Source organism: Camponotus floridanus, unplaced genomic scaffold (assembly GCF_003227725.1).
Source record: "Camponotus floridanus strain SB8 unplaced genomic scaffold, Cflo_v7.5 scaffold3, whole genome shotgun sequence".
NCBI classification, from domain to species: Eukaryota; Metazoa; Arthropoda; class Insecta; order Hymenoptera; family Formicidae; genus Camponotus; species Camponotus floridanus.
In genome coordinates, this window is record NW_020229436.1 from 2,336,478 (window position 1) to 2,451,377 (window position 114,900).

The 114,900-nt window shown below is 33.6% G+C and overlaps 4 protein-coding genes across 16 annotated transcripts; all 4 read right to left on the reverse strand.

The window, feature by feature from the left end:
• Positions 1–7,552: 7,552 nt before the first annotated feature.
• LOC105252107 (uridine phosphorylase 1) lies at positions 7,553–30,403 on the reverse strand. Of its 3 annotated transcripts, XM_020027793.2 has the most exons (7): positions 18,278–18,419; positions 13,332–13,422; positions 12,953–13,076; positions 11,315–11,476; positions 9,743–9,928; positions 9,267–9,599; positions 7,553–8,713 (listed from the first exon to the last, which is right to left on the reverse strand). In XM_020027793.2, exons 3-7 carry the CDS (start codon positions 13,028–13,030, stop codon positions 8,528–8,530), a joined length of 945 nt encoding a protein of 314 aa, XP_019883352.2. In that variant the 5' UTR covers positions 13,031–13,076; positions 13,332–13,422; positions 18,278–18,419; the 3' UTR covers positions 7,553–8,527. The 3 variants fall into 3 exon arrangements, with proteins under 3 accessions (XP_019883352.2, XP_025265822.1, XP_011257637.3); XM_025410037.1 differs by lacking the exons at positions 13,332–13,422; positions 18,278–18,419 and adding an exon at positions 29,717–30,403; XM_011259335.3 differs by lacking the exon at positions 13,332–13,422 and having other exon boundaries at positions 18,278–19,036.
• Positions 30,404–34,501: 4,098 nt separating this feature from the next.
• LOC105252106 (guanine nucleotide-binding protein G(q) subunit alpha) lies at positions 34,502–65,382 on the reverse strand. 7 transcript variants are annotated; one of them, XM_025410175.1, is made up of 9 exons: positions 63,053–65,377; positions 43,123–43,307; positions 42,562–42,716; positions 41,324–41,452; positions 40,384–40,512; positions 38,803–38,932; positions 38,567–38,720; positions 37,031–37,138; positions 34,502–34,748 (listed from the first exon to the last, which is right to left on the reverse strand). In XM_025410175.1, the coding sequence occupies exons 1-9, from the start codon at positions 63,168–63,170 to the stop codon at positions 34,666–34,668; spliced, it is 1,191 nt and encodes a 396-aa protein (XP_025265960.1). In that variant the 5' UTR covers positions 63,171–65,377; the 3' UTR covers positions 34,502–34,665. The 7 variants fall into 7 exon arrangements, with proteins under 7 accessions (XP_025265960.1, XP_011257632.1, XP_011257629.1 ...); XM_011259334.3 differs by lacking the exon at positions 34,502–34,748 and adding an exon at positions 35,721–36,355 and having other exon boundaries at positions 63,053–65,381; XM_011259332.3 differs by lacking the exons at positions 34,502–34,748; positions 41,324–41,452 and adding exons at positions 36,286–36,355; positions 36,903–36,962 and having other exon boundaries at positions 63,053–65,372.
• A 4,162-nt stretch (positions 65,383–69,544) lies between these two features.
• Positions 69,545–103,265, reverse strand: LOC105252104 (myc box-dependent-interacting protein 1). Of its 4 annotated transcripts, none has more exons than XM_011259324.3 (9): positions 103,018–103,265; positions 77,246–77,381; positions 73,422–73,612; positions 72,790–73,062; positions 72,478–72,596; positions 72,154–72,197; positions 71,726–71,923; positions 70,931–71,073; positions 69,545–70,848 (listed from the first exon to the last, which is right to left on the reverse strand). In XM_011259324.3, exons 1-9 carry the CDS (start codon positions 103,084–103,086, stop codon positions 70,768–70,770), a joined length of 1,254 nt encoding a protein of 417 aa, XP_011257626.1. In that variant the 5' UTR covers positions 103,087–103,265; the 3' UTR covers positions 69,545–70,767. The 4 variants fall into 4 exon arrangements, with proteins under 4 accessions (XP_011257626.1, XP_011257625.1, XP_011257627.1 ...); XM_011259323.3 differs by having other exon boundaries at positions 70,931–71,148; XM_011259325.3 differs by lacking the exon at positions 71,726–71,923 and having other exon boundaries at positions 70,931–71,148.
• A 2,431-nt stretch (positions 103,266–105,696) lies between these two features.
• Positions 105,697–114,152, reverse strand: LOC105252103 (acidic leucine-rich nuclear phosphoprotein 32 family member A). Of its 2 annotated transcripts, none has more exons than XM_011259322.3 (8): positions 113,717–114,152; positions 108,026–108,169; positions 107,734–107,853; positions 107,457–107,569; positions 107,268–107,371; positions 107,052–107,125; positions 106,715–106,802; positions 105,697–106,515 (listed from the first exon to the last, which is right to left on the reverse strand). In XM_011259322.3, exons 1-8 carry the CDS (start codon positions 113,762–113,764, stop codon positions 106,451–106,453), a joined length of 756 nt encoding a protein of 251 aa, XP_011257624.1. In that variant the 5' UTR covers positions 113,765–114,152; the 3' UTR covers positions 105,697–106,450. The 2 variants fall into 2 exon arrangements, with proteins under 2 accessions (XP_011257624.1, XP_025265793.1); XM_025410008.1 differs by lacking the exon at positions 113,717–114,152 and adding an exon at positions 110,653–110,790.
• Positions 114,153–114,900: the final 748 nt, after the last annotated feature.

The following is a 114,900-nucleotide window of genomic DNA, read 5'->3' on the forward strand; positions in this document are numbered from 1 at the left end:
CAAAACGATTCCAAAAGTTGACAAAATGGATGTGCGCTTTTATACATGCGTTGATTTTCGAACGAATCAAAGCCACGTGGCGGCGATATAATATCGTTTCTTTGAGATAGCATGATACTGAGACCAACACCAGAGAGGGTTGAATTATAAGCGCCCTTGTTCCTTAAACGTATAGAGGCGAAGATTAATATGGTAGAATTAATGGGCGAGAAACAGCGTATATCGATCATGTCGGAACGCCGGCGGATGAACTTGTGAACTTTCGCCAGTCACGGCTTCGACTTTACGCGAAGCTTTGGAAAGTAAACGGTGCATAATCCGGCGAGCCGTCTAAACCGTGCTCTTGTATTGACGACGTGCTAATTAATTCCGCGGGTCTGGATCGAGGATCTCGAGCGACTCCCGTTGATCGAAACCCGTTGCGGACATTTTGCCGAGAACTCGAGCATGCACCTGGGTTTTCGAGGATCCGATAATATATCCGACAATATATTTATATTAATTGTAACGGTCTAGTAACGCATACTCTCGTGTATGTAGCTCACTCAATAGCATTTGTTCGTGCTGTCGTAGGGTAATGATTGGACGGAGGAGAGGAGGGTGTGCGAATGATCGCATACAGGCGACTCGATGAATCATCTGACCGCGAGTAGAATCTGCGTTTTCGCTGTTTATCTTGCGGATGGCGTAGATCACGTTTTTCTCTTAAGGACTTTCTCGTAATTTGTACTCTTTCGCGGCATATTCGGCGTTAGACGCAGGACTGTCGCATTTTTAATTCTCATTTCTTAGCTCACGAGCGATCGTATATATTGAAAATTTCAAAGCTACTTCAATTGCAATTCAATCTTGCGTTATAATAATATTCATTCTGACCATATTACGTCATCGAAGATTTTCAAAACGTGATTTATGCCACTGCCATGTAATAAATGGCCTAAAGCCACGATATGGTAGACAAGGGAAGCGTGTGCCAAAAAGTAGGACAAATCTTCTTTGCCGAACAAGACAATTCGTATATTTTTTCTTTTTTTTTTTTTATGTGTTCCATCTCGTCCTATCGTTCCATTTTTGGCAGGCTAGATATAACACCTGATAGTATAACGATGAAATCACGATTTGATGACACGATGTTTATTTAAGAATCCCTGCGACACTCAATATCTTCAAGATGGAATTGTAGAATCAGATGAATTAAATTTGAGAACTTATGAGAAAGAAGTTTATGTGGCAAGTTTATATGGTGTCGTTAAGAGCAATGCTCTCGCGAAAAGATCTTAATGCAGCAATGGGGACCCAACTTTTCTCTGATAACTTGAGAAAATTAATCTTAACGCGTCTTCTCCTAATTTCAATTCAACCATAAAATTAAACTCGAGAAAATTGAACACAGATTAATTTTTTCTCAAAAAAAAAGAAGTTGGTTAATCATTGTTTCACAAAGTCTTGGATTATTTTCGCGATACAGACCAGGCCGAATCGTTCGAGTTCAAGTTTCAATATTCGATTCCGTTTTCGCTCTGGTCTCCTCCAGTCGATCGACTTGTTTCATTCTCGCGAATGGAGATAACTTGAGCGATGTGCGATTCGGACAAATTGCTTCAGCGTTGATGAGGCTCAGAATCGGAAATTAACGCGATTAATCTTGTCGCTCCTCGTTGGTGCATTTTTTCCCGAAAATGGCAGAGAATGTATCCTCATGCCTGCGAATCGATGATGGCAAATCTTCAGTTATGTAGAATAAAGATAATTTTCTTTGTTTATTTTTTAGACAAATTGTGATAAGACGCGTAGCCACGTATAAGCCATAAGATTCAAGTGACTATATTATAATTACGATTTTAATTCTCATTTATACGAAGTCGATAAGCGAGCAAATTTGCGGTATGCGATTTTATAAGTTTCGCATACAAAATTTTTTCTCTGATTTAAAACGAGGTCAAGACGTCATCCAATTCGTCTTTTTAATTTCAAAGCTCGGTATGAGCGCAAAAAGCAATACTACATTCTGTTTTACGAAGCAATTAGTGCAAGTATAATAATTAATAATTTATAATTATAAGATGAGTAACATTGTATAAAATTAAATTTAAAAGAAAATAAAATTCAGAAAAGATAAAACACTCATCAGTTACAGTTTATTTATTAGTCAACGTCGATGAATTAGTTTTATTATAATCCTTTGAAAATAAATGATTACGTTTGTAGAGATGAAGATTAAGTAATTGCTGTTGTATTTTAGCCTAATTGCATATCCGTATAAACGAGCTGGTAAACAGATAAACATTTGCTCGCTTACAGGCTTCACGTGAATTAGATGTAAGTCTGCGATTTGTAGACGTGTCATGGGTCGAGTCCTCTCGGTGGGATTCGAGTTCACGGTACATTTACGACATATATATATATATATATATATACGTATATATAGCTAAGACGCAATTTTACTATACATCAGGATGAGTTTTATATAGCTGTTGATTATAAAGAGGCTGATTAAGTTTAGATATCGTTCCAGTGTACTCGATAAATTTGATATAACATAGTTAAAGATACTCGCGCATACAGTAGACACACGCGTTATTATTATATATTATCATCTCATTACTATTGTACTTTAAGATAAATATATTCGGCGATTTTATCCAGTCTCTTAGATGCGTTCGACGCGATTCTGACGCCGCGAATAGAGGATAAGCAGAATGTTTTTAGAAAATAGAATTATTCCTCAACTCTCTGATTATATAATGTGGGTATTAATTCAAATTTACTCGCTCATGAATAAATGGCGTTACTATTTAACAGACTGGAATATTAACCTTAATATCTTACTGCTTATCTTGATAATGAAAAATGAAGAAAGAAAAATGATCACTTATAAAGATATCAGACAAAGCGAAAAAAGAGAAATAGCGTATATATTCTTTGTGATATTTAAAATTATTTAGGATTAAATTTAGCCTTATTACCCTAATAATCGGGGATCAATTTCCGTTTGTAGACAGTGAAAACGCGCGTTGCATTTAAATACATTGATTTTAACAACAGAATTAACAATACTGATTGGCATTCCGTTTCCAAAATGAATAATTCAATGGTCGGAAGGTTTGAAATTTCGTCGCAACAGAATGCGGTGAAATCTTTTGAATCTATGCACATAAACCGATCTGCAGCTTGTACTGGATGTAACGAAAGTTCGATTTCGCAAAATCGATCGCGGTCTCGCGGTATTTGATGTAACGGGATTCCATCGGGGTCGGTCGCAGCCGGCGCGGTTTTATTTGCGTTTTGTAGCCAACGACGGCAATAAAGGAAAGTTATGGCCTATGTATATGTAGAGACATAAGAAACGAAAATATCAGACATAAATTTCGATTATCACATCTCAAGTACCCCATGTAACTCCCATTACAGCGCGTTATGAGACCCGAGACCAGATTAGCCTCTATCAAGCCGGAGAAAACCTACTTTTCTCTCGACATCTTTTGTAAAAATAGGAAATTTATTTGATGCTGATTTCTAATCGATCCCGGTATTCGATGTCGTATAATGCAATAATCAATGTTTCGTCGCAAGCCGTTGTTTTCTCTGTCGCAGACGGAAGTGCTCTGAGAAAGTTAATTGTGACATAATCGACGGCGTCGCTCTCGCGAGACGAACGCGAACGAAGAGGATACGTGTGTGAATCTCCCCGCATTTAAAAATAACAAAGTTTTAAGCAAGATCCACTAACATAGTGAGATCGTTACGGCTAAACATTTATGTCATCGTTATCACTATATGATTACTATCATCATAATCTATCCGCCGTTACTATTATCTACCCCATCATCCGCTCGATAACGAGGTAGTGCGCTCTATACTCGATATTCTGTGTCGATTCCTACACCTAATTGTATATTAACATAATGATCACATTGTGTAAAGAGTTGAAATTACAATCTAATAAAATCGCTCTTCATATCCAGGTCCTTCTATTCGACGAAACGTCGTTCCCAACTATTATACGAAAACAAATCAAAGAGAATAATAATCATGCTTAAAAAGTAGATATTTATATTATTCTTCAATTACTAATTGAATTTTGATGTATCTGAACTTTATTAATAGATCGAGTTTCTTAATCTCTGATTATTCCGCTGTAGAAGAGAAAGGTAGAATATTTTTCTTCTTATGAAAAAGAAAAGAAGATTTTAAAGCCTCTTAAATTTTTGTACAGGAAATTATATCAGAGATTACATCAGAAAAAATAAAAAAGGTTTCTTCTTGCGAGAGAAAATATAAAAGAATACGAATTATTTCAAAACCAATATCTAATATATTTGATTAAATCATCTTTCTAAAATGTCCTAGATGTCCTACATTGATGATACTTAGAATCGAAAGTCCTCAAAATATGTTACATCTAGTGGCACACCTAGTTCATTTCCCATTTTACATGCGCACTTTCCATGAGAGATAAGATTGCAAATCGGATTTATTCATCGATCATGAGGCATTTCATGAAAAGTGAAAGCTGATTTATATTTATAAGCATCTGTCATAAATTCTGGCAATCAGCTAACGCCAGAAAATCGTGAAAGATAAAATAAAATTTTTTCTCTCGCAAACTCCTCGTTATCTTAGAATTTACAAAACATAATACATTGTATTTATTTTCGCATACACATATTGCTGCTTATTTGTACATTATTTTATAGAATAAATAAGTATACTTACATCCGCGTTACGTTCTTTCTGTATATTTATAACTAGATAATATATAAGCAGTTTTTTTAATCGCAAATAACTTTGTTTCTGATTATCATCTCCATACTTGGAATGAAATTGAGGGTAAGAATCAACGCTATTAGATATATAATATTTTCTTTTATTGTCCTTTTATAACATACAATCAACAACGTATTTTTTTCGTCCTTCGTTTTTCCTTGTACCAGCAATTAATTTTTAAAAGGACATGTTAGACGTCTCTCATAGGGATAATATATAAATAATCAGGTTTATACACACAGTGAGAATACAATTAGATAGCCGAATATATATATTAACGAACTTACAAACAGAGCATCCCGTCACATCAACGGGAGACATTTGGTTATAGATTAATATTATAATAGTTATATGCGAAAGAGGAGTACAGTGAAGGTTTTATAGAGTAAATGTTGTAACATCGTGAGTGTGTTAGGAGAAGTAAGCGTTATAGATTTACGAAGAGAGTAGATAAAATCGAATATACATACATATATGTATATTATACGTATCAACATTAGGTACATACTTTTTGTTAATATTTTTCATACATATTATAAATATGCATCACAGATATATCGTTGTTCGTGGAACGAAAGAAAATAAATATGACGACGAAGAATTGGGAAAAATATACTCGGTTGTTTCAAAAATGACGTGCACTAGAAACAAAAAAAGGATTTTGGCTTGAAAATAAATGCTTTGAGATATTTTTTATTTGTAATTATTCGCTTCTAATAAAGTATTCACTGTAAAAATGGCACATTAGTTTAAAAAAATAATTCAATATAATTTTCTTAATTCTAAAAATCAATTCTCTTTTTAGCAAAAAGTAAACTATTTAATAAACTATTGTTTATTTTTTCTTATATTGAACTCTTTAATTTTAAACATTCGTAGAAAGAATTATCTGAAGACTGTATATGTTCAATTTCTTTTGGAACATTTTGCATATTTTATTGCGGACATCTAAGAATAATTAAGAAATGTAAAATTAATATTTCGACGCACTTCGTGGATGAAATTCCTGGTTGATAGATTGCAAAGAACTGTAAAGAAAATATGGTAAGTACAATGAAAAGAATTCTCATTTAGCACTAACGCGCCGTATAATGAAAAATTTTCTCAAGTAAATATAAAATAGAAAGGGAAAATTATATTAAAATCGTATAACAATGTCAATGATTTACTATAATATTACATATCGATTCTAGACTCCGCCGTTTCTTACGTCGATTAATATGAACGACAAATGCAAATCGTATCTGCTAGCAACAATTTTAACGAAGGTGTATCATACAACTATACAACTTTGCTATCTTTTTTTTCTAGAATATTAATGATAATAATAACGAACGCAATAGTGGACGCGCTTAGGGTTGGACAGTATCTCGAATATATATTGTTTAACGTTATATTAAATATAAATAAAATTATGAAAAAATGCAAAGTTTTATCTAAAGATTCTGAATAAAATCTTTTTCTTAATATCTTGTAATACGAGTGTAAAAATTTATCAAGTAAAATCTGAAAATAATTTATATTCCGAAATTTAATATATATCTTTTGTCCAACCCTATGGATAAAATATCACGATCACATATTTGCTTCGTCAGTTTTCGCTAGTTTTGTAATTTCTAACTAATTTGTGATTAATAATTTCTTTGCGATTATCTCATCTTTTCTCGCATTTGAAAAACTCGCGATTCATATAATTAGCTTAAATATATATGAATGCATATATTAAATATTTTTGTGAAAAAGCTGATTATAATTTTGTGTTATGAAAATTTGTCGATTATTATTTTGACAAAAATATATAAATTAGTAATGATTATTTGAAATTGAATATTATATGAAAATGACTGAAGATTTGTATGTTTTTCTTTCCTGAACTAAACTTCTAAGCAGAATTATAACATTGAACACTTGAAATTACATTTATTGGTGTATCAGCCAATACGTACAGAAAATGTTAGCATGGCAGTATGACGCACATTATTGCAGATAATAATTAAATTGCTTAATAAATCGGTCGTTGCCATTTTAACTGGTTATTATAACGTATTGATATTATAATGTGACACTCTACATAATCGAAAATCTTCGATTACCTTATTTCAACTATGTTTAATAGAAAACTTAAATCGCACTTTTTGCACATGATAATAGATACAATATATAATTCTAATTATAAATACCTTGCAATATGGCATTATACAATTATCTCGGTGGACCGACGTAACGGGATGTTGAGAAAGGATAAGATATTTATTGACTGTTTTTTTTTTTCTTTCGTTCCGTAACATAAATTCTTTTTCATATGATAGTCTTTAGACTATGGTATGTTACGGATAACAATCGAACGAAAACAGTTCTTGGTGGTTCTTCGACTATATATTTATATATATGTATTCATATTGGAATGTGCGCGCTACCGAACTTCCTAAAGAATACTAATATGTATATATATTATATATGTATATATATATATATATATTATATATATTATATATATTTTATATATTATATATATATATATATATATTATATATATTACATATATATTATATATTATATATATGTGTATATATATTAATATTTATCACCGAGTGTATCTATTACACGTTGGTGATTGCGCGAGGCTAAATTTACAATTTCTCTCGAAACTGCTCTCGATACAATACGCAAACGTCGAATAATAAATCAGATACAACACGCAAACTTCGAATAATAAACCGGATAGGTCCGTTAGCGAATTGTTTGCCTAAATTTTCAATATAAATCCCTGAAAATTTACAAGACAATTATCGTCATTCGTTTAGAGTATAATAAAAGAAAAAAAATCTTCGTATATTTAATCGGCGAATATGCGAACTTGCTGTACGGTTCTTGCTTCCCTGTGAATTCTAAAATTAAATCTCTACGCGACCAATTGCATCGTAATTTTGATTAACTCTTTCTAATTATTTTATTTCCTTATGATACTGTAGTTTTAATATCTGAGATTCAGTGTCATTTTTGATATTTTTTAAAAATAATTTTGTAGATAAAACTTTAATTTACGATTTCATTTTGATATCGCAGATTATAAGATATAAGATATATTTATTTGTTATCGCGTGTTAATCAAAGAAGATGCAAAATTGATCTTAAAAGATATGTATTTGTGAAAAATGTGCTTGGTTATCTCGTTCGAGCGCAGTTTATAAATTTCTGCACACTTTGTACTTGGATCACCGCACGAAATAAACGGTGAAACTTTGGCTGTCGCTTTGACAATGTTGAAAATCGTTAATACTCTCACGAATTTCAGGAATCATCGTCTTATTATCGCACATAACAATGGCTTTCTCAAAAAATTATATAATTCCTGGATAAAATTACTATTAATAATTCGCAAAATGCAAGGAAATTAAATAAATTGCATTTGATTTCAAGTAAATTAAATATTAAAAAAGAATGTACTATTTAGCTATGCAAGCCATTTGTATTCAAATATTCTCTTGTCGGATAAAAAGAATTTTAAGTACTTTAATCAAGAATTTTATCAAGTATTAAGAAAAATTTGAATATTCAAATATGCCATTTTCATACGTCACTTGCTACGCGACTCTTCTTGCAAGTAAAATTATTTTCTCGCAAATAAATAAGTAAATATGATCGTTTGCGACATAAATTAATTGCGATCGTCGATTTTAAAATCGAGCCAATGTGTCCGATCATATCGTGATCCCGAGAAATCTTCATAGATTTCGAACTCGCGTTGCGATGAATAACTTTAATCGTAATTCTCAGATTCCTGCTGTACCAGTTTGAAACGACGCGGACTTTTCACGTACATGGAACCGTGTGACCCTTCGAGTGAGAGACGACCCTTTCGTTGAAGGTACGAGGTGATGTAACGAGCGATCAACGTCTGCGGTCGCAACTGCCATTCTTCTAATACTTCCTTGGGTGCCAGAACCTTTTCAAATCACGAAAGCAATCGATTAGATATATAACATAATCGATTCAAGGAACGATAACATTAATTATTTTACTTATAGCATATTAATATATATATATATATATATATATATATATATATATATATATAATGAAATCGAAAGACTGCATTGCAACAGTGATATCTTATCTGTCTTTCTTAATCATTTCATTCAAGAAGCGATAACGCGATCTTATTTTCAATAACACACTTCTTCAGTCATTTTTTCTTAAGAGTGAATTTTTTATACCTGACAAAGATATTTGAGATAGAACAAATCAGGTAAAACTTGACGAATAATCAAGAAATGCTTCAATACTAGACTATAAGTCGCTTAAATAATTGTATAATAATATTATATATAATAATTTTAATGCAATTAGTTTTATTACATGTCACAAGAATCTTCGCAAGTTTTGCAAAAGGCGCCTTGATGTTCGTGTAGTTTGCACACGAAACTTATATACGCAGCTTATATATCTAGTTTCGCGAACGGAACTCGATATGTTGGAAATGCATAGATTGGACATACCTGGTCGCCTTTGAGTCGATCCATTAGTGTCACGCACACAACGGCGGCCTGGATGCCGGCATGATGTGTCAGAGCGGCGAAACAAATGCTCTCCATTTCGATGTTCACTACGCCGGCTTTCTGTAGCTTGGTGAGATACTCCATCTTGTCGGCCTCCGAAAACTCGCAAAACGCGCCGTCCAGACGACCCTGACCCTCATAGAAGTCGTTGGAGCACATGGTCTTGCCGATTATGGTATCGTAGGGATCGTCGCGATGGGCCAGGGCTTTAAGATCGCGAGCCAGCTGCCGATCGAGTTTGGCCGGCCTGCGCAGCAGCTTCCCGAGTACCGTCTGCAATATAAAATTTACTACATAATCCTCTTTTTTTATTATTTTATACAAAGAAAGATTCAAAAGATTTGTGTTGAATTATTTGAATTATTAATTTCTTTTTATTTATTATATATGATATGGAACATTTCATTTAAACTGACCAGTTCCATTTGAGGTTTCATCGTTTCGTCCACGGCTTCCTCCGAAATAACCACCGTACCACCTTCATAGCCAATACCACCGCAAGTTCCGATCCTGAAGAAAATTGGATCCCTCACTCTCGCATGGTACATCAGTTTGATAACTTCGTGAAGAAGGATGCTAACTGAAGGTACGCCCATACCATGCTAAACAGATGTGTTTTTTAAATAATAATGTTCGCTTGAGTTTTTTTTTATAGAGTTTAGTAATATCAAAATTATGAATCTCAATATATTCTTTAGTTTGAATTTATTAAGCTTACGTAATTCTATTTATTTTATACTATTTATTTTATACTCGCGCTGTTTCAATCCAAATAGAGAATATATAGGATATTATTATTTAAACCAATCGGTTAGTTTTATATTGACCAAGTTTTTAAATTCCGGGATTAATAAAGTTTTTAAATTCAGGGATTAATAAAATAAAACGCTTTGTACTAAAAAATGTGCAGCATCGAGAGAATATTCACTCGTAAAAGGAATCTCCATTATAAATAATTTCCTTCATAGGCAATAATACAATTGCGTTTCTCGAATTTCGATTGACTTGTTCGACATATCGAATGTGTACTTCATGCAAAACAAGACGATTAAAACGATTTGATTATCCAAGTAAGAGAAGTATTATACTATAACGTTGAAGCGAGAGGCGTATGATTAGCATGGAATGTTTAGCAGATCGTTTCTTTATTAGGAATGGATTGCTGATCTTGATGTTATGTGTGTGTTAAACCTAAAGATGTCAAGAATATTGCGATATTATTGTCTTTTTTAAAATGACTTTTAACGGTATTGCCTTATCACAATATGCTTCACGAAAACGATGGTTATTGTATTTCTCAGTTTATTTAAGATTGCTATTTGTTTTCTGAAGATTTTATTTGAAATCAATCTTTAATATATCTTTGATTTTTATTTAATATATATTATTTAATATTTTATTTAATATATTTTTATTTAATATTGTTAAATAATCAAATCTTAAAAAATATCGTATCAGTACTGTTTCATTTTCAAATTTTCTATTAAAATATTATTTTTATATTTTTTAATGATTTTTTATATTTGAATCACAATATCTTAGCGTGATTATATTTTTTTATATCAGTATAATCATAGATATACTAACAATCTACAGACTTTACTCAATGTGTCACGATTTCTACACAAAAGTGACGTAAATTCAACGCAACGTCTGCTAACATGTCGATATCTAGTCGAATTATGCAAAATCGGTCACGGTTTGTATCGATTAAAGGATAACAACTTTCAAGCATATCGCGGGCACGTTCTCATTAAACGCCACAGTAAATAAGTACGGCTCGATGTGTTTGTGTAAAAATAAATCTGCTTGACGGTGTAAATGTTCTACTATTTGAACGAGTTCCAATTACGATGACATACAATAAAGCGTTTTAAAGAACTCAATCACTTCGTTTCATTTTCTTCGATAACGAAATAGAATTTTTGTATTATAATATCGAACAATAAAAATATTCCGCATCAAAACGATTATATCGAGGAACTTACGCTGATAGAGAGAACCGGGCCGACTTTGTACATAGAATAGCGGTAAGAGTTCTTAGTGATGTCGAGAAGAGTCGTTCCTGCTGGCAGCTTGTGACCAATCTCCTTCATAATGTAGTTGGCAAAATTTTCCATCCGTTTCGGTGTGCCACCCATACAGACGAACTATAACGTAAGAATAAGACAAGAACGTTATTAAGAAAGTAAAAAATTTGAAAGAAAAAAAGAGAGACAAAGAGAGAAGGGAAATATACGTAAATTGATTATTAACGCGCTCGTAATCTATTACTTGAAGCGCCATTCATTCTTAAATGTTAAAGATCATCGGTTACGATGATAAAAATAAATGAGTAATGGTCGATGGTGTAATTGCACGTCATTGAAATATATTTCGCGATTTATTGACGTTGGCTGACATCACGAACGTATCGCGTGACATCGTCAGCCTGGCGCACAATTGCGCGGTATTGCGACTAATGCATATTCGTTTCATGATCTAAATCGAGTGTCAAATGCAGAGAGCAAAGACGCAATTGACTGTAAACCGATTATTGACAAATGTAATAAATATCTATCGAGAAGTGTACTACGCGAATTGATTTCATCAAAGGAAATCAAGATCCCAATATTTATGAATATAATAATGTAACATCTTACGTCATATCGTTTTGCATACATAAGTTTAACACAATTATACACATTAAAAACTGATTCGTTAATTTAATATAATAAAAATAAATAGTAAAACTAGATTATATAAAGAATCTATAAAAATATTTTTTAAATATTAAGATATAGATTCCTATGAAATTTATATATATTATATATTATATATTATATATTATTTTATAATTAAATTAAAAACGTACGTGAGAAATCTGTCTTTGTGATCTCTCATATAAATACGGAATCATGCTGATAATAATTCCGCGTGATTACCACTTAATCTTGTACATAATTATGTCACTGAAAAACTTCATCTAATATTTATCAGTATGCATTACGTCATCGATATGATACATGAACACAAGAACATGTCACTGTAATTAAAATGCAGCTTGTTAAAAAGGAAAACAAAACACTGACTAAGTGATAACAACGTGCACGTGCTTCTAATAATTTCATTTGACTCATTTGAATTTTATAATTCCTTACAATGCAATTATAAATTCTTAGAAAACATGTGTATCTTTTTAATTCAAACAAAGCACATTCTCTCTCATGAAGCTTAATAATAATAATAATCCTATATATTTGTCATTAGTTATATATATGCAATTTTAATAATAAGTGATTGGAAATAAAACAAATCGGTTTGGCAAATCGAATTTCAAGAAAGTGTAGAAATCAGAATGAATTATTTAATCTCGAACGGATTTCACTTTAATAAAGTTTTAATTCCAAGCTTAGTTACTATAAGATATTGAATATTAAAAATTAAAAAAGTTTGGAAAAGACGAAGCGCAGTCAATTAATTTAATTTTTTGTTAAGTAGAAAAATCGAGTTGTGAAATTGAGATTAAGTTGTTGAATACGCTTATAAAGTTTCCTCAAATATTTCAGAAGATTTTCTACGTACGCCAGTATGAATATTTCGCTCTATTTTCTTGAGAATTATAAAAGAGAATTATTCATCCTTACTTTGACGTCGCCGAACATTTCAACGAGATCATGGGAACCGCTGCCGAGCGCGAGATGATACAATATATCCTGATCCATGAGCTCGATATTGGGATTCCGTAATCGTACGGAGCCATCGCTGTACCTGTGTAAAAAATGAAAAATATGTATTTTATTTATATTTACTCGCACACTTTAAAGCATTTTAAAGTCTAAGTCCTGTCAAAGAGAGCGTTATTATATTCAATATAAAAAGGTAAAAGAATTTATCCTGCACGGAAATATATATAACATAAATATACAACATACTCGTGATGTCAGAAACATATTAAAATATTTTATTTATATTTTTGTGATACATACTACACGTTTACTTGCTTATGAAACGCTTTAAACTTACGTAAGATCAATTTAGTACTTGATATTGCTAATTGCGTCGTCCAAATAATACTGCGTAAATTATTGAAAGAATGTTGGTCGTTTATGAATATCTATTCAAACAAAAATTTATATTCACATAGAATGTTTTACATCACATTAATCTAAATTATAATACTCTGTCTTTTTGTAATTTCATCAAATTACGAAGGTATATGTTGTATCATGTAAAATCATAAATCTGTATTCGTGCACAATTTTTCAATCATCGTGAACAAAAAGCGACGAACAAGCGAGTTTCCAATTAAGTTTCACCGATAGCCTTTGACATGATGATGTCACGAATGTAATTTTCCGACAGGCGAAAGGTTGGGCATATTGTTAATTATATCAACGAAAATTGATCTCGTTAATGCGCTCGTAAGCCTTAATCAGTTTCAGCCGGAGTCGCGCATCGTTATCAAGTCACACATTTCGTTCATCGACCGAATAATTATATTTCATTTCTGACGTTTTTCGACAAGCGATGTGAAACGCGCGACAGAATTGGGCAAAAAACTATTTCCCATGTCGGATTGTTGCACTCGCGACGATTGTAGACATTTAATATTATTATATCTTTAAGATTGATTTTTCTCAGAATATAGGATAGCTTAAAGCTCAAAAAATATGCTATAGTTAATATAAGATGTAGCTTAAACTAATTTAAGCTAAAATATAAATTATTTATTTATTTATTTATTTATTTATTTATATTATTTTTATGATGCTTGACCAATTGCAATAAAATTTTAAAAATATATTAATGTACAATTCATCTAAACTAAAAATGCGATCTAAAAATGAGAATCTGAAAATGTTATGAAATTTATAATAAAATGTCATACTATTTTCACGAAGATATTGAAAAGGAAAATGGGTCGATCCGAACGGAACAACAGAATCACGGTTATTTGTTCGTCTTAAAGCTTACTGAACTATTTGCCATGCTTACAGAGTTTTCTATGGGAGAAAATATCCGTCGATAGTTCAGATTTGTCCATTGTCCATGATATCGCTCGACAATGGAAATGTATATACATCACTTTAATCCCAACAGACTGTCGAGATTAGTTTCGATTTACAATCACAAAAACACACGCGATTATTGATCCATTTCATTCATCTATAATCATGTTAGCGTTAATTATTAATGCACTCTGTTATAGTTTGACATTGATTACACGTATCTACTTACATCTGAAAATATTTGATAATGATGAGAATTTTCTTAGAAATTATTTCTACCTCAAATTGAATCATAAATTCTATTGAAAATTCAACATGTGCAAATTGTATGAAGTATTGAAAATATCTGTTTCGAGAGACGTTTTTTATCATTATATTCGTTTTATTTATAATATAACTTTATTTTCTGTTTGTCAGGAATTTTCCATCTACAACCAATTAATGTATATATAACTAATATATTTAACTATCTCATTTTATATGAAATGCTCAGAAACTATCTTTTGCCCTTTTGCGAAAATATAATTTAACAAACATAAAATAACTATTAATTAGCAAATCTATTTCTTAATGAAAATTTAAAAATGTTTTCTGTCATTTTTTAATTTCTTTTTAATGTAATAATTAACACTCTGCTAATAAAACCGTGCTTAATGCTTTAATGATAAAGTTCAACTGAAATTAATTGAAGAATATATTTCGATGTTTATAAATTTACTTAATAGAGCAAATAAAAAGCTTTTAACAAATTAAATATTGCGTAAAGCTAATTGTGAAAGCCTTTTTTTCTTAATTAAAAATAATATTTAATTTATTTGAATTTTAACTTGATTGATTTTGTGTATAAAATAATAAAAATTATTGAGATATTTAATATTGAAGATAGAAACTTATATGCGATCTATTATGATGATGGTCTTTCAATGTATCTTTGAACATAGATGCCACTAATCCTAGTCTTACAATTAGTCCACCGATAAAGGAGTTTTTTCAAATTATCTCTCCTATTTCTTATCGAGTAAAAATCGAAGGAGAAAATCAAGTATAATCTGACCTCAAACACTTGCATCTATTGATATTAATCACAGCCTGGATAACTGGATTTTATATCTTGTTATGTTATCAAACACAAAAATTTTTTTGAGCTAGTGAAGAATCGTTTCCTTTATTCATTATCGGATAAAAATCGAAGGGAAAAATTAGGTACAATCTGACGGCATTATTTTTTCATTGATTATGATTATAAATAATATATTTTTACATCCTGCCATTATCATTGTTTTTTTTTATTTTTAAAAAGAACTTTTTCTTGCTTCCTGCCACGTGTCAGATATATCTTTGTTTGAGGACTTATCGAAGTGTCTCCGCTTTTACGTTGTCTGTCTTTTGTAAACTGTCGGCTTCGCAACGTGGCTTCCTATTCTCTTCGCGGTCCACGACGGAAACTATGCGAATAATGTGGAGAATATGTGAAAATACATAGTTTACGTTTCTCACGGAGTTGCATTCACTATATTTCTGTCACTTCTATCGCAAAACAGCCATACATCTTTGTTATAGAATCGCGATGAGTTATTGTTCGATGTTTCTCGCATCTCGCAAGGACGTCTGATATTGTTTACATTCGAAGATCAGGGAATAATCCGGTTTTTCACCCATTTTTCCTTATTTTTTTACGTATAATATACAATTATCCTTATTTTTTTTACGTATAATATGCAATTATATCATGAATGCTATAACCAGATGAATTTGTGCCTTTTATTATTTTATTGTTATCATTTTACCATTACTATAAAGTTACATTTTTGTTTCCTGTAATATACTGAACAAAATATGAAGCGAATAATGCTAAAATTAATGATTAAAATTAATGACATGTGAAAAATAAAAGAGCGTATTTTTCCGACAAGTCACAAGAGTCACTCGACGTTATATCTTGGAGCAATCCTGTGAGTAAAATCGATTTTTGCGGTTAATCGCGCCTGTTCAAAAAGACCCTATCTGAAAGCTTCTCTTAGGAAGAGATGTTCTACCTAATTAAATTGTCGTACTTCCCAGTAAACACTATTACAGTAATATAACATGAAAGTAACAAATATGACGCAAGTTATTTATATGACATAAAACATTAGTTTAATATATCATACGTATTATTTTGCAACATTATAACAGTAATGTAACAGAATATTATTGTAACATGATATATTATTGTTTACGTGTTTCTTCGTTTACACGTCGAAACTAACTAAACTCTAATTTGTATTTAATTTCTCGCCATGAAATGGATATCAAGTTTGCAAAAGACAAGTACTAATATAAAATTCAAAGTATATATCTTTTTCGTCAGTTTAATTTCTAGTACAATCGCAACAAAGAATTCAAAATATTAAACAGGTTATTTAAAAGGTTATTTAGACGGATAAATGCGAAATAATTCATTTACTATCTATTAAGTCCGAATTTATAAGTTAAATATGTATAATTTATTTATTATCTATAATTTATTTATTAATTATCAATTATCAATTATTAATTATCAATTACTTATTATTTATAATTTATTTATTAATTATCAATTCTATATATGATCAATATATGTTATATTTATGAATAAGAAATTAATCAATAATATATGTTATATTTATGAATGAGAAATTAATCAATAATTTATCAATAATACTTATGTATATTATTTATAACATTTCGTTTTATTGCTTTTATAAAACATTAATATAATAGTATTTACTGGGTTGTGCCTGATTTTCTCATCATACATTTTATGTATTCTCGTCTAGCAACTCTTTACGGAACAACTGAACTGCAGAACAAACGATTCAATTCCGATTCAATTAAAAACAGAGATCGAATTAATCTTTAAATAGCTTTTCAGATATCAATCCACTTTTATACGCTTTGACAATGAAATGAAATAGATCGCAAAATGTCAATAAATATTCTCAATGGCAGATTTAATTAGTTGCTTTTAGGTTCTGAATTTTAGAGTAAATATGCACAATAAATTACATTTCACCAATTTTTTCGCTACTTAAATATATTGTAGGAGAGATTGTTCCGAATAATTTCTCGTAAAAATCAAGTGAAAAACTATTAGTGTTTAGGAAATATAATAAATTAAAGTTTAACGATAAAGTTTATGTACGTTGCAATAATCTGTTATTTTATAGCTGAAAAATCTCTATTTACGACTCACGCGTGGGCAGAAAGGAGACTTCAGTAGCAAAAAAACTCTAATTTAAAATATTCACGACCATGTAGTTATCTTTAAAATAATGTAAAGAAGAATTTTTTTCTAATTAGAAAATGACAAATAAATTAATACGGCGTGCACAAACTTCATTGTTCTTTATATCAGTTTATAATATCTAAGAAAAAGTATTAAAAGTGTCAAACTTTAATTAAACTAATGTCGTTCCCCACTTGATGTTTGCGAGAAATTACTCGGAACGACCTCTCTTACAATAAATGATAAAAAAATCAATGAGATATGACTATTATACATATTTACCGAATTTTAGGATTGGTAGCTATCGGAAAGATATTTCAATCTTTTAGATAACAAACATCAATAGAACTTTTTAAGGATACTAGAAAAGGTATCTTTGATCACACAAAAATAAAATTTTTTCTTTTTTAATGCATAAAACTCATTTTAGGCGTTTTTGTGATTTTGGATAGATTGTTATAAAAAAGAGAGTTAATCAAATTCAGAAAAACAATTTACATTGCTAGGCAACGTAAAATGAACTTTAAACTTCGGTTATCAAATTTATCGACAAATAAATTAATTTTTATAACTCGTTCCAATCTGCGATATAGAAATCGAAACAGGATGTTTGCTCTATTTTTATCTATATCGTCTTAAATCTACTTGGTTATTCAAACCAAGCCGGATTGAACAAGATGCACTTTCCGGTTATCTCTAAAAAACGCCTCTACCTGACCGGACTGACGTATTCCCTGGTCTCTTTGGTCTTGTCCTTCTCCATCGGTGGTTTCAAGGAGCAAACGTGCTCCCCCGACTCGTTCAGAGTCCTATTCTGGCAGGTGCAAGTTGGCATTATTCAATCCTTTCCCACGGGAGCAAGGGAAGCGCCGATTTTTCACATGAAATTCACCGCCACTTTGATTCAAATGATTCACCGATGTTGTTCTTTATCACAGAATATTCGATGGGGAATCTTGCGTGACTAATACACTTCATACACTCGATACACTTTGATACTCCGGGAAATCGTTCAGAGATCGTGTCGCATTGAACGATACGAAGGCGATTTTTTCGTGACCAAAACAGAGTCGGTCGACGATGTCAGAGTAGTTGGCGACGATCGCGACGAGACTCTTTATACATCACTCGGGACACGCGTCGTTCCCACCACATCGTCACCGATTGCGGCTGCCAATCGTTCAACACGTCTCGGTCCGGGCAACCGGTCGTGATAGCTAGTTGCTGATACATACACAAGTTGTTGGATATAAACCTGCTGGTTGCGCGAATAGTCAATAGCGGTGAACGCATGTTTGGGGTGTCCGACAGATCGGGGTGATAGGACTCTTTGAAAGCAGCTAATGCAGTTTGTTCGTTAACGCGGGGACAGAGCGAAATTCCACTTTTGAATTAAATACAGATGAATAAATTTGTAGTTGAGAATGAAGTTCTTATCACGTAAATTTTTCTCCTGCTTTTATCACTGAGAGAACGCGGGCTAAAGTTAAAATCTGATGGCAAGGAATATTTGTAATAAAGAGATATATAATTTGTGATAAAGAGGTATATATTACATATTTCATTTTATTTTTATTCGTGATTTTTATCATGAAATTATTAAGTACTTCACTCTTGATCATTTCGTTATTTTATCGCTTCAAATGATAAATCGCTCATCGTGTGTGGTACTTCTAATAATCTACTTCAGTTAGATGGGCTTGCCACGGTTTCTTATCAGAGTCTGTCTGTCATTGTTTTTCATCATTCAGAAAGTATTTATAATGAATTCATTAATTTTCTGCCGCTGGTAAAATAATAATAACCTTAGTATTATCACAGTAAGCATCGCGTGGGTCAGGGCAGTCACGTGCCGAAGTGTTTGATTTGTCAGAACTCGGAATAAAGCTTATAAATTGCTTTCGTCTACCCATCATCTTTTCCTTGCTCCAAATTAATTGTCTGAAGTACCGTTTTCAATTATCAGAATCAACTTTGCATAATTTGTGTACTCGTAAAAATCTTCCATAAATTATCAAAGAAATATAACAATTAATATTCGACATTACACGGATTTCCTGTTAGAAATTGAATGTAAATTAAAATGAGAAAAATATTCATCGTATTAGAATCGATCGTCAATCTCCCGGGGCAGATACGCGTTTATCGAGTTTTTTGCAATTGAGGGCTGGAACCGCAAGCGGAGAGCTAACCGCGCAGAACGGAATTCACCATCTCTCCACCAAGCCGAGAAATTGGAGTTATTCTCGCGCGGTTATAAGAGTCGTCGGGGATATTACGTAACCACCTCTTCGCCCTGCACGATTCCGCCGCCTGTTCTGTCCTGCTCACCCCGAGAAACATCTTTCGAGGTCCTTTTATTTCCGTTTGTGTGACCATCTCTTTTTCTGGCGCGTGGGCGTCCTTTTCCACGAGGAATCATAGGACGAGGGGTTGAGTTCCAACCATGAACTTCCCCGAGCAATTCGTCCGTAAATTACCTCGAGGCTTCCCGTGAGATGTCGATAAATAAGCGTCTCGACGAACCGGCCGCAATATTTTCTTAATAATCCGCTACGGAAGACTTTAATTTCCGTTGCTCGTTTCGGATCATTACGTGCGAAATTTTATATTATCGAGGTGGAGCACGTTTTTCGCTAGATAAGGCACGTTTATCTAATTAATTTAATTTAACCTTTATTCAGGATTTTAATGGTGTTAAAGTTATATCTTGTACTCTCTAAAAGTGAATCAGTGTATTATCACTGTAATCAGTGCTGTACTTATAACTGCTTGTAATCAGTGAGTATTTACTGTTTTTCAGTGATACACTGATTCAGTACATATACTACTTTCACTAGCATCAATCAATGTATTATCACTGATCAATCAATGTATACTCACTGATTACAAGCAATTATAAGTATAGCACTGATTACAGTGATAATACATTGATTCACTTTTAAAGAGAAATATAGGAATACTGATTCATTAATAAATGCAATGTGTTTTATAATGGAATGAGAAAACTATTACTTCTATTTAGAATCATCATAAGATTTCTAGAGGCATTGAAATATGATGAAAAAGAAGAAAGTATTCTTGTCAAAGTATTTTTGTCAGTGATAGGTTCTTCAAAATTTTGATTCTCTTTTAGTTCAAGATTAATTTAAATTCTAATGTATATCGACAAACAAATCTTTTCTAGTGTAATTACACTCCTAACAACGTATCGGGAATTATTTTAATTATTTTCGGCTTTATATTCATATTAAATCACGGGAATCTTCTCCAATATTCTTGGTACTTGATGATAATAGAATAGATGATCTCATATCGCGACGACGCTTAGCCACTATAATCAACTGGATCAATTATTTCATTCACTATAATCACTGCAAGCTACAAAAGCAAATAGATACACACACATTGTTGCATGATTGAGAGGTGTATGTTTAAAAAATTTATAATTTTTACGGATCACTATTGAACGAATGAGTCTCGCAAGACGGATTGAAACAGCAAACGAGAACGTTAGTCGCCCAATGATTTCTGTACTGTGTTGGACGGTGTTGGATTGTTGCTACTTTTAGACCGGCGATGCCAACCAAATGCTCTGCTTGCTGCGCAAAGCTTGTACGCTTTGCACCATTAAACTAAATCATCTTTTGGCGAGCACAAAATAAGCGTGGGTTTAAAGATAATGATATCGATACATTTTCGAAATGCATCAATAATTGTTGTTAAATAATGAAAGAATATTAGTTTCAGCATTCAGTATTTTGATTTAGTTATAATAAAGAATTATATTTTTGTTAAGAAAAAATCGATTTAAATTTATTAAATATTTGTTATTAAAATTAAAAAATTTAAAAATAAGTTGCATAATAAAATTGCATTTTCCCTTTATTCAGACTTACAAATTAATTATATTCATCGAATTATATATATGGTAATAAAATTTATGTGAGTAATACAATTTCTTTGAGAGAGATATATTTGACTTGCTTGAAAAGCAATAAGCTTATCCTTTCGAGAGGTCTGTTATGCATGTATAATATTGCACATTTGATAGAGCGGCATCCTTTGAATAGAATACCAATGTTACGGTTATCGATTACCTGATAAAAAACGTTTCCTTTCTAATTCTAGCGAATCACTTATAGATTCGAATCAAACAATTATAAGTTGAAGTGATATGAAACTAATCCACAAACAAAAAAAACATTCATGTTTATTTTATTTGTATTAGAACAAAAGTCATTGATAATTCTGGGATATAAGTGTTTATAATAACTGCATAATGTGTGTGTATGTGATTGTAACGACTGTAATTATAAAATTATGGTAGAAATTAAAATGTATATAAAATATATTGTCAATGTTTTTATTTGCAAATCTTTCATTAAGCGAAGATTTTTGGTTTTGAATATCAATCATAGAATTTATTTTTAACCTTTGTCATAAAAATCATCTTTGATGGAGGAAAAAATATGTTTTGCATTAATCAACACATTCAATCGCAAATGAACGAATTTTTTTCTCGCAATGTAACAATTCCTTTACCATTTTAGTTATTTTAGACTCGTTTATTTTTTCACAATCAAAAGTACTGTCCTACATACAAGAAAAAGCATATTGTCACCATTTTCCTCAGGCTTTCCATTTTTCTCGCTATCGTACGCGCGATGCATAATAGTGAGTATGCTTTTACGGCGGCATCCATCGATTTTGAACTAATCGATATAGTGTATAGATTGAATAAGCCATATCGCGCCACATGCAATAGCACTCTTGTGCAATATCCACGCATCCGGACCGATATCTGATAGGGTCGTCAATATCTCATCGTTCCCAACTTTGAAATTCGTCATCAAGCGCACAATATGCGTGCAATCTCTGCGTTATCAGATATGGGCGCACAAATCAGGTGCAGCTTTTCGAATTCGGATCGAACGCAACTGACAATAACGACCGCATAACTGAAATCATTATGCAACTTGAAACATATACATAATATCTGAATGTATGTGATCCGTTATGAATATCAATTCGATATAATGAGAAGTATCATTAACTCCAAGTCACTATCAGATATTCGTTTCACGCAATTTGAGAATATGTTTGTATCAAATGTATCCACATTAACGTAATATATACACGAATTTTCGTTTAGTTACAAAATATATTTGCATATCCCTTTTAATTTTATTGAGGTAACATTAAACAAAATATATTTTGCCTCTCTGAAATATTATTTTAATTATTAAAAAAATCAATTTTTGAGTTGTATTCACATTTAACATATGTATAAAAATGGCTTCTAATAATATATTCTTTGTAAAAGCGTAATTATATAAATATTTAATATTTTGTCAATATAAATTCAATAATTAAATTTGCGAGAGGCCAAAATAAATTTAATTTCTAGAATAAGAGAGCTTTTTTTCTCTAAAATTTAATATCGTGTGGGATAATTTATGTATGGAACCATAAATTTTTTTATCGAACGCAGAATGCAATTGATCATTATATAGGATACTGAATTTATTTATTAATAAGCGTATTGATTTTTGTGTAATATTTTTATGTTATTATCAAAATAATTTTCTCTCTCTTTTTCTTTATAACTGATTATAACTTAAGTGAAGAATACACTTTCTCGATCTTTTATTTCAAACATAGATTTAAATATGAATATTAAACACACACACACACACACACAAGAAGTAATGCATTGTTGATGCAAGAATATTTATAACGATATTCAACTAGACTATATTCGACTGTCATACATAGAACATTCGAGTATTCTAATTCGGACGCTTTTGGGCGACTAATGTGTCAGCGTTATGCAGGGAACGTGTTATCGTGTTGCTCCTGACCTCTGACCTCATTTCGGCATATGGGCTTAAAGTAGCACTGAGCGCACGCGTTAGAATATCGCACCTGACGGCGTTTTCTTGAGAGTTCAAGGATTCCAGAAAATTTCTCGCGATTCTTTGTATTATGTTAAATAGCTTTCTTCATCTTTCTTTTCCGTAGTCACGTTAAGAAAAAAATTAAAATCATATAGATACTAAAATTTGGTTCCTAATCATTATTAGAAACATATAATTAAATGAAAAATAGAAGCTAAAATTAGTTATACAACTTCGCGCTTCTTTAGAACTTTTTGAGAGACATTAACAATTCTCAAATAATTTTGAACAAAAAAACAATAGCTGGAAAAGAAATATTTCTCCTAATACGCAGTAAACCTGCATTTCCTCTGCAATAAACCCGTTTTATTTTACAGTAGAAATGCACATATAAATGCTGTATGTGTGCTGTACGTGTCTTCCCGAAGCATGAAGCTCAAAGGGACATCAATGGTCGAAACCTATGTGATAAAAGGCAAATGATCTATATATGCTTTATAGAAATGCATGTGTCTATACATGAATTCTCCGATCTTTCAATTGAAACTTCTCTTATGTATCAGAGCAGTATCAGAGTTGTCATATATATGTATGCACGCGTATCGTTTTGATATCACGAAGAAATCAATTTGAAGATGATAAGCCTAAGAAAGAGTTATCATCATTCGATAATTCATAACATCAATTTAGTATTCGTATTTTTACTCACGGTAAAAAAATATTATGACGTTTTACAAATAAATATAATTTTTACTTTAAATATGTGATTAGAAGATTGATATCCGATGTTTGAACTATTAGTACCGCTGAGAAGCTTCGGCGATTATTGATTAAACTAACGACGTAATTAAAATTCGATAAGAACCGAGTTTATTTTGCATTACGTAATCTAACTACTGAATTAAACATTAATGATATTGATTTAAAAATAACATGGGTTGAGCGATATATGTTGTAGAGGTATAATTTTATTGTTTTTTACTCTAATTCTGTGAGATCGCATTAGTATTTCTTATTAATATTAATTATTAAAATAATTTTAAAATTATAATTAATAATACTAATTATTGATATATAATAGTATTACATTATTATTAAATTATATAAAGCGTTAAATTATATTACACTTTATAAAGAAAAAGAAAGAGATACTATAAAATAAATATATAATTATATTATATTCTTCAAAAATATATAAAAATATATATTTAAACCAAAAATTATTTTATAATTTACTTTTTAGTGTAAAAATATAATTTTATTAAGACGGTTTCAATTATGACAAACGAACAATTATCGAAAACTTTAATAAAGAATTTTATACCTGCAGATTTTAATATATTAACTTGAAATCGATTTTCCGGATTTTGCTTGGAAGATAATAATGTGTCTCGTGGAGTTGATCGCTCTTCAGAAACATAATAGATTATTATCAAGACTTATATTCTATTACTATGGCAACCGAAGAATCCGGAAGGTATGTGCATGTGCGAGAGAATTATGTTTATACTAAAATATCTCGTAAAAAGTAATACATTGAATTCTTAGTATTTGAATATGTGAATCGAGTACACGAATCAAAATTTTCATTTACACACAATCTGAAACTATATAAGTGCAATAAAGAAATTAATTTATATGTCTATGTGTGACACACATTATTTTAATTATATAAATTGAAAAGTATGTGAAAATTCATTTACATATATATAAAAAATTGTAAAGAAGTTATATACACCCCAGCCTCTTTCTGCAAAATCAATTGTTTTATAAAAAGCCTAATCTTTTTTATAAATATACTATCTAAAAAAGATTCAGAATTTATAAAAGATTATATATATATATATATATATATATATATATATATATATAAACAATAATAAAATTGTCAAATATATATAGGTGCAAATTGAAAAAGGCGAATATTTTTTACAAAAGCGAAATTATTGAATTTTGTCCGATAATGTTTCAAACTTTTAAATTGATAACAACTTTTTGATTAAATAATGTTTATTAGCAAAGTCTGGCTTTCCTTTATTTGAAAAAGAAAATTGCTGGATGAATTAACTATTATGAAATTCTAATAGAATACTGATGAAGAGAAGTGATATGAGAGAAATTGACATTTAAAATTTAAGTTGAAAATTATAATTGTCTAAATTAGATATATGAAATATATTAAATCACCCTAATAGGATAATAATTCTACTATAAATCAATAGTAATCAATACTATAAATAAAAAATAATATAAACTCTTCAAAGAAATTTAAATTCTAAAAAATAAAATCACTATTAAATTCTATATATTTCGTTATTATATTTTAATATTCAGAATATTAAAAATTGCAGATATTTTAATATTCGGTCTATCATCGTTAAATCGATGTGCATTTTGAAATCATGAGTGATTTAAATAATTTATACATATATATGTATAGAGTAATACTGATAACCAATATATGAGAGACATATACATCTCACTATGTATTCAATTAATCAAATAAAAAAAGGAAATTTTATGGCTCAGAAAATACGTAGCATGTATAATACAATATATCATATTGTAGTCATATCATATTATACGATACATTATGCATAATCCAAAGATAAAACGAGAACTTATAGTACTCTATAATATATTTCTTATGAAAAGATATATGTATAAAGCATGGTCTAAGTTTTATGAAATCTTTGCAAAATGTCCAGCTTACCGGAATACTCGAGCAACTTGCTCATATGCATTTAAATGCAAGTTTTTGTTTTCGCACATGTCGTCCGATGTAGCGTCACGTTTTTCCCATTTGAATTTATCGATGACTTGGACTTGACCGAGTAATCAATTATTTATTGTGCTTCCTTACACTTTCATATGCCGATCTACTTCGCTATCTATTACATTACTTGCGGCGCAGACAGCGATAAGAAGTGTCTGGTAAGACAAACATCATGAAACACCGTTGGATAAATCGACCATCGCATCTATATGGTATGCAATTATCGAGTCATGGGATAGCGCGTGTTATTATAACCGTTAACATGAGATCGAGACTTCCTGTTCCGGCTTATATCAATTAATGAAATCGAACGCATGGCATGCCTTGAAGAATATTGCTCGCAGGTGTGCTAGATAATTTTTAGAAGTTTTAGAATTTTTAGGGTTTTCATTTCAGTCTTTCTTCCCTCATAAACTATATTGAAATTTTATGAATGATATAAAGGAAGTATTTTTTTCAAGATTTTCTCTTGGACGAATAATTAGAAATTTCATTTAAATAAAAGTTTTATACGTATAACATTTTTTCTGCAATATCTATAGATTGAAAATTTATCCTTTCTCTCATTTTATTTATGTAATATGAAAAAATATACAATTACTGATAGATGAATATTTTGTTTAATTTATACGAACATATTACATGAGTGGCAAGCATAGAAAGATCTCTCTCATACTTCATCCCTTTACAAAAACAGCTGGATATAATTATGTAAAATAACAGCGAACACCTTGTGTCTATTATCTGTAGTGTTTATGTAACCCATTGCAGTTTCATAAGCGAATGCGAAGCTGAAGAGATGAAAGGACCAATTTATCGTGTAAACAGAATTCTCTCCCGAATTCATTCATAGGAAAATATATTTCTGTTTGTAATAATAACTGTTTATTCATCAGAAAATGTTTATATTATATTATGTATTACTATTATTTTTTTCTATTTGATTCTTATTCAAATATTTGTTGAAATTTTAGAAAAATTTCTTTATAGAAAATAATTAAACGTCCACACAAGTTTTCGTTAAAAACAAATATATAACTTTTTGTTGTGCAATAATGAGCAAAGCAAAACCATAGTGGAATTTATGGGACCTCAAGAGTGAACTCTTAGGGTTAATTCACGAGGGGACATGGTCGGCATAGAGAATATAGAAAAGGGCACAATCTGCTTTCCACGTTCTTATTAATAGAGTCGCATCGATCGTCCACTTCGTTGCCAACGGAAAGCATGTAAGTCAACGTACACGTAATCATGCGTTTCATTCGACTTTTCTTTCATATATCATGCGTAAATGTGTTTCTTAATGATTTGTTTTGTGTTTAAACAATTCATTTGTCAAAAACAATTTGAATTTTACATAATTAAAATTTGCGTGCCGCTTATTAACAATATATCTTGAGCGAAATATTTTATTAAAAATAAAATAATAATATAATTTGATACAAAGAAAATTCAAATTATAATATACATTCAAATATGTATAAATTCTACACAAAATTTATTTTCTACAGTTTTCGGTTACAAAATAAAATTTCAAAAAATAAAATAGATTACAAAAAATCATTATTCTTCATTCAATTTCAAGATTACATTTTAATTTTTTTGAATCTATGATATACATATCACTAAAAATAAAAAAGCGAAAAATATTTCGTTAAAAAAAATTGACTCAGAATCTTAAAAAGTATATAATATATATAATATATTAAAATATGTGTATAATATACATAAAAATCTGTAACGCCCAATATATATTTTGATAATATATATAACTGCAATTTATATAATCATGAATTTTTCTATTTTTCTATTTTATTTTTCACGATACAGCTAGTTGTATTTGATATAGCTAATTTCCTCTTACGTGACTATGTCTAACGGAAAAGCAATATCCTCGATGGACACTGCATACGATACAGTTACAGTTGCTCTAATTAGACGGGTCTGTGAATGACACCAACATTGAAAACGCGCACAACTATAAATCGTTTATCGACATAAAATACACTATACCGATTCTAATGAAGGCCGCTGGTCTGACCGTCGAAATATAACTCCGGTAGAATATATGGCATGAGATCTATATACATTCGAAAAAGCTACATATACGTACAGTCTTTCTCGATTAATTTTATCACTTTTCTGAAATTAGCTATTATTTTTTCTCTGCATTGCAAATAAATAAAATAAGCATAAATAAAATATCAATTACACATATATAGATTTATTAGTTTAAAAGTTAATAAAAATGTATGAATATTATGTAAAATATAATCCCCTATATTTAAAATTGACATCGAGTTCATATTTCAATAGTATTGAAAGAAAATCGATCAAATTGATATAATAATTTATTTTTCTTAGGTCATGCTGTACTTTTGCCTCTTTCAAATATAATTTACTTTTTAATCAGTTGATCTTCTTTAATATTGCATTTTAAAACTTTATAACTTTAAGAGAAATAAATAAAAATCGATTTCACATTTCACATTTCAAAAAATTATTCACATAATTATATTATAATTTTTTAGACACATATATATACAATTTATATTATCCCTCTTTATATATTTAATATATATTTTCTTACTTCAAGAAAATAATCTTTTCCATTGTAAATATCTTCTGAAATTAAAAATCCGCTTTTCAATCTTAATTAACACTAGAAAGCGCGATGACAAAGGATGCAAAGCAGAAGAAAAATGACAAATATAATACAGTGAGATTAAAATATTTTAATATTTTAGTATTGTACACACACTAAAATTGTGTAATATGATAAGTATATTTCGTCTTTCTTTTTTCACTATTTAACGTATTACTTATTAGATAATGAGAATATTTTACAACAAATAAATTTTTAATTATATCTAAATGAATTATATCGAGTTTAGATACGAAATTTTATCATACTGACATTAATATTTTTAAATATTTTAATTGCTTTTTTTGCAATTCTCCCAACTTTATGTGCATATTTCCTAAATATTCATATATCGCGATGCTACGAGTGTCACACAAAATTAAATAAAATTTTTCAAAGATTTAGAGATCCGGAAAAAATCACACGCATCTATTTTTCAAATCAAAACAATACAGTTTTCACCAGTCAAAATATTTTTTAAAATAGCTACTGCATTAAATACACTAAAACAATATATTAAATAGACGTGTCATTTAATTTTTCAACATTTTTCAATTAAAATTAGAAATTTGATCAGTGTAATGCATCCTTTTCCTTTAATTACATGAATGGGGATTTCGAAGATTTATTCAAGCCACGAACGATGTTGATTTTCGTTAGGACACTCGCGACAAAGACAGCCGCGCGATCGACTCGATGGCCAGCCCAGCCCTTTTTCGCGCGCCCTCGAGGAACGCGAGCGCGTGTATGACAGACAGAGTGAAACATCGAACTTGACGATGATCCTTCATCAGACTATCTCAATTTTTATTAAATACACAGTACAACTCACTCGTCGAGCTCCTCCTCGTCCAGCAGAAGACTCATCCTTTTCGGAGCAGCGTGCGATGTGCGGATGCGTTAGGGGTTGATTCTCGCCACTGCGGCAGGGGTGTAGTCTCGATGATCTTCCGCAGCACTATAACCGCGGAAACGCGCCACGACTCTACTGGCGCGCTTTCTTCCCTCCCTGCCACCCAACCATCCCTTCTCCCTCTTCCTCTCTCTCTCTCTCTTTTCGTTTCGCTCTGTCTCTTTACCCCCACATCGATCTATCCTTTTCTCACCACCTCGAGATATTCCTCCCTGCCAATATTCTATCCCTCTTTAATTCGCGGACTCGCTCTTTTCTTCCTTCTGCCTTTCTGTCCTCCTTTTTCGCACATGCGGTCTTTCTTCTTCCGCTTTGCTTTATCCTTTTTACGCTTATCCGCGATCTGTCTCTCTCTCTCTCTCTCTCATCGCGAATTGTCCTTCTCCCATTTCATCGCGTTTCGTTCTGTCCTTTCTCCGCACATATGTCTCTTTCTATCAACCGCTATTCATCTTGCTCTGTTCTTTTCTCGCTCATAAATCAAAGGTCCAGGTGGTGGTATATCCATTTCCCCTTCGTACATGCGCACAATTTACGTATAATTCTGTCTTTTTATCCCCTTCTTTTATTCCTCACCCTTACCCACAGCTGCTCGATGCACGTGGTAAAGATCTCCGCCGTGGCCTATTTCGCAAAAGTCGATAAATCAACAATTAAATAGATTTGTCAAATTCGGCAATTATATAATTTAAGAAGAACTGTTGAGATACAATATTATTATAAATTTACAAATTTTAATTCATTCCTCTTGAATGTAATGATAATATATTCTGTCGTAATAATAAAATTTAATTTAAATAAAAAATGAATTGTAATTAACTTTGTATTTATTTTTATGTCTATTTATATCCATGCATAATGTTTCAATCTTTTTATTTTTATATTAATATTATTCTATTGATAAGCAATATTGTTTCAATTTTTTTGCATATAAGATCAATGTAAACTCAGATGATGACAATGTCACACATTAATAAAGAAAACAATCAATTTTCAAATTTATTATAGAAATAAAATGCTTAGACTTTTAGAAATATTATTGCATAATCTTCTATTAAGATAGAAACAATGCAGTTGGATCGCATTAAGAAAAATACGACAAATTCTTGAAATAATAGTACTGCGGGATAGAGGAAAGGATTACTATTGCTATTGGGGGATGAATTCTCTCGTCACGCTCGTCGATGCTACTGTCACAAACTGTGTGTGTTTATTTTTATCATTAATGTATATTATTTATTATAAATAAGTTAGAAACATTGATTTTTTGGGCTTGGTAGGTGTTTACAATTTTATACACAGAGAAAGAATACCCAACATATTTTATGTTCTCGGAAGGGTGGTGTACGCGCTTCCTGACGAAAGAGAGATGATTTACAAATGAACCTAACAGCCCCTTGGAGACTCTTGCACATCGTCAATCGCCGGTTTCTCGATTAGGGTTGTACAAAGCCTATAGTGTCGCAACCGATCTCCTCTTAATTTTTTTCATCTCTCATTAAAATGTCCTCACACACGCACATTGAAAATCACTTCCTTACCTTCCTTCTTCATTTCGCCTCCTGCTCTCTCTCTTTCTCTTTTTTGCCAACCCCTCTCTCTTTCTCCTTTCACACATGTACACGCGATGCCCATACAATTGCACAAATACGCATAAATATGCACGAAGACGCACACACGAAAATGCACATACGCATACATACGCGTTCTCTCTTTTTCTCTCTCATTCATTTTTTCACTAGCATTGTTTTACATTTCGTGTCCTGCACATGCGCTACCTCTCCCTCCCTCTCTGCCATCATCCGTTTAATCACGCGCTCTCATTGAAAACCAAGCAGTATTACTATTATTAATTTATTATTTTATTACTATTATTATTATTATTTTATCATTATAATTATTATTATAATAATTATTATAATTATTAATGTTATTATTCAATATTATTTGTTGTGTGGTATCCGCTTAATATATAATATATTATCTAATGTATTTATATTTATATAAATATGTATATATATATATATATATATATATATATATATATATATATATATATATATACATACATACATACTTTTTTTCTTTCATATATAAACTCAGTGTTCCAACCAAGGTGGGTGTGACACAACCAAGGTATATGACACATGCTGCCCGGTATGTGCGGTGCGTGCGCGGCGCCAGCGGAATCCGGTGACATTTGGGATGTTGTGCACATCTGTGTTGGAACGCAAAAATTCTTCCGGTTTCAGCCGACGTCACGTAGAGAGATTATCTCTATTGGCGCAACGTACTCTCCGGGTTCGCGCGCGGCTCCCGTCATCGCGCATATCTCACAATTACACTTAATGACTATTCTCGACTCTGATGAATAGTCCTACGACGCTTCGCGTTATCTTCTTTTCTGCTTCGCATTTAGTAAAAATGAAAAGACTGATCTAGTCTCTTTTTCTCGTCGAAAAGTTCATGCTATCTTTTTTTCTCATGCGTTTCAAAGAACCGCGATTTTAGAGTCGAACAACTTAGGAGACAAGATTTCTTCATTTCTCTTCACCGATGATTTACACCTGTTTATATGAACTTTTCCCTTACTTTGTCCTTACTTTGATCTTGTCTCTTTTTTATCGCGTATTCTGTGACAGGAAAAGAATATTGAGGAAATTAATCTCAGTTTCGTATTTTACTTTTCTCCCTTTCTCTCTTTCTTTCAAAATTATAAAATACTTTCCTTTTATAAATTATTTTATTACAGCAATTTGTAGAATTTTCTCTCAATTTTATTTCACCGTTATAATTTACTATAAGCTTTCTTTTCTCGCATTTATCGCTTTAATACACTCAGAGAAGAGCAAAAAAGATAACGCAAACCATGACTTTCAAGTAAATTGAAACGATCGAACCGTCAGAGAGTACGAGCAACGGGCAGCGCGCTAGCCGGCATATGAGCGAGCGCAGGCAGTGAGCAGTTCATACGTACGTACACTGTATAATGTGGATACGGGGCGAGCGAAGGACATAAAGTCCCCCCTCCTCCAAGAGAGAGGGGACCTATGGCTCTGGCTGCACGCGGTGGCTGTGCCGCCGTGTGAGAGGACGAGGGCCAAACGAAGGGAGAACCGCGACGAACTCCTCCTTCATCATCGCAACCGAGAAGTTCGCCAACGCGATGTTCATTCATAAGAGATTTTTGACAAAGAATTCGATTCCTTGCAAATTCAAGAGGCATCTTGTTCGCGAAAAACTCACCGGGACTTTTCACATGCTTCAGAAATTTCTGAAATTCATCATTGCAGATCGAGAAACTCCTCATTCTTAAGGAATTCGATCATTGCAAGTCGGAATTTCTCTCGCACTCTTTAGGAATCTATCTCTCTACAAGTCGAAACTTCCCGTTCTCGAAAAATTAATTCGTCTTCGCAAGTTGAGAAAAATCATTCTGGAGGGATTCGCACGCAGTTCGAGGATCAATTCCCCTCGCGCAACCTGGACGCACAGCCGGCAGAGAGAGGAGACGGCAGAGAGAGATATCTGCGGGCTCCTCCCGCGCCCCTTAATTATCTAAGTCACATCGAACAAACGCAGTTTCCCGCAGTATCTTTCGATTACTCAAACACAAGGTTTCCTTTTCATTTCACACATACATAATTTCTCTCTTTCGCATTCATTCTTACTCTCTTTCTCCCCTTTCTCTCTCTCTCTCCCTTTCTCTCCGTCACTGCCGTTGGTATCCATGCTTTCTTCTCCCCGCTTTCTCTCTCTACCTCTCTCGCGCTCTATATATATAATCTATATTTCATTCTTTATATATTATATATAACAATATTTATACGATGAATTTTTAATAGATTCGAGAGAGTCACACGTAGAAAGAACTTTGAGGCATTTCTGGTACAGATAAAAAGAAACAGAAAAACACTTTGGCTTTCGCGTAACTTTAAACGAAAAACATTCTCATAATTTAGCGCATTTAATAGATTAATGAAAAAAAAAAGAAAAGGAAATAGAAAAGAAAGAAAAAAAACAAACACCATAGCAATAAATGGCACTAGAATTGCTCTCACTTGTGTCATCGAATCTAATTCGCGATTAAAAAGCCCGTTCTTTCTTTCGTTCGCTCGCTCGCCTCGCCGTTTCGCCTCTTCAGTTTTCTTCTCTCCTCCGCTGAGATCTCTTGGACTCGAGAGACGAACACAGGCAGACGCGCCGTTAAAAATGCGCGCGGCACAGCCGCGCCGTGTGCCACGCTCACGCGCGTGAGACACGTTCGCCCTCGCGTTCGTTCGTTCATATATATATAAAAGTCAGACAACGATGCCCGGGGCCCCTGGTATCGACGTATTCCCCGGCCCGAGGAGGGGGGAAGGGGGAGCGCATTCGCGCGCGCAATATCGACTAAGAATTAATCTACAAAAGAAAGGTAACAAATCCCAAAACATGGGAACCGGTGTACGAGAGAACCGAATCGACTCGCGCGAGTTGGTATCGACAGTGAAGATAGATTTTGCTCCTTTTCCTCATATTCTCTCTTTCTTGCCGAAGAGAAAAAGAGAACGCTCGGTGACGGTCTCTTCTACATCGCTCCATCGCATTTTACGTCCATCATAATTACGTGTCTTACGCGTGTCTAGCTACTTGTTGGTACAAACAACACACTCTCAATACACGACAAAGCTCGACGCGACGCACGCTCGGTGTCTGCGTGTATACGATCGCACCACGAGTCTGTGTATCGTTTTTGTCTCGCGCATCTTCGTCGTTTCTCGGATCGCGAGTCAACGGAGTAGCAGTCTCACACTGATACATTGGTCAGGATGCGAGAGAAACTGTGGTCGTGTCCGCTCGGATTCGCCATCAGCGCATTTCGCCGTCTAAACCAGATTGTACTCCTTCAGATTGGACTGTAGGATGGTGTCCTTGACCGCCGCGAACACGAATCTGATGTTCTCCGTATCTGTGGAATAAGACAATACACGTGTTTAAAAATCTCGATGTATTCTTAATTTATATTCCATTCATACGTTTTTAAAGAGAAACGTTTTTATTCTAAGTTGCATAAAAGCGTTCTTTGACACATGCTATGAATGATTTTCCCTTTTTCTAAGGTGGAACTTGTCATTGTATTGTCATATTTGTCATTGTTGACCTGTTATAACACTCAAGATACATATCTTGTACACACTTGAGATACATATCTCGTATTGACTTTTGATCCGCATACGCACTATTAGATATTCGTGGAGCATTGACGGTTGAAACTTATGTGTAATATAATGTGTGTATGTGTATCTTTACAAGTATACATGCCACATGAAATTTAATTTTTCAGTATTATATCAGTTATTTTTTTATTAATTCTTAATAACTTTTCAAAAAGATTAATAACTTTAATAACTTCTCAAAAAGATTAACATAAAAGTAGCCTAAAACGAAAGTCAACACTTACCCTAAACAAGAAGCTTCAGATCCTGGACAGTCGTCACACACATGCAGCATGCAATTCTTTTTGAAATACTTTTTATAGTGATATGAGAAAGAAACTATAGATATACAGTAGTCTATATGAATTATCTACAGTTTCTTTCTCGACGCTTATTTTGACGAAGCTTAGCGAATTAAATCAAAGATTAATAATGCAAAAAAATCCGAAGAGATTATTGCAAAATTGTAAGTACATATTTTAAAACATTAAAATAATTCGCGTTTAAGCGTGAAATATTTTAATTGATATCAATAAATATTTAAAGAAGTATATATATTCAAAAAAATTACTTCTTATAAATCGCAGAGAAATTATTCAAAATATCTGAATTACGATCCTTGTAAAGTATCGTATTATCTTTCTACAAAAATTAACATTTATAAATGATTATAACTTTAATCACAAACAATGGAATATTCTATTTTTGCCCGACTATAATATAGCAAATACAATAAAAACATAATCGAAAAGAAACCTTGTTATAAAGGCATATCAAGCAATGCAATGTTGCAAGAAATAGAGCAATACTATAGTAATTATTAGAACGAACATCAATTGCAATGTTCATTTTATTTAAGGATTACAAGATCCTATTAATATATCTTTTACTTAACGTTGTAATGTGTTGTCGTCAACGATAAAACTGGCAGTCATTTTTAGAAGGTAAACCAGTCATTAGGTATTCGCACGGCATTTTAATGTTTAAGATGAATCGCCGAGAACGACACAGAGCTAAGCCACACGGATTAATTTTTTTAGAGACTAGCATAGAGAAATATTTAAAAAATGACTCGCATCTCGACTCGTTTCTTGCAATAATATCTGCCAAGCAATAGCTATTTAATTACTTTCAGTATTCACTAGTCGAGTTACTCGGTTAATTCTGTCAGATTCATGTGGCATAGATCTACGTCACTATCGACGTTCAAATATCAATGGCATCGTCAGAAGTCTACGCACACATCTGATAATATCTATACAGTCCATATGATCGCATTAAGCAAGATTAAACTCCTTAAGCGCGGTTTGCATGATCGTATCCTTAACAGCGCAGAACACAAGCTTGATGTTTTCCGTATCTGATGGTTAATTATCCACAACCGCAGCATGCAAAATATAAATTATAAGATCATTGAGATTGGTTAGCACCGCATTATGCCTTCGAAAAATCAACCTAATACTACAAGTTTATCTATTCATTACATTTGTCGAATTCTGTTAATATTTCGTAATATTAACTACCATCTGGTAAATATATACCAATAATAATTTGTAAAAAAAAAATTTATATATGCTCTGTGCATTATTATATTAATATATTTTTAAATGAAATAAATTAAAAATATTGAGGTTGTTGTGTTGAGGGCAATTCATTTTATAATTTAGGTCATTATATTTACTTTTCTTTTTTTTTATGAATAATTTTTTATGCTTAAATATATAATTAGAGTTATATATTTGTTTAATTAGATTAGTTCATCTAATTGATCCTTTTGTTTTCGTGCAATCTCCTATGCGTTAATAAGTGTATATAGAATATGTGTTGACCGAAAAAAGATGCCTTTCATAGATACGTACGTAGGTTGATTTTTCCATGGCGCACGTTTATAACATTTGATTACACACCTGATCATACGGGAGGCAGGCAACATACAAGCTCTGTACAATACACAACACATCGAAGAACTGTTATAAAGCGAGAAAAGTATACAGTATTTTTGTACACGGGAGCTACCAAGTGGCTAACAACCTACCTGTGGCACACGTAAAGTGGGAATAAATAATCTTCTCACTGTCCGGGTTCAACTCAACAAACATCCTCAGAATGAATTCTCTAGCAGCTATGGCGTCTCTCTGCGGACCTGCGAAATATACAAGCGAAGAGAGGGGCATGGCATTACTTCCGTTTATTTACAAAGCATCAGATATCAGCTTCTTTTTTAGCGATTGCTTAACCGCGGAACGATTAATTGCTACGCATCGTTGAAAAGTCGCCAGGTGTAAATACTACGAGATGTGAGCTGGAATCTAGCCAAGGAAATCCCGTCCGTGTGTTACGATATTTCTAAGTATCTATTTTACAAGATGAATGAAAATCTGCAGTCGAAGAGAACGTTGCCGCGCGTGAATCAACGACGCTCGGTTTCGCTCGATGTGCAAAGGATAACGCGCGCAATGCAGACGAATTTTGATCCATTTTAATGGAATAATGTTGTACTTTGCTCAAATCCAATATTCGCTCTCCTCCAAGGACAGCTTATTGAATTAGTCATAGTGAACATCAAAGAAGCCTTTCGAAAGCTCCATTAATAAGCTAGAGGGCTTATATAAGAGTACTAAACATAATTTTGCAAATCTGAAACAGCTGCTTGTGCACATAACTTGTTACATGTAATTTGAAATAAAATTCGAAAATTTTTCTTCGATCCAAGATCGCGAATCCTCGTTTTTTTCCGAAGAATTTCGATACAATCAAGTATTTTCGCGAAATATTCAGTAATTAATAATAATATAAAGTGTTTTGTGTAAAATTATAATGCAAAGTTTGACGAGCGTCTTTCGATTTAAGACATTAACTAGCTTCTCAATCTAATACGAGTTAATTCTATATCAATATATTATATGCTATTAATTATTATAAACGCGCAGAGGGATATGCTGTATGCACCGAAATAAGTAGCCTTCGAGCAGATTACTGCTAATTAAAATTGATTACGCGATTTTTGATATATATATCAAAGCGGCAAAATTACAATAAAGCATATAAAAGATACACGTAACATTAACGAATCACGTTCGACAAATCACTACTAAGGGATCTACATCTTCTGCTCGGGACACACTCGATACTTAGACAGACCTGTCGCACACGTAAAGTGAGAGTAGCACATTCGGTCGGGATCGGGATTACATTTGAGATACACCTTTAAGATGAACTCCCTGGCCGGTACATCTTGCTGTTTCGGCCCTATACCATAGAACTTATTTATTTACTATCGAGGTAAATCATCTCATCGCGCTTCACGCAATTTATACGCTTTGAAGTAATTTTTAATTCAAATATCAACTAATTTATCTTAATTTTTGTGAAAACAAAAATAACTACATATTTTTATTAATTTAATAAATATTTGGTGCGCTTATTGCATTTCCATAATTTTCATTTTAAAATAAAATCTAGTGTAATTGATTAACAATGGATACCTAATATGTAATATTAAATGGATAATGATAATATTTGATTATTTTTTAATAAAAGGGAAGAAAGGGTTTTTAATATCATAACTTACCATCATATTCTGGAAAGTAATCGACGAGATGAGAGTACATGATTTTTTCCTCTAATAGATCTTTCTTGTTGAGAAATAGAATAACAGAAGAGTGTTGAAACCAGGGATATGTTATAATCGTTTTGAAGAGTGCTTTACTTTCCTCCATTCGATTCTGAAAGAAAATAGAGACCAAATAGATTACAAGAACGTTCAAGATTGTCTACGATACATAAGTACTAAAGTGTTCTAATTACCTCGTTTTCCGATTCAAATAGAATTTGATCATATTCACTTAGAGCTACTAAAAATATAATTGAAGTGACATTTTCGAAACAGTGGATCCACTTTCTTCTTTCCGACCTCTGACCACCGACGTCTACCATCCTGTAAATAATGTTTAGTTGAACTATATTGCTAATAAGGTATAAAAGAAATGTATAATCGAAATCATATTCTTAATTTGAAAATAATTTCGATAAATAAGTAAATAAAGTTTAGATTTTCCAAATCGCTGCCTATGAAAATTTATAAAAAAATATACAAAAAAAAATTGTATTTTGAAATACATGCCACTTTAGAATTTAGTTCAAAATTATTTATATCCAAAATCATATATCGAAAATATAATCTTTTAATATATAAAATAATCCCATTATAAATACATGTATGGTCACGTGACACATGTGAAATAGTGAAAAGGCAGAATAAGAGAAACGGTTATAAAAACAAATTTGAAAATCTCGAGACTCAAGTGTAAGATCTGTCCAACTGTCAAAAAATATAATCTATCGCGAATAGTTTTTACGCGCATGTTGACATTGATAAAAAACACGTAGGATGAATTGGATCATAGAACGAATAAAGTGGTCTTTAAATCCTCAGTAAAGGTACTCTAGCGGCGAATCACATGCAATGGGTCGCTATTGCACGCATTTACTGCACGATGCTCTTCGTCTTTTATACTTCGGAATTTTTTATAGCCATCAATAAAGATGCAAACAAAAGACAAGAAGAAGCTCACTTGTGTCTTTCTTTATTGACCATTTACGTGATTAAGAGTCTCTAATCTAGTTAGACAAGACTTCTGTTTAAGGATACATTGGATGAAAAGAAATCAAATATATTTGAATTATTTTATATCTCATAAAAGAGAATATTATAAAAAATTAAAAAAAGAAACTTATAAATATATGTTTCTCTTGTGACCCAATTCATCCCGCGCAATTTACCTTTTGATAACCTATACAAACATATAAATTATTTTAACACAATCATAAAAAGACATATGTTCATCATTTTCACACAATCATTATCTAATTATAAATAACATTAATAATCTGATACATGCAGTAATATTAGCACATTATTGAAAAAATAAAACATAAAAAAGCATGCAAACGTTGAAGCTCCTTAAACATTATATTCGAGAATATAACAATATGTCCAAATTATATATATATATATATAAGTGAATAAATTTTTTCCACCATTTTTCAACCTTGTGATAACATTAAATATTTCTTCCATTATAATATAACAGTTTTATTAATAATTAAATTAAAATTATATTGGTCTATTAAAATTAAATTCTAAAAAAATTTCATTCCAAAGTATTTAACTGTTTAAAATTTCTAAGTTCTTAAGTTTTTGGATCTCTGGATTTAAAAATTAAAGCTACGAGATATTTCTAGACATATAAATGAAAAAAATTTCTGAATATATAAATTTAAAAAAATGTATATTTTGCATATTTTATTATATGAATACATTTTTTTATGATAAAAGACTCGAGTATTTGAAGTATTTGTATAATCGAGTTGAATGGCTATTAGTACCTAAATATGATGGAGTCCAGATCAAACGGATATTCTATAATGCCGGTGGTAGGAGCTCGTGCCCGGAGGATGTCTTGCTCGGTCGGAAGGAAATCAGGCTTTTCGATACGGTCTAGATCACTAAGATAACTGTAAAACGAAATAAAAAGCTGCTGTCTGGAAGTGCATGCCATGCGTAGTGTACATTAAACAAAATATATGTATATATATATATATATATATATATATAAATAATTGTAAAACAGAAGGGGGAGGGGGAAAATAACGTATATAAAACAATTCTCACACATGCTCGTCCATTGGCTCAGCCTGAAAGAGTTTTTTAACGATATTGAGTCCTGAAGCTTACTCTTTGGTACGTTTCACGATTTCATATTTTTGCTTCCATAATACGCAATCTCTATATTTGAAATTAGGTTTCCTTTGAAACATAAAAGCAAACTCAATTGCGTTTATATTTAGAAATTTCAGACAAAATAGAACGCTACATGTGTAGCGATTTCATTCGCAAATTTTAATTATCATTAATATTAAAAATAAAAATAAAATAAAAAGAAATAAAAAGAAAAGAAATCATAGCACGCTTGTTAAGTAATATCGGACATGATGAAAGAATCGGAAGATTTCTGATTTTTCACCTACACAATTAATCAATCGATAGATAATGAATGCGAATAGCACAATAGTTTGTAATAGTTTGTTCTGAGAATCCTATAAATCGCTTCGTTTAACAGAAGAAAGCCACAGGACTTGAGACGGCGGGATGGGGGAACAGGCGAACACATTTAATCGAACAACGAATCCCAGGTGCAGCGCGAATAAATCACAGAAGACAAAAAAATGCAGAAACGGCCCGATGCAGGTGGTTTTGCAGGCGCAGGCAGGCAGCTCGCTTCTCCTTTCATCATCGTCGTCGGCCGACCGCGAGAGGCACACATACCTAAATCGGATCTCTTCCAAGTCAAAGGGATATTCAATTATACCGGTGGTGGGCACTCTCACACGAAGAATGTCCTGTTCTGTAGGGAGGTAGTTTGGTGCCGCGACTCGATCTATCTCCATTAGGTAACTGAAACATCGTGTTCTCAATACCCGGCGTACGGGAAGGAGATGAAGGATGGACGGAAGCTATCTTGGGAGAATTAAATCGTATCCGGTGCGCGCGATAATATCAGAGAAATTGCTCGAAAATGTAAACTCAACAAGAATACGATCGGATGTGAGCGCGTGTTTGCACGAAATTCAGAAAGGGCTTGATAAAAGTGAAAGTTCTGAAAACTAAGACTTTATTACGAGACTCTAAAATCAATTTTCCTTCTTGTTTCCTTTCATAAGCGAGCATAGAAATGTCAAATGTTATTTCTGTCGTAAAAGGACAAAAATAAGAGTTGCCAATCTCTTGTGTTATATTCGCGAAATTTGGGATGTATCTTTCATTATAATTTCAAGTTTGCTTCCTTAGTTTCATCAAGTTTAGAATTAATAATTGAAATGTTAGCTACTATCGGATATCAATTAAGCGACTTGAGATGTAGATTATATTGTTCGCGAATAATACTGTTCTTATTAAATTAAAAAATCTACATTAAATTTAAAAACTTGTAGTACAATCTATCAATTGTCATATCTATAACATTCATTGTCGTATATATACTCGATTATTTTTTTTATTAAGTTTCTTTTCCGAATGTAATTTATTAACCGCCTCAACGAATTACAAGATGATATCAGGTTTTCCACTCTTTCTTCCGATGAACCTTTGAACTAGTTTCGAAAGTCGATTATTTTTATGATTCTGATCAATCTCCTCTTACAACATTATACTGTAAATAACTGTTAATTAAATTAAGTTTTAAATTAAACAAAGAATTGATCTTAGCCGTCTTTGTGTAATTTGAATCTTTTATCGGACCTCTGTTTATAACGAAAGAAAATTAGATCAGTGTTTCGACGTTCTTGCGAGGGAAAAATCGAAAGAGGAAGAGTGTGGTAAGAACCTGAGTCATCCTCCATCAGCGGCTATATGGATTTTACGTGAACGACTCGAGGCCAATGTTAGAGTCGGAGAAAGGAACGAGAAATAATCACACTTCTCGCCTGGCGATAAGACACGTAGTAGACGAGGGAATGCGCGCCGCCCCCGCGAAAAGGAGGGCGCGATGCAGCCGAAATACTCACTACTTGGCTGAGTCCGTGAGCTGGTATTCCCGTCTGCGATCGTAACACTCTTGTATACCGGCGTCCGCCCACAGGTCCTTAATTGCCTCTACGTATGGGCTCTCGAACGTCGTTACCGTTTCGAAGTCCACGCTTCGCACGAGTTCCGCTTTTTCCTGGTAAAAGAGGAAAAAGGCATCGAATTAGTATCCGGAAATGTGCTATACAACTTCCTGTTACGACATATCGGAATGCGATATTAAACGTACCAAGTTATCGTTAACTTCCTGATAGCACGATTAATTAACTCTTAAAATACGTAGCTTGATTTGTGTCGAATATAAACGTGAATTTAGAATATTTGGTGTATTTTAGAAAACGTGCAGGATTAATTAATACGAAATAAAATAAAAATGAGCAAGTTGATTGAACAAACTTGAGAGAGATATATAAAGCTCTCTTGATAAGCCACTATTTTTGAAGCTATATAAATTGTCATTTTGTAATATTTAAGGTACATTAAAGTATTAATTCAACTAATAATGATATTACTACGAAGGAAAATTAGAAACGTCTACGCACTATATTCGAGGAGTCGCCGTACTGAATCTTCAGGAGGTCCATCGCCCGGATCATAGACTGCATCGCCATGAAAATGTTTTGGTACACAAGTTTGATGAACCCTCTCTTGTCCTCGTCCGAGTAGCCGGAGCCGTGGATGATCCTCATCTGCTTAATGAACGTAGACTTGCCCGACTCGCCGGTTCCTGCAACAAAGTTTCGGCCTTGCTTAGCTCGCTGTCATAATAAATGACTGACAGTCTCTTAATCTGGGACTGGGTGCGAAGTTGCATTTTTCGAAAACTATATTTGTAATAAAAAATGATAAAGCGCAGAAATTATATTTAAAAAAAAAAAGGTATTTTGACATATGCGACTATGAAGTGTCGCTTATCTCATCAGCAATCATGGAACAAGGATGTTATAAATTAACGAGAAGCGTTTACGCGATGGACACTCGCTCGCGTTAAAATTTAATCTACCGTCTGCGGTTCCGCATAAATGTTCGTCGAAACGATTCCCGCGATTTTCACGTTAGCTCTTCTTGAGTCAACTCGATTCATCATCTCCGCATCATCTCGCGACTCGCGCGATACGGAGATCGCGCGGAGATTGTCCGCTCCTGGGGAATTGGTGGGGCTGCTACGTCGGCCAGATAGTAAATGGGGGATGGCCGGCGACGGCGAGGGGGGAAGAGGGGAGGGGGAGGGGGACACCCGGGTGTAGGTGGCGCTCGTCGCCGCCGTAGCGTTTCCTCGTGAAATCATGAATGAAACGCGTCCGCGCGGTCGGCGAGTCCGCGTAGTGCCTTCTTAATCTTACGAATATCAATGTCGGGTACGAAGATGCTTTGCAGGAATATTATTCAAGTTTTTTCATCACTTTCATTTAAATAAATTAATAAATAGATAAAGAAATTCATTTCATTTTTATATCTTGATCAAAATTACTATGTAAGGAGCACCTTATTGTACATAAGACAAATCACGAGAAGTAGGATGCATTCGAGATCTTTTTAATAAATATGACGGATTTTCTTAAATTAAAAATAATATGTTGGATATTTTTAAGCAATAGAATAATCGAAGTAATTTTTTAATTATTTCAGTCATTATAAAAATGTAAAGTATTCATTTCCAAATTACTGATAAATAAATTAAAAATTTCCATTGTTAAAAGCTCAGAGGGAAATATGTTATATGTTTCCCTTTTGAATTATGATATATAGAGCTTCAAAAAAAATACTGCTGCGAGAAAAGGAAAATGGACGATTAAATAAAAAAAATTTTAATTATCTAAAAAAATTATTACTGCACTAGGGCTAAATTTAAAAATCATGATTGTTCATTTAAGGATCGGGAATGAATTCCTGAAAGTTGAAAGGTCCGATAGAAGAGAATGGGGTAAATCGATAATTCGAAAAAATTGACTTTAAATACGATGCTCGAAGTGGATCTCACAAATTATAAATTCAGTTCATCCTTGTAATTCGACTCTCCATTCTTCTTAACTTTTCAACTTTAATTCTGGATTTAATTATCGACGCACTTTTGCCGTAGAATATTTACAAGTTTCAATCGATAGCTTCTTCCTCGAAATTTTTTCTAACTTCGTCGAAGTAGACTTCTCATTAATATTAAACGATCGCGGGAGGATTAGTGACTTCCAGGTATTAGTATTTCCAAGGAATTGCTCTCGATTCCATTTAGATAAGGGAAGGGGGAGTGTTTGTTACTTTCTAGCTGTGTAATAACGTTGGGCGTGCGAAGCTCGCGTAACCTGAATCGATCTTCATGCACGCGAGCGACACGCTAGGCGCAGAGAGGAAAGAGCTTTTTATGCGCGTCGCCAAGAAAAGACGCTTCGCGCGCCCACAAGCACGCCTTTCTCCGCCTTAATGAGGATGCAAAAAGGCCACCGGGCATACGCCGGGGGTACGCCTTTATCGATAAAAAAGACGGGCGTGTGTCATCAATCGAAAAAATGCACGGGACACCCTTCGATCGAGGGTGGCTTTGCGCCACGATGGAAGGAAAAAAAACTGCGTAAAAATAATAGGAATTTGTAATTCGGCCAGTTCAATTCCGCGTCATTCCTTTCATTCGTTGATTATTTTTCCGCGGACATTTAAATTTAAAATATTCTCCGAATTCGTGATACATTATTTTTCAGAGAAAGAGAGAGAGAGAATGAATTTTATATTATTTTTAAATATTAAAAAATTATATATTTCGCGGAATAGAGAATTTCTACTTTGTATTGTTCTTTTTACTGAATAACAGATACAGAAAAGACCTACTTTTCAAAAATCATTTTATCGCTTCAGTTGGATGTTAAAAATGATAGATTGCATGTAAATTTCGGATATTTTTCTAGAGATCTGAGAAAATGTTAATTTTGACGTTTGGAGGAAGAATTTATTTGGACGTGTTCCTAAATTTCGTTGAATTCCAACTTAAATCTCTGTCAGTTATTGTGCGATGACGAGATGCATGTGCAACAACAGCGATTATACGATACGAGAACAGTACGTTTGTCGTGCTTATTTGCTTAGGTGCTTAAGACTCTCTTTGAAGTCTGTATCTTCGTCAAGTTACAGCTCTATCGCCGATCAATGTCAACGATGATTACATCATGATGACTGCATCGCGCGCTAATCTTCTCGCGAATCTTGCGTTCGTGTATGCGATATTATTCGCATATACACTTAATTAAAATGTATAATTAATTAAATTGTGTCTGCATATTCTTCTTGCCGCCTGTTTTTCCAGAAAGCTGATAAGAAAATACGTTTGTTACGTTTTTTTATATATTATATTTGTTTCTATTTTTTTAGTAATTAAAATCAAAAGAATTCTCATGAAAAAATATCTGTTTATACATTTCTATTGTTTAATTATATACTTTTATTCCTTTTTTATCGTGTAATAAAAATATGATATTCCAATAATTAATTTTTTAAATGATTTTTCCCAAAATAATCTTTCAATTTGAAATATTAAAGTAAATATTAATTTGTTGAGCGATAATTAACCTTATCTCGGCAAGTTTTTTCTTTCTATAGGATACTTTGGTATTTTTATTAGAAAAGAAACTAATAAAAACTAATTCTATTTTTCAAATTCATTGATGAATTTCGAGATTGCTTTATATACACTCTATTTTAATTTCAAACGATACGTGGCACGAATACTAACGGGTTAATATTAGTTTGTGGCAATATTCTCTAATTGTGTCGAGACGATGGGATGTTGTTGGCAACGATTTCACGAAATCGCGCAATTCAAATCGGCTCTTGGACGCAAAAAGGAAAAGCTGGGAGGAGCGAGCGCAGAACGCTCGGGTTAATGAATGAACGAGAACCATTGGTAGACACGCAACCCAGACTCTCTTCCGGTATTCCTTCAATGATGTAACTAGAGCTAGAATTCTCCTTCAACTGAGAAAGAGAAAAATAGAGGAGAAAGAGGAATTCAAAATCTTCTATGGAATTACCCTTCCGACAGAATACACTGTTTATCGGAATTCCAATTAGATAGTTACAATTTTATTTTTTTTTTGATTTTTCAAAAGTCGCGATTCGATTCAAATTAATATTCATAATTCCCTAATCATGTTTTGAGATGACAAAGCTTTCTTTTGATAATTATCAAATCCCATTTAGATAAATTCCTTTTGCACTCAATGATAAAATTTTCTTTGATAAAACATATACATGTACTTAATTATTTTATACATAAACGCAATATCAATAATTCATACGGTGTCATGGATTTGTGGTGTTTTGCATTTTACTGTTTCAATCAGCGATAAATCCTTTAAGATTCTCATATAAAATCGTACTATAACCAATCAATATATTCTTGCAATCTTTGATATCATAAAATTTAAATTTATAATTTTCCAAGGTTTTTTTCAATGACATCTTTAGAGATTCGCATAAAGAGAAACGAATAAATGTACAAAAAATTTTTTAAGTAGGTGATATGAATTGTAAATTACGCCACGTATTCAAAAAAATGTACAAGTGCGAGAATCAGGCAGACATGGCATTTAAGTTCGATGATTAATTTGAGAGACATCTCTTTTTATCTTTCTTATCTTCATTGCCTTGTTTTTCTTCTTAAAAGGTTGCTAGGAGTGATCGCAATATACCAAAGTATCCATTCTCCTTGTTCGAATAGTGCCGTTCGTATTCGAGAGATATCTTGTACGATTATCACCAAGGACACAATGGATCGGAAACACGCGTAGAAGAGAGAAAATGACCGGAGAACTAGTCCTACAACTGTGTAACTTCTTTCTTAGTTTCTTTTAAAATAATTGTACTAAAATGCGAAAGCAGATGCAAAACTATATAATGTGTGTGTACAAAAATAACTTTTATATGTGTGCGAAATATATTTCAGTGACGGGGCTTCAATCTGAAAAATATTTATGTAAATCTATGTAAAACAGTTTCGGATTTCTCTCTCAAGTATATTTAGTAGACATTCGAATATCCAAATGTCTGTGATTCGATTTTAAGATTTAATTATTCAGATAATTTTTACAAAATTTAAATAATATAAAATTATATAAAAAATAGAATTTAACTTGTGTTAATTAAATGACGAATTTAAACGGTTAAGATATATATATATATATATATATATATATATATATATAGAGAGAGAGAGAGAGAGAGAGAGAGAAAGAGAGAGAGAGAGAAATAATCTTAAATAATCTTAAATAATCTTAAATAATCTTAACTAATCTTAACTAATCTTAACTAATCTTAATCTAACCTAACTGTTTAAATTCATCATTTAATTCACAAGTTAAATTTTATTTTTTTAAACGCAGGCGATTGGACATTACAAATTATGTTACGTTACTGCATGTTGCGCCATATCATCGGACTTATTACACCGTTACGATTTTTTTCATGCATAATTTTATCATTTTTGTAATATTCGAATGAAACGCATGTGTTATAAAAAAATTTTATTTTCTATTATATTCTGTAATATTTTAAGTGTTTGTTTTGCAATCTTATATCTTCTTTGTAAATTTCAAATTTATTCAAAGAATACAATTCTATTTGATTATTTTAATTCTAGTTAATTTTTTTTGGCGGATTTTCTACGACATCCTCCTCGTATAAAGACAAGGCATTGCTCCGCCTTGTAAAGAGGTACGACGACGATCGACACCCTTCTTCTTCGACGTAGGGCGAAGGGAAAAGCCCGAATCGACGGACGTGTACGCGCCAAGCGCGGAAGCTTTCCGGGGCGGTGGAAGCTCCACCGTCGCCGGGGGTAGGTCGATAGATGCCGACGTGGAGAGATAGGGCGAGAGGAAGAGAGAAAGGAAGACAGATAGAGAGAGCTGGTTAGAACGAGCGAGAGAGAGAGAGAGAGTGTGTGTGTCTGTTGTGTGTGAGAGAGAGAGAGAGCTCTTTTGCCTCCCAGGCCGCAGTACCACCGCGCCCCGATATTAGCGCGCCACCCTTTGCTGGCACCCTTAAGCTGTCTTCACACTGAATCATGCGTTGCGTTCGTGTCAGAAATAAAAAACGTCTGAACAGGAATTGAGGTTCTAAACACGAGTTCGCAGTAAAAAAGTTTTATGAAAATCATAAAAAAAAATTTCTCATTTATTCCACAATATAGATCTGTCTTGTAGAACAACAAAATAATTATAATATATAGTTTTATATAATTAATAAATATATATATATATTTTTTTTTTTCTAAATAATTTTCCTCTTCGCAGTATTATGTAATATCATTTACATATTTATTTATACGTTAATTGTTTATTATATTCTATTATTTTATTTTTTTCATCATATGTATTTATAGAAAATATAATTCTTAAAAAATATCTTTTAATAATTTAAAGCGTAGAAGTGTATGTTTAAATTATTTGGAAACAAAATATTAATTTACTTTCAGAATTATTTGGAAAGAGAGAAAGGATTCTTAATTAATTATAGCGACAATCACATAATATCGGGATAATGAATTAAAGACTTATAAATTTTTCCTCCTAAAAAAATCCGAAACGATTAGTTTTTTAAAAATTATATTGTCCTCATATACTATAAGGTTTCCCCGATTAAGAATTGGTATAATTTATAATTCTAAAAGACTATATGTATCTTAATGCAAAAATTTTCTTTTATATATTGTCTCGACTCATTTTTACACACTCTAAGAATAAATTTATTATTGATTATTTCATTTCTGACACACTTAACTTGTATAAAAAATTACTGTTTCAAATATTATAAATTTTTCGATCTTTTATCAAATAAATAAATTGTTATATTTTTATAATTTCTTCATGAAATAATTCCTCATATAACAATATATATTTTGTGCTACATTAACAATATTCGTTAATATATTATAAATTATTTTTATATTATTCATTTTATATTATTCTAAGGAAAATATTACATTTTTAAACGATTTTGTATAAACACCAGCGATTGAAAATTAAAAAAAAAATAGATTTATCGATAATTAAAAGCATTGAAGCAATTATTCGATATTTTATCTATCAAGCCATTCTATGTGCACTGTAATGAATAATATGATAATATCGGCATTTTTTTTTTGAAGAAATAATTCTGATTCATCTAACACATATGTAAATCTTTGTGGTATAATCATGCTTCGATAACCGAGTAATAATATAATAAAGCTCACATTGTTGCAATATCTCTTTCTGGTAATATTTTAGAAAGATTATTGTCTGATAAATTTCTGACAGCTTTAAGAATTTAAACATGATTAATAAACGATGAAAAAATACCAAATTAAACTGAATATTTCAATCTGCAAAATATTCGGATATATATTTATATATTTAATTATTTTTAATTATTTTAAACGTTATAAAAAAAGGAATTTTGTGGAGAAACTATAAATGAGAAAAATAAAAAAAATTATAATGAAAATGAAATATAGTTTCTAGATAGCATCCTTTTCATAAATCTTCAAACATTAGTGTTTTTTGCTAATGTAATTGACTTTCAATTTTACAAGAAACTTTCTTTTCGAAAAATTACGTAAAAAAATCCATATTGTTGAATGATTAAAAAGGTATATATATATAAGAAATAAGACATAAAGATCTATAATAAAATAAAAGTAACTAACACAGAACGCGTAAAAAATATATATCTATCTTAGATTTAAATTTTTTTCAAAATTATTTGATAATATTTATTAATATTCGGCATTTGGCGATTTCACTGAATCAAGAGAATTTGTTAGCGACCGCATTATCGACATTTGCGGATGCGGTTTGTCTATTCGCGGTTTTCCGCAGTGTTGTGACAGTACGCGTGTGATTACCGTAATTTAATTTCTCACTTCTTGTTGATGAGTTATGCGAATGATGCTGCATATCAACATCGTATTGTATACGATATCAAACATGATGAATAAATAAATAAAAATTATATGTCTCGGAATTAACGATCGCTATTTTTCAAAAATATTCGAAAACTCAAATATATGTAAGAATATTAGCTATATTTATCTTCTTGATATCATATTATATTTAGTTTATCAGAATCAATAAGTTCGATAAATTGAAAAAATAAAAAAGATATCGGTTGTATTGATATAAGTAAAAAAGTTATGCAATAAGTTATTCATATGATATTTAACAATACCAATTCTATCTTTCAATGAATTGCAATAAGTCGTGATATGAAAAGCAGTTAATGTTAATTAGCTCCAGCTAAATGAGATACATATACATATGCAAATTAAAAATTATGCTAAAAATAGGTCGAAGAAATGAAGAATTAAGTCTCGCAGCCTAGAAATAAAGCGCGCAATAAATTTAATGAAACACCAGAGATCAAGGTATTCTCTAAACGGAGCTTCGTAAGTTTATTCCGTTTACGAGAATCATACGTAATAAAATATTTAAACATTCTTTGGCGTGAACGTTTCGAAGCAGAATGAGATATTATCCGAGCAATTCGGAATATTTTTGTTATGTATGTACAAACGCACACACATACATCCGTGCACATGCACAGCAAATATATAATGCAACAAAAAAGACCACAAAAAGTTATATTAATATATAATTACATTAATAATTATACGCGTCATGAAATACAATTGCACATTAATAATAACGCATGATAATTACTGCGTCGATAGTTGAAGTTAGTTTAGAATAATAAAGCATAGTAACACATGAACAGTATACAATGTATAGAGAGTGTCTCGCAATGTTAAGAGTTTATATATATATGTTTCCAACATACAATCTTTTCTTTCATTTCTCATAATTTCCGCAAAGAGAAAGATTCTATATATTGAATAATTTATATATCGAAGTGATTGTATGATGCAACACTTTGTATACACACTACTTTGTTGCAAAATTAGGTCAATATTCTTTCAAATTTTGAGATCAAGAATGATTCCGAAACTATTTAATTCGATCGTTTCATTATCGACACCCTGTATACACCGGGTATGTCCCTGTTTTCCGTGTACGATTACTCCTATTAATTGTCCATAATCATTAGTTAATCACGAAATACGAGTAAGCGAGAATCGATCAGCGGTATTTCCTGACAGGTTTAATCGAGTCGTTGAAAACGTGAGTTGACACATTTTCGGTTTTTATGTAAATGCTGTTTTAACGCTACTATCAAATTATTAAAATTATAATCTTTTAATTTAGTCTTTCCCATCTTCCCTGAATAATAACCGATCGATCGAGCGCGATCAGTGCTTATAAGGATATGCTAATTCTCCTAAGTTTCTAATAATAGGCGCTACTCCCAAAGAAGCAATTTACAATAATTGCAGTTTAATCCTTGTCCGCTGTAATGTCTATTTCAATAAAATTAGTATCTACTATCTAATTATTATAAAAGGAAATATATGTCTGATGAGCCAATTAAATTATAAATTATTTTAAAGTCTTACATCAACTATGAATAATTAACAATTTTAACTCTTTCTCTAAACAACGATATTTTTTTGCTCTCTTTGATAAGAAACAGTACATTACATGTAAAATATGTCCTTAAAAATTAATTCCAATTTAAAATAACCTAGCAAGAGGGAGGCGCTATTATATCGAGGAATAAGTCCAGATTTCCCATAGAAATAATTGTTTATAAATCGTCGATGCCCCTCTTCTCTTTTCCCCTCCCAGGAATATATATCCTATCGTCTGTCGTCGATACACGCGCACAATGCACGTGAAAAGTTGCGCGGCTGTAAAAGTCCTGTCGACGAGGCCTTTGCACAATCGTGACATTATTTCCCGTACTGAATGCCAACGCCGTTAGGTACATTGTTCAGGCGCGACTGAATGAGCACCGATTAAAAATAAATGGCTATATAACACCACTGACGTAGGGAAGCAATTTTAGTTATTAAAGAGGGACGCTCCCGAGGAATAAAATGTTGCGTCCGAAGTAAAGGTGAGGTACCGATAAAGCGACCGATTTTTCCGCGGCTCGAACCGATCTACCCTTTCCCTCGTTTGCGCGTAAGAAGGGTTAAATTACAATTAACCCGAGAACGTCACGTTGGAGTACAATGCGTCACGAGCCTTTAGAAGATGTGCGCTGCAACTTTTTGTGACGCTCTTCGCTAATTATTTTTAACTAGTGATTTTTAATTCTAATACCTTATGAAGACTGTTAGTTGGCAATAATTAGCACATGTACACACACGTACATGAATTCCCTCGACCGATTTTGCCAATGAAAAGAGACACTTGGAGAAAGCTTACGATTGAAATTGCCGGATCTATTGGATTCCAATGTGACGTTGATTCCAAGTTGACTCTTGAAGCATGACGTTTGAGGATTATTTCACTCGAATTAATATTATCGATTATGTTTTCAGATATCAAGTATTTAGCAAAGGGAGAAGAGAAAATATTTAATGTCTCTCCCATCTATCTATATCCGGTGCTTGATAACGCGATCTTTTTTTCAATGACACATTTCTTCGGTCAATTAAAAGTCAATTTTTCATACCAGCCCGAAATATTTAAAATAGAAACAAATTGGGCTGAAAAATTTTATTGAATAATCAGGAAATGTTAGATTAAATCGCTTGTATATGAACATGTAACAGTAAATGATAATTAATTTCTGTTGTAAGTTTTTTGCTTTCTTCATCGTTTTTTTTGATTTTAAAAATAGCAGATTATTGTATGGCATTTATATCTGTTGTTGACTTGACATTATATAATATCATTATATTATATCCGCATATTCGCATATACTGTACGTTTATCAAGATACATCGAAAATTTCAATTCTATTTTCTCTTTTTTTATTAATTTCTATCTTTTATCTTTATTTCACATGCGACTTAGCATAAAATATTGTCGAAACGTAGAGTAAAAATTTGTTAGAACCGTTTATAGTGTTTCTAAAACCTGCATGAAAAATGCATAAAAGACATGACGTTATATTTTTAAAATTTTGGAACTTATTTTTATCATTTTCCCTTCTTTTTAAAAATGAATATAAATAACAGTTAATAGCTTTTGAGCCATGAAACACGTGAAATATAAAATGCTTCCTCACATAAATTAAACTTTAAATATGTAAATAGTGCTTTATCCATCTAATACAAAACTAAGAATTTTATCCGAAGAAAATTTTAACTGCTAAGATATCGAAAGAAATAAAGAATAATGGCTCTCCCGATACTTGCGTCAACAAGTATAAAAATATCCCTCTCTGATATTCATAAAAAACAAAGCTACGCGTCTATCTTTCGCCAATTTACGAACATCCTGTATATTTCATATTTTTGGATATGATATGCGCGCGTTCGAGGTATCGACGCGCCATGGAATTATACTCTTATACGAAGTCACGCACGCGTTTCAGTGTTTATGCGATCCCGTCTATATAAAAGCGATTAAGGCGCGATTAACGACCGCGTGTTTTCAGCGATCGCGTGATTGCGCAATCAGCGACAGGAGTTTCAGCGATTCAATGAGCTCTATTTTTAAACACACCGCTCAAACACACACACACACACACACACACACATCGAGGACCAGAGGAGCTCGCGACGCTTTTTATTGGCTTATCTGTGTTTATCAGAATAGGAAAGAAAAGCAACGTATACACATATTTGTCGATCGTTAGCGCAGCGATTGTTCGCCACGCATACGTGGAATAATTGGGCGACTTTTATTCCGAGTGTAACATTATATGCGGCGAATATTTATAGATCCGGTGTCGCGATCTTGCAACGAGGAAAAAAAAAATCGAGCTTCCTACAAACACGTGTGTGTCCAAAAAGGTGTAGTTATAAAGTGATGGTTAATGAGCGCGTTGGCTAATATCGAAGGTAAAATATCGATACTTCGATAGTTCAAAGTATCATAAGTATTCTTACATGAGTCGTGGGGTGCAATATGGCGATGGTAAACCATGGTGAATAAAAATGGATAAAAATACAACTAATGTGTATACATATATATATATTATACACCGATGCTTCGTACGTAATTATTATACGGCTCGTCATGAACTCTTGGATTCTTTATTTTATGATGAAAAGGTGATGCGATAAAGTGTTAGTTGTATATATGTTGTATTAAATAGAGAAATAAAAATCTTAATACCAAACCATCGAGTCATCTGTATTTTTGGAATTATGAAGCGAATTAAAAATGAAAGATCTCGTAAACTGAATTTTAGGAGAGTCGAGTAGACGACGAGATATTCTTTATTTAAATTACATTTCTTTATTACGTAAGCTTTTTAGCGGAATTTTAATTTGAATGTATTAATTTAGATATTTAACATGGAAAATCGAAAAATTATAACAAAATGTGTCATCTCCGTATTTTATATTCTCATTAAGAAAAAAATCGAAGACAAATTTGTCAAAAAATATCGATTGAGTGAAATAGAATATCTTGTATGATATGAATACGATCATCATCAATTTTCTGATTTCGATGCGAATATCATAATCTGCGGAATTATAAATCCGACGAAATCGATATCGACGTCTTTCAACTATCATGGCAGTGAGTTAGCATCACTAGTTCGCCATTTAACACGAAATAGACGGAATATTCGAAACTGGGATTAACGTAATATTCCGCTCGATCGAACGATATGCGCTTCAGTAGCATATGGACGCACACACATGTACGCACACACAAACAGGAGCAACACTATATGCGGAATCCATACTTACGAAGAGTATGCAGATGCTCCCGATATATTGAACACGCGTAAATTTGCTATAACTTGCCAATGAGGATAATTAAAGATTATCGAGAGACATCATAGGACACAACATTCTCCTATACAGATAACTAAATTGATTATGCTCTGTTTAACGGTAATACGCGATAAGATTTATGACATGTTGCTATCATTTGACGTTTATATTTGTCAAAACGATTCTCTTTTGAAGAAGGAGAGATAAAAGAAAAAAAGAGAAAGAAATGAATTAAATGAAGAAAATAAAAATAAAAACCGATACACATGCAAAAGAAGCTTTCTTATAATTTACTATCATTTTTTATAAGGGATCAACTATTGTACATTTTATTAAAAATATATTGCGGCAGTACAGTAAATATAATTTTAAGAAATATGTTTTAGAAAAATATGCATTGAAATAATACTAACAATATAAGAAAAAAAGTAATATGCAGAAATACTTTTTAATTCTGCGGTTAATACTGGCAATATTGACACACGATAAAATATTAATATTGACAATAAAATAATAATAGGAATACCAACATTATTAATAATACAAAGGCAATACAATGACAATGTTAGCAATAAAATGTATTGCCAAAAATAGTAATCACTATATATTTTTTAGTAATGGTTGATCCTTCGATTTTTTTATATTTGTACCATATGATATATTTTCATAGATATTCTCTTTATCACATGTTTATTTTTTAATTATATAATATTTTTCTGTGTTTTTATATATATATATATATATTTCTTTGTATAACTCTCTTAATAAGGATACGTACGATATTTAAACATGTCGATAAATATATTTGTTACACGACTCTCGTTTCCTCTATTATAGCAATCAAAAATTCTGAAAACGCTTCCCAATTTTCCCGATTCTTTTTGGTATTCTCTCATAATTTTTAACTACTCAGTCGGACTTTATCCCGATTTTCCAGACTCGTAGCAATCCTGCATGATGTATTAAACACACGGTGAAAATAGCGTCGCGCGGAAAATACCTCGGCAAGGACCTTCGCGGGCTAACGCACATGGATTAAAAAATAACAAATCGATTTTATGTGATAAACTTATTTATAAGGGCTTAATTTTAGTCGTCGTTCGCGTCGACGAAACTCGCATCGTATATTGCCTAAAAAAAACGAAAAAATAAAATTACTGTTGCGCGATATATTTATATTATTCTACTGTGACATTATATATTTAACAAATTGTACATACATATTTTTTATATACATTATATTAATAATTTTTTAATTTTATACTATCGTTTATTATTAATAATCTTTATTATTTTTAGTTATTATTATTTATGATATCATTTATAATAGATTTTATAGTGCTTAACTAAAAAAGTTTGAAGATTTTATATAAAAGAGACTGTGTAACTATAATATTTTCGAAAAAACTGCAATTTTGTTGCATAAAAAAACAAACTATTTTATTATAATAATGTAATTCCAAATTGTGTCCATAACTATATATATATATATATGTTATACACAACAAATCTAACAGCAAAATTGCTATTTGCAGCAAAGTTTATAGGATGCAAAGTGACAAAACAGAAAGAGCATTTTTTTCTTTATGATTTTTATTCAAGATTTTTCGTGAATTTTCTTGAATATTAAATCTTTAAAATTATAATATTTAATATAATATATTACAACAAAATATGTCTGATGTGTCTGTGACAAGTGTAATTTTTTAGAAACATCAAGTTGCTTCTGATTTTTTTCCTACAAAAGGCTTAAATGCATTAATAGACTTAATTATGGAGTTATTTACCTCACTGAAGACCTTCGCGGCTTAACGCACATGAATTAAAAATAACAAATCGATTTCATGATCGACTTATTTATAAGAGCCTAATTTTAGTTTTGCACAACATTATGCTGCCTAAAGTAAAATTTGCAGTCTCTCGATTCTCTTTTTTGCACGATAATCATCTTCATCATTCATTCTTGAAATAACTATATAAAAGTATATTTATATATTTTTATACATTATCCGTCATATTTTTAAATTCATCTCCATCTTTGCGCACTGGTCAAATTTGAAATTTTCAATGTTTAAAAAAAAATTTATCAGCCGCGGAAAAATATATATTTGTACAGAAGATACGTCGCAAATCTGTGCAAATCTTTTTTCATTTACCTCGATCAATTCGGCGCTCATCACATACATTTTCGGGCGTTGCAACCTGGAGAAAAGAAATCCCCAAGTGTAGAGTGGCTTGTTTACGCGGTGCATTCCGTTAAATAACGGTCGTTTTACCAATATTATTCGACAAAGGTCAGCACGGATATAGGTAGCGGATCCGGTTGTACACGGCTACGGAAGCGACCGCAATCTTTAATGTCACTACTTCCGGGACCGCTATTTACGAGCGCGCTAATAATACTCGGACGACCGGCAGCGGCGGCCGACTTGATAGCAGAAAGGAATTACTCCAGGCGAATTTACTCCTACGATTTTCCACACCGTCTGGAGATCCGCTCTCGTGATTCCGAGGGACTCTTAGTGTCTTATCATATTGAAGCTCTTATAAAAGAGCTTCAAAGAGAAGATTCCGAACGCCAGAGAACGTGGCGAGTCTGCGTGTTTGTTACATCAATTTTATTAAAAAGTCATACATTGCGTAAGAGACCCGATGATCCAAAGTCGGTGACTTAATCGTCGACGAAGCAGAGCGAAGAGGAAAATACGATCAACAAATTATACCACTTATCACACGTTGTTCACGTTCCCGTGGCCGGAAGAACAGAGTCCGAAAGAGCCTAACGCATTCTCTTTCTCTTTCTCGCTCTCAGTTTCTCTGTCTCGCGCTCTTTCTTATGATATTTCTGTCTGCGATTTCTCCGTTACTTCTCGATAACGGAAAGACAAACGTGCTAGGTGCGCTGGAATTATTTCAGAAATGAGAGATGGTGCAATAGACTTGAGTCACATTTATGGCACAACTGAATCAACTTTAGATAAAGATTGCTGGCTGAATAAATAAAAACTATAAAATGCTCCACCTGTTCATAATTAAAAGAAATTGTTCTAATCGTAGAGTATAATTCTTTTAAACCGTTTCATAATTGTTCATATAAATATGTATTCTCATAACCGTATAAAATATTGAGAATTCCTTATTTAATTTTGAAACGAAAAAATTTATCAAAAAGTATAAAAAAATCTAAATACATATAAAAAAATCGTCTATAACTTTTTTTGTTTTCGATATTGGATATATTGATAATAAAACTGAAAATTAAATTTTTATTTCAAAATCTCTTAAAAAAAAAGAAAAAAATTAAATAAAAACGATTATTTGTTCTCATAACTTACGAAAAAATTGTATTTTAAATTATTTCATGTTATTTGCTATTTTATATTATTTGCTATTTTAAGATAAAATTTTCCGTCTTAACGTTAAATAAAAAATAAACATTTCATGCTATTTGCAAAGCAAATATTTTAAATTTTAATGCTATGCATGATATTTTACTTATTTTAAATCCAAGAATTGCTTCAAAAAATCCTTTAAAAGCCTTATTCATTAAAGTAAGAAGCCTTATTCATAAGCAAGAAAATGATTAAATACTAAAAATAATTTCAAGATAAAGCGAGGCAAATATCTGAGAAACAAGTATATTTCTTTCAAAATAAAAAAAAATAACGATGAGATTAATTAACGTGTTATTATTAGAACTATCTCGAGAGAGACGTAACAAGTTATTTTATAAATTCTCATAGAATCACGAAGCGCGAAGATGCACCCAATCACGCGATAAAAAATTCGTCATAGGATCACGTATTTTGCGACCAACGTATGTATTTTGCGTGTTAGTTGACACGCATTTAGCAGACGCATTCCACGAGGAAGAACGACCATGGGACGAATTCGTTTTCGAAACGCGACTATCCTCGATAATTAACAAAATGCGACAGGCATCGCGCGAATTGTTCTTCCAAACTCGCCAATTATTGTTTCGCAAGCTGCGTGCGTTCTGCGTGTGTTACGTATGTATGTATATATATGTATATGCACGAACGTGTGTACGGTTGTGGCCGCGATTCGAGCAGACGCCGCGAGCAATCGTCGAAATTGAATCGCTGCTGGCTCGCAATTTACAATTTCGCCGACTCGACAGGCTCGTTTCTGCAGTTCGACAGCTTGACCGGACGCGAGAAAGGTCGCTGAATCGGCGACCGCCGCGTTCTAATTGAACCCTTTATTTCTAAAATTGAATTTGACAAGTGCGAATGCGAATTTTCCAAACGCATCAATTTGTAATTATTTATAATGGTACACGATTTATCTCGTGGACGTTCATACAAGCAGTAATCAAATATTGGAAGATATTAAAATACGGTTGCTATATTAATTTATAATTAATTTAAATAGAAAAAATTGATTTAGAATATAATTTGCAATATACAGAATGCCTTCCCTCTCTCTTTCTCTCTCATTTTGAGTACCACCAAACGTTCTTTCAATTATGATGATAGTGAGTAAATTGGAAAATTAATGATTGCTCTAATGACGAGGTAATTACAAAATTACGCAGATCTCGATGTTGGAAATTAAAAAATTTTGGAATCAAGTCTCGGTGCGATGTACAAAATGCATGTATTTACGTAGAGCAGAAAATTGTGCTTCTCAATTAGTTTTAACGAATTTTTATTTCATATATAACAAATTTAAAAAAATTAATAATAATTATTAAAACATTCTATATCTCATTTTGAATGTAAAAAAATTGTAGTAATATAATTTTTCTTGAGCAATTTTGTAAGAAAATTAAATTTTCAAACCATCTAATACTGAAAATAAGATCGAAAACTCTAAAATATTCTGCGTACGAACAACTTGTGAAATATATCTCACGACGACAACGACGATTAATTATTTTTGCATCAAACATCCACGCCTAGACTGTTATAGATTTAAAAATTTATGAATTTACAAAACAAAAGTTTGATAATGAGCATCAAAAAGCGATAAATACAACCTAAGAGGCGATTTTCTATTTCAAGGGTTATTATCTCCGAAAAGATGCATGATTAGATAATAGGTTAATGAACGAATAATGACAATTATCGATAATGAGATACTCATTATACGATCGCGAAATTAATCAACAAATCAATAACTTATCCAACCGCATGTAAAAGTGACTTGTAAGAGACGCCTGATTAATTTTGAACATGTTGATCTATTTTGCGAGTGTTTTAATTTTTCACAAATCTAATGTAACGTAAAAAATTAATCCGATATTTCAAGACAAGAAAATTTAATTTTGTCTTTTATGAAAAAATAAAATAAAATATTAATAAGAAAATTATAAATAAAATTATTATGCAATTTTAGAGGGAAGAAATTTGCGTGCAATCTTGTAAATTCCATTCTTGTATATTCCATTTTTTAATATTATATTATTATTTAATATTATTTAACCGTATATATTTGTCATTTTTAAATAAAATACAATGTTTGCACGATACAAAGAGGATAATATAATACAATATTTGCACGATACAAAGAGGAGAATATAATGAATTATTGATAAATTTTACTGGAGTTTTACCTCGAAAAAAGGTGTTAGTCATTCGAGATCGAGACGATAAACTCACGAGATTGTAAATCTGATAAGAAAACATCTCGAGCACATGCGCCCAGCTAGGATTTCATCTTGCGGAAAAGGTAAGTAGCACGTATATGTGAATAGTAAAACTACAAAGAATATTCCGGAGGAAACAATGTTCTTAACAACCACACGACTTGTCGTCAGATCATAAACAGGGCGAATTTAATACGTAGAGTCGGCGCAACACAAAAGAAGAGCCCGAGCCGAGTCCTGGCGCTCGTGTTACCGATCCGTCGTCAAGATAAGCTCAAACTTGACACATCAGACAACGGGACCGAGAAGCTTTTCGAGATGTCACACAAGCCTTGTACCGCTCTAAATTAAAATATCAATAAAATTCGCGCTTTACATATGTTTAAAGTAAGTCTTGCAAGTCCTTCGAATTTTACAATGAAATTTTTGTTGGGGGAAAAAAGTCCGAGATCCGATCGAGGAATAATTCAAAGGCACCAGATATTCGGGAGCACCCTGTATATCGACGGCGATATCGTCGGAGCGGCGGCCGGTCGAGAGAGAAGAGACAGAGACAGACAGAGACAGAGAAAGAGAGAGAAAGAGAGAGAGCTGTCAAGCGCACGCCGGCCGCGCCGATCGACCTCGTGCACAAGACGAGAACGTACGTGACGCGCGGATGTCGTCGTCTCCTGGGCGGCGCCGGCGTCGGCGTCGGCGTCGGCCGGCAACACGCGGCCGCTCGCGAGATGCGCGCATGAATGAAACGAGCGGAGCGACTCTCCTCTCAAGGAGAGCACGTAGGGTCAATCGAGGTATGTAATCGCCGACACTGGGAATAAAATGCGACCGGCCGATGATGGAATTAATAATCGCCGCTCTCTCCCGCGCGAGATTCAATTGACACTCGTGCCATGCCCGCTAAACGAGTTTTCATAATCTCGCGATTATTCCACGCACAATCGCCGCAAGTGCGTATATTATCGACAAGTATATCGCGCGACTATTCGATATCTCGATCTAATTAACCCGGAGTTTTAAACGTCGCTAGAGAGATTTTGTCGTCGGATTCCTCGAATATAATTCGGTTCGTTTGAAGGGGAGAAATGGAGGAGCGTAAAGGATCTTTGGCGACAAAAATAGACCGAATAATTTGTAAAGTGAAAAATTTCGAAACGAAATGTTGCGTCATTTCTCTGTATAATATTAGAAGATGAAAGTGGGAAATTAAATTAATGTACGAAAATTACTTATTCGGCTTATCGCTCTCCGAATAGAAAATTCGATTTATAAATAAACTGTACCGTATACAATCCTGAGAAGAGACGAGAGGGAAGATTAAATTTGTACCTTGTGAAATTTTTCGTCGAATTTTATAAAAACTCTTTTCCATTCGACGCCGGGATTTACACGAAATCAGTAGACAAATCGAACGATACTTGCACCTCCACTTATTATTATTTTTTTTTCTATCAATTCTACGTATGTGTCTATGCAAATTAGCATTTTAAGACTTTATTACATCATAATTATATTATATAGACTATTTTTTTCTATGAAAGACAGAAAAGAGATAAATTTCTCTATAAAAAAAGAAGCAGATCTATCCTACTTTCTTTGTAGTTGGAATAATGCAAGCAGGTAACTCGCGCTAGATTAATTTCTCCATCAGATTCATGTAAATCCCGCTCTAACGCTTGACATCTATTATGCACTCGCCTTTTATAAAAACAAAGGCATGCATTATTTCATTAGTTTCTTCGACACGAGAGGCGAACGAGTAACTCGGCCTCTTTGCTTTTACCGGCTTCCCGACTAATGCTCGGCTTGTACGGATAGCGGGGAGGCAAGTCAAGTGGCAAATTACTTTACCTTACCCGACAAACAACGATACGAGTTGGCCATCTCGATGCTCGATCGGGCTATCATTTCGCGTCATTTTCCGAGTAGCTGTGCTCTAGCGTTAATTCACGGGAGGGACATTCGTCTCTATCTCGCGAGGAAAAGTAACGAACCAGATAAGAGCGTCTTTATACTTCGCTAAGCCCCGGCCACCCTTGCCGGCTTCGTTCGACTCGCGTAAGTACATGTATATCTCTCTCCTTGGGAAACTTACCGAGTAGCAACAGCTTGAGCTCCCGCCTGGCATCCCGCTTGTCCCTCCGCAATTGCCGCTCGATCTCCTGGTTGATGCGTTTCTGTTCCTTCGCCTCTTCCGACAGGCAGCACGCCATGGCTCAGGACAGCGGAATCCTCCTTTGACGGAGGAGGTGGTGCCGGCCAAGAAGGAGGAGGAGGCGGTGGCGGAGAAGAGCAGAGGCGCGACCAAGAGGCACGAGTACCGGGATGGTTCTCGTGGACGAGAAACAGGAGGAGGAGGAAGAGGAGGAGGTGGAGGAAGGAAGGGAGAGAGGAGCGTGCACGAGCGATTCGCGGTGACAGAAAGCGTTGCTCGCCGACCGGCGGCGACCTTCGTTGCGGCTACTGCTCCTATCTGTCTGCCCGTCTGTCCGTCTCTCTCTCTCTCTCTTACGACGAACGTGATTCCAAATTCAAGTAGATCGTCTCGGTGGACGGGAGACGGGTATTATCTCGTCACCGCAACGACGGCGAACGAGCGACGACGACGACGACGTCTCGTCGTCGTCCTCGTGGTCCCCGTCTTCTTCTCCCTCTCTCTCCTTCTGACGGTGTCTCTCGCTCTCTCTCTCTCTCTCACTCTTGACTCCCTCCTATCGTTACTAGTAGCAGAGGTCCTATCGACGCCTCCGCTACCACTATCACCACCGGTGGTCACGTCGTCGACGACGACGGCGTTTCACTTACTCCCGACTCACCACCACCACTATCACCAGCACTATCGATACCACCAGCACTATCACCGGCACGACGGTCACCACGACGACGACGACGACGACGGCGACGACGACGGCGACGGCGGCGAAGACGGCGACGACGGGGAAACGTCCCCGGCGACGCACCCGTGTTTCCCCCTCAACGACGGCGGCGTCTACGCAGCGTCAGCGCCGCTGCTCCTGGCGGGGCTCGACGACGCCAGCGACGCATCAACGCGCGTCTACGCGCACGCACACGAGCCCCTCGCGCCGCCTGTCCGTCGTCTTGTCTTCTACTGCTCGCTCGCGCGGCCGCTCCGCCGCTGTATTTCTTCCTCCCTCTCTCTCTCTCTCTCTCTCGTCCTCTCGCCCGTCACGCCTCGTATCGCTTCGTCCCGCTCGCACTCGCGCGCACGCACGTTTCGTCCCGAGTGCGAGTTCGGCGAGGCGCGCGATCTCCTCGCTTATATATGTCTCTGGGTGTTATCTCCGTCTCTCTCGCGATTACTCACGCACACCCGCACGTAATACACATGTAGAGCACCGCGCACGTTTCGACTTTCCCACGGGCGCGACGTCCCGTAACCGCGGAGGGCGAGGTCCGTCTGTCCGTCCGTCCGTCTCTCTCCTTCTCGCGCTCTCTCTCTCTCTCTCTCGCCGCGCGCTTCTTCACCACCCCTCTATCGCACACTTCCTCTCGGCTCGATCGTTTCTTCTCGCCGCGGAGAAGATGCCCCGGCGCGGTGGATACTCCCTCGCCCTGGACTCGGCTCGTCCTCGGGAGTCCCGGATGACGCCGGATGGCGCGTCGTCTCGCCCGCCTAGTACCACACGCACGGCTACGGCGCGGCTAGAGAGAGCTCCCGAGAGAGCGGCGTAGCGGCGACGTTCGGCGATCGGCTCCCGGCTCGCGCGGTGTTGGGTGTGGTAACCCACCGGCGCTCCGTCTCCCTCTTCTCTCTTCCCCTCGAGTACGCTGCTCGCTCTCTCTCCCTCTCTCGCACACCCGCCGTTTCGCTCTCGCTCTCGCTCGCGCGACGGAGCCTCTCCCGCTGCCCTCTGCCCGCCCGCTCTCGTCCAGTGGCACACGCGAAAAGCTGTCGTCGCTGCTACCGCTGCTCCGACGCACCGAGTCGCACGGAAACTTGACACGAGGACACCACGAGACCAGCGCGGCATACGACGACGATGACGACGACGACGACGACGTGTCGGATCGCCGAGAGAGAGAGTTTACCGCGATGCGCGCGATATACCTCTCGTCGTCTCTCTCTGTCTTTCACGAACACACTTTCTCTCTGTCTATCTTTATCGTCGCTGTTGGCCGATGCTGCTGCTACTGCTGCTGCTGCTGCTGCTGCACGAGCGCCCACACCTCACTAGCGGAGCAACTCCTCCTTGCGATACGCGCCGCGCCCGTTCGGCGCGCAGCTTTTATGAAGCGTCGCGCGAGCCGAGAATCCTGTTAGACCAAACCAGATTGGCGAAGCCCCGGCGACACGGCCAGCTCTCGGTTCGCTCGTGGCTGGCTGCCTGCGTATCACCAGCACCGTAGGGCGCGGGGGGCGCGCACGTGTCTGCTAACGAGATTAAAATCGGCGAGTAGGAGGAGGCGCGGCCGCCACCCGCTGGGGACGAGGCACGGAGAACGTAACGGCGCGGCGCTGCGATCGCCGCGTTCCCTACCTTACCGACGCCGGAGGCGCGTCTACGAACGGTGCGCCCTGCTGTCGGAGACGGATGTTATTAATCGTACGATTGGTTTGATTCGAATTGAATGTTATTCTCCTGCGCTAAGTATATTAAATTTGAGTATTTTTTTCATTCAAGTATAAAATAGAACTCTGCTGGTTCTTGATATTTCGGCTGAATTTATATAGATCGTTTTGTTGCATATTAAAAAAGGGATCAAAACGCCCTTTGACATGCACGAGTGGAAACGGGGAATGGAATATTTTAATTTCGCGTTATACGCGAATTTTTATTTTAATTTACTGGTCTTCTTCGTAAGAATTTTTTATGTACTCTGGGTTCTATAATTGTTTTCTATCCTCTTGTGTTTTTCCTCTGTTTATCTTTTATACTATTATATCTTGCTGTACGTGATTTATTTATGCAATTGTACGAGTACGAACTTTTTTTCGGAACAGTATTTTTTTCCTTTATTTTTCATTTTCTTCGACGATGGAATTGACATTGAATTTTTGTCCAGATTCTTAATACGGTTACTCTTTTATTGATTGTTCAGCTCCAATTTTTGTTTTATGCGTAAGAATCGTGATATTGGAAAAGATGTTATTATTGTACAATTTATTTAATTTTATATTTAAGCTAAATGTTATTCTATATAAAAATACGCAATAAAACTATATTAAATTTGAATATTTCCAAACTAAAGTATCAAACAAAACATACTCTGCTGTTTCTTGATATTTCAGCTGAATTTACATAGATCGTTTTTTTTGCGTATTAAAAAAAACGTCATAAAACTATTACCATTGTTAGATGGAAGGATTAAGTTTCGAGTGTGAGGCTTCACGAAGCCTATAATTCCGACATATTTCTGAGAGTCGTAATTCGATTCTTTAATTAATCAATAATTCTAAAATATATTTCAAAAATATCGTGCTTAAAATTATTTTTTATCCACGCGATTCATTTTACATTTTTGACATATTTCTTCACTCGTTTCTTCCTCATGAAGCACGACTTTTCCTAAATAAATGACACAAATTTTGATTAAAAGGGAGAAATAGTAATTAATAACATGTAATTAATAACATGATAGTAAAATACCAACGAAAAAGACAATCTTAACAAATTCAAAAATGTCGCAAAATAAAAAGTATTGTAAAATTATTGAAAAAAATTATGTATAAATGAAAAAAGTTATTTGCATTCCATATATATTCATTATGATAAAAAAAACAAAAATATATAAACAATTTTATATAAATCTACAATTTTACTTTCCCTTTTTCTCTATGAATATTTTAAATTGTATATATATATATATATATATTTTTAAATATTGTTACCTGTATCTAGATCAATTTGACGCAAATTTATTGAGATTAATTCAAGCAAATTCGCAGCGTGCATATAATAGTTTACGTCGCCAAATAATTCCGCAATCTTGTGAAAGAATTGTTGAAGAGCTTCCAATCGTCTTTATTTTAATATTAGTTAAAGTTCTTTTTAATATTTTAATTTACATCTAATTATATAGTTACGAATAATTCAAAATAGAATAAATACAAGTTAATAATCTTGGGTAATTCCTTATCTAAGAGCAATCTGCTTTGTTGGAAATCCTTCAAAATTCTATCGTGCTGTCGTTGCAACTTCTCCATCTGCGATACAGATAGTCTCGAATTTTCTAGTAGATTTTTAAAATTCGCGGATGCGAGAAAAAAGTCTTTCCTTCTGTCCCTGTGATCATCCAACAGCACACACATGTCTTTAGGGAAGGTAATGTTTTTTGAACAACATTCCATCAAATCTCGCAATTTCGATATTCTTTTTTCTTCTTCGGTCTCGATCTGAATGATGATTGAAAAAAGACAGCTCTCTCTTTTATTAATATCATGCAATCCAAAGAGAGAAATTTAATATAAACTAAAATGATCAATAGTATTCTGTATTTGAAGATGAAAAAGCTAATATCTTAAACTTTGATACATAAGTCGCTTTTATTTCGAAAGTAGATATAAAAGCAAACTTTTAAAATCTCATTAAAAGTTGAATATAATGAAGTAGTTTTCCAGCCACTACTAAAATTTAGTTAGATAATTGATAATTAAAATAAAGAAATTTTTTCTTTCTCTCTCTTTGTACTTAATACCTAACAAATCAACGTTAATTATAACTTTGAAATATGAAAAGATATAAAATTCTAAGCACGCTTAAAATTACCTGTCTGCGATACGATATGAAATCGTTGTCTGTGTAATTTGCACTCGAAAAAGGACATGCGAGTAAGGTGTGACTCATATCGAATACTCGTTTCGCGGCGAGGTATGATACTTGTAAGGACTGCGTATATTGAACGACGGCCTCGAATACATTGCTAATTAAGCTCAGATGCTGCATCAAGGTCGCCTGTTTATCGTCCATCACAGTCTCTTCCACTTGGGTTCTTATCAAATAGACTTGCAGAGTTTCCTGAAATTGTCGCGATTTCTGTTTAAAAGGTACTTTTATCAAAATTCTAGGATTAGATTCTATTATTTGTAACGTTAAGTGTAATGTATTTGTATAAATTAAATGCCTTATAATTAATAGCCGCTAAACGCTTTGATGACTTGGATCCGTTGCACTGTTCGCAGCAAATGCAGCAAGCAGATGTAAGTTTCTCTTGAGCCAGATGTGAATGCGTCGCGGTGAGAAGGGGTGAATATGCTTGCGATATTTTTTCCTCATCTGATGTTGGCGTAGAATGTAAGGAAGAATATCTATGAATGCACGGCTCGCTCCATCTCGAATGAGGATTTCGCTCGCGAGATTGTGACATATTTCATACGTCTTACTTGAGCTTATTTCTATAGAATAAACATTATGATTTTGCTAATAATAAAAAAATATACAAGTTGTGTGTAATGTGTTACACAAATTTTTAAACCTACTGATTGTCTCATCAGCCATATCTCTCCAAGTAGATTTATGTCGCTAATATAACATGGCTGTTCTGCGATTTAAAAATATGTAGAGATTGACACGATATTGCTTGTATGCACTTTTACTTGTTGATTATGTTTTCTTAAAATCTTTTGGCACGCTGATGGATGGATAGTAGGAACGATATATTTATTATGGATTAAAAAAAATCACGTTCTGAACGTTTACGCGCTGTATATATACATATGTATATTATAAACCAGTACTTATTTATTATATAATCATCTTTAGTTGAAAAAAACAATTAAGCGACAAATATTTGATACACTTTGTATCCAGGTTATAAAGATTGACTATTTCAATGAAGTAAAACAACAAGATGTAAATATGACAAATGACATAACGGTTGTTCCACTGTTACACTAAATCTGTGACCTTTACTACAATTCTTTCGGCAAACTTTCGATTATGAATGCATAAAAGTCTTACCATTTGCATATTACACAACGCAATAATTTATTACATATTATATTAATACATGCATATAAAGATAAAAAGATTAGATTTATGGCTTCAACTTTCGTGTTTGATATTTTATATGATACCCTTGAATTATACATATATATTAGATGTCTGTATACGTCATCAAAAAATATCCAGATAATTAGTGAGAGAATTTTTCGGTTTTTTTTTTATACATCTTCTTAATATTTAAATGCACATCTCTCACTTGATATAAATACTTTGACAATCATACAATCGATAATCGTATAATTAATATTGCACATACAATTAAAATTGCAGGCTTAAAAACATTAAATAATCAAGATCTTTTTCGAATAATACATCTAGATTTCTCTTTCTCTTTTCTTTCCTTTTTTGAGTTTTATGATATTTTTCAATTTATTTTTTTAACTTATCTTTTTTTATGGGAAAATTCAATAAATCACGAAAATTTATTAATTGCATCTATTAAATTAATTATTAGTGTGACAATGGATCAATCCTCGAAAGTGGCCTTTCTTACAAAAGGAACAATCCAACTTTCCTATATTTACCGCGCGTTTTATATAATAAAATAAACAGACACACAATATATCAAGTAGAAGCTAAAATTGATATTCTCTCTTAACGCTATGTAAATATATATGTATATATTATTTTATAACACTATTTATTACACAAGATGTGAATACAAGTTTATTTTCGGCAGATCTAACGAGTATTGATCGAGTCTACAAAAGTTTCGGTTCGTTACGTATTCATTTTCTCTACCTTGACAATATCAATAGATATGGGAGCAATAATAATTATAGCAATAATAATAATAAAATAGTAATTAATGTAATAATAAACGCTCTTTTGTCGCTACCCCATTTTCTACATACATATAAGATTGTGGATACAAATGAATAAAACTTGTAGAAGATTTCACTAAAAGTTTATGCTTTAAAAAAAAGACAGAAAAAAAACAATCATAAATACTCAAAAATACGCATCTCATTTATACATCATAATATTCAGCTTTCTCTTTCGTATCACTTCATCGATATCTATTATTACGTCGTTGAAAAATTTGGCATTTGGCGAAAGTTTAATGGGATCTACTACTAAGATCTTGAACTGTAGGCGAATAAATAATGTAGAATCTTACTTTACGAATGCAGATAGGTAGTTGGACCTTGAAGATTTTACAGATTACTTCCCGTTGAATGAGAAAGGGTTTCTCATTCATCGTGAATACTCTTAAACTTTAAGATATATATCTTTTATAGTGATCCTTTTTAGTGGCCACAAAGTTATCTCGTAAAATACTCTTAAGTAATATAGATCTATGTACAATTTCTCATAAAATAATATTAATTTAATATATACCTTTCGCGTTTTGTATTATAATAATGTATATCGTTGTATATGTGTGTACGCATGTGTATGTACGTAATGTGTGTTTGAATGTGTGTGAGTGTTATAATATATTAGTCACTTAAATATCTCATTTGATTATTATTTCAAAATATGTATTCGTACATTTGATATGAGAGATTCAATCCCATATTTTTGACGAATAAGAGTGAATGTTGGCACAGACAGTGGCTGGGTTAAGGCACTTTGGGGTGATTGATTCTCTCCGCAGTACCATCCAGCATAACTATCTTATCAAATTTTCCGCCCCCTCCCCTTTACGCCTCCTGCAGCTCGTCGCCTGGCTCTTTTAAATTCATTTTTACCTATATACGTCGTCGTGCGTAATATTCGAATGACTGCGCGCAACTCTTACATATGTATCCCATTTAATTACGTGACTCTTTTTACTACCTTAAAATAAAATACGCTGTCTCTGGTGAGCATTGGAGTGTGAATGGCGAACCGACTATAGCCCTCACAGCGGTTTCGTGAAATTCGCTGGGAACATACCCTTTTCATTGGTGCCTTCTTTGATACCCATTAACCATCCTTCTTCCTATAATGAACAAATGCAAAAATGCCGTAAGAAAAAGCTTTAATATTTTGCAATTTAATTCACACATTTAAAGGTCACAAACCTGTTCTTCGGGATCATCATATTCCACGACGCGAATGATCTCACCAACATCAAACGACAGCTCGTCCACATCCTCGCGGTTGTATTTATAAGTGGCTTTAACCCTGTACAAAACACCCGGTGGCAGATTGTCGGTGGTCGCCCCTATAGAGAAATTGGTAGCATTTTCATATTCCGCTTCTAGAATGATCGAGTCCGCCCCGTTAGTCATGGATCTGCCTGTGATTTTATCCGCATGGAGATTTCGATATGTACCAAAAATATATGCAAAATTTCATATTTCATATTTTTAATCGTATGTATTAACGTTTAATACCACAACTAGGTCAAATTCATTACGATCTTGTTTCGGCAAGACCATGCACAAAGGGGCAGGTACTAATATTACATTAATTACATTACTAATTACTCGATGCTGCAAATTTAATAACATTCGATTAATTATGCCATGTGTTACATGCGCATATTTACTTGGAAATCATATGTCGACATCAATTTTGCAAAAACAAATTAGTCAACAATTATAATATAACATGCACATTGTTTAATTTTGTAAAAAAATATAATTTAATTACTTCTTTATTCTTATCTGTATTTTAATAAGATTTTTAACACTTTATTATAAAGAAATTTAATATTATAAACACTATAAAAGGTATAAGAGAAAAAATCCGATTCAAACTATTGAAAAAATTCGTATAGTTCACCGTCTCAACATTATCTTATATATGTGACGTTGAAATTTGGACAATATTAGAGAAAAAAAGCACACTTACAAGATGTGCGAGCAACTTACCAACTGGAATATCGTATAACTCCTCGACCTGTTTGGAAGGCGCGACTGCGCTCTGCGGCGATGCATCCTGGTTATTGAGAGAATTATCATTGCTGTTAGCGTTGCTATTAGCGTTGCTATTAGCGTTGCTGTTAGCGTTGCCATTTATCTGGGTAGTCGGCGACGTATCTCTGGCAACGGGCGCAGTATCATTCAAAGCTGAAACACGCGAAAAAAAGCACACTCAAAAAACTGGATGGCCAGCTACAACATGGCCTTGTCAAAGCCATCGGAAATATTCCTGTTCTTGTTTTACGCATAGCGAGAACGTCACAAGACATGCATAATTAATGCAACATATATGTAATTAGTATACGCGCAAAAGTACAAATCAAACTTTGAGAAAAAGTACAAATCAAGCTTTGAGAAAAATGTGGCAAAAGATTTACCTTCTGAGATGTTGTTCTGCGCTGGTTGCGTGTTGATTATTAGGCTGAAACAAATCAATGTTATGTAACTATTGTCTTGGTAATACATTTTGTATAATCACTACTATTAGTATTACTATCATATCATGTTTTATGCAACAATCTATATTTAATGTTATACTTTGTACGATTATAGTTTTGCAACGTTTTGTATCACATTTTATATAATTCTGATTCAAATTATATTTCATACAATCTTTCAATACATTATTCTTTCGTATAATTAATGTCTTTAAATAACTATTATTACATTCATAATAATTAAATTTAATTTGGTTCACTTACGACGAATTCGCGTTAGGTGATTTCGGCGATTGCGGTTCCGTGTTCTTCTTAAGTGTGTAAGATCCTCGCTGACTCTCATTAGCCAATTTGTCGACGATCGCCTCTAATTCTGAATATACCTAGGAACATGAATAGGAGCAGAAAGAAATATAATAATAATGTCATATTGCAGTTTCTTTATACATATTTCCCGATATAAAAAAATTGAATTAAATTTTTGTTAAAATAAATTCTATTCAAAAATGAGAACAAATGTTATATTAAATCTGATTCTATTATGCTTCTTCGTCCTTTTTCGTACGAATTAAATACCTTAGAACTTTCAGTGTGAAACACTTGCTCCGCTGCAAAGAGGGTCTGTAGATTAGTGACGAGGAAAAGAACACGTGAGTCGTATAACGCCGGCAGTTCGTCGTGTAGCTCGGAATTCAGCTGCTCGTATGTACGTTTTGCCTCCTCTAATAGTTCCTTCCCTCGGGACACTTTGAGCTCGTCCCTCTTCTTTGGATTACACTGTAGGGATTGGAAGTTGTGTCTTTGACTGTCGTAATCTACCAGCTTACGGCCACGCTTGTCGACCTTTTTCTAGAAACAAATAAAAACTTTAAGGTATAAGATACATTAACATAAATATTATATAAAATGCTTGAGAAAAAAATGCTTGTTTTTCCGCTTAACTATAATGCCTTTATAATTTTACAGCACCTTTTTCTATTTATTATAAGAATAAATAATAAAGTATCATTTATTAAAATTGACAATTCAAAAGAAAAGTTTCATAAATGTAAAAAAAATGATGAAATAAAAAAAATATTAATTTAAAATATATTAATTTTTATTAAAATATCGAGTTTATATCTACTTTTCGTGGAAAGTTTTGCAATAATCGAGAGTATCGTAAAGAAATCATTTGCTGCAATTATCGCAAATTGTATAGAACGTACCCTCATCTCCGGGAATTGGCTCTGATATGTGTTGAGTGGTACAAGAACTTGGTCCGCGAGCTTGTGAGTGAAATCTTGCCATAGCATGTCAAGATTTTGTGCCTGCACGTACAACAAGTCGTGTCCAGTCCACTGGCTCTCGTAAATTTCATTCAACGAGTCCATAAGCGTCTTCGAGGCAGCTTGCACCGCTGAAAAATAAAATACGTACATTGGTTTAGTTTGCTTTGTCTATTTTTTTTTCATGAATGCTTTTTCAATTATTGTCACTAATAGATGAAACTCTCGCGCATAAAGAGATTAATTTTTAACGAAGAAAACTTTTTTCAAACTCAAAGACATCACGTAATGCGGTCAAAGAGAAACACAGAGAGCTGGTTTGCAAACCGAGGAGAAACTTTTTCACGCCGATTTTCCATCAGGTGGCACATGTCTTTTTACATCAGAAATATACGCGCGACGCGGGTGATTACTTTCCTGACCTACATCTAAACCTCTCCTAGTACATTCACCTGCTGTGATAACGCAGTTGTTAACAAATTCCTTGCTTTGACTCGCGTTACGTAAAAGTTGCTGTCATTAGAATTGAATGTTATGCTGACGCGTATTTAATTCAAAACAAGATGAAATCAGAGATATATAAGTCGATGTATCATTTAATTTGAAAGCTATTATAATTCTGCTCTTTTATAGAAAGATTCTTTATAATTATTTATTATTTTTAATTTTGTATATATTTGATTTGCATTTTTATTGAATTTATTGAATTAAAGGAGAATTGAAACTGAATATATAATATGTATTACATTTTATGTAATCCTTATATTTTAGTAAAAGAAATCAAGATAGTCTCTAAAGAAAATGTCAACTTTCAGTGATTCAAGAAAAATACACGTGTAAAAATTATAGGCATTTAAAAAAAATTTATTGTATAAAATAATCATATTTATCGATGAAAATAGTTGAATAATGCCAATTATATATCTCCAAATAAAGTTAAAAAATCAATTTTAATTAACGCTATTGTGCGCAAAATTGAAGATAACGTTTACGAGCGCTGGGCGATTCACCATTAATGCAAATAATGATAAGTGACTACCGCAATTTTTAATGTGATTATTTTTTAGTCACTTCAATTTGCAGTTGTGCGTGTACTCATTAATTTTTTTCTTTAGTTTATCTACTTGGAACTTGGACTTGTGGACTCGTAGACTTGTGGAGCGCGTAATGATATAAATTGCGACGATGAGTCGTCGATGATTTTACTCGTAACACACGTTGAAGAACATATTTTCGTCGTATTTTCCCGTTAACGTTACTCGTTTTATGGCGACTTTGTCGCTGGCGAAACTCGTCCGTTATTTATCGACAGGTTTTACATTTGACTTTTGCATACAGGTATTTATGCGCCTCACGTCCCGTCTGTCGAGCGATAAAAGAAAAGCTAACAAGCCATTAACGCGGATTCACGTGCTCCAAAATTAACGTTTCCTCCTGAGCATCGCAACGTTTTTTTAACGAGAGACAGTGACTTAAAAAATTCTGCATTGTTTTGCATTTTTTAATTTTTAATTCTATCGCTGGTATTTTTGTGAAATTTGCAATTAATGGCCATGTCGAAGAAATGCTCTTCCCTTTTTCTGGAGCTGAAAAGCGGAAGTGAACAGTGCAAATACTGACGTTCAGCCAGTACAGCCAAGTAGAAAAATGTTGTTCGCGACTAACTCGAGTGGAAAGGATTAAAGATCGAATGACATTCTACTATTGATTTCGCGCGTGTTTGTGGTCTCGCGAGACTCGTCATTCAAGTGAGAGAGAAAGAGAATCATGAGAGTGCACTGTTGGGCCTTCAGCTTTTAAAGTACATAATCTCTGTACCAGTTAGATACCTTATATGAAAATTCTTTGCAAGATTGTTGCATATAAGCCTACCAATGCCTATGCGTGTCTGTATAATTTTTTGTTACATGAATTTATATTATCGTAAAATATTTGATATTATATACTGTTTAAGTAATAATCATTATAATACTGATTATATTATTGTTAATTATTTATAAATTATTTATAATATTATACTGTTATAAATACGGAGGAAAAAAAAATAATTAATTTTCCATTGATCTAAACATTGAAAAAATTGATAATATATATCTATTACAGAGGAATGCTATATACAAAATAATTATGTTATCATCCATATTATTGATAAAGTCCCGAATTGGCTTTATCAATTTCCTTGACTATAAACGTATATCGATTATTCTGCTGAGAATATATATTCCTGTCTCATGTATTGCTATCTTATCTAAAATATATTATCTCAAGGCAAGGTCATATTCTTTAATATTTTGGGCACGTTGTCTGTTGGAGCAAAAGATTGTCACGTATTATGTGCGGAGTAATTTTTCCTCTTGCCGATTATCATACAAAGTTCGATCGTTTTGTGTGTTCATCTGGTGCATTACCGAATATACAAGCGCGATTAAAATCTTACGTCAGTTCCTCCCGGTAATTGATGTCGATAAAATCTATGCAGAATCACCGGTCGTTATTCAATGTCTGCTCGTTATTCACCCGTCCGTCATTCATTCGCGAGACGAATACGCGATAGAAGTGTCGGCGGACAGTGAAAATGAGATTTTCCCGACTGATCATAACAGATCTTCGTTAAGTTAATCGAAATTAATATCGAGCGTGAAACAAAATTTTTAAATAACATTTCTTTAACATTTATAACGTAGAATAATGAAGAATTACTTATAATTATAATTTACTTCGAAGTATAATTTAATTTTTTTATTATATTCCTGCACGATGTGTCTGCAAATCTTCTGCTATTAATACGTATAAATTGATATAATTTTTATATCGTAATATATATAAGACAGATGTTGCGAATTTATATATGGAGTATATTTTACATATAAGATATATTTTACAAATGAATTTTGAGCGCGCATGATAGATATTTATTATCTCTGCAACTCACAAAAAACACAAGTCTAAATGTAAAGTTACACAAGTAATTCAACCTCTACGAGAGTTTAACAAGCGGGTCACGGTTACGCAAAATTACGAACAATTTTTTTTTTAACATCGCATTTCGTTGTTAATTCGAACACGCTGACTTTATTATTCATAAATACATATATACAGAATACATATTTTTATTATAAATATATATTCTGTTGCAAAAGTATGCAAAAAATTTTACATACTGCTTAAATCACAAATCATATGACAAAGGAGAGATTATACTTCAAAAAATATATGTCAATATTCTATATAAATTTTAATTTTTTTAAAGTTTTACCGATATATGTGTTTATGTGCCAATTAAATCGAGAAAAAATTAATTCGACAAATTTAATTGAGAAAGAAACTTTCGTTATAATTTCCGAACCTTCTGCCGAATTGAATATTATAAAAGTTATATTCAAGGTATTGATAGCTGTTAGCCAGAATGAATAGAATTGCTTATAATTAAGCAATTTGAATTTTTCATGATAATTGAATCTCCATAATTAGTGCTAAATTAGTGCTTATGTAAAGATTTAATGTCGCATCAATATTTCACATGTGTTATAAATTGAATAGATAATTAAATATTAATTATTCAAAGATTAAAGTATCCCGTCGAAAAATATCATCACTATTAGAACTATAATAACTAAAAACAAATCTCGAATGAAACATTAAAAATGAGACATTTAATTCATTTGATACAAACCCAGTGTTTCTTTTATTGCGCATATAAATATAATAAGCATTAATGCGCTTAATAAAAAAAAATAAATTTTATCGAGTATGTGACAACTTACCTCGAACACATCTGATATAATTGTTAAACTCCTTTTGTAGTCTGTTAGCAGAGTTCTGCTGCCTCGTAAAATTCTGCAGATGCTCGTCGAATATATCGTCTGCAGTTCGATCGACCTTGCCTAGATTTTGAAGAAACTGTAACGAGAAAAAATATGTCTTCCATTAATTGTACGTATATCGTACTAAAATTTATATAATTTTAATATTCATAAATAATAATTTATAAAAATTATAATTTAAATATAAATATTAATATATAATATATACAATAATATATAAAATAATATACAAATAAAATATATTTATATAAAGAGAAATTAAAAACTTTTGTATATAAAGAAAATAAACGAATGTGTGATTTATTGTACATTTATATAAAATTTATTATATGTGAAAAAAGTAAAATCTCTTTATAAAATATTCCGACATAAACTAGTGATATTAAAAAGAATACAGTCATGATTTATTGAATCATCGTGTTTATTCAATCGCCTTTCCGACGATGTCGAACGAAATTTGCGTGGGTCCCGTTCCCACAAATGCCAATTCACTCTGACCGCGTAGGTGTAAAATACTTCAACATAAGATACTCAATTTTCTTCTCCTCAAACTTTTCAATATGATCAAAAATACGCGACTTTCGGAAGAAATTTCAAAAGTATGATTTTCTAACGAGTATATGTCTCTAGTTCTTTTTCAATTTAAACGTACTTATTTTGTATTTGTATATTCTTCGAAAAAGAATAATATTTCTTCATTAAATTATCTCTTCTTATTAATTATTTATAACCCTCTCAATTATTTATAACATTTATCGCGTTTTAGCTTTCGACAATAAAATCTTTATACTCATATTATTCACTATTATCGAATATCATGTATATTCCATGCATATCTGTGGTTGAATACAATAATGCGGTTAAACGTATGAATGAGGCCTTTGAACCGCTTTCGTCACAAAATGATAAACACTATCTGTATAATCAGATTGAATGAAAGATCCGGTATATAATCTTATAATCTACATGATTTATTGTTCTAATTAATATTATTTCGTAATGTAATATTTTAATATAAAAATTAACATTTTATAAAATCATTTTTTAATCAATATAAAAATAATTTGATCCGAAAATTAAAAAGTAATACAATTTCCGTAAGTTTGTTTTAAAAAAGTTGTCCTAAATAATAAATTAATATTTAATACTTTTTATATATTTATAAAATGTTTATTTATAATTTAATAGCTAATAAATAAATTTAAATTATATATATATATATATATATATATATATATATATATAAATCTACAAAGTTCTTCATAAAGAGTAATAATAAACTCGCATAATACAATAAAGAGTAATAATAAACTCATGTACAAAAACAGTAACAGGTAAAATAGTCATTTTATCGAATGCGTAAAACTGATTTATATCCGCATTATTTTCCTGGCCTCTCACAGCCAATTTAATAAAGAAATCTATTAGAACCCTTCCACTATTGTTATCGGCAATAAGGCGCGACGCGTTGTGAAAGGATGCGGATGATGTAACAATAGCTATCGACCGCGGAGAAATTTCATGCTGGGAATGCCATTCGTCCAGTTCAATTTTCATTTAATTCCATAGCACCTGTTTGATCTTTAATACTGAAAAAAACTCGACTTTTCGGAAAATTATACAAAAGAATCACACGATCAGGAAACTTATGAAAGCTCCATTCTTTTTAAATTTCGGATCAAATCGTTTCGATATTTATTAAAAATGTGATGTCTAAAAAAGTACAAATGTATGTATTTCAAATAAAATTTAGTTTCATTCTTTTGTCGTTCGAGTCAAAAAAATTTCGTAACAATTTTACATTATTGTCTTTTTTATAAAAAAAGTTATTAAGTATTTTTTTGGAAATAGCAAATAATACATTTAAAACTAATCGTTCAAAATGCATAAAAATTAAGTTAGAAAAAATTTTTTTGCTTTCTTTGTTTTTGCAAATTAAAATAAAACGTACTTGAAATACTCTGTGCGATAAAATGTAGTTTGATATTTCAAAGATTAGTTGAACGCCGAGAAAAATGCTGCCGGCGTTCATGTCGGCGGCATCTCTCTTGGGCTGGGTCAGAAATCAAAGGCTGGAACATTCACGATGGAAATCGCAAGGCATTGCATAATGCTACCTCTATCGTTAACTCTGTTCGCGGAGAGTCAGTGATCCATCCACGAAGGTAAGAGGTGCGCCGACCTTCTACATGCTCTTCGTCTCGTCCCGGAAAAACAAGGGAAACCACGCATGTCGTGATACACCATTTAAATTCCATTCTTCAGTTTTCCGTGATTTAATCTCGTACCGGTAAACATATTGTTCGATTCTTATAAGAACAGAGAGTGACAAATGTTCCAGACGAACTAGTATGTCGCTTTAATCTTTCCTCTACCATGACCTTAAGCCATACTTGCATACCATAAAATGAAAGTTTCACAGTGGTCACGGTGGTTACAACAACATGCATTGCATAAATCTACATTTGGAATAATCAATAAAATTAGTAACGTGAAAAAAATGATTAATTAAATTTTAGAAAATGTCAAAGTTTAACATTTTTTATTTGCGTTAAAAATCTTTATGTGCGAGATGAATTCTGAAGAATAATGTCATGACTTCGAAATAACGTTAATCATTGTTGAAAAATTGTTATTGTTTCACTTGTTATTGTTTTACTTATTTGACTTGCAGATAAAAATTTATCACAAAGATTCGTAATGAATTCTTGAAACCGATACACAAAGAAATAGATATACGTTATATCATATATCTATCTAAGTATTTATGAAATGCTATCGAAGCGTAATATTATGACGTCGATAGTAAACAGATATTAATGTATATCAGAAACGCTGCAGCTGCGACAGTAGTAATTATGATCCCCACATTTAATTATGTTTATTCAGTAAAGAGAGTAGTTAATAAAACACATGTGTGCTGCTCGCGTCCGGTGTTTCTGTTATCAGCGACACAAACGTTTAAATTAATTCTTTCAATCGTTTCTATGACGTTATTAAGGACAGTTGATCCGCGCAATGATGTTATTTACCATGTCTCTCTATTTGCTTTGTTCCGACAAAACGATCGTTATGAAGAAATTATTTGTGGAAGCATAAAACGTAGAGTTTGAAGTAGGAAATGGCTTGGTATAATAAAGTATTAAAAATGATACAGTTAGTTTTTTCCAATAATTAAAAAAATATACAGAGCGTAAGCATTATTAGATTTTGCTACAATTGCGTGTTAAATTTGTTGAGATATACGTGAAATATATCAAGTTGCAATTCTAATATAAGTGGAATCGCAACACAGATTCACAAGATATCTGAGAGCGAAATTAATTCCATTAATTCCTTTCATTTCCTGTGTCTGTCGTATTTAATTATCCCAGTGCAAATTTGAAGATACTTTATGTTGATTTAATTTTTGTCTTGCTCCATCGAATTTGAAAGACAGCGATGAACAAATTTTGGGCTCTACTTTGCATGTATTGATTTTATTCAAATATATATTTCATACCTATGGACATAGTCAGAAAAAAAATTAAAGTATATTAAAGATAAATTATTTGTGGCATTTGATTTTTCATGAATCATCGTAAATTTAAAAGACAGCGATGAGAAAATTTTGGGCTCTACTTTGCATATATTGATTATTCAAATTATATATTTCATACATACGATGCATATAGTCAAAGAAAAATGAAGTATATTAGAGATAAATTATTTGTGGCGTTTAATTTTTCATGAATCATCGTATAAAACGCATTTTTATCGCAAGACAAGATCTCGGAGTCTGTATTAGCGGAGCAACGAAAATAGTATTATTGAAGTGAGTCACGATGAGATGTCTAGAAAAATTTAGTAAGCTGTACCAACTGAATATATGCAGATATATATTCGTTATACGGTATATCTATTATACCGTTATGCATCATGAAACTTCGCGTAATGTTTGTTTTTATGAAAAAGCATGTAAAACTTTTTATTCGTATGCGAGACATAAGCGTAATCCTTTCTTGCGCTATAATCAATATATATTTGTTAATCGTAAATTTAATAAAAAGTTACACGTCTTAAGAAGGCAAAATCGCTTATGGCAGTATTAAATAATTTTATTAATTTTATAAATCAAGGCTGAAAAAATACAACCTTAATTGGTAGATACGAATAAACGTTAAAAGCCACGCATCATCAACTCGGCCTACTGCACGACTGTCGACGTTTTTATCCTATACATGAGACATGATTTTTGTCACGATTCCGTACGCCTTCGTACCGTTATTCGGTTAACGTAGTCTCCATTCGATACCTTGTAGCAGGTGAGAACGAAGACTGAACTCGTTTACACGCGAAGCCGACTTGCATACATCGCATACTATGCAACGCACGATTTGCAACATCTATATCGCAATATTTGCAATTATAAGTGCATCAAATACCAAGACAATACGAGAGATCTTTAAATGACGCAATTTTTATAAAAAAATAAATAAGTAAATAATTCTGTGAATTTCATAAATGTCAAGAATTCAGATTCAATTCTTCACAGATTCGATAAATCCCATGACATTCTACACAAATTCTTCGTGGAATTAAACTTTATAAATTTAATAAATACCACGCATTCTCTACAAACGTAAAATTCCTGCCGACTTTAACGATTTTGCCCGATCGAAGATAATTGTCCTAATCACGCCGTGACTTTCGCAATGTTTTTTTTTCGAGACATTACTGTCGACAACCAATTACTCGGTGCTTCCGGCATTTTCTGTATAAATAAGAAAACTTTCTCCCGTGCTATAGATAACGCGGCTAACGCGAATACGGAAGATTCATCACTCATCATGACGTTTGATTTTTACATCTAGTGCAAGCAGTGGAAATTTATTTAAAATTCCGAGTTCTCTTTCCGGTACGAATTTCTATTCTCATCTCGATTCGATTTTCTACACAGAAAAAGAGAATATTCTTGTTTTGAAAATATATTTAACATGGAAATCTTGAAATGAGACTATATTGCGTTAATTAAAGAAAAATATAATTGCATGAATAATTGCTTACTTGAATGAAGCCATTGTATATAGTTCAATCAAGAAAAATATATTCTTATCATTTTAGATTTAATTTTCTTGAATGGAAAAGAAACAATGTTAGATAGAAAATAACATTTTTGAAAGATTATAATTTTCTTAAAGTAGAATTAAATAATTATATATTCTTGAGGTGATAATTACAATATTAAAATAAGACTATAATATTGTTGAAATTTAAAATTATTAAATTCTTCTAAGAAGATTACAAATTGTTGCGTTCATGAAACAATGAACGCGTTAGTTTAAGTTTTGATTTGACATTTTTTTTCTGTGTAGATGCTCATAAACGACACGACAAAGACAGCATTGAAATAAATTTATGAAAATAATGAATTTTTTAAATTCCCTTTATATCCCTTTTATATCTTACGGACAGTTGGAAATGAGTACTCGTAATGATTGGAGTATTGAAACGTGACCAATTACAGATGTCCAGCTACTGATATATTTGCGTGCTGGTTTTCATATACACGAGTAGTAATAGTATTAATTGCTAATAATAGTAATTGATACGTGACATATATAGTATCACAAGGAAAAGATAAGTCTTGAAATATCTCTACACATTTTTTTTTCTGTATAAAAAAATAATCTTTAAAGATTGACATTTTTTTCCTATCCAAGTTTAACATTAATCTTATAGTACATTGAAATTAATAACATATTCGTATTTGATATTATTCGATATTATACTTTCAATAATATTAGATTTTCAAATACGAACATAGACCCGGACATGTCTTTTCCAAAATAGATGGTCCTCTCTCGGCTTTATTAATAGCCGAGCAGATGACGCGAATATGCCGTTGCATCGCTATTATTGTGCCATCCTATGGCCCCGTTTCGCCACTTGCCAGTTCACATTGTGCTGGGAGAACCATTGTCGTAGACAAGACGCTGCGGGTGAGATATAGAAAAAATAAAGTGTAACGCACATAATAGTCGTAAAAATTACATAAACTCATCTTGTAATGCAAGAGTACTATCTACATTTTCTATAAAATAATTGTTTTTCGATAAACGTACCATGTACATAATTTCTCCCTAACACTATAGGATTATTTTTTACACAGGATTGCTAATTAAATGCAAATTAGAGTGCAATAAAATTTTTCATTTTGGATATATAAATTAAAATCCTATAGGTCATTTTATATATTTGAAAAAAAAAAATCCACACAAAATTATAAAATTAAATTTTAATTAAAAATTTATCCCACATTGTTTTTCAAGCGGTGTCTCATTAACATTTAATGCGTGTGGAAAATGGTACTATTGCACGTAAACTAATATCTAACCCATATGCACCTAAAAGATGAGGATAGGAACCCGTTAACGAAAGTGACGAACTCTTCCACGGTTGCGACGCGACGAAGGAACGGAAGAGGAGACCTTTTTGCCGACGTTCTCACCCGGTGCTTCTCGGCCGAGGTGAGCGCGGAACCAGTCGCGGAGACCACCAGGAAGGAACGAGAGGAGTCGGAATGTTGGCGCGGGGTTCGGACATCAACCTCTCGGGCAGTCGGCCCGCCGTTCGCCACGAACGGCCAATCCGGCACCCATCGGCGAACGGTAATTCGTATCCGTATTCATGCATACGCGACCCACGGTTTGACCCCCCTTTCCCTCCCGATCGTATAAAATGTAAGAGCCATTTGTACTTGAATACAAAACTTAAGTAATAAGGAGAATAATATTAGTGTATATAATGTTCTTATAAAATGAAGCTCAATCCAAGGCATTAATTTGAATTGCATTTAATAATGTTTTTTTTGTATGATTTTTTTCAAGGCTACTATTATAAAATATTATAAAATATTAAAATTGCAATTGATACTATTATAAAATATACTACTATTATAAAATATTATTTATATATTAAAATTGTAATTGGTCCCATGAGCGAGGAAAAAAATAAAAAAAATGTTAATGGAAAAAAATTATTTTATCTGTAACATCTACCTCTCCAAATATTAATTGCGACACGTTATCAACTTACGTAATCAACGAGCTAACAACGAGCAGAGACATTCAAAGAACGTAGGCCTACAAACTAATTTGCTTGAAAGACTATACTTCTTCATTCGGGATTATTATATTCTGGCTTGTGACATGATGACATAAGGTGGCGTAACAATTTATTACATCGCCATGAAATCGTCGTTAAAGCTAGTTATACTTTTATCGTATTACTACTGTTCTCCGCTAATTATATTTAGCCAGATACATGAGCTTGATATTGTAGGTCAAGGCGGAAATTTTACGAGCTCTCCGCGCACCGTTAGAAAAAAAGAAACGATGCGAAAAAAAAATATGATGCCTATGCTGGACGGCAGCAGCCGATTACAAGCGGTACATATGCAACGTGCATCCTGAAGTATCGCATAATATTGCATATTATTGTATCTTGTATAACATAGCATATTATTGTATCTCGCATTATTAGAGAAAGTCATATAAAACATGTGACCTTAAAATAAACGATACATAAGCTAAAACATAACGCACATAATTTCGCGCATTATAATGAAATATATGCGAAAAATACCTTTAAGTAAACTCTAGTTTCTCATGAAAAACTGTCTCTTTCATATCTTTGACTAACACGTTTTATTATCTTTATTAATTAATTGAAAAGATTGATTTTTCCTTCTTTCATTTTAGCAAAAGTATATTATAGTTATTTTTCCAGAATTATTTTCTTTTTAAAATGACGTAAAATGTAGCAATTTTTATTCTCAAATTAAAATTCTGCAGAACACGCTATTAGAAGATTGCGTAAAGTAATCGGGTACTTAATTCTACCATGTAAGCCTTGCAATCATTATCATATCTAACGCTCCATGTATTTCTCTCTCCTTACTACCGATTTTAGAACCAAGAGTATAATATTGCGATCGATAAAGAGTAAGATATAGAGAAAAAAAAAAGAAGGAAACGATGGAAAGAGTACGAAGTGAACGGACCCGAGAGCCCTAGTAACCAGATTACTGACTTGTATGGCGTTTTTTACATTTTACAAGACTTGTAAATGATATCAATCGAAGCGAACAGAATTTTATGCAAAAAAATATAATATAATTCTACACATAAAATCGCGCGTTGAACTTTTCATAAGAATGGATTTTAAATTCGTTTAAAAATATCGATTTTTATCTCTTTAGTAAAACAGGAATGGATGACACACTTTTAAAATACGCGATATGTATCGATAACGGAGACGCCCATATATAGTTTCAAATGAATTTTGTCAAGTTCAAAATGTCAAACTACATTATAACGGATTTTGCCATAATTTGTTCTAACGGCAGTTCTCTTACAAGATATTTTGCGAGATTGGACCACGCTCTAAATTTATGGCACAGCAACTGTATCGCACATACTGAAAGCATGTGTTGCAACTGCAACATTGTTGGCCGTGCACCAGATCTGTTGATACGCACGTCTATGGAAATTAACAAAATCCGTGATTGAAGAAAAAGATGTTGCATCTTCTCAATTTGTCATGTGATATTTCTAGGCAGAGGCGCTGCTATAAATTAATTAATTAAATTTAGGCAGAAGGCAAATCATCTCGCTTTCGAACATTTTATTTCTTAAACTTATCCAGGTACACTCTTCCCCCTCTCTCTCATATTTAATATTAATAATTTATATCATAATTATACATTTTTAAATTTTTTGTTCAAACGCACATGTGCATATATTTATATAATATTTATTTCTAATCTGCGGTGAAGCGGTTGACATTGATTGCGATCTATGCATTTTGTAATCCGAGATTAAAAGGCATTTACAACGAAGACATAAAGGTATTTGCGCGCGCGTCCTTGCGAGGGAGTTGCATTTATACAACCTTTCCTTCCTTTCTCACCTGGTCCAAGCATCCTGGTTGGTCGCAGGCTGGTCGAGCTAACGGAACCATTCGGACGTTTAATCCGTCTCGAGTTGGAACCGGTAGAGAGAGCCGAAGCCGAAAGAGAGAGAGAGAGAGAGAGAGAGAGAGAGAGAGAGAGAGAGAGAGAGAGAGAGAGAGAGAGAGAGAGAGAGAGAGAGAGGTGCAGGAGGGGGAAAATATAAGGAATGCCGAAACAGCTGATCGATTATCTGGCCTCTTAAGCAGCAGATATGCTTAAATTTAATGCCGGTACTGTTATTCTGTCTTAAATATCATAAATATCAATATCCGCTTACAAAATGTGCTATAAAATCTACATCTCGCAAGACAATGTTATTTATTGAATATTTATTAAATTATAATATTTATTGCAATTGAAATTTCTTTCAACAAAAATTAGATACCTCTAATTAATTAAATCGATTTAACTGTACATTATACATTTCCGAGTCTTTAATATTCTATGTAAAATATTTTATTTACGAAGGAATCGTGTAGGTAGGTCAATCGCAGAAATCTTGAGATCAAGTATTTAGCCATCACATTGCCGGTTAACTAACCCATTTAAGATTCCATAGCTCGCTGTTTTTTACATAAAGATATGGCAAGTGAGTCCTCGGAATGTTACTTAAACAATGGGCGACGGCTGTTGCAAGGAAGATTGGCACGCGCAAAAATTACGACATTGCACAGGTAGACTGAATGACCTTACATCGTTATACGCACGTCTCATTGACATCAAAGTGTTCTATTATTAATCTCGCTAACAAGCGTAATCTATCGACCTCAACATGTATATATGTTCGGTTCTTTAATTTTCCGGAATAAATGTACAGGATGCCTCTGAATATTATATTTTTTTTCATCAATAGATTTCGATTAATTTTGATTTGATCAAGAATCAATTCTAAAAAGAATTTGTTTTAAATTTGTTTTTACAAAATTTTAAATTCTTTCGTCAAATATGATAAAAAAATATAAAACTGATGTTGTTTCTTAATCTAACGAAGTTATCATTTTATTTTAAAATTTAAAAATAATTCCAATATATACTAAATTTATTGTACAAATTTATAAATATAATTTGAAACTACCTGCAAAAAAAAATAACAAATTTGAGCGTCAAAATGATATCGTCTCGGTGGAACAAATCTTCATGTATTTTCACATATATGCACACACTATATAGGATGCCACCAACGCACCGTATGCTAATTGGGCAGGTATTAGATGACCACCGTATTAGGCATGATGAAGTCGCAGGATGATGCTTGCGAAACTATCGTGCACGGTGATACTTATTTGGTCTCCAAATTGTGGCAAACTGTACAGCCTTTTTATGGTTCTCTCATGCTCATTTATGATAAATGCAGGCGCTTTATGAAAATACGTAATTACACATGTCGCGTGTCTCTATGCAGCGTATAATCAAGCATATCAGTATTGTAGACTATGTTATTAGCAACTACTGTTTAAAAGAAATGTGAATATATGTATAAACTCTAAGAGAATATTATTAAAAATTAAAAGTGTTTAAAATATTTAACAAAAATTTAAAATGTTAACCGTAACCGTGCCATTTAGAGAAAAATACAGGCTTTTTATATATTAATAATATAAATCTATTAATTTATTATTAATTAATGAAATTAATTAACAAGATCTTTTCGCTGATTATAAATGTAATTAATTACGTGTGATGTAACATCACTATTTTCGTATTAAGAATTGAAGATTATCGTCGCGTCTGTTTCAAAACTAATTGATTTTTGAAGTACAATAAATTAATGCAATATTAATTTTCAATTATATGGCCTTAATTATATATATATATTTGAAGGATTTTATTGCCATTTTATCTAATAGTTTGACATTGATCATTTTTATTTTCGATATATATACCTTGTGCCATTTGCAAGATTTTACATAGAATTTATATATATTTAAGATCATGTTTGATCCTTCGTAATTTTTTACTTGACAACTCTAGATTTTATATAGATAAATTGGCCATGTATGCGTATATTTCTCTCTCAACACAGTAGTGTTAAGAGAGTTGCGTCGTATGAAGGCTAACCCAATTAGCATGTTTGATTATACTGCTGCGAATAATAAATTGAGCCGTGGCGAGATATAATAGGGATTCCTCCCAACTATGTGATTCGAAATTCTATAGCTGACATGCAGCGTACAACGTGCAACGTTGCTCGTTCTGGGAACAGGCATCAATGCGCCTTAATTATTCATTTACAATTTGTGCATGGCTTAACAGCCACTCGAAATTGTCAGCATAGCAGCATTATTTCATTAATTCCCTCCATAAATCTTTTCATTTTTTTTTTAGAAAACGGCTGCTTCTGTAATTTAGATTAATAATGGAGCATGTGTGAATACAAAAGAAATATTTTTATGCATATATTTATCTTAATACTATCTGCAGAATAAATCTCAAAAATTATGGAAATAAAGATACTATGCTTCGTATAATACGTGTAATGCATATATTCATGTAAAGCACGTTTTAGTGAATAATTTTCACATTTAGAGAAGCGGAAAATTCGTGCTTGTTTCAATTTTTTTAAACGTATATATATATATATCATTGCATATTTATTATTTTACTACATTGGTTTACTACATATTTATTTTTATCAGTTATCTGATAGTTGAATATTCGACATTTCAATAAATAATAGAAATACGATAATTTTTTTCTGTTTACACAAACCTGCAATATTTTTAGCATTTTTAACCAAATGTGATACAGTCACGATTTCACAACGATAATCCTGTCCGTTTTTTTCTTTTTTTTTTTTTGCAATATTTTTACACGTCATTGCGCACGACTCGCGATTCGAATTGCTTGATTCGCGCCGCATGCGCTTCGAGTCCTCCGGTCTGCTTAACGCGTTTTAACCGTGATAAAAAGCGGCCTTGATAGCTCGTGTTGCACGCTGGGCAAACGAAGGGTTAAAGCACGTCGAACCCCCATTGTCGGGAGTGCGCGTTGATCAAACTGAATTGCCTTGACGATGCGGCACGTCGCGTAATCAAGTGGCAACTGCGACGAAGGTCGACGCGATTATGCGTTTCATCCGTGAAACGGATTATCCTCACCTTTAAAATGCGACCTGCTAAAAGTATTATAAACTCAATCTTTGATTTTATTGAATCAAAAACAGATTATATGATTAAATACACATTAATTAGGCACGCAGACTCTTTGATCCATATAATCTAATTATAATCTTGAATTGTTAGGTTTCTATATATGACTTTTGTTTCCCCACTGATATACGAATTAAAATTTTTAAAAATCTAGATTTTTAGCTCCACAAATATTTGATGCGATAAAATTTGAAAGTCATAAATAAAAATAATTAGAAATAATTAAATAGAAATAATTAGAAATAACAAGAATAATTAGAAATATTTATTTTCTTTTAATTCTAATATTTTTTTTTTAATATGGTAGCAACGATTTTCTATTTTTACAAATGACATATAATAACATTATATCTATCTTATTTTCAATTCGAATGTCTTATATTTCGCATGAAAATAGTAATTCTTAGGTATAATACACAATTCCCTTGGGTTCTCTCTCATGACCTCGTGTGTCATAAACCTATCCCTCGACCAGACTATCTGTTATAATCCAATAATATTGCGTTTCTTCCTGATTTTGCGATTTTATACGGCGCCGCAAATTCGAGAATGAGATAGGAATGAGATTCGACTCCCTTAATTAAACGCAATTAAATTATCGACTATTCAAGTCGGCTCTATTCACTGATCCACCCTTGTGAAACGCAATTTTATTGTCATGATCTCCCCTCTCGCATGGTGAAAAGTATTGTATCAATGTCGCATTCGTCGCAAAGAAGACATCAATTATATTGATATAATCATTTTGGACAATCGAATGAGAGATAATAGATGTGCAAAGGGAATATCAAAATTTGCCTTGAAAACAAAACAGAGGAAATCTTTCGTTACGTAAAATAATGCATTTTTTATACAATTTTTTTTCGATAAATTTAGATCACTTATTATTTTTCTTCTTTTTAGAAATTTCAATATGAGAACATTATTTTTTATATAATTTTTTAAATATATTAAATTTATGTAATTATTAATATAAATTTATACTATATAATTTTTATTAAATATATATATACAGGGTGTCCCAGTTATCTTCCGTCATCTTTCAAAAACAGATTCCTGGGATATATGAAGATAATTTTTCCTCAACGAAAATATCGAGGCACTAATAATTTTCGAATTATAAATAATTGGAAATAAGGGGTTTTTCATAAACTAAGCTTTGTAGAAATAAAATATTAACAAAACCACATTTTTCGATTAATTTTAAATAGAGTTTACTTTAGTTGAGTTTTAATTTAAGACTTAATTGCAAAGATATATGATGACAAAAATCGGGAACATGCAAAAAATGATGGCCTTCATTGACATTTTCGCTGAGGAAAAATCGTCTTCAAATGATTCCAGGAATCTGTCTTTGAAAGATGACGGAAGATAACTGGGACATCCTGTATATATATATATTTTTAAATTAAATATATCTTTCTTAAATTTCTCAAATAGTAAAGTATTTTAATAAGAAGAGCTTTTACTATGTATATTCATCAATAAAAACTTATCTGAAATTGCTTATGTAAGCTTTTGCGTGTAATTTATGTTATTTACATATATTCTCTGGACTTAAATTATTGCGAGTTAAATCTAGGTGGAATTAGCCAGAACAAGTCTGACTGTATATTTGATTGTGGACAAGGTAAACACCATTTCGCTACTGGGTTAAGTACCATATCAGGAATACACATTAATTTATACGTTGACTTATGAGGAGATCAGAGAAAAGTCAAAAAAACTACTTATACTCTAAATTTAGATTCATGTCAGCTATAATCTCCTTTACAATTTCATACATGAATATATTTATGTGCGAGAAAAACTGTGTGAACAAATAAAGAGATAAATAATAATCCGAGTTACTTGAAATATTAAAAGAATATTGCATATATTTGATTTTTTAAATATTTTACTTTTGCTTTTATCTCAAATTTCAATTTCTTTGAAATATAAATTCTCGGACAGTTTCGAATTTAAACTACATTGAAGTAACGATATAAATTTTAATAAGATTTTCTGTATACAGAAACGAATATAAACGAACTCCCCGATACTTGATATTGCAAGACTGACTTGCTAAATGTTCTCATTGAAAGTATATTCAGATATTCGCCGGTCACGTATTCACTTTTTTGGCGACTGACAATGCGTCTCTTGAGTATTTTCTAATATTAGAACTAGGCCATAACCCACTATTGTTCAGACGTCTATATAAACTATTTACCTATAATCTCAATAATAGTCGTACATATTAAAAGCGAATTTTGTTTATTTTACATAATTATGCTATTGGACAAATTGTTATATGACTTTTTTAAACAAAGCTCTTATCTTAGAGAAATTATTATACAGAGTTGAAATAAGCGGACAGTGTCAAATATACGGGAACATGAATAGAAATGAAAGTCGCTATCGTTGAAAACTATTGTTATCTCGCGAGAATGCCTATCATTTGTCTCGTGTGCTCAACCATTACTTTTTCTTCCTCGTGTTTCTGGCTTGCTTTTCCCGAAGAGCGCAGTCACCGTTAACGATTTATTTGTCTTTGATAATGTATCCACTTACGATGTAAATGGCGTAAACTTGCAAGTGCGCGCAAGGCGTAATATTAGACAATTCTGCGCCTTAACCGCGAAGAGACAGTCCCGTTGAAGTAAAATTACATACGATACTCGCTTCTCTCGAAAAATGTAAAACTAGATAATAGCAGTAAAAAGGAATACCCATGAAGGAAAATTCGTTTCTTCGTGTTAAAAAAAGAAAGCGGAGACAGTGCCATTCGAAGCAAGAGCCTACTTCTCATAATTTTCTTTTCTTACACGTCAACAGGATAAAACAACTTGTGATGTGCGAGCAATTGCTGTATTTAAAATAAATGCAAATGATCAACACCTGATCGCCGCTTCATCCGGTATTGACACGTCTGATATCGAATCTTAATTTATAATCTTAATTTATATTTATATCTTTATTCTATCTGCGTTGGATATCAATCAAAACACACAAGTTTTCATCGAAACTTACATTTTCCTGCGACAAAAACCAAGAGTCACTCGAGTTTGCGTTTCTCGATAAAGTGGACTTCTCGGTGAATGCGTCGGTGACCGCTGTTGGAATCGACCGGGATAATTTAAATGCGAATCAAGTATGCAAATGAACACGAGAAAACTCGCATGCGTGACGCACCGAGATGTCGAGCTTGCTCGCGTATCGCTCTCAAGTATGGTGGTTTGAATCTTTCAAGTTGATATTGTCGCTTAAAATTAATTAAAAGAGACATGAAAATACATAGTTGAAAGATTATTTCTTTATTCTCTTTCATGTGACCGAAGATTTGATTTAATAATTTGACATAAAATTTAGAAAATTATAAAAGATAAAATAAAATTATAAAATTATAAAAGGAAAGATAAAAAACTGAAAGAAAATATAGATTTTTATTTTAAATGTATTTTATTTTATTTTAAAAAAATATTTATATTATCACACACTATGCAATTATATATTTTCATCTTGTGAAAGAATAAAACGTGCAAAAACTTTTCTTTTATTATTTTGTTTATATGAAACTTGATAAATAAGCTGCAATATTAATGCAGTCTAAACAAAGAGTAGTCAAAGCAAACTCTCTTAAAGACGCGGTGTGTTTTTCATCCAATCGTCCAACAAATGGTCAAATAAAATCGCGCGATGCGCGAGATCTATTTTCGCGTAGCGGTGTGGAATCCACGTTACTGGGTCGCATAGATCATGTTCACGTACATCTGGGTCCTTCGCGCGCGTAGAACAGGTGATCTCGACCTGAATTCGCAACCCAATTGGTCGGAACGAACGAACGAGCGATTCCGTTCCATTTCCGCTTCGAATCGCGATTAAACAGGTCTCTCTCTCTCCCCCTTTTCCTCTCCTCGTCACAATCGCCGTGCCTTCGTCACTTCCTGCCGTGCCTGCCTGCATTCCCTGTATGTAACACAACTGACCAAGAGCTCTCACCGTGATTCAGGAAGGCTCCCGTTATCGCGAGCGAGAGATACCGGGATCGGTGCGTTTACCTGAGAGATCGAATCCTATTCGCCGTACCTAATCAAGGTCCGTTTCCTCCCCGTACACGAAGTGCGATTGTCTACGTGTTTTATGCAACAGCGGAATATATATGCGAGTCTTATCACGTTCCGTCGATAAAAAAACCGTTTCGCTGCATAAAAAAAATCGCGAAAACCACAGAAACATCGCTATATTTCTACAAACATTTATACCGTTTTATTCTTCAATGCTATTTTTGTTACATCTCATTTCTGACATCTGTCGCGAATTTTTATTTATATATAATTTATATACTCCTGGACAAAATTAACGCATAATATTTTTTCACTTTTTCTTTAAAATTTTTCGTTAAAATTTAAATATCAGCTTTTAAAGAAAAAGTGAAAAAAATTATGCGTTAATTTTATCCAGGAGTATGTATAATTTATATATATATATATATATATATTAATTTGAATATACTATTGTATAATTTATAATTTATAATTTTTTAAAATTGAGAACGTTAATTTACGCAATTTATGAGATAAAAAGATCTTGATACGATCTTAAAATCGTAGGGTATAATTTATGTATTGGAATTGCTACGAGAGAGACTAAATTTGTACATTAATCTTCGCCACGAATAAGGTATGTTGATTCTTATTAATGGCCTTAACCTTGCGCCGAAATTCTCCAACAGTTTAAACCTTGTTTTAAGAAACAAACCAGGATCTCGATCCTGGTTATGATCCTTGATACAAATGAACCTCCATAATGCCGCGAGAAAAGATTTGGAGACCGGTATATTGAACCGGTACCAAAGAATCCTGTTCCACAGGTGGCTGTAACAGATCTTCGCTCAACATCGATGCATTAGGGTTGTCTCGCGAGTTTTTTGAGACTCGCAAAGATTCGTGTGCTTTTTTGTAAAATTTCTGATTATCGTATTATTGCACAGATGATCAACTGTGTATTAATAGAAATGATAAGTTTCTATGAATTTACATATTTTGGAGATGTGATAAGATAAATATGCGATAGCAAAAATCATCAATTCAAAATTAATTTTGCTGTAAAATTAGATATTCCAAATATTACAAAAAGGCCTTGTTTTTTAATAAAAACTTTTATTAAAACTAAATGTTTTTAAAGCCGATTATTTTCTTAAAATGCTCTTTAGAAAATCATGATTTTATTACATTAATTATAATCAAACATGAACAAATATTGAATATATTAAAATTATTATTTCTCTCTACTCTATGTGTATTAATCATGATTAGTTTTTTAAAATAAAAAATATCTTTTACTATTTTTATTGATATATTGGTCCATATTCTGAATCCTCTTTTATCGATAAAAGAAACCTTTCCAAAAGTACCTTTCTGGCCCATAGTAATCTTGCTTGTTAGGTAGAATTTTAGAAAATAGATGAAAAGTCGCAGGAGAGAAAATCAGTTATTAATACCCGTAAACTGCGACGTCATTACGCCCACGCAATATTTCCATACCGCCCAGTAGATGATGTAAGAAGGAAACGCCGCCATCGGATGTAGATTGTTCCGCAATGAGGAGACGCGCACGAGTGATTTAATTGGAAAATTTTCTCTTCTCTTTATGTAATATACGATTATTTTCATCTTTCTATAAAATGTGTACATTTCTCTGCAAATTTTATCTATAAATTTCGGAACAGATAGAAAAATAGACAGTATCTCCCTTATCATTATGATTTTAATTCTTTACTTTTCTGCAAAATTTAACGCAACATTTTGTACGGAAAAGATTTTAATAAGCATTATAATTATATAAAAAAATAGATGCTGCTATGGAGAGCTTTTATTCATACTAATTGTACTTCGCTGAATAATTTTTTTCTCTCAAAGTAAAAGAAAACAAAGGGAATGAATAAATGTAACGCAAAAACGTGTCGTTAGGAGACAAATAAGAAAAGCAAGGAGGAACGCAACGTATCGTTAGAAGGCTAGCAACAAGCGCAAAAAATATAAGACGTGAAGAGTGACGAGGGACGAGACATAAAGAGAGTCCGAGAACGACGACCGTCTCCGTCTGCATTTGTCGTGAGTCGTATTTATAACGAGCCCATTGGACTCGGGCCAACGTTATCGACTCTCGACCGTGATGTTTCAAACGATTGTGCGAAACTTCGCTAAAACGATATCTCCGCGATGTATGCTACGCAGAGATAAACACAAAGTGCATACATTTATATGTAAATTCAAAATATATGTTTTCCTTTAGTAGTTTCGATAAAATATATATTGCGTGTGTATATCTACAAAAAATACAAAAAAATGCAACGTTATCATAGAAAAAAATTGATTTAATTTTATTATAAAACAATGTAAATTTTTCTATTTTAAATATTCAACAATAAAAAAAATATAATTTTGTTTTTTTTAAATAATAATTAAAGTTGCAATATTTATAAATTCAACATACATAAAATTACATTGTAATATAATATGCAAACGAAAAAGATCTTTTTTTTCAGAGACTCGATTTTTTTTCGATTTTACCTTTCCAAAAAAAAATGAATCGCGCTCATTACTTCATCGATAAGTCGAGGGAGAGACTTTGAATGAGGGGCAGGAGGAATGTTTGGCGCACGAGTGCCGCTAATTTTAGTGGAACCGGAGCATTCTATATGTGTTGCCACGCAGGTCAACATCGGCATTAGCGACTGATAGACGCCTTTTTGCAAAATTACGAAACGCAACAGAGATAGAAATACCGGTATTACCGTCGATAAATCCAATTATAAATACTGCAAGAAAACAATTTACGTCAATCATCGCGTTCATCGCGAACAAACACAGAGATCATTCTTGTCTCTAGGATCGAAATCGGATTCGCTAAAATTTAAATCACCGATTTTATTAAAACCACGGGGCGCAAAATCACGATATAAATGGTAACCTCGATGAAAAGAAGCAATACTTGAGTCGAATCATTTTATTTAATATTTTATAAGTATTTGTGGAAAAAGAAGAAAAATTACGCGATAAACATCTGTAAAACATTTTCACTTTAATTTAAAAAAAACGATAATAATTTTATTAAGTTATTATATTTTTTGAATTTTTTTTAATTGCATCTTCTTTTGATGAGAAAAATGTGCGCAACTAAAAATTAAACGCAATCACTTTTGCGAAAGAGAAACACTCACGCACTGTTATTCGCGGCAATATTAATGTCTACGTCGCGGGATGCCTTTCTATTTGAGAAGAAAGGTCATTTGGATGCCTGTCTTAACTGCGTCTTTCTTTCCAATTGCACTTTGCATGACAAGATTCGCTTTAGATTATCTCCAAAGCGTCGAGAAACTAAAGAAGACGCGCGTTGGGATAATTAATGTTTTAGGCTCGAATCGTGCGAAGCGATTAAGAGATAAACTCGGTTCGATTTTTCGCATTGCAAGATAATGCGAGTTGTACACCTATGTATGTCACGGAATATCCCGAGTTGAGTGCTCTCTCATATTTAAATGGCTTGCGTAACGCAAAGAGTGCGTTACGCCGTTGGTTGCTACGCGCGTTGCACTTGGTAACGCAAGATTCAAGAATAAATTACTTGAAGAATTTCGGTGCTCAAGATCGAGGTCCTTAGTAAGACTTAACGAATATTAATTAATTTCCATAATAATTATAAACGTCATTTTGTTATCCCATATATTTCGTTTTGCATTTTAGTAAAAAAGGAAATGTATATTTCAACTATGAAATTTTAACAAAGTCCAAATTATATCTCGTCGACTCGTTTCTCGAATATTCTGTTTACGTTTCCCTCATATCATTAATCAGTCTGACACAGCGAAATGTAGATGCATTCTTTGCCGCCATTCTTCGAGGTCTAGGTGTAGATTGCATTTCCACGTGTGAATAAATGTACTGGTGATAGACAGAGAGATAAATGCACCGAGATAGCATCAAGAAAAAAAAATGCACATGTAAAGTGTAAGATAAGCATAGGTCACATCTTCATATACAACAGAAATGAGAGTAGTATTGAATATTAAAATTATAAATAAAAAAATTTAAATTATAAAAAAATTATAAATAATTATATTTGTAAACTATTTGCAAATTATAAAAAATAGAAAATCAAATATAACGAGATGTTAAGGAATTTTAATTAATAAAACGTAATAAACGAGATTTTAAGGAATTTTAAATTAATAAAAATAATAATAATTATAATAATAATTTAATTAATAAAAATAAAAATAATTATAATTAATAAAATGTAATAAATAATAAAAAAAAACCATAACAACGAAAATGATCAAACTGAAAATAATTTTCGAGGTAGAAAAATCATTGAAGGCAAATAAAACGTCTAAAAATTTCGATCGAACAAGTAGACTTTGAGAGACACTGGCGCGAGTTAACGCAACGGAAACGTGAAACGACGCGAAACTCAAAAGCGGTGTCTCCGAAGCCGCGGGCTTGTAGATATATTTGCCGATGGTCGTGTCCGGGAACGCGTCTCCGAGGACGAGAATAGTAGCCGGTCTCTCCCGGTCGCGAGGTGAGACACACTTAGAAATCTAGAAGAACGACTGCGTGACGGATGCGAGAGAGATGCGAGAGAGATGCTAGGAGACTTCCGCGCGAAGAAACGTATCGGCGTCCTTATAAGAATGCTTGTCCGGCGTCTCGTTAGAACCGGAAGTACATATCCGGAAGTCGGCACGCGACCGGGAAATAATCCATTTGACAAAACGTATTTCATTCTCCGCGCGTCAAAGGGATCAGCTGATTTTTCCAAGAGCAAAAATAAGATTTAAAAAAAAAAAGATAGAGAGAGAGAAAGTCTGAAATACGGGAAGAGACATGTTTCTTTCAACGTTAGCGCCATTTCATTGTGGTTTGCGAATGTGAATGTAATTTCTAGCACCGCAGTTCTCTCTCCACGATACCGCAGTTCGCACTCTTTGCGGTGTGAGAGAGGACACAGGTCCGTATTTCTCGCTGCGCATTTTACGCCAAATGCGGTTTCGAATCCGCACAATGTCGAGTCAAAGCGATTTTCGCGTTAGACAATCGAGACACTGAATTAACAACCGCATTTACCGTTGAATGCAGTCTTAAATAATAGCCAAAAACACGTTATGGAAACGAGCAAAAATCTCAAAATCGCGCTTATATACATATATATAACATATTTATAACATATATAATTTATAATATATAATTTATATATATTATAAATTATATATAATTATATATAAATTATATAATTATATATATATTAATATATATATATATATATATATATATATATATATATTAATATTCATGGAAAAGTTGGAGACTCTGTCATATGCATTTCATAAATTTTAAATCACATATGTTTGTATTATATATATATTAATATATATATAATTATATAATTAATATATATAATTATATATATATATATATATATATATATATATATAATATTATTTTGATACATTACTCAACAACGTTTATAAACGTACTTATAAATGTTTATCATTGCGTCATCGATCATTTCTCTAGCTACGAGTTCATTGGTATCGCTCGTGCGCAATCACAGACACTATCGATATATGAATTACGTTGATAGTAATTACTGATCGTGTGAGGACCTCTGAGCGGTCACCGGCCCACGCTTTCTTCGCCTCGAGTGTCAGCTGAACCTTTCGCGCGCGAATGCAAGCGTGTGTCGGCACGTGCGATCGAATCTATCGCTCTTCCTACTTTGCAACGTGCGCGAATAAGTTTCACGAAAAAAAATATCGGCTGCGCTTAATCCTTTCGCTGCTTCTGGCAGTGCGACGTAATCTCCAATCGTTCTCACAATCAGTTTTACTTCTTCTCTTGGCGACTAATGGCTTATGCGTGTTTCTCGAGAGAAAGTTACGCGTAAAAATGTTAAATCTTTTATCAAACTGTACAGATTGCAATACACATGTTTGTAAATAATGTAAATTACATAAGAGAACGATTATAATTTTTGTTCAAGTACATCGATGCACGTGGCTCAATAAATATTATTTGTTTCGAATGACGGATATCGCAAAATACTACGAATGATTAAAACACCAATTATTTAATTATAATTAAGAGATTAGATTATAATTAAAAAATTATTTAGATTTATTAGATATATTAGATTTTAGAATTTATCATTAAATTTACGAAACATATGTGATTTAAAATTTATGAAATGCATATGACAGAATCTCCAACTTTTCCGTGAATATTAAATTAAAGAATTAAGGAAAGAAAATAAATTAAAAAAGAACGCGATCTCCTATTATTTTCTTCGTATGCAAATGCGCTTTTTTATTGTTCGATCGGTTATCATCTCCAGTTATTCTCAAACAGATAAAATTTTTTTCAAGACGATGCAATTAATTTCTCTTATCTTCTGCAAGATTTTTATGCCATTACAATTATATTTAAAAATTAATAATACGCCAGAATAAGATTGATTTTATCAGCAATATCGTAAAATATTAAAAAAATATTTTTTAAAAACTAGCGTCTGTTAATTATATGTCGCGTTTTTCAATATCGCGAAACATTGCATCGAAAAAAATACCTGGCTCGATTTCTCCAATAGAATCCATATCTGCATTCGGAATCGCGATTCTTGATTTGGGTAGAAGAAACAACAAACTTAGCTATGTAAGTCTCGACCGGTTTCACTGGATAAATCGAGATAGTTCTCCTTTTCCCCTTCCATGTTCAATTTTAAAACATTTAGAATAAATTATACAGTAAAAAAATTTTGCTAAAAGTTAAATGAAGGAATCAAATAGCTCTGTCAATCTTCATCTTTTGCTCCCATCTTTCTATCGAAAATACGTATACTTTTATATTTTTTCAATTTTTTAATCTCGCACACTTTTTCGTTTTTCATGTAAAATTGCGTCACACCTGTTGTTTAATGACGATTATTTCATCCGCCGTGCGTTAAAAGCGGAAAAACGCGACACGATGGACATTGTTATTCGCGCGTACCGAGAACTTGAACCAGCGGAATAACACACGCGAATTGCATGACACGACGAGCCGTTTATACAACGCTTACGCGATGCATCAACGAGGGGTCCTCGCAGGTATGTATATATATATGTATATATGAGCTCTCGATGTCGACAAACCGCGGAAGTGACGATGCATCGACGCGCATCGCGATGCGCCTTGAGAAAAGCCTCCATTAATCACCCCGCGTCCCCCTCATAAGCAAAAGATATTCCGTAGCAGTTAACATCAACATTTCCCAAGCTGTGTATCGCGAATTCCTGGCGATCTCAATGAGCTCGTGTTAATCGTTAATTATGTAATTTAGTACGTGTGCGTACTTTAACGCAGCCTCTCGTATATTTGCGTAAAATTACGTTCTTTTAAACGAATAACGATAACGTGGATTCTAGAATTTATTTTTTTTATCAATAAAATTTTATAAGACAAATGTAAAAACTGTGTAAATATATATGTACGATATGTGTAATTAAAATAATTAAATAATTAAAATAATTAAAAGAGAGAAACTAATCTAAATCTAAAGAATCAAAATCTAAAGAAAGCTTGGAAATTACCGAGTCTCGAGATGATATTGTGGATATCGTAAAAAGCATAAGAAAAATACACGACATTCACAGAAGTGATTGTGCACATTGTTTCGTGTGCGAGGAAAAGTAAAGAGAAATTTCCAACTTTCTTCATCTTTGGACCATCATTGCAATTATTGAAATGTTCAAAGTGAGGAAAAAATATGAACCGCGTAAACGACACGTTTTTACACTAATATAATCGTTGTGACGTCGAATGACGTGGATGACGTGGAGGTTTTCCTTTTACGCGGAATCATCAAAAGCGAAATAAATATATGTAAACAGAGGGTGCTTCATCCCGATTGATTCGTGAGAACGTTAGAAGGTTTCGTTTCCCCATAAATGCGCGAGCATTTATATTTAATCGCAGCGATCATTCAGACTCGGCATAATATAACATCGTCTCCTTCCCCCCTCCCCTTCTTAATTTCGCCTCGCTATACCTAATAGCTGTCATATCAGTTCCGCTTCGGATCAAGAACAACCGATGTCATTCTGTGACGTGAATATTGAGGCAATTTGTCAGATATAAGGTATTCATCATTCAAATATTTTATCTTTAAATTTAAAATGTTTTTAAAAATAATTAGCTATCATTTAATTTTATACTTTTAGTAGAGCTCGTATAGCTTAAATTTAGATATTATGTAAAATATTACAAAAAACTGCAAAAAAATAAAAAAAATTATTGTGAGATATTAATTAATTAATTAATTTTTTATTTATTTATTTTACTTTTATTTATTTATTTTATATTTATTTATTTTAAGTCAGTGAACGAGAAATATTAATGTTGAAAATTTGTAAAATACAGTAGCTTAATATTCGCTAAAGAATTTTTCGTTGCGATAAAGAATTGATTGGAAAGTTACTCGATGAGATGTACTCTGGCACATCTTGTATAACAACCACGAAGGTTAAAGCCGGCAAGAAACGATCTTTGTATAACATAAAAAATCGTAGATCACGCAACGTGGATCATGTGCTTCGCGACGAGACGCGCCCGAACATGCGATCGTCGCCGATCAAAGTAGCGATGTGCATTTAGATGCGTTTGCACACGCGTTTCCTACATTACGTCGGGACGAATACGCGGTGGCAGTTGCATAATTATCATTTCGAGCAATACCGTGCTACTACGAAACTGCTGCGAACGTGTTTACCGATTACGTAAGAGCGCAATTTCGCGCGATTGTCGCGCTTTTTGAAATAGAAAAAATATTTCTCACCTTTTTTTTATCGCACACTCCGTAATAGACGCATCAGGTGGTATCGTTAATTCTTTTTTTTTCTCAATATACATTTCGCGATATACATTTTTTCTCTTTCTCTCTCTTTCTCCTTCGTTATTTTTTGTCGTTTTCCGCAGCTTTTGACTGTAAAACATTTTATTCGCATCTTTTGTAAATTAATTAAAATAGAGTTCCATATAATTCTACACAAAAATAATAGAATTTTCTATATATATTTATAACTTATTTATATTTATATAGAGCGTTGAGAAAATTTTGGAAAAATTTACCTGATATATTAAGCAGCACAAAACGATGTTCTAATAATATAACGTTTTTTTTCAAGGTCACGGCTATTATTTAATGTTTAGACAGTGATACGTCTTAGTCAGCCGAAACAAACAAATGACGCCAGATTTAATTACTACGATACGATATAATTGTCGCGCTCCGATGATGCGAAACGTCAACTTTGATTACTCTGACGTCGGCGAGTGACGTCTCGTCGAGCGATACGGTACGGAGGTTAGGGCAACACTCCTATCGTCCGCGTTAAATTTTCATGTTTATAATCCGCGTATAATTTTCATATTTCGCGGAGACGAATCGAAATGCGATCGCGACATTCGCGAGCGTACGAGGACGACGTACGAGACGAAAGGGAAAGAAAGAGAGAGATAAATAGATGGATAGACAGAAGACGGACTTACCTTCTCTTTCGCTCTGCCTGCATGTTTTTGCACTGTCTTCGCGATTAACGCGCCCTTGCTCTCGGCCATGATGCTCCTTGTAACGTCAGTTGTGGAGTGCAAGAGTCCCGAAAGGAAAAAACCAGCGAAGCACTTAAACTCTCTCAACTCACGGTTCGCAGCTTTGCGCAGGGGAGGGGAGGTAGCGGCGCACCGACGAACGAACCAGACTACACGTACCGAAGCGCGGAGAGACACTGAGCGCGCGACAGCGCGCAGACCCATGCGTCGCTGGCGGCCATATTGGCGCATGCGCGATGGCCGTGCGTCGTCTCCACTTGCGCCCACTTCAACGCGCTCGATTACGTCCTTGCGTTCCGGATGGATAATTGCGTGCTACAATTTACAAATATATTAAATTAAAAGGAAATTAAATTTTTATACCTTAAATTACACTTTTTGTGTAACTTGCAAATTCGCAATATTATATATATTTCAAAAAATACAATATAAAAATAAGTAGCAAATCTGTGGTGGGAGAAATTCTATGACCAAATATACAAATAATTAATTTAAAATAACAAAGATTTTCATCTTCTTGTTGAAAAAAATAACTTACGTAAAAATGGATAAGGAAAAGATTCACATCTTACGTCGAAACAAGTGAAAAAATTAAGATTTAGTCATCGATATTGGATATACACTATTATTGATTTGTGTAAATGTTTTTATTAATAAATTATCTTTTCTTATTTTGTATGATGAGGATTGCTCGAAATAAACAACCGTTATGATAAAAATTCATTTTAACAACGGAACAGACAGACAATACGCAGATATATATAATGTAATATATCTGGATAATAGATGATAGACAAATTTTTTTTTTCCTTACATAAATGGTCTATCCAAAATCGCAATTGACAAAAGTGTTATATGTGTATGTGTGTCGCGGAGCGCGCGGAATGTGTTCTTAATTATTTATATAATTTAAATTCTTAATTATTTATAATTTAACTCTTTTAATACGCTTCCGCGCGAGCCGCAATTACAAATTGCAGATTGGAAATTTACAGATTTGGACCTGTACATGTTCACATATACTCATTGTACCTAATATAAATTTGCTTTTAGTCTTGGAAAAATTGGATAAGGCCATAACCAAACTGGCGACAAGAAGGCGCCAGGTCCTCGGTACTACCGTAATTATTATTATTTTTCTTATAAAACTGATCCTCTCTCCTCTCGCAGTTTCATTCACCACCCATCCACTCTTACATAATTATGTAGTTAATTGGTTGTCCTCTGTCCAGTCTACATTTGTCGCAATCTCACCATTAACTACATCGTCCGATCAATTCTTTTATTTTGCGCCTGTTTCTCTCTTTCGTTAAATGTTTCTTTTCGCATTTTCCTTTTATTTTTGTCTTAAGTCTAATTTTGCGTTTCTGACTTTAGTACAATTCACAAAAGTGCGAAAGCGCAAGTATAAATATTTTATTTCTTAAAATCATAGTCGCATAATTTAATGTTAATCATAATATTGATGAATCTCCATTACCTGCATTAACATCTTCATACTTCATCACGAAATGTATCAGCGCAATGGTAACTTCAGAGACAGAAATTAAAGGTTAATCATTTGACGCACACGATGTTGACTTTGTTTCCTTAGTAATTCGTTCCAAAGACTGAGGCCAGTTGCACAGTTATGTATACATAAAAATTAATCACATTATTTCAATCAACATAATTATACTTTGGCATACACAGGATGTTTTAGAATTATCGTATCCCTTTTCGGTTTGATAAAAATCACATCTCGCTTTTTTTAGAACAATAATTTACTAAAAATTTATATTACTTGCATCACGGATTTTTCGATCTTCGATATAAATACAATATTTCAATAATTAATAATTATTTATTCGACATTAAATTTTCATTAGAAAGAAACGTTTGCTTAAAATGAATAAAGGATATCTATTCATGATAGAATGTATGAATAAAAGAAAATACGATAGTTCTGTATATGTGTATTGTATGTGATGCCCTATATACATATACATAACAAAAAAAAAAAAGAGAAAAAAAAGATCGAGTTATATAACTGTATAATTATCTTTAAAAGTGGGAGAATATTATAAATTGTAATAATAATCAAATCGATTTTATATTATAAAGGAGCAAAACTTTTACGCAATGCCCGAGAGTAAATAACAATAATCTTAACAGCCGTGCATTGAGCCGTTATGCAATCACCATTGTATATCAGATATTGTATAGAGAACATCTGGAACTTAAAGCTTATTATAGAAAAAAATCTAAGTTAGGGTTAAGGATAACACAGTGTCCGCGTTCACGCGCAACGCTCAACACATTGATCGAGGTGTATTGGAGAATTTTATATCTGGGTATAAACGATTTAACTCTCTCTCTCTCTCGCTCGCTCGCTCTTCTGTCATCGGAATCACGCGATTGAAAACAATAATAAATATTATGATATTATTTCCTATTTGCTATCTCCTCTTCGCCATTGATATCGGATCTCGCGATATCTGTAGCGGATTTGTAGCTTAAAACATCTTCGCGAAAAATGCGTATCTTCGCCATCGATTACAGCGATAGTCCTGTTTTATTTTATAACATATTTTTCCCCATCCCTTCGTCGGATATATACGCTCACATATACGAGCAACATATATTTCTCTCTCTTTATTTTCTGTCCCAAAAATCACAGAGGCATATAATGCACCTCGATGTATGGTGTAAACCTGTACAAAAGTTGTTCCTCGTTTACTCTATATACTTATTCACGGTACAATAATAATGTATTTAAAATGTAACTTATGTAACCTTAGCACTGATTAACGAGATGACCGCATTCCAGCGTGACCAGCCTTTGGCCGACTGGAGCTAACAGACAAGATGCTCCTTCAAGTGTAAAACTCCTGCTACCTCCTGCTCTCTATTTTTGTCTCTTTCACACGCACATACACACACCCATATTTTCTCGTTCTCTCACTATCATTCTCGCCCTCTTTCTCTCATACTTTCTCTCTTTGAATCATTTAATATTCCGATCTTCCGTTCATTCTATGCAGCACGACTAATACTCTAACTATATACTCTATATAAAATATCGTTAGTATAACTAAAACTGTGCTGTGTCCAGCTGGAATGCAGCCCTATTTTTATGCCATCATTATCTATTTCTCTCTTTTTCTTCTTTATATTTTTCATTCACATGCCGCTTCTATCATATGGTAAATCTTTTGTTGTTACGCAATTTCCTCACAATCAATGATTTACTGATAAATTCACATCACTAACTGTAGTCTGTCATTGGTCGGTCGATTAGTTTGATTCCCAGCTGTTCACTCGGCGTCGTTTATTGTTATTATTTATACGAATTTTACACTCATTTAACAGTGCTGGAGTCTTGCCTCCCATCTTAATCATTCAAGTTCTCCCCTCTATCTTCAATTTTTCTTTTCTTTCCTCGAACAGGAGACTCTTCTGCACAAAATTGAATCCATATTGTTATAAAAAGAAAAATAGGAACTTGTTTATAAAAAATAAGTGGGAAAAATATAAAGGGAAAGATCATATATATCTTGAAGCTGCTTTATATCGATATTCTTTAGAGTTATCCAAGATAATTCGAAAAATTCTAAATAAAAAAATAAACAATAAGAATTATGATTGAGAAGCATACCTTCTTCTTCTTCCTGTTCGTCATCTTCATTATCTTCATCATCATCCTCTTCTTCTTCCTCTTCCATGTAATCTTCCTCATCAGTATCCTATATATATATATCAATATATTTATTTTCAATATTCATTATCAATATATTTATTTTTCTTTTCTTAAAAAACTAGGTCATTGTACTACAATTTGTGATATATTTATACAAATTCGTAATTATATTATGGACAATGAATATTTAACAAGTGAAAAATCTCTATGAATATTCTGTTGTTTGAGTTATAAACATTTTTGTATTATAGTTAAATGCATCATTTAAAATATGAAGTAAACTAAAAGAACTCACTCCAAGTTTTCCCGAATAGACCATATCTAACCCTGGTTCATCATTTAAGAAATCATCGTCTTCTTCATCTGAAACTGAAATTTTGATATATCTGTTATTATTACCTGTGCATGAAATTTATTTCACATCGACATAATTTATTTCATCGTTAATATACATTTCTATTTATAATCTAATTTTTATTTAATTATTGTTATAATTAAATTCTCGACCAACCTTCATCGCTGTCTTCTTCATTGTCCACCCCATCTCCATCTTCGTTTCCATTGACTTCATCATCCTCGCCTTCACTGTCAACTTCACAATCATCAGCATCAAATCTATTTACAGACAAATAATTAATTGGTTTAAGATAATAAAACAAAATAACAAAGCAAATTCAAATATGTAAATATATTTACATACCCATCAAGATATCGTAGACTGGGAATAAGATTGAAAACTCTTTCCCTATAATTGTCCATATTTGTCACCTCATTGTTGAACAGATCCAGACTCTTCAGATTCTTAAATTCTTTCTAAAATACAAAATAATTTTATATTAGTGAATTTGACTTGGTAATAAGTAAATATTTATTAACAAGTAAGTAATATAATAAATATGTAAATATATAATAATAATAAATATTTATTAATAAGTAAATATTCTTCAATATTTGTGACTGTGAGTGTAAAAACTTACCAATGGTTGTAACGTATCAAGATCTTTGATTTTGTTTCCACTTAGATTCAGATGAGTTAATTTGGGGCTCGAATCAAGTAAATTTAAACCACCCGAAATTCGATTGTCGCTCAACTCCAACTGCACAATACAAAGACAATTGTGTCTTATTAAATTATGCTTTGATACTTATACATTTTTCCTCCAATAATTGATAGAAAATTTGTATGCATTACAAATTTACTTCAAAATGAAAAATCAATATTTTGATCAATTATTTTTTTGGAATATTTTACAATCCAAATATATATACCTTTTTAAGACTGGACAACTCTGGGAAGCCTTTTAGACTGGTAAGACCCACATTGATGAGACTCAGTGACTCCAGGGCGCTGAATTCATTTGTCAGGCCCACAATGTGTGTACTCCGACAGTTGTCAAGAACAAGTTCTTTGATCTATAAAGAAACATAAAGCGTGCATATTATCAGACCGTTTATATCAACAAGAAAATCAAGAAAATATCAAAGAAGAAAACTGAATTTTAATATAAATGTCAGAAGACTGCATGCTAGTGTCACAAGGTGCATAAAGAAGTAAAATACGTCATGTGATTTTTTTAAGGATTAATATCAAGTCCGAAAATAAAAACGCGTGGTTGGAGTATGTCAAATGTCTTTCTCTCCTCCCTCCTCCTCTCTCTAAATTAATAAGAAATGTTAAATGTGCTGAATAAAAAATAATAGTCATTATTTCGAGGCATTGATATTTTAGACTACATAAATGTTAAGGTGCGCATTAAATCGATTGAAATCATGCTCGGGTCGTGGAGCGCCGTGGAATTGTGCGCATTGCGCGCGGTTTCGCCGAGGAAAGAGAGGAAGACAAATGGCTGAAATGACGGGCGTTCGCGGTCGAAAAAGTCGGCCGGCGTCCTCCGCTAAAATTCAAACGAGCGATAAGCTTTCGCGGGAGATGGGCTATTTTATTGATCGGAGAAAGAGAAGGGCGAGAGGGTGAGAGTGGAGTCGGATAGAAAACAGAGGCGTTACAGGGGGGCGGAAGGATGGCGGGGGGAGGGGGAGGCGCAGATGAGGGAGGCACGGAAGATAGACGGCAGAGGAGGTGGGAGGCGGGAGGGGGGAGAACGGGGGGGAGAGGCGAGGAGTGACGGTAAGCGGAGTGCGAGCCGCGTCTTGTTTAGCGGCATCGGAAAAGCCGGTGAGCGACAAGCACGGACTGCGGCACGCGACACCGAGTACGAGGGGTGGGGGAAGTTGGCTATCATCGATACCGGAAGTATCGATGCCTGAATATTATGTCACATCCGCGTTTTCCCGTGGACAATTCGAAATGACGTTGGGACTTTGCGCACGTGTGTGTGTGTCACGATGCCCCTTTCTCAAGTGGAGATTATCTCGTCGATTTTTTTTATCGAATCTCGACATTTTTAGCAACGTTATTTCCTTGATTGCGAATATTAATGTATATCGTACTTTATGCTTGATTTTTTTGTATGTATATCGATAATAATAATCTGCGAGTCAAATGGGATTTTGCGCATTTGCTGACGATGATAATCCATTGTGTATCGTCCTTGTCACTTGTAACAATTGGAAAGAATAAGTGACGCAGTGGATGCATTCTTATACTTAATTTGCAAATTATTTTCACGAGACCTGAGTTAAATTTGAAGAGCACGCGTGTGTTCCGTTTATTTTAAAATTCCCTGATCGATTTAATTTTCGCAGTTAAATTACTTTTCCCGCTTCGCGTCCTATATTTCTCACCTAGATTTCTTATATACACTCATGTTTATGCGACGAACCAGATTGATCATGCTTCGTGTTGCACCAAATGACAGCATTACGAAAAGTTATAGGAGCGGATCAATGACATTCATGAATGAAACAGAATTTTATAATGCTAAAATTTTTTGATATTTAAAAAAATGTCAAATTATTGTGTCTCATATATATTTTCCTAATAAAAATAGATACTTAATAATTCCAAAATCTCCAAAGATTGCTATTTGCGCTTGAATTTTAGCTTTTTTATCAAGATGCGCATTTTTCTATATTCTTTTTTAAATTCAGACAATGATTTTGAATTTACATTTAATTTACATCTGATTATCAGCGATATAAAAAGATATCTTGAATTTTAACAAAATATTGCAGCCATATATGCTCCTAAATAATACGACACTGTTGCATCCAAGATGCATTGCAAGGCAACGCGGGTGGTCAACGCAGAGGGGGTAAAGTTTCCAAGCCGTAATATTCAGAAATCGATTCGCGATCGTAACAATAATCGCATAAATTTCAAACCTGTCACACAAACTTGTACATTAAGAAGAAAAAAAAAAGATTTATATAACACGATGACGTTAAAAAACGAGCTTTCTCCTTTTTTCGATACAAAAAAAAGCTTGCAAAATTGTTCGATCCATCACATCCGAATTTAACAAGCGGAATAATTTCAAGTTTCCGAGGCGATTAAAAATTTATCATTTTCCAAATTTGCGCCGCAAAGCGTTAGTGCCATCTAAACGCCACACCCTAGCTACGGCTCTGCGAACGCCCACGCACGCACGCACGCACGCAGGCAGATCTACAGACGGACGCGGCGATGCACCTGAGAAAGTCGGGCGATTCCGATTAGCATCAGCTGGATAAGCAACTCGACTCGGACTCCAAGTGACGTGACATCTCGCGTCGCTGGGGGGGGGAGGAGAAAAAATTCTCTCGCGGCCGCGCGCGCGGAAGAGTGCGTACGTGCGTGTCACTCGAGCGGCGATCGACCGAAATCAGCCGGCAGAGTGGACTCGTCCAACATGGCGGTGCCGATGATTAGCGACGCGTCGTCGTGTCGTGGCACGCAACTACGCACTCTACGCACGCTACGCGCGCGCGAGCCGGCGTCTACTCGGGAGACCTACGTCGGAGAGCCCCCGGTTCGTTCGCCGTGCGTAGTCCTCCGGGGAAACGCGGCGGAAACATCCCGGCCGCACGTCGCGATGCAATGGCGACGTCCAGCTGCCGCGTGCACGCGCCTCTCTCATGGCGGCGAGCGCGCGCGCTGCCACTCATTTACATAACGCGGCTGCTGACGCGCGCGCAACTCGCTTTTTCGCGCGATCCGTCCGTCCGCGTTTCCGCACCGGATCGGTGGCGACGCCTCGACGCTAAAAAATATATTAATCGAGTAAACATATGTCGCGTTATTTTTCTCCATACGCGGGATACGCGTAATGATTTCTCTAACCGAAATAGGAAACACGTATACAAAGATCGACCTCTGTCTCTCGTCCGACAGAATTATTTGATGTTATCGCCGATTGAAATTTGTTCATTTCTTCTCTGACATCGGTTTGTAGCGTCATAAAAGAGCGACAACTTTCTTCCAGACGAAACCCGTTTCGTGATTTGCATCATCACGTTTCACATCATCGCTATGCCAACAAGTGTAATATTTAGCACGCGTCAAAATATGACAAAATATGAATAATCAAATTATTGAGGAAACGGAAACTCATTTTTAAATCGATAGATGTTATAATTGAAAATTTTATCTAAAAACACCTCATATTTCATAGGAAAAAAATCTTAAAAGTTTAAAAATACATGTACGAAAATTATGAAACATCATTACATTCTAAAATTGAAGAATATTTTCTAAAAATATTTAAAAAAATTTAAAATATTTTAACAGAACAATTATAAATTCCTATGTGAATTGAATGATTATACGTTAAGTATTCTGAAATTTCACAAATCATCTCCGTCAATCATCCGTCTATTTACAAGACATCTGGCAATATATTGTAATATTAGGACGATTATCGTTCTTTCCACAGTGATGTTTAATTAATAAAAATGTCTCATAATGTGATTTGTGGAAAATTCACTGTCAAAGTATTTTATCGGTCCTAATCATATTTTGTAATATCGATGTCCGATTTCTCTATTACATTTCGTTACACGAATAATTCTACGAATATTACACAGAGAGATAATTGATTCAATTTTGTAAATTTGCTTCAAAAATATTCTGTAGATAGACTTCCATTTAATTAATTCATTGCAGCAATGTCACGAGTACTTTTACACAATTAATTCGTGAAATAATTATAAGGAGATATAATCATTCACTAATTTATTACATTTATAGCCTAAACAAATTAATCTCTAAATGGTACGATTAAATTCCAAATATCGACATGATTTTTTAATATACATAATAGCATAAAATTCCTCTTCAAACACATTAAGATTAGTATTCATTTGAGTAATTTAATATATATACAAGTTTTATCATTTCATTGCTGCATTTTTAGAAGAAAATTTGTAATATTTTTTTAAATAAAAACTAAAAGATGTAAATTTACTCTAAATATGCTCATTCTCAAATTCTAGAAAAATTAAATTCAAACTAGATCACAATTCTTGGGGACACCTACTAGTGTTCGCAAGTGTGCAAGTACGAGTATAGATGTCGAAAGGAAAATATTCCACATGGAATTGCGATTATCTATATTCATAACATGTCTGTAATCTTGTTTAACGTACTTTATAACTCAACAGACAGTTCAAATCAAATCACACTCGACGTTTATTGACGCGGAGAAAAAAAAAATCGGGGACAAACGAAAAATAAATCTGCCTTCATTTATATGATAAATCCAACGATTCGGGGAAAAAGGGAAAAAGTGAATCGGCTCGATCAATCGTCCGCGGATAAGGTCGGCCACGAGACGTCGTTGGTCGTCGGACTTTATCCACCATTAATCAACAGTGCGTATGCACTCGTTGGACGACGCGCCCAATCGCGGTTCGAACGCGCGTGCCTTCTCTCCAGAAGAAGAGGAAGAGAGAGAAAAAAAGAACAAAAAAAGAAAGAAAAATGGCAATTCCTCGCCGCGAAATATCGAAACGCGCGTATCTCGTGGCCTGCGTGGCACGATAAGAGGAGCGCGCGCGTCCGATACGCGACACGCACGCGACGCGGAGCAACGTAGGCGCTACGCACTATCCGAGTTTTTCGACGGACGCGACGATCTCGCGCGTCCCCGATCCCGTCCCGAATTTCTCGGACGCCGGAAGCGACGCCGATCGCTCGCGCGCGATCACTTCCGAGGGCGATTTCGCCGCCTCTCGCGACAGCAACGATGCGAAATGAAGCGAAGTAGAGCGGCAAGTAGCCAGTATGGATAGATTACACGGGGGACGAGGGGGGGGAGGGAAGAGGGAGAAATGGAGCGCGTTCCGAAAAGCGTGCCGCGTGGAAACTACGCTTTTCTCCTCTCCTTTTTCTTCATCCGACCGCGAGAAAAAGGTTGGAGAACGAGAGCGAGCGGACAAAAGCGCGAGGGAAAAGGAGAAACGTGGAGGCCTTTCGGAGCGCCATGCTCGTGGCTCGTTCGCGGCCATGCGTCGTCGTCGGGATGCATATGCCATCCTCCCGGTCGGAGGCGATCCCGTGAGCGGGCACGGGACAGCCACGCGGTCGACCGTCAGAACGGAATGTCGGCGGCGGTCGCGAGGGAATTGGAGAGAGAGAGAGAGAGGGAGAGAAAGACGGAAGTGCGGCATGCCGCATTATTAGCGAATGCGTGGTGTTTTGCCGCCCGCTAAAGCGCGAGGCGACACGACGACCACGATGACGACGAATCTGTCTTCTTTCTCTCCCTCTCCCTCCGCCTCTCCCTCGTTCCATCGAGAGCCGATAGCGCGTTCGACATGATTCGACATGGTTCAACACTGTTCGAGCACGCCTCGCAGGGCACCCAGGTAGTAACAACGACGCACGATCGTTTCGTGACGTACGCGCCTTGTAAATCATGCTCGGTCCTACGCGAGGAATAGAGAAGCGCGTGCTGGTCCGAGACGAGCGGGGAAGTAAGAATCGGAGAGAAATACGCGCGCACGGGAAGAGCGAGGGGAAAGGAAGCGAGAGGTAGAGGTTGTAGGAGTAGCGCAAAATTTATCTGAGGGTTGCCTTACGTCGCCGGACTTCTTGCCCCGCTTCTCGAGTTCTATCCGCTTCTCCATGGCCGGCAGTCAGAGTTCCCGATCGCTCGTTCTTGCTTCGCGCACACCGTCCCCTCCGCCTCGCTGCGTCGCAACACCACCAACTACGTGTGCCAGCAACCTTGCTCCTTCTCTCTCTCTCTCTCTCTCTCCTCTCGGGAATATGACGGACGGACACGGCCGAACCACGATCGGTCACCGGGTGCGCGGACAGGGATGCCACCGTCGTGCTGCCCGTGCGTTGCGTCGGTCCCTCTGGCGTCCGTGAGTCGCGCGCGTCGAGAAAGAATAGACGAGAAGCCAAACTCTGCGGTTCGATTCCTCCTCCCGGTATCCAAAGCCCTTACGCGCCGCGTCTCTCTACGTGTCTCCACGGATCCGACTCGCCGGACTGTGTGCGGTGTGTCCTCTCCGCTCCCCTCCCCTCCCTTCCCATCCCCGGTCGCCCCCCTCCTCGCCTCTCCGCGCTCTCTTCACGCACAACACAACACAAGCCGCACCGGAGGCGGGAAACGAGACATATGTCGGGCGCTACTTTCGAAGCGGCCAATCCGGACGGTCGCTCGCCGATGCCGCCGACTATCGGCAACGTCGTAAAACAATCACGAGGCGCGCCGCTTTTCGGCGAGTTTAAATATGGCCTTAGCGCGACATCGTTGTTCGACAATATTGATTCGCGAGATTCGTTAACTTCAGACGCTCGCGTCTCCTAATGTCTATGAACTTCATTTAAATCAACCACCGAATGGTTTCTCTCAATCTATATATTTGGAAAGTCTTCATTTTGATGTTTTCCACTTCCGGGCATTTTCGAGCCAAGCGCATGGTGGTCTAGGTATTCGCGAATCGTGACTGTTGATTCGGAGATGTCCGGCTGTTCTTGCATCAAGCGCGCGCATCTACATGTTCTTGAATCATGGCTGTTGATTCTAGAAGGAACCGGCAATGTTTATGCGTGAGCAACAATTTGACACACACACACGTATAATTATCACACTTGTTTATGCATGTATAGTAGCTAAATATTTTATTTTGCAAGATCCTCGATCGCGTCTTTGGATAAACAATTAATTTTGAGATTCGAATCACAGATTGATTAGATTGGACGATAAAAATGTTATATTACCTCTCGAGATTAATTCTCGAGGATAAACTTG

Coding starts and splice junctions, on each gene's coding strand:
- LOC105252107 (XM_011259335.3), bottom strand. CDS start 18,399: ATGCCAACTTGCACCTGCCAGAATAGGACTCTGAACGAGTCGGGGGAG. Junction 9,929..11,314: donor GCCCGGTTCTCTCTATCAGC/GTAAGTTCCTCG, acceptor ACATCTGTTTAG/CATGGTATGGGCGTACCTTC. Junction 8,714..9,266: donor ATCGACTCAAAGGCGACCAG/GTATGTCCAATC, acceptor TGATTTGAAAAG/GTTCTGGCACCCAAGGAAGT.
- LOC105252106 (XM_025410175.1), bottom strand. CDS start 63,170: ATGGCGTGCTGCCTGTCGGAAGAGGCGAAGGAACAGAAACGCATCAAC. Junction 38,721..38,802: donor TATTTGAATCGGAAAACGAG/GTAATTAGAACA, acceptor ATTTTCTTTCAG/AATCGAATGGAGGAAAGTAA. Junction 34,749..37,030: donor CCACTTTACGTGTGCCACAG/GTAGGTTGTTAG, acceptor CTTATTCCACAG/ATACGGAGAACATCAGATTC.
- LOC105252104 (XM_011259323.3), bottom strand. CDS start 103,086: ATGGCCGAGAGCAAGGGCGCGTTAATCGCGAAGACAGTGCAAAAACAT. Junction 72,597..72,789: donor TTCACACTGAAAGTTCTAAG/GTATTTAATTCG, acceptor TCATGTTCCTAG/GTATATTCAGAATTAGAGGC. Junction 71,149..71,725: donor GTTATACGATATTCCAGTTG/GTAAGTTGCTCG, acceptor ATAAAATCACAG/GCAGATCCATGACTAACGGG.
- LOC105252103 (XM_025410008.1), bottom strand. CDS start 110,775: ATGAGAGAGGCGCGTGCACGCGGCAGCTGGACGTCGCCATTGCATCGC. Junction 108,170..110,652: donor CGAACCGGGGGCTCTCCGAC/GTAGGTCTCCCG, acceptor GTTTCTTTATAG/ATCAAAGAACTTGTTCTTGA. Junction 107,126..107,267: donor TGAAGAAGACAGCGATGAAG/GTTGGTCGAGAA, acceptor TCAAAATTTCAG/TTTCAGATGAAGAAGACGAT.